This window comes from Betta splendens, chromosome 3 (genome assembly GCF_900634795.4).
Source record: "Betta splendens chromosome 3, fBetSpl5.4, whole genome shotgun sequence".
Lineage (NCBI taxonomy): Eukaryota > Metazoa > Chordata > Actinopteri > Anabantiformes > Osphronemidae > Betta > Betta splendens.
The window spans coordinates 14,862,404-14,984,299 of record NC_040883.2 but is presented as its reverse complement, the minus strand read 5'-3'; the positions used below and the strand labels follow the sequence as shown (position 1 = coordinate 14,984,299).

The 121,896-nt window shown below is 41.4% G+C and overlaps 3 protein-coding genes and 1 long non-coding RNA gene across 25 annotated transcripts; 2 read left to right on the top strand and 2 right to left on the bottom strand.

The window, feature by feature from the left end:
* The first annotated feature begins 357 nt into the window (after window positions 1–357).
* On the top strand, window positions 358–3,554 carry zgc:162592 (uncharacterized protein LOC561993 homolog). Its single transcript, XM_029145415.3, has 2 exons — window positions 358–1,227; window positions 2,416–3,554. Exons 1-2 carry the CDS (start codon window positions 426–428, stop codon window positions 2,712–2,714), a joined length of 1,101 nt encoding a protein of 366 aa, XP_029001248.1. The 5' UTR covers window positions 358–425; the 3' UTR covers window positions 2,715–3,554.
* Window positions 3,555–6,615: 3,061 nt separating this feature from the next.
* On the bottom strand, window positions 6,616–10,131 carry LOC114852347 (cytochrome b5). Of its 2 annotated transcripts, none has more exons than XM_029144676.3 (5): window positions 9,675–10,131; window positions 8,864–8,992; window positions 8,136–8,162; window positions 7,992–8,023; window positions 6,616–7,851 (listed from the first exon to the last, which is right to left on the bottom strand). In XM_029144676.3, the coding sequence occupies exons 1-5, from the start codon at window positions 9,858–9,860 to the stop codon at window positions 7,758–7,760; spliced, it is 468 nt and encodes a 155-aa protein (XP_029000509.1). In that variant the 5' UTR covers window positions 9,861–10,131; the 3' UTR covers window positions 6,616–7,757. The 2 variants fall into 2 exon arrangements, with proteins under 2 accessions (XP_029000509.1, XP_029000510.1); XM_029144677.3 differs by having other exon boundaries at window positions 6,616–7,848; window positions 9,675–10,129.
* On the top strand, window positions 9,600–24,979 carry dhx38 (DEAH (Asp-Glu-Ala-His) box polypeptide 38). Of its 3 annotated transcripts, XM_029144674.3 has the most exons (29): window positions 9,600–9,652; window positions 10,127–10,226; window positions 11,301–11,393; window positions 11,922–12,256; window positions 12,502–12,692; window positions 12,894–13,043; window positions 13,125–13,290; window positions 13,552–13,670; window positions 13,814–13,884; window positions 13,979–14,134; window positions 14,253–14,414; window positions 14,535–14,642; window positions 15,456–15,580; window positions 15,693–15,830; window positions 16,137–16,323; window positions 16,854–17,039; window positions 17,236–17,376; window positions 17,512–17,622; window positions 17,756–17,872; window positions 17,980–18,087; window positions 18,185–18,297; window positions 19,058–19,266; window positions 20,476–20,630; window positions 20,708–20,863; window positions 20,972–21,106; window positions 21,518–21,643; window positions 21,730–21,825; window positions 22,149–22,270; window positions 24,012–24,979. In XM_029144674.3, the coding sequence occupies exons 4-29, from the start codon at window positions 11,925–11,927 to the stop codon at window positions 24,091–24,093; spliced, it is 3,762 nt and encodes a 1,253-aa protein (XP_029000507.1). In that variant the 5' UTR covers window positions 9,600–9,652; window positions 10,127–10,226; window positions 11,301–11,393; window positions 11,922–11,924; the 3' UTR covers window positions 24,094–24,979. The 3 variants fall into 3 exon arrangements, with proteins under 3 accessions (XP_029000507.1, XP_029000508.1, XP_029000506.1); XM_029144675.3 differs by lacking the exons at window positions 9,600–9,652; window positions 10,127–10,226 and having other exon boundaries at window positions 11,091–11,393; window positions 12,505–12,692; XM_029144673.3 differs by lacking the exons at window positions 9,600–9,652; window positions 10,127–10,226 and having other exon boundaries at window positions 11,092–11,393.
* On the bottom strand, window positions 21,472–114,591 carry LOC114852348 (uncharacterized). 19 transcript variants are annotated; one of them, XR_008694282.1, is made up of 15 exons: window positions 113,624–114,589; window positions 96,514–96,620; window positions 68,097–68,171; window positions 66,997–67,278; window positions 60,770–66,230; window positions 40,273–40,379; window positions 40,078–40,194; window positions 39,850–39,991; window positions 36,903–37,039; window positions 36,681–36,756; window positions 36,423–36,488; window positions 29,804–29,898; window positions 29,081–29,227; window positions 28,213–28,318; window positions 23,101–23,911 (listed from the first exon to the last, which is right to left on the bottom strand). It is a non-coding gene; the product is annotated as an uncharacterized LOC114852348 (long non-coding RNA). The 19 variants fall into 19 exon arrangements; XR_008694286.1 differs by adding an exon at window positions 98,787–98,927 and having other exon boundaries at window positions 36,423–37,039; window positions 113,624–114,591; XR_008694280.1 differs by having other exon boundaries at window positions 36,681–37,039.
* Window positions 114,592–121,896: the final 7,305 nt, after the last annotated feature.

The window sequence follows — 121,896 nt, the reverse complement described above, 5'->3', positions numbered from 1 at the left end:
TGCAGTGTTTCGATATTTTAACTTATACATTTGAAAGCAGGAGATCACTTAATTTCAGTGTCTGAAATCAATCAATGTCAATTTTTTCATCCCTAGTGGCTGATGACGTTTACTATATTCCAGTGAGGAACTGGTATGAAGCATAAAATATGACTCCATGCCCATAATGGGCAAAATCTTAATTATAAGGTAAAAACACACTATCCAGGAACCTTATAATTAAAAATGCTGAGTTATTATCGACACACTGTTGCGACCCCACGTGTGTTTTTTAATGGACTGGTTCCGCCCAGCGCTAATTCGTCCAGGTGCGCCGCTGATTGCGGCAGTAGCTGGAAACGGCCGCCGCGCCCCCCCCCCCCCCCCTCGCAATGGCGCCCACGCGCTTCTCGGACCCGCTCGCGCGCGTGCCGCTGTGAGGGAACATGCTGCCGGCGCCCAACCTCTCCGCCCACGGCCTCTCCAACCTGTCCGGCGCCGACCTGCAGAGAGCGCAGGAGCTGGCGCACCGCTCCGTCAAGGTGGGCATCATCAGCGTCCTGGGCGTCATGATCACGCTGGGCAACGTCGCCGTGCTGCTCGTGATCTCCTCCTCCGTGGCCGGCTGGTCCAGGAACTCCCGGTACTTCCTCCTGTCCCTCACGGCCGCGGACTCCGCGTTCGGCCTGCTGGTCATGCCCCTCAACCTGTGGGTGAGTCTGCTGAAGGACTACACGGAGGGCCCGGACGCGCTCTGCCACGTCGTGGCCTTCTGCAACGCCACGGTGTACTCCACGTGCATGTACACGCTGGCCACCATCAGCCTGGAGCGCTACGTGGCCGTGTTCTACCCGCTGCAGTACTCGCTGCTGCTGACGAGGAGGCGGACGCTGCTGCTCATCGCCTTCGCCTGGTGCTTCCCCCCCGTCGTGCTGTCGCCCATCTCGTTCCCGCGCGGCATCATCGAGGTCCACTTCTCCACGGCGTCCCTCGTGTGCAACCCGTCCTACTCCACGAACGCGGGCTACTCGCTGGGCCTGACGTGCGTCATCTTCTTCCCGTGCTCCCTCGTCATGACGTACGCCAACCTGCGGATTTGGTGCGCGGCCCGGAGGCAGCGGCTGAAGATGCGCAAGTACTGCTTTGCGCGTCGCAGCCGACACAACGTCGCGGCGCGCGTGCTCGTGCCCGTCATGGCAGCCTACTACGCCTGTTGGACTCCGTGCATGGCAGCTATGATCTACAATGGTAAGGCCTGAACTGCGTGTGGGGGGGGGTGGCACCTCTTTAATATAAAAAACCCTGACATTATTGGTGAACATATTACCTGCATAATTCATAGGTAAAAGAAAAACACTCTAGTTTGGCACATTTACCACATTTTGTGCGTTTTACGCTCCCAGGAACCACTGAGCTCAGTCTAATGCTGAAATGTCAATCACCGCACTGAATCTGTCCTAACGCACTAACAAAGCCCTGCTTTAACGCTCAAACCTGGATTCTCAATACATCACAATGGAGGCGAAAGCAAGCGTAAAATGGTGACGTAAATGAATCCTGTTGACGTCCAGGATGGTTCAGGCTGACCAATACATGGGCCCTGTCCTCCTCAGTGATGTAAGAAGCAGAGGAACTATGCAATGGTCACTTAGGCCCATGGAGGAAGGTGTGACTCAGACTTTTTCACTGCAGTGGGTTTTTTCTTTTACTCTAATAGTTCTCATGCTTTAAATCTAAGAAAAAGGGCCAAGCAAAGCAAACTTCTATCACTGTAAGTCTTATGCTTAGATTAAATGTGTGGCATCAAAGCTACAGCAGGAAGTAAAAAAAACAACAAGGTATTTGAATATTCCAAAGGAATTGGCCTTTATCAAAACTGACACATTGCCCTCTACAAATTCTTGAACTGGGACTGAGAGAACTGGCTGTCCGCGTTCTGGGCATGAACATAGCGATTGGAGGCCTGTTTTATGACTCAGACCTTCTCTGACTCTTCTCATTTACCCCGACCATGTGCTGTCTTGAAGTAATCAAGACGCGGAGTCACAGCTGAGTATTTTTAGAAGTGAGGACCTTTTCCAACTGGGGCTGTAATTTATCTGATGCGGGTGAAAACTCCCACAAAATGAAGCTGACGGTCTTTAAGTCAAACTTCAAAGTGAGCCGCCGCGTGAGCGCCGTGAGTCGCGCTGTAAAGCGCTCGCTAGTTAATTTTGCACTTGAAGCTCTGACTCTAAATGTGGAGCGGATGCCTTTACTTTCAGCAAAGGACTCCACGGGGGGTGGTGGTTCGTGTTGATGGTTTTTATGAGCGCTGCCGCCTCTCTCTCTCTCTCTCTCTCTCTCTCTCTCTCTCTCTCTCTCTCTCTCTCGTGGCGGCGCTTGTGCCCCTGAATGCTGAACTCCGGGCGCTCACCCGTGTCTTGTGGCTCGCAGCGCTCTCGGCCAGCAGCGTCCCGGAGTGGCTGGAGTTCGCCGCGGTCTGGCTCCCCACCGCCAACGGCTTCCTCAACTGCATCTTCTACTTCTGGATGAACCGCAGCTTCCGCCGGAAGTTCCGCCTGGTGCTCCAGAGGCTGGCGCTGGCCGCGTGCCCCGAGCTGGCCGGCGCCGTGGAGTGCTGCCGCGCGCCGGCGGCGCCCGCCGCCCCCGCGGTCCCCGACAACAACAACTCGAGCGTGTACGAGCGCTCGGCCAGCGTGTCCTCCACCTGCACGCTGCTGTCCACGGCGTAGGACGCGCCTCTGGCCACGATGCAACAGTTGTACTGCTTTTATCCGTTGTCAGTGGGGAACACTGTGACTGGGACACAGGCTTCATTTAGAACTGTTGGATTTTTTTTTCGTTTTAGTCTCACACTCAACTGATTTGCTGTCGGACGCCTTCTTAACTGCCTTTTTACTTGTTTTACAGTTAGTTATCAACCTCACCCATGCCCCACAAATGCTCATCATCAATAATCTGCTGCTGTCGGCCCATTAAGGCCAGGTTTATTAATATCTGAGGTCAGTTCATCAAACGACACCTATACTGGCACCTGGGTCCGAATGAGGCATTTGAGCATTAATGTCACTTTACGTAACAAGCACTTTGAGGATTGAGGTCGCCTTAAGTTTGACCCGTGCATCACAGAGCTTGGCATATAACACCAGGAAGAAGTTAACCTTCAAGTCACAGCATTTCCGTGTGAAAGGAGGAAAGTAATTAAGCAGCGACGCCGCGGAAAGGTCACCATATTTGGCAGAGCAGAGAAAACTCGACTAGCTTCTAAGCCTGTGCTTGTTTATTTTAAGGTATTAAGCCCATGATGTTCTGCTGAGCATCTTCCAGTGTATTCAACTTAGCAACGTGCATCCCATCTGTCTGAACGGAGCTTAGTGTCTTACTGAAAGGAAATGGCGAATACTGTAGTGAGCCATAAAATGAAATGTATCAAACATATGGTGATGGTCTTTTGTAGATACTATATATATTTTTTTATGTTTGTAACTAATGTAAAAAGTAAAATGTAAATAAATATGGTGTATTGGTTCCTATAGGTGATCTACGAAATAAAGCATTGTTCCTTATGTTCACTCAGTTTCATATTTATTTTAAAGCATCACTTGAAGTTCATAACTTTTCCACTTAGTTACTAATACACATTACATTTATCAAAGGTAACGTAATGGCAGTGAGTCATTGTAGCTTCTCAGACAATGATCATTTAGAGCATCTAGATCTGCTTCAGTTTGCTGTAATTCTCTCAACACACATCTACTGTAGAAACTCTGCAGTAAATGCTGTTGGGTAGTTGTTTTTTGTCTTTTATATTAAATTATTTCATCCTCACTCCTGGAAATGGAAGTGGAGAGCACTATTCATAGCATTTCATATGTTCATTGCTTCCTCTAATGTATGGAAAATGTAATTCAAGGGTTTATTTAATCCATAATCTAGAAATGGAATTTCACTAGCGTCATATTGGGTGTCCACGCTGGGCCACAGCAGTGTGTTTCTGGGATAGAATAAAAAAATTGTTACATTTTAATTATCTTTTACTTTCTGCCTGTACTACACACACACAATTAGTGTTAATGTAATTTATATGTAATTTATATATGAACAGCAAAAACATAATCAACTGTGGTTTTAATGTTGGGTAATGCTAAGGTTGGGTATATCTGATAAGTAGTGTAACATCTGACAGTTAAACAACAGGAAAACGCTGTACAAACATTTGACTTGTCAGTGGATTTCTGTTTGCACTCAGTGTTGTATAGCAAATAGAAAAAATCTAATGATGAATAATTTGAACTTGATTATGCTGATTGCTACCTACCAGTGCTATGTTAGATAACGGGTCAGGGAGTGACAGAGTATTATTGAAAATAAGCAGAATATCAAACAGTATAAATGTTACAATAACTCAGCTTGCATATGATGCATCATATTCATTTGAGTGCCTTTAATGCGGGTCATGGCTCTGTACCTCCCAGAAAAACAACAGTGGAGAAGTGAGTGAACCTTTCAGCCAGCTGTCAGAGCTGCCAGTCCACCTGGGCCAGGCAGAAAACTTAACATTGGCTTTGTGTATGCATGTTCATCCTGCGATGGCCCGAAAACAAAGACTTTGAAGGTTATTCCACGTAAAACAAATACTGAATATTCATTCCATGTGCAAGCAGCCATTTCAAATAACTCTGAGCATTTGTCAGGGATCATATGTATTCCTACAGCATCCGTAAGGGTTCTCAGACCTTTCAGATTTTTGCAGAGCAGGTCTCCCCGGACACAGGAGTGTTGTGCATTAGCAGGCTCAGATCTCCTTCAGGAAGGTGACTAGTGGAAATGACAGGGGATGCAGTGAGGGGGGGAGAGGTCCACCTCAACGAAGGCTTCATAAATAGACAGATTTAATTATAGGGTTCCTCACAGATTTGCAAATACAAACTGTTTGTTTCTATACATTAGGGCTGAAGTTTGGTCTGAATGTGACAAAAGGCTTTTATATTAAAGTATTTTTGAGCACTTGTACACAGACGTAGTTAAAGTAGTGGAAAGCTGCATCAGACACTGATGTTTCCAGTGTTCGGCAGCATTTGAAATCATGCCACAGTGTTTATCACACTGACGGTGTCGCAGGTTCTGTTTTTCGTCCTCGTGTAAAATCTGTCCCTCCATGTGTGACCGTGGTTCACTTTTGTTTCTGTTACATGTGCATGGAAACCTGGAGATAAACCACGCTGCCTCCTGTGATGAATTTCTATACACGCACACGCAGCATTTTGAGGCTATAGTGCCCCCTCGTGTTTAAACAATGACATGGCAACGTTTTAAACATCAATAATTCCAGACTGGCTTTACTACTGTGGAAAATAATAGATTAATGTCATTTATATCCTTGTTATCTGAGGTCTCTGTGTGCTATTTCTGAGATGTTTGTCTTCCTGTAACAGATTCAGTACAAGTAGAGTTCAGACTAAAATTGTTACATGTACAGATTTGTATCATATTAATAGTCCCCTATGTCCCAGCAGATTCAAAAGGATGAATCAAGGGGTTGTTGATCTGTGCTCCCTGTGGTTTGCTAATCACAGACTCCAGCCTTTTAAGGGCTCGCTCTCCTGAAGGCTATAGGTGGAAAGGTTTTAATTTCAATCAGGGCTTCCTGCTCCTCTTCACAGCAGCAGCAGCAGAGGGGAGTGTGCTGATATTGCTTTATTAAATAGTTACCTAAGGAGAGCAGATATGAGGTCAAAAACCACATTATTCCAGACTAACCACAAATCACAAAGATAGATTCACATTTACCTACCAGTGCAGTGTTGGTGGTTAGGTTAATAGTTATTTTTTAAAGAAATGTGGCCTTTGTGAGAACAGTATAAATGAATACTTATCTAGGCTGCTCTAGCTAAAACGGGGAGAACATAGTGCAGATTAGACATTTCATGGTTGTCTGGTCTATGAGTTGGTGACAAAGAACTGACCCCTCGTCCTAAACGTTTGTGAGTATGTATGGAAGTGGTGCACCGGCTGTTAGGAAAGCGTGTCCAATCACTGTCTCTGCCTCATCCTTTGACGAAGCAGTGAGTGTGAGTGGAGCCTGCCTCCGCTGATGACTGTGCTCAGCCCTGACAGAGGTCAGACAGTTGGCCTGAACCACTGCTGCACAGACCGGGAGATAATTTCCAGCATGGCCATATTAAGTCCAGATGCTTGGCACATTAAGCACAGATGTCAAATTACGTCTGCGCTCTCCTGCAACATTGTTTCTCAGTCAGACTGTCACCGCTTGCCTGTCCCTTGTTGTTCTTGACACTAACCTCATTCCACAACCATCTGTCATGTTTAACAAAACTATCTGAGCAAATGAACTAGTTTTTACCCCTGCACTGCATACATTACCACAGCTCCTCATGTTGTCTGCTGGCACCAACAAGAATTAATCCCTTTTTCATCATCTGCTGTGAACCCTGTCTGTAAATAACATGTACTGTACAAAGGAATTATTTCCATGGGTTTACTGTACAGGTTTTATATTTGTCACAAACTGAATATCCGTAAGGACCTTAACTCCATTGCATTTTACTATAACCATATAAAAAGCACACTTCCTGTGCATAAATTTGATGCATAAAGACAGTTCACCAGTAATGAGGTCAGAGATGCATTTACTTTATTCTGAGACAGGAAACAGCAGTTGATGTGTAAAATATGGCAAATATTTAAATCAACTAAATTTGGAAAATCTGCAGGTAATGTAGTCACGCAGAAATAGCAGCAGGTCTGATACCGAGAGACTTTAATAATATGGCATGAGAGATGTTTTCCCCAATACTAACATTAAATAAACTGCATATTTGAGAATATTCAATTAATAAAAATGATGTCAAATGAAACCACATTAACGGTTCCAACCCCTGATGTCTACAAGTGACAACCTGCAAATTATACAGCATTCAAACAACATCCACACATTAAACCTCAGTGTAATTCAATTGTACTGTTCACCCAATGTACAATTAGGATACGCTAAAAGGAAGCAAAAGGCAAGAAGAGGCAAAGTGAAGAACAACAATAAAGGAAAACAAATAACATGTATGTAAGTGTTTTCATCATCACTATAGTATCTGGGTATTAAAATATTATTTTATTACATACTAGGGTTATATTTATGTATGATCTATGTATAACAGCTGTAGAAAAGGACACGTTGAAACTAATTCTACCTTAAATAATCATTGATATTACATGATTCACCATTTTCAAAAGTAACAGATGCAAAGATATGATGCTGCATTTACATAATTGGAAACATGATGCATTTACTGCCAATAAAGAATCATTGCTAACACTGGAATAGTGTAGTAAGACATGCATTGAATAATGCTGTAATTCTTAACAATACAGCAGGTCGTGGTCACTGATCTACTGCCGCAAGTTTATCACCATTATGCAGTGGTGATAAAGATTTCATCTGTAATAATGCATTTGATCCAGTAACCAACCTGGGTTAAATACATATGAACAATAAAACTTTAGACTTCATTTAATATCAATGACAGTGCTTAATTAATGACAAGTGGAAGAAACTGAAGGCAGACAATTTAATCACTATTTCCTTAACTGTATTTTTGGTGTGCTCTATGTGGACAAACAGGAACAAAAGTATTTTATCAAACTGCTTTTCTGGTTGCAGACACTCACGATTGTGTTCATCAGTGTGAGGAGGTTTTGGTCAAACATTTCAAGGCCTCCGGATGAAAATCAGTGGGATCAAAACAGATGGCTGGTACTCATGAAGACTTGGAGTCCAACACGTAGTAGCGATACATGATCCCAATAATGGCTGCAGCAATCACAGGAATCAACCATGTGGTCCAAGTGCTACTGAAAACAAGTTGTTTTATTACAATGACAATTTAAATTAATGAATTAAAAAGGCAACAAAAAGACAATCAGTGATGGCTTGCAGCGGTGTTCGTATCAAGACAAATTTAGGTTCAACAGCGTTAAATACGATGACTAACCTGGACTCTCCTGATTTTGTGGCTTTTACTTCCTACAGAAGAAAAAAAACATTTTGTCACCAACCAACCGCAAACTGTCTTATTGTAAAGTATTTCTCTGTGATTTCTCTCTTTAAGCTACATGGTCGGATAAACAGAACTTACCTTTGCCTTCCCTGTTTTTCTGTCATCCTAGAAGGAAAAATCAAATTTCTATTAGTGCATGTACAGGCTCAGCATTCTGCAGTATAATGGCTTGGTTCACTGGACTGTGGATTCAGACATGCAGCAGTTTACCCATGCAGTACAAGTTCACCACCCTTGTAAAATGGGGATAACTGCAATTTGTTTTGAAGGCTCATGACTAACTGTCTTGACAAAATGTACAAGATGTATAATGTATAACAAGATTTTAAATAGTATTAGTTTTGAATCCTATATTTGGACTTTGAAACATGCATCCAAACATTTTAGGAATTAATGTTCAGGTAACTTTGTTGTTTTTAATTTATGTTTGCAATCCAAAGAGATGGACTTATAGTACTGTCCTATTGGCATGATCTGCAACAGTTTAGGTTCAACATGACCATATTATTGATACAAGCAAATTGTTGCTTGCTTATTTGGTGTGGAACTAATGGTCACATGACAAACACCTAATGTGACTCATTTTTTCCCAGAATTTGTTAATAAGCATGTAAACAAAAAATTTTCAGGGTCTCAGCTTGTGACTGTGAAGAATCTCTAACTGCAATAAATGACTACTGTTCCCCTTAATGGGATCATGTGAAACTGATTAACTTCTATGAGCAGGATCATTTCTTAGAGGTTTTATGTTTAAATTTCCTAGAAGGATTATGACACTGAGAAAAGGAATTATTTTATCTTCTTACCATGTGAAGCTCCCCAACGTAGTACTGCTGAAGCATCTCTCTGGCGTCAGTAGAGTGACCTACATCCTCAAAGCTTTCTGTGGCATCTCCACCTGCCTGCTCCAACAAAACCTCCTCACCCCCCGGGTGCTGGAATCAAAGAACAGGTGAACAGACAGCATGGAGCTTGTGTCACAGAACAAAACAAACTTGATCATAGCTATGATTTGCAACTTAATACAAGCAAATAACCAACGTTGAACCCACTCATCTCTGTTCTGTTCTCTGCCCAGTTTTCAGGAAGCTGTCATTATTGGTACTATTATAGCTGAGTAGTGCAACTGCACACTATTTACGCTCCTGATTCTTTATTATACTACTTTATTATAGTACACATTAGAATAAAACCTGGAACATATTTCTTTAAAAAGTGAAAGGATTGTGTGTTATAGTTTTGACAGGCAGTACATTTGCTTATTACTGCATGTTATGTAATGAGTAACTGTACTGTCTCTCCATACATGTACAGTATATGTACAGAATAAGTAACAGGCACAACCTCAGCCATACCTTTGGCAGAGAAATTATTTTTCCTATAGGATTCATCTTCGCTGATAATTAAGGGTTTGTTCGCTTGACATCATAAATACACGCCGAGAACCGAACCGCCTGAAAGAGTCGCTGTGGGTTATTAACGCGAATGAAGAACACACTTTATGCAACACGTCGTAGTTCCAGGAAGTAGCCGTAGCCACAACGAAGTGGACACGGGCTTCGAACTAAGCTTAAAGACGTGAACAGTTGCTTATAGTGGGTGCAAAGTGTCTCTTACCTCTTCCAGGAAACGTGAGACGTTGTATACTTTATCGTGGATGATGAGCCATGTGTCGTTGCTCATATTATGTACTCTTACGTCTTCTAATGTGTAATATTTTACTGTATCGTCTGCCGTTTCGCCATTTACCTCAACATTGCGATTACCTGCAAACGTGTTTCCTGCTTTGTTTTCATCGCCCATTCTAGCGTTATTTCTGACGTTTCCCTAACGTATGACTGAGCAGCTAGCTGACGTTAGCCAGGTTGAGATGTAATGCTAGCTTGGCTATGTCTGTTTTAGCTTTCAAACTCTGGCAAAAAAACAGAAAAGCGTGCTCAAACCTCACAGAAGCTGCACACAAGAGATAGACGCTGAACTAAACTGTTGTGAACTAAAAAAACAGCTTAAGCCGGCACATCAGCAGACATGTGAAATAGACCAATGACGTGCGTTTTTCTTTATCACAGTGCGCAACCACAACAACTGGCCAATGAAACTATGAGTCTTGGACGGACAACCAATCAGAATCGACCACTTGATGATCACGAGACCAAGCGCTTCACTAAGGTTGTCAGCGATGCGCGGTCAATGTGCAGATGCTGTTTTGCGTCCCACTGGTGTTTTTTGTGTAATATATCAAATAGCCATAATATTCTGAAATTGGTCCACACTTTACATTTTACATTTTTACACATCATAGTATCTTGAGACATGTCCTTTGTGATACACACCTGGAAGCGTGTGGCTTTATCTGTGCTGATAGGGGGCCTGTTATGTGCATGTATGCCACTGATAACATGATACAGGCAAATAGTTCACAGTGTACGTGTCACACAAGTACACATGACATCACACAATTCTTTATCTGTTTTTGCTTTATACCCATGAGCACCACCACCACCACCACACACACACACACATAATTATATGCTTTGAACGCACCTATAACATATTGTCTATCGAAAAACAGTAGCACATGGTTTTAATCCGTTATCTATTACATATGACCATCCAAGTTATTCTATTATGGATTTATGGTCATTTGTTTGACTTTAAGTACAGCTACTGTCTGTGTAATTAAGCTTTCAGATTTGATTTGTTAGATTTTCATACGTTGTCATACTGTCATACATCTAACTCTCTGTAATAGAAGGAGCTTTCTTTGTTCTCAAAGCATATTTAAACCTAGTTTAACAAATGTTCACAAATGTTTTATAACTGTGGGATGATAGTTCTATAAGATGCAAAGGTGGGTCTGTGGGATGAAACAAATGAGAGTAAGCGGAGGAGATAAAACAATAACATCAAGGCTTAGATTTGGAAATAATATATAACACACTGGTTATAATTGGAAAATACACGTTAGTAGAAGCATTAGGGAAGTCCACACACCCTACCAGTTGGTGGCGGTAATGTACAATTTTAGCGTTTGTTTTACATAAGACAAAGAAGAAGAAGAAGAAGAATTGTGGGATAGCAATGGCTGCTCCCTAGTCCGTAAATATACGCGTTGTGTTTACGAAAGACGAAGCATAAATATACTTTGTTTGACGGCGACAGAACGTTCATTGGCTTTTCGACTGACAGTACATTAGCTGGAGCAAATCAACTTGTTGAAACATTTTCTGTGTTTTTTTAAAGAAATAATTGCAGTTTACAGCAGTTTTGTGACGGACGCGTCAGAGCAGAGCCTGCTAGCTAACCGGCTAGTTACAGCGAGTTGCTCTGTTTGAGGTATGTATTACTTCGAATAATTGTATATTTTATAGCCGCTGTAGCCTGGATGGAAAATTCACAATACCACCCACTGCTTAAAATACGAGGGTTTCAAATACTGAGGGTAAAACATTACGCCAAAACCTTTAGTCTAAAACCGTTTGACTGTTGATAAAAATGTCTACATATATACAACCTACAATTCCATCTAGTGATCTTTGAGTAGTACTAAGTAGTAGTTTGAGTAGTAGGCGTACTGAATACACAAATGGGCCGCTTTTCAAAAATAGGGATGATAGCGTATATTGCGACTTCGAACCTCGGTGTTGTTTCTGTGTGGACCTGTTACTAGACTTAGTCTTTGGACTGGAGGCAAAACTGGACAAATTAAACATTTGTTCATACGATTCCACTTTGTTTAGGGTTCAATATAGTGTTGCAAGTGCCATAACCAGTTAACTGTTAATTTGAAAGTGTAAGACCTAACGGGCATTTACTCTTGTTTCTAACCTTTCATCTCTGACATACGTCCTTAATGTCTCACAGACCATGGATGACGAAGTGTCCATTCATAGACTAGAAGGAAGTGATCTGTCTTCTCAAGTTGGTGGACTGATTGTAAAGAAGAAGAGTGCCGCTTCGGAGCAGCATGTTTTCCGGGCTCCCACTCCACGCACATCTTTGCTGGGCTTGGACCTGTTGGCAGCCCAGAAAAGGAAAGAGCGTGAGAGTAAGGAAGAGACTGATGCCAGTGGTGATGATAGAAATAAAAAGAAGTCAAAGATTTCCTCCTACAAGGACTGGGAGGAAAATAAAAGCGACTCTGGATCTGATGAAGAGGATGATGATGATGATGAGAACAGAAGCGCTAAGAAGGAGAGGTAATTGTCATGGCTTTATACAATTTACATGTTTTTAATAATTTGGAAATACGTGTTGTTTTTCATGTCTGTTACAATCCAGCATTCTGAATATTAAATAAGCAACAAATGAATATGTACTGTCACAATTGACTTAATATTTGACTTTATGTAGTTGTAGTATTCAAATATTATATATATAGTATATAAAAAGTAATAGTATATAAAATTCAGAATATTTAGAGTTTAACTAATTGTCTTATCAGCAGGAAGTATCGTGTGATTGGCTCAGAGACGCCCTCAAACCCTGGAGGAGTAAGTGAAGAGTTCAAACGAAGACACCAGCAGAGAGAGAAAGACAGACGTGAGCACGGCCTCTACGTCTCTTCCAAAGAGGACAGGAACAAAGAAAGAGAAAAATCCAGAGATAAGGGTAGAGACCGAAGGTCTGAAAGAGGTAATTTTAAGATTACTCAGTCACGTATTATCGTGTTTTTTTTCTATTTGTGGAGGACGTGGTCTTCATGTATAAAGTAAAGAACTTTATACATGTATAATTGAAGAACAGACACATAAGATAGTAGATCAGTTGGCTATAAAAGCAAATGTTGTTGGTGTTGTGATTATGTGATTTACTTATTTACATTTATTTTGATAGATGAGCGAGAGAGCCGTGGCAGCAGCAGTCGCTCAGAGCGTGGGGAACGCAGTGAAAGGAGTGAGCGCTCCCAGAGAGATGGGTGGTCTGATCGCATCAGCCGGGGGAATAAACGAGATGAGCCTGCAACACCCCAGAATCGGCCAAGAGGTAGTTTTATTTATGTGGTAAATGTAGTTGTACAGACAGTGTATTTCCATTGTGTAACTAAGCAAATTCAATTTTAAATAGATGGTTCTACACCCTCAAGATCCAACTGGGATGAAGATGACAGTGGTTACTCAAGTTCACGACATTCCCAGTGGGAATCTCCATCCCCCGCCTTATCTCACAGAGAGTCGGATCGCTCAGAGCGAAGCCATCGCTCTGGCAGAGAAAGTGAAAGGAGACAGGACAGGTAAAGATTTTTCAGTTCATCTCATATTTTTACCCCAATTATAAAGGCACAGTTTTATTTAAAAAAAAACTGTTTAATCAATTTTACCAAGCTTTATCTTTTATCTATCTTTTATTTTTTTATCTTTTAAAAATAAAGACTAAATATGTTTGTGTCTGTTGTTCCCAAGCTTAATATTGATTATCTTTTGGCTGAAGTTCAGTTAGTGTTCTGTGCACACATGTGTGAAACATTCATATATTCTTATGATTTATATCTTAGGTCAGTCAGAGCCCGTTATCCTGAAGACACACCTCTGCCCACCCCGTCCTACAAGTATAATGAGTGGGCCAATGACAGGAAGCATTTGGGTTCTACACCTCGTTTATCACAAGGAAAAGGTATTAGTCTAAAACAAAGTGGTCTTGTGCTAAATCACAATATTTTCACATCTGTTGTGTGAAGTAATTTCCCCTCCCTGTGGGACTCCTAATGTTTTTTCTTATCTTATATTATGTTTGATAACATTTTGTGTCTACTTTAGCTAAAAGAGAAGATGGGGGATTTATGTTTGATGATGAAGAGGAGAAAGAACAGTGGGAGGAGGACCAAAAGGTGAGTGGTATAAGTCATGCATCACAGAACTTCTTGATTGTTATGTGGTCATAGTTTTCTTTTTAACCTTTTATATTATGTCATTATTTTGCAGCAAGCTGACAGAGATTGGTACATGATGGATGAAGGCTATGATGAGTTCCACAACCCTTTCACATCTACCTCTGATGAATATGTAAAGAAGAGAGAGCAGATCCTTCAGAAGCAGACTCAGAAGAGAATATCTGCCCAAAAGCGACAGATTAACGAGGTACAAACAGAAGTGATTGTAATTGTGTTTTATGCACAGATCCATAGTGTGTCTATTGATTAAGTTAGCTTTGGTGTATATATATCTTTGTAACGAAATGTGTTTTTTTTTTTCAAAGGATAATGAACGATGGGAGACCAACCGAATGCTAACCAGTGGTGTGGTGCAAAGGTTGGAGGTGGATGAAGACTTTGAAGAGGACAATGCTGCTAAGGTTCACCTGCTGGTTCACAACCTGGTTCCTCCCTTCCTGGATGGAAGAATAGTCTTTACCAAACAGGTATTCAAGGCTGGAATATTTAAAACTAGATAAGACACTAGATGGGAGATCATTTTGTTGTAACTAATCATGAAAAGATTGTTTTTGACTACAATAAGTGGATTTGTCTTCCTGCTGCAGCCAGAGCCGATTGTTCCTGTGAAAGATCCAACCTCTGACATGGCCATCATCTCTAGAAAGGGCAGCCATCTTGTCCGGAAACATCGTGAACAAAAAGAACGCAAGAAGGTGAGCTGGATTTCAATTGAAAGATGGGGACAGTAGCTTTATTTTCTTTATCTGACTGCTTGAATGAGTTGCATCGAATGAACTTCCATAAAATGCATAAGTTCCTGATAACATCTACTTTTCCTAAAGTAGATGTTATTTTTAACATAATATGAACATTTCAACTACTGTAAGAGCCAGTGCAACGTCTAGAGTTGGTTTACCAGAGAAGCCTTTTTTGAGATTTTGTGACCACACACATTATTTCTAATATATTTACTGAGCATCCTTGGCTGTAGATAGAGGGGTAATTGGACATGTTTGGTTTTATTTTGTTATTCAATTTATTCTATTGCTTCAGTTTTACTTTGCTTGCTGGTTTGCTTTTTAAAGTGTTTAGAAGCTTTAACCATAGAAAAGTTATTGTCACTGATTTACTGACCAATATGGATTAATTTCTAAAGTCTATCAATGCGAGAGCCATTAGTATGCGTAAGTGAATCGAAACCATCAGCTGAAAATGAAACGGATATGATCTTCTTACTGATTTTGAGAAATGTTAATGGGCTTTTATGATGCGCATCTGTCCAGTTGATAATGTCACTGCTGTCCAACTTCATCACATTAGTAGATAATTTATTCATTGTCATCTTACCTGGTCGCCTGATGGCATTTTCACTGCAAACGATCATCAGCAAAGCGGAACAACTTGATAAACGTGACACTAGATATTCCATCATCTCGACTATGAAAGTTAAATCTGCAGCTAAAGAGTGATGCTATATTTTTTTGTTATGGTTTATAGTGGTTAATCTACGTGCAATTGTGTTTCAGGCACAACATAAACACTGGGAACTAGCTGGCACCAAATTGGGAGATATCATGGGAATCAAGAAGACTGAGGAGGAAGATATGTCTGGAGGCAAACCAGTGGGCGAGGATGGCAAAGTAGATTACAGGTGAGGAGAGTTTGGATGTTGATGGCTTTTACATTTTACTATTTATAATGTATAGATCTTTTTTTAATTTAAGTTGTTGCTGATTTTAAATATTTTAATTTTTGCCTTGCAGAGCAGAACAGAAATTTGCAGACCACATGAAAGAGAAGACTGAGGCCAGCAGTGAGTTTGCTAAGAAGAAGAGCATCCTGGAGCAGAGGCAGTACCTGCCCATCTTTGCTGTCAGACAACAGCTTCTGAACATCATCAGGTATTTGGCTCATCAATACCATTACAGTACTGCTGTGAGATTTGATCACATGGACATTACAATAATTATCGTGTTATAAATGGGTGCAACATTCATCTCCATCCATCTACAACCTGCTAAAACATTTTGACCTGATGAAGATGCAGCTTGGAAGTAGTGAAGTTTGTTTTGGAGGTTTTTCACTGAAAACACCTTTTTGTTGTTGTTGTTGTTGTTATTATTGTTATTATTATTATTGTGAACAATAATTTACATCTAAAATTATAATTTGTCATTATAATTGTGACTGTTTGTTGCTGTTTACAGGGATAACAGTATAGTGATTGTTGTTGGGGAGACGGGCAGTGGAAAGACAACCCAGTTGACTCAGTACCTACATGAGGATGGATACACCAGCTACGGCATGGTGGGTTGCACTCAGCCCCGACGAGTGGCAGCCATGAGTGTCGCCAAGAGAGTCAGCGAGGAGATTGGCACCAACCTTGGAGAGGAGGTGAGACAGATGGCTGGAGCTCCAGCAAACAGACTGCTAATGGGACTAGACAGCCCCCAGCCAACAAGCAGCATGCTTCTGAGTGCTGCTTTATCTGATGGTGAAAATATAATGGCTGTCTAAAATGGATTATGGAAATAATGAAATTAGAATTATTTTAGCATGTAGAATATCACTTGAGGCCACAACTGTCTCTTCGGAAATTTGTCTGTTCTCTAATGTAATGCATTTTTTCAAACAGCGTGTTTACAACTTTGCCAGACAAACTCACAATTATATAGAGAAAACAAGAGAAGGAGCATTTAGACAACGTCTCACAGCTAAGATGTTGGTTAGAAAAGACTTAATATTAAGGCTTCCACAAACCAAATTGTAAGTCATAACCTGTGTAATAGCACCATCTTGTGGACAAAAAAGAAAAATGTTTGTCCTGGTAATAACTGAACTAATGATGAAGGAAACGCAGAATGTTGTTTCGCAAACAGTGATGTTCTGTAGCATTTCTGACTGTCTACTGCGTCTAACTGCAGGTGGGATATGCAATTCGTTTTGAGGACTGCACATCTGAGAAGACGATGATCAAGTACATGACAGATGGCATCCTGCTCAGAGAGTCACTGAGGGAGTCGGACCTGGACCACTATAGTGCTGTTATCATGGATGAGGCCCATGAACGCTCCCTGAATACTGATGTGCTCTTTGGCTTACTGCGTGAGGTCAGTAAACAGCTACCTGTCACCAACTAAAGAGAGTTATCTCTATTTTCATAACAGGCAGCTTTGACAACTTTGTAATACAATGATCAAGTTAAGCTGTTGAACTCTTGAACTGATTTCAGTATAAATGTAAAGATGATGACGTGCATTGAGTTTTACTTCAGTTTTGTCACTACCACCTACTGTTTCCCACCAGGTTGTGTCCAGACGCACCGATTTAAAACTCATCGTTACATCTGCAACTATGGACTCGGACAAGTTTGCATCATTTTTTGGCAATGTCCCGATATTTCATATTCCAGGAAGAACCTTTCCAGTAGACATCTTGTTTAGTAAGGTAAGGTTCCATTCTCTTGATAACTTCTTAAAATGTAGTGTAATTACGTAAGTGACATCATGGAAAATATGAAACAAATGCATGAAATGTGATTGAAACTGAGTGACCTGACTGAGCTGTTGTGTTGCTGTGTAGACGCCTCAGGAGGACTATGTGGAGGCAGCAGTAAAGCAAGCCTTGCAGATTCACCTCAGTGGGTTAATGGGAGACATCCTCATCTTCATGCCTGGGCAGGAGGATATCGAGGTGGGGAAAATAGGTGTATTGTGTATGCAAAACCACTATATCAATTTATAGTTGATCTGTTAATATGTCTAGTTTAGGGAGTGTTGCCCATCGTGAGATCTCAGCAATAATAAATATTTCCTTGTCCTTTCAGGTGACATCGGATCAGATTATAGAACGTCTGGAGAACTTGGAGAATGCTCCTCCTCTGGCTGTGCTGCCCATTTACTCCCAGCTGCCTTCGGACCTACAGGCCAAGATCTTCCAGAAGGTTACTATCAGTGTCTGCTCACAATGACCTGATGACGACGGACTTGTCATGTCGTTGGTGTGTGTCTGAGGACCTGCACATGAACCTTAGCTCTGTTATTTTTCTAGGCTCCAGATGGTGTAAGGAAATGCATTGTGGCGACAAACATCGCTGAGACTTCGCTCACTGTGGATGGCATCATGTTCGTTGTTGATGCAGGATATTGCAAACTTAAGGTACTTTAAGGCATCAGTCACATTGTAAAACATTTTAACTTGTGTTTTAATATTTAAGCAAAATGATAATTTTTATGTATTATTTTTCCATCAATAGGTTTTCAATCCTCGCATTGGAATGGATGCTCTGCAGATTTATCCAATCAGCCAGGCTAATGCCAACCAGCGTTCTGGAAGAGCAGGACGTACAGGACCAGGGCAGTGTTACAGGTAATGTCAGGTGCTGTTAGCAAACGTTTGTGTTCACATGCAGAGAGACCTAAATTGGACTTAATCTTTTATTTCTACCGTGGCGTCTAAAAACTATTGCATCCCTATAGAATTAGCCTTGTTTTAGTGGATGGGTGTTGCTTTTCTTACGGCAGTTAAAGATTAAGGTGTAGGTGGTCTGCTCAGGGCTCTGGATGTATCACACAGCCAAGTTGAAAGAGAGAGAAGTCAGAACTCTAATCTCCAGAGGTTTATTACAAGTTTACTCCTGTTTATGGCAGCGAAGTGTGTTCAAAAGAGAGAGGTCAGAGGTCACACTTAAGTTACAAAGTGATGTGTTTGGCATCTTAAAAGACTTATGAAGCTTCTGAAAGCCCAAATATTTCACACACGCATGCAGATATCTGTGGGAGGAGTCTTTTTACAGGGCATTTAATGTGTGCGTTTGACGTTGGCTTGCCCTTGCCTGACAGAGAACTCCCCTCTAAAAGGCCATTTGTCTGTGACTGCAGAGATTCACAAGTTAAAAATACCCCAAGACATTCAAATCATTGTGTAATTATAGCAATTGTACTTCACACAGTGGTAATTGTTACTTTAACTTGGGTACTTCACTTTAACGCAGGCTCCCGTCACCCTGAACTTACATTACCTTTGGTGCTTAGTTAGGCATCTGTACATGTGTTGAGGATCATTTCTATCAGTGTGACAGAACATGCTGCCTAGTTACTGATGGCCCTCACTGCCTTCCTCTGCCCAGGCTCTACACTCAGAGTGCTTATAAGAACGAGATGCTGACTACCACCATACCAGAGATCCAGCGGACCAATCTGGCCAATGTAGTCCTGCTGCTGAAGTCTCTGGGTGTTCAGGATTTGCTGCTCTTTCATTTTATGGATCCACCCCCTGAGGACAACATGCTAAACTCCATGTACCAGCTCTGGATCTTGGGAGCCCTGGACAACACAGGTGAGTGTTGAACAGGAGTTTGTCAAGAGGCCCTGTAATAAATCTACAATGCATAGATTTAATTTGACTTCCATATATAAAATATATGACCCCACAACAGTGATAATGCTTCTTTTATTTGAGGGTTAATGCTTAATATTTTTGAGATATTCAAAATTTATGTTGACACACAATTTTCAAATTTCTTTAACAAAAAAACCAAATGTTCCACCACTCTTAAGACGCTGGCACCAGCATATCTGTCCATATTTAATTTTATATGGCATCAAAACTAACATGAATATAATAAAGCACCTTTTGTGAGACGACAACAACAGACAACAACAGTGGACACATCTGAGTAAGTACGAGGGTGCCAATCACTACCAGATATTTTATATGCGACTTTGTCCAGCTTCCTCCTCTCACAGTAGCACCAATAAAAGTGAACATCTCTAGTCACATGACAAGTTCTACTAAACCTGCTGAAGATCACCCAGTAGCACTTTTTAAAGCCTTAGCCCTGAAAAAAGACTCCATAAATCACCCTCATTTTGATATGAAGCTGTTACAAAGAATAATGTCTGTTTAAGGGCTGTGTTGCCCCCTCAGTGCTGCCTTGAGCTGCTGTGTTTTGATGCTGACAACACAAACACAGGCAGGAGACTAGCTTATGTGAAAGATGCTGCAGTGATGATGCTGACACTGCAAACAGGCCTGGAGGAGGTAGTTGTGAGGTTTAGCCAGTGGAGTAATTGCCTAGTAACTGATCCTGTTTGATTTGACTGGTCGGGTCTCATTTCTGTCTCATCCTTAGCCAGATTCAGGGGATTTAGGGATTTGGGGATAAGGAGGGACTTTTGATGATTCCCTGTATGGTGTGTTAACAGCAGATTATCTCTGATTAAGGCTTACCTGCCCCAAACTGGCTGCTCTGCGTCTCTGCTTTTTCTCCTCATAAGCTTCTTATACTCTGTCTAATCATTTAAATCAGAACTGGCAAAGTTTTTGATCTCACCCCCCGTACAAGTATTCTCTACTGTCAGCAGTTCATCCTCCTCTCATGGTGACAGACAAATAGTGTCACATTATGCTAGCGTCTCCCTCATGCCAGAAGGCCTTTGATGGAAAAAGGAGCTTATGGCTTGTCTAGTGCTTGTATCGTCCACATTTTTCACGCGCCACAGCCTTTTATGTTCTTCACGCGTGACCTCGTGATTGTGTTTTCAGGTGCTCTGACGCCAACCGGCCGTCTGATGGTGGAGTTTCCCCTCGACCCTGCCCTCTCCAAGATGTTGATTGTATCCTGCGACATGGGCTGCAGCGCTGACATTCTCATCGTCGTGTCCATGTTGTCTGTGCCAGCCATCTTCTACAGACCTAAGGTGTGTCCGGATACAGTTGCACTCAGATCTATTATTTACTAAACTATAGCAGAAAAATAACCTTAAAACGTCGGCAGGGTCGTGAGGAGGAGAGCGACCAGGTGAGGGAGAAGTTCTCCATCCCAGAGAGCGACCACCTCACGTACCTCAATGTGTACACGCAGTGGAAGAACAACAATTATTCCAGCATATGGTGCAACGATCACTTCATCCACACAAAGGCCATGCGCAAGGTCAGACACTCACTGCTTCTCTTCACTTCTCCCAGCATCCTGTGACTCTGCGCGGAAACCTGTCATTCAGTTTTGCAGCTCCACAATCAATACGCTGTTTTTGTACAGGTGCGGGAGGTGCGCTCCCAGCTAAAGGACATCATGGTGCAGCAGAGGATGAACCTGGTTTCCTGTGGTTCAGACTGGGACATCATCAGAAAGTGCATATGTGCTGCTTACTTCCACCAGGCTGCCAAGCTCAAGGTACTTTCTGCACTCTGGGTTTCCCTACGTTAATGTGTTATGCCTTGTGGCAACTGGTTGTGGCAGATTTATAGCAGCATAATTACAGAGTGGTGGAATATCCCTTCCGGCCTCACATTAATACTGTACTAAAATCTGAAAGGGAATTTGAAATCACGGCTACATAATCAAGGTTCTGAGTTTGACTTATGAGCAGCTGGCTATCGTGTAGAATTGCAGCAGTGCTGGATATAATTCAGATGTATTATCCTGGTGTCTAAGTCAGGTAGAGACACAAATTAGCTCAGGTGACCTGCACTACTTTTCCCTTAAACCTCACCCAGCACAAAAAACACACACCTAGTGACAAATGACACAACTACGAATTGTGAGGTGCCCATTTTATTTACTTAAGCATGTGTTTGCTCCCAGGGCATCGGTGAGTATGTGAACGTGAGGACGGGCATGCCATGCCACCTGCATCCCACCAGCTCCCTGTTTGGCATGGGCTACACTCCTGACTACATCATCTACCACGAGCTCGTAATGACCACCAAGGTACAAAAAAAAAACATCTGTTGACTTTGCCCACATAATAAACTGTGCTGTTTGTGTCAAGTGTTAAGACTGGCTTTGTGTTGCAGGAGTACATGCAGTGCGTGACTGCAGTGGATGGTGAGTGGCTGGCAGAACTTGGACCCATGTTTTACAGCATTAAACATGCTGGAAAAAGCAGACAGGTGAGTTAAGATTCTTGTACCTGCTCACGTGTTTACAATCGAAAAATTACTAAATCCAGAAACATTATTAATCGGATTCCTATGATTAAGCTAAAGACTTTTAGAAATTCTGAACATCTCTAGTGATGAGATTTTCACTTGCTTGTATCCAACCATGGTGGTTTTTTTGTGCTGAAATTTCTGTTGTGCTGCGTTAGAAGGATTTCCCCAGTTAGTGTGTGGAAAAATTCAGCTTTAGTGGCCAACATTAATGAATATATGACAATCCCTGCTCCTTCCTTGTCTTGCTCTGTACACTCACTCGTTTTTGGGTTCGTCTTCAGGAAAACCGTCGGAGGGCAAAGGAGGAGATCACCAACATGGAGAAAGAGATGGTTCTGGCGGAGGAGCAGCTGCGAGCTCGCAGAGACGAACAGGAGAAGAAGAGCAACATCGGCAGCACTAAGTAAGTCAGCGACCATCTCTCCTCCCTTTGGTTCCTCTTCACACACGGGCCACCAGAACAATAGTTCCCCGTGGCCCTCATTTTCCATACACAGCCAGGATAGAAACATTTAATTTACCTGCCTCGCTGACAATCCATATCTTCACCCTCCCTCGTCTTGCTCCTGCTCTCTCTACCCCACCTCTCTCACTCTTCATGATGAGCTTTTCTCACCTCTGGTCCCTCCAGACGAGACAAAAAGAAATAATATTGACTCCTGGCTGACCCCCATTACTGCAGCAATTTAAATTGTGCCATAGCAGAGCAGAGAAAGGCGGGTAGCGTTCATTTTCAAATTAGACCAAAAAATTAATTTCACACCCGTCCGTGAGCTTTTCAGAGAGAAATAAGGTTATAAAGACAGATTTAAACTTTTATAGTTAATTAATCAGCTGGTTTATCTTCCTTGAGTTTGTGTGACCACGTCTGTGACAGATCTGTTGAAAATAATCACACTCGAGGTATAGGATTAAGAATTAGATTTAAGCGAAAGAAGTTGAATGGGTGATAATGAATGTTGAAGGCTCTCCTGGGCTCTTGGCTGCTTTTGTCCTCTGGCAGGCCTCACAAGCATCTCCTCCACAAGCTCAGTGTGACGAGGATTAAATATTTCGCTGGGCACGCCTTCATGTGCCAACTGCTTATCACTTGTCTCCCTGCTCCCAGCACAGATCAGTGGTGTGAATTAGTAAAGGGCCCAGTCATCTGTTTTGTGGATAAATGTAGAACTATGAATGTTTTTGGAGAAACATTTTGATGTGGATGTTGTCATAGTCACCGCTTTCCGTATAAAGCTTTTAAAAAGGTAGTGCCATTTATTGTCTTTTACAGAGCAAGTTGGACAAAACAAAACAATTTTATGATGCCATTTGATATTTACACATGTTAAACGCACTCTTAGATGCAGACCTGTTGGTGTCAAAGCCGTACTCTTGATTTTTCAGAATCAACAACTTTGGCGGCTGCATATTAATTATGCCGAAGCTCGAAATAACAGCTGTGCTTCCCATATTTGTGGACCATTTTCAGCTGTAGGCTGCAGATGCATGGAAGTCCTGTATTTGTCGCAGCACAGCCTCAGGTTTCTGTTCATCTCCATATGGGCTGTCAAATCAATTAGCGGGGTGCAGTGGCTTGCTGGAGTTTGGTAATCCATCACATTGTGAGTTTATATTGCAGTTGTGGGGTCATGGTTTTGCTAGTCTCTGTTTTGAGCCTACCTGATGGATGCACTCAAGTCTGTTTTTTGGGGAAGAAACATTTTAATTTGTAACGGTAGCAAGATTTGCTAAGTGAAAGTCATTTGTTGCATTTAAAACCAGAGTGAGGCTCAACACTTTCTCCTGAACTGAACAGGGAGGCAGAGGGGGACACTGACAGAAAGGGGTTATGGCCTGATGGCTGTAATTGCTGCAGGTTTGTGCGTGTGAGGCAGAAGGAAGGAGAGATGAGGGAAGCGTGGGCAGTGTCGGGGCGTCACGCCGCTGTAATTAAAGATGATAGATTGTGCTGTCAGAGGCGTCGGGCTCTGCGTTGCGTCCCAACACTGCTTTCATTTTCACATTGAGCTGCTGAAGCTAGTCTGTCTCCTGCCTCCGGTGCCTGTTAAACACACAACATAGGAAATGTTTAGCATTTTACTAAATGTATCCATTAAAATGATGTGACTAAAACCTGCCTCTCTCTGACTCGTGTGACTTAGGGCAGTGAAAATCTGCACACCAGGGCGGCGAGAGGAGGCCCCCATGACGCCCAGACGGACCCCGGCTCGCTTTGGACTGTAACGCCTTTTAGAAGCTAAAGCCTGGCCACTACCGTGGCTTGTTTGGACCCATGATCATGCAGCCATGGCCCATACTAGTACTACAACCTGTAATATCCAGCTGCCGTTTGCCCTGCCCAGCATCTCCCCAATAAACTGCGGTTCCTCTACAGACCACTAGAGTGAGAACTTGTATAAGGCACAAGACTGGAAGATGAGCCAGGTCCAGTAGAACGCCTCCCTCCACCTCCATCAGCTAGTACCTATTTCTATGACACATTGTAAAGAAGCTGGAAGAATAGATACGTTGTTTTTGCATATACAGGTCGGCACTAAGCTCTTTTTGTGCATCAGCAGAGGGAAACTAATTCTGTCTTGTGTTTTTTAACTAGCTTTTCCTGTAACTTAAACAGCTTGTGCGCCCCCAGTGAAGTGCTGCTCTACAGGCTGAAGCGCTATTCAAACTGTACTTGTGTTCCAAGTGTCTTCAGACTCTAATATACTCAAATATATACACATCACACTCACGCATGCTCCGGAAAGTTTCGCTAACCTTGTTCCAACAATGTCTTTTAATACAGCTATGCTTCACATTAGACATCAGCGTGCTGGGTTCTCGCAGCCTTTGTGGTTTTCCTCTGAACAACGGTGAAGTGCTTTCTTTTAAATGGGTTAATGTACTTTTGTTGATGTCTCTCGTCTGCCCTCACCTGATCAGAACATTGTGCAGCTTCAGACAGACTGGTCTCTCTGTGACAGAACAGTTTAGTGAAGGCCATGTTTGTATAGTGCTTTGTGTTGTCTCGGCGCTCAGACAGCAGGGGACAGCTCAGTGATGGCTTTTTTTGTACTCTTAATATCTTTTGTAAATGGAAAAAAATAAAATAAATGTTAGCTATTTTTTTTAATCTAAGGTGATTTCATCTGATGTTGTCACTGCAGTGTTTTTCTTCTTTCTCTGTACATGTCCTAGGTAATATTATTATTTAGATGCACATTTGTAAGGTGGCTTTTCGGAGGGGTGACGTTTAACTGTCTACTTGGGGCATGAATGTCAAGTGAGTGATGGCCTGACCCTCTTTCAACTGTAGAATTGGTGAGTACTGATGCTTGTAAAGTGATGAAGGGTTCATTTCAGTGTTCTGCACTTCCGTCACTGTCTCCATTGTTGTTCATCTATTGTTTTTACCTTTCACTGTTTTAACTCTCCAAAATGTAATTAGGACGGGTGATTAAGACATCACATGGCTTCTCAACTCACTCGAGGTCAGTGGGGTCCTGGGTTTTTGTAGCACAATACCCATAAATATACATATAAAGTGTTTTCTTCGCTCTAGTACATAATTCAGACCGTCATAACGAAATTCCCAAAATGGCTGTTTTCATTGTTAGTCTAGCAAACGCGAGCTGAGGCGAGTGAGCCTGATCAGAGAGAAACAAAAAGCCTTGGTCTGTCCCTCACTCAGGCACTCACACCCACAGATGTCACACATCTACATGAGTGAACCCGGGGCTTTGAATCTCCTCAGCTGTAAAGATGTTGATATGCTTTAGATGAAGAGCCAGGCTACATGTGGGTGGATCTGGTGTCTGGCTTTATTGGCGCTTTATGTAAATCTTCAGGTCACAAGACTGTTGAACAAAAGCCTGCATGGTGTTTGGTGTCTTCATCATGGTTACGCTCCATTTCTTGATGTCTCTCAGCTGAAACTACTTTTACGAGCTGAAAGCCGGGAAAAAGACGCTGGCCTTGCTTCAAACGTGGCGTGCAACAACCGCCAGTGATTTTCTCTTTCCCGGTCCCTCTGCTACACTCGCTTTCTTGTTGGTCAGCTGCAGCCCGTCTCTCTCTAACCCTTATGCAAATACGGATGATTATGAGCGATGCCTCGTCCCGCTCAATTCACCGACTCATCTTGATTGAGTGAGGCAGACAGAGGATATTATGGACTCCACCAACTTTAATGAGACAAATCTCAGCTATGGGCTGACATTTTGAAATAGTCCTTGTGAATGACAGTGTCAGCAGTCACCTTTACCAAAGCTTCCCCAGCAAGGTCCTTGTAATGATGGAAGGAATTAAAATGGCCTCCAAGGCGGCCAGAATAGAAGCTGCACGATTAAGGTGCAAAGCCGTGCCTGTTAAACGGGCCTTTGTGCCCAACCCCGAATAAAGACGGTGCCTTTTCAGGAGGGTCCGGCTCTCCTCTACTCGCTGCTCATCATCGCCCTGAGATTTGATGGAGGGATTACAGCCAATGTTAGTTCTTGACCACTGTGAGATTTGCTGTGACGAGCTGTCCCTCACGTTAACCGCCCTGCCCTTTCCTCCACTCCCATCCTGCCCCTTGTTGTGAGCCTGGTGGCAGACGGGGACGAGCGCTGCTGTCATTACAAACTTAATAAGAGCAGGAGTGAGATTGATGAGAAAAACAGAGGCATCAACTGCTCTTTTAATTAACTCTTGTCCCGTAATGGTGGCAGGACAGAGGCGCTGAGCAAAGGAGGCAATGTATGCTCGTTGTTAGCTGTCCTTCACTTGATAACTGCTCACACTGATAAGAGACACATTGTATACAATGTTTAATAGACTGCGCAAATTGGAGCATCTCTGCAACACACAGTAACCTCTGCATAGGACGTGTGGACACGCACCACGTTCACAATATTTGAATCAGGATAGTGAAGAGTCCAATGACCACATACTTTACTGAGATCTGTTTTTGTTCATATACTGTCACTTCTTTACACCACATACTCTAGTCCTTTTTTCATCATATAGTATACGATGAAAAAAGGGCTATAGTAGCTCTCCATCACACTATGTTCACCACGTACTATGACACCTTTTTATCAGATACTATACTATGACAGTTTTCAACAGCATACTACACTGATTCTTTTTTCATCATCATCAACATGCTATTACTTCTGAGTTTGTGGTGGCCAGTGTCCGTCACAGCAGCAACATGAGGGTAGAAGACACCAACAGACTGCATAAAGATAGTAGGAGGGCTGGCTCTGTTTTTGAGGTGGAGCTGGACCCTCTATATGACATAGCTAAGCTGAGGATACTGTCTAAACAATCAAGCCCGAACAATCCCTCCAACAAGCTAAAACTGTGTGTTAGTTGAACAGAGGAGCACTTCTAGCCACAGACTGGTCAGTAACTGCTTCACAGAACGCCACCGGAGATTCTTTCTACTGCAAGCCATCAAACTTTACAGTGCCCCCCCCCACCTCTGTAGATTTGGGCTATGATTTTATTGTCATATCAGTGGTCATTCCACCTATCTGCATAATATAATGTATATCTGTATAATATGATATAATATAAATTGATAAAATGTATATGTATGTATCCATATATGTATAATATACTTTATCTTAATCTCTGTAAAATATAATGCATAATATGTCAATTGTCATTTCTGGACAATAATCACTGATCATTTTCACTCATGTTCATATTCTGTATATACAATGTGTTGTCTGAGTAATGTTTATCCTGGTTTTCTGTTGGTATTGGTGATTTTCTTTCTTTATGTATGTGACAAGAGCAACCATAAGGCAAAACAACTAGCCTCTGGAATTAAAGTTTTTAAAATCTTAAATCAATACTATGACTCTTTGTATCGTCACATACAGTATGACAACTGTTTCATAATGTATGAAACTTTTTTGACAACATACTATATTACAGCACTTTTTTGACGCATACTACACTAAAGCACATGTTTTTTACAGTACTAAGGTATGTTTTTGACAACACACTATAACCTAACCTTAACCTTTTTTCAACACATACCATATTATAGCTACTTTTTATTACATACTACACTATTTCTTACCTCACATACTATACTGTGACCCTTTAGTATACCGTAAAAAACATGTCATAGTACAGTATGTTGAAAAAAAGGGTATTGTATAGTATGTGTTAAACAAATGGTCCATAATGAAAATGTTGTCATACTATAGTATCTGATGAAATACACTGTACTATATACCACATACTATGGCATGTTTTTGATGACATACTATACTATGACCCTATTTCATCATATACTCCCTAGTCCCTGCTTAAACCATACTGACGTCAGCCAGACAACAATTCTACGCTGCTCCATCTGTTGCTCACCTACTACCATTCAGCCACTGGACACCTGCTCCATTGCGTCCTCGCAGAATAATATCCAGATGCTCTCTGAGACCTCGTAGGAGCCAGATGTACGGAGGATGGGATGCTGATAAAACATAACAAAAGGGAAAATAAAGATGCAGTTTCTGTGGGAGCAGGAGAGTCATTTGGTTAAACTGAATGTTAGCTGTTAAAATAACAGACTCCACTTTACATCTGACAGTAAATGTAAGAAATGCGAGAGTCTTGATGCATGCAGTGTTTCTACTGGTCCATTGTCTTATCCCTAACCAACACTTTGTGTATACTGTACTACCATGCTTGGTCTACCTCCCTGTGGACTGGATGGTTACTAACAGCTCATCCACTATTGCTTAGGGGTCTTATTTTGTTCAAGAAGAAAGACTTTATACTGTCAAACTCAGACATCCCATGTGATTGAAGGCCGATGGGCATGGAACTCTCAGAGCTGCCCTCAAAGCAGCAACAATGCCTGCTTTCACACAGCCAACTAGTGGTGGGTGGAGCGGAAGAACAAAGGCAGACTTGTTAGGGCTTAGATGCCTTTATTATTCTTTTATTTGGCTGCAATTTCTTGTCTGTCTGCCCATATTCATTAAGACTGTGGCTACATTGGCTTGTGGCTTTTGGAAAAGTTACTGTACTGTGTGTGTGTTTCAAACCCTTTCTGTCAAAAATCTACATGCAGTAAGTTAATTAAAAAAAACTGCTCTACAGTAAGTAAAGTAGTAAATTTGAAGTAAAAATGAAGTTTAATGCTTATTTGTTGGAGGATGTTTATGCAAATAATTACAACATAATTATCAGAGTTAGTCATTCATGCAAACTAATCGTTTGAAGTACTTACAGTTTCACTGAGAGTGACGTCCCAGGGCTGGATGCAGTAGGTGGCACTGCTTGCAGGAGGACTTCTCTACGGGGAGAGGCTGCCAGTGACTCTTCTCCCCTTTTGTGGCCTGCTTTACTAATCAGAGCTCTTCTTGTATTCAAAGAGCTGCAAAAGCACAGGAGATTTCATTCCAATAAATGGATGATGAAACAGCATTAAAGCCTTTAGAAACATGAGTTGAATTCATCGTTATTTGTAGATTTTGATGTAGAAAAACTAGACGACACTTAAAGCTGAGCTCGGTTTGAATTTTTAAAGCATTTTAAAATAACAATAATTTGTTGCAACTAAATAAAAGTTTACATGTATTTATATTCATAAGCACAAGCTTTCACCAAATGTTTTTAATAGCGTCACCAGGAGTCTAATTAAAGACACCGGTGAGTTGCTTTATGGTAGGTGTCCATAATAAAACCCATACTAAAGACTAAATGTCAGTATTTCTTCTGCTGTTTCAGTAACGACTTGTCCTTTTAATGCGTCTCGCGAGTCCTCCAACCTTCTGAAACTCCTAAAACTCACGTGGCTAAATGAAATTAAAAGTCAGAGCCACACGTTAAAAGTTGACCAAATATTTACTGTCACCTCAGTTTATCTAGTATGATTTAATAATGCAACACGTTACAGTTTTGCATATATTTTATTTTATTGCTGATCCCTCATATGGATTTACTTACTTACTTTGTGCTTGTCCTGTCAGAGCTCTGTCCAAATTCACCTCCCGGTGGCGTCTCCGTCAGCTGCCGTGTCACTGAAGTCTTGTTGATATACAGTAGCTGCAGGGAGAAAACTCACACATGCTCAAATCCTACTGTAACAATGCGGCGCAAATCCCTAATCAAAAAATGCTTGTTACGCTCCATTCTGTGTCCAAACACTCCCTGATTTAATGACTGAAGGAAAAGATTGATGGCTTTTTTTATTTGTAAAACAGGTCTCTAACCAGATGTAAATTCTAACTGAATGCAAATTGGCTGCTCATTTTGGCCAAGCTTCCAGTGTCCCAATCACTCCTAAGCTTCTTGTTGACTACGTCCGCCAGCTTTGTGTACACAATTGGCTCCTCGGCTATTACCACTGCACTGTTAATGTCTGCTCTTTTGTGCTGCTCAATTCCACTGGAATAAACAGAATCACACGTGCAAAATGACTTTCTAACATAGATAATTAGCTGAAGAAACAATCCTGTGTATGAATAATAATGTGCCTTGGTAACAATATAACTTTTAAGCATGGAAAGAGGAGGAATTTGAATGCCAAGGGAAACAGGCTTATCAAATAAAGCTTGAAAATGTGCAGTGAATGAAATGAGTCAATCATTTTAATGTGATATGGAAGCCCTGAGGAGAATAAATAAGCAATCGTCACATCATGCAGGGAGAACAAATGAGCATGGTACACAATTAGGCAGGGTCACATTCTGCCAGAGCTGTGAGCATGGGATGAGCTAATGAGCTGTGTGAGCACGAGTGTGTGTGTGTGTCTGTTTTGTGCGAATGTGTATAAGAACAGAAAGAGGAAGTGGGAGATGAAAAAGCTGATCCTTAGCCCTCAAAATTCTGATGTTTGGACTGAGACAGCCACACACACACACACACACACACACACACACACACACACACACACACACACACACACACACACACACACACACACACACACACACACACACACACACAGTAAGTCAGGCGAGAGACAAAGATAAAAGTAACAGTGGTTGGTGGAGAAGAGGTGGGCTATCAGTCGACTTGGCATCTGGGGCAAGTAGACATGCAGGCCGACAGAGCAATGGGCAGGTACGGCGGCCAAACAGACAAAAAGAGGAGAAGTGCCTCCGAAGGACCAACGGCACAGAGCTTTCAAATGCGACTCGTAGTTATTAACTATTCAATCACATAAAGGAGAGCTGAAGGCGTGAAAGGTTGCAGACCGAAGCACTTTTGCTTCAGTGCATTAAGAGCCTGGTCCAGCACTTTGGCTGTGTGAAAGAGAAATAGATTGCCTCCCAGGAAGATGACTGCTCAAAAGAGTTGGCTTTTTCCCCTTAATAACAGCAATCTGCCGTGAAAATCTAATCCCAAATACCATTTACACCAAATCTAGATAACTTCTGCTCGGAAAAGCATACAATATGAATATTTCATTCCCCGATATACAAATAAACAGAACAAGCCCTCCCCATCAATCAGGGGACGTTCTCAAAGTAAGTAAACTGGAAGACCAAATAGCTAATGAATACCACGCTGCTAGAGATGCACATGTTAAGACGGCATTGTGCTTATACTGAAACACGGCTGGGAATGAAAACACAGCTCTTAACAAGAGTGAAAAGCGTTTTTGATACATGGGTGTACATGAACCATGAGGTCAGAAAAGGAAACCATTAGTGAAAAACTCAGCATGTTGATAACACACACACACACACACACACACACACACACACACACACACACACACACACACACACACACCAAACCATGCATGAACACTGTCCCTCAATTTAAGTAAGAGCTCCATCGTAGCCATTAAAGTCAGATATGGACGCACCCTTTAAGCCCTTACTCTCCTTCTTGCTGGCCTAATTCCCCCTCAGCAGTGGATAAGAGGGATCAGAAATCCATCCATATGCATGGCCAACTATCTGTAGAGGGGATGTCAGGTCTCAGCCTGGCGGGCTCTCTCAAAGTACTGGTAATGACACTTAATGAAAGCTATGGAGCCCCGAACTGAGTGGGAAAGCCCGCGCATGTGTTCCCTCAGCTCCCACCCTGCATCCAGACGTCATAAATAAACAAACGTCGTGCGTGAAGCGTAGATGTGCTAGTTCCCTCGTGCCTCTCATGCTGTTTCGTCCACTTATTTATCTATTTATTATTATTCCCTGGATCACTGGTTTGCTTTCAGTGCACCTCTGTACTCCAGGCTCACTGCAGGATTTTTAAGTGCTGCAAAACATTAGTTGGACTCCGCTGCGGTCACCCTCTGGCCCCTCACTGCATCGGGTTCTCAGCCCGTCACTGGTCTATACAAATACACAAATATGAGCCGTAGGAGCGTCCAACATAGAGCAAACACACCTTTCAGCGCCAATCAAGCCTACTCTCGCTAATGGATCAGCACACTTAACTTTACCCCATCCGGTCCTAATCAATGTAGGTGGTGATTCTTTAAAGTGGACTACATTTGCATAAATAGAAGACTCCCGTGATGAAGGCGATTTGGCTGAAGCCAAGAAAACAAGTGTAGTGAGGGTGTTCTGGCTGCAGCGATGCCTGTGCTCAGACAGGTAGCGAAGCTCTAAGTAAACAGAGGGAATGAGGGGATAGAGGGGCTCTTCTTAGCACAAGCCCCTAATCAGTACAGTCAACACATGGCAGATTGGGTTCACATCTTCCTCCCCACACTCTCGCACCACCTCTGTCCTTCAACCACCACAATCTTATCCCTTCAATCAGCCCACATTTCCCTCCTTTCAATTTGAGGGGATATCAGGCAGGTATGTGTTGCAGGCAAATGCTAGGTAACATAAATCTGGCTTACTCTAAGGGGCGGGTGGTCTTGGCTGAGAAAAATTAGAAGGCTTCTACTGTGAGATACCATTCCACCAACACAACCGTTACTCAGGCAACACCTAAAACTCATTTTATTTAGAGAGTAACATACATTTTTACAGCGGTGCCTGAGTGACATGTTTACTTAAGGCATCCTACTGTAGTTTGTATTGGTGAACACAACAACTAACACTTGTCTGTCTGTCTGTCTGTCTGTCTGTCTGTCTGTCTGTCTGTCTGTCTGTCTGTCTGTCTGTCTGTCTGTCTGTCTGTCTGTCGGAGAGACTGTCCTTGTATCAGTTGGGTGAAAACTTTTTCCAACTCTACAGGGAGAGGAGACCTCATCCAGACCTGCATCGTGGCCTCTCATCACCGACTCCTCTTAGCAGGGCTCAACATCTCCCAGCCATCTGCACAAATGTGTCCTCGGTGTTAACAAGCTACAGCCATCAGCGGAGGCAGGGCCACACAGGTGGGAGCGACGCGCGCTGGCCCGACTGCAGCGGGGTAGAGCGGGGGTCACGGTGGGCGCAGAACGAGAGGAGTGCTAAACATAGCTGTATGTAGAGTGTCTGCCCTGTGAGAAGGACAGAGCTGGGTTTGCATTAGCAGCAGGACCCAGAGGCCCAACCCAGCAGGGGGTGGTAGACTTCAAACACTGATGTGCAGGCTGTGCGGGCTCTCGGGCCACTGATTTCACAGTCGGAAAACACAGACCATTAGTCACACAAACATGCTGAGGCCTATGCTAATCCCAGAACAAGAAAAATCAACATGACAGCCAATAAAATCATGGGAGTTATGCTGCAGCTTTGCTTTTCAGTGATACTGTCTGTGATGTGCTAGTGAGTGTTTGTATTGACCCATGTTTCATATGGGCCACTCCAGAAACACTCATGCTCCGTCTGAAAGCTTGCTGCTTTGTCACTGACTCGGTCTCTGGAGTCAGCCACAGCTAAGCAGAAAACAAACTGAGAGGGGCTCGTATGGATTTGCTGCCCGTGCTTCGGTAGCAGGCGCTATGACAGTTTAACACAGTAAAACGATCAGAGCCCAGGTCACTAAATCACAGGATCTACAAGTTGTTAATGTTGGAGGATGCAGAAAAAGGTGGCTAAAGAAATATATGCTGTAGTGATTTGTTTTGCCAGAGGATAAGTCTTCAACATCCTGGGGCACGGCAGGATCTTTGGTTCACAGCTTAGGGTTTGTTACATCACTAACGGCCGAGGGGAACGGTGACGTCACAACGGCACCCTGAAACCTTCAACCACTGGAAATCAGCAGCAGGACTTTCCTGTTGAGTTAAATTACTAATTAAAGACACAATCAACACAATCTGTTGCACTTGATTGAGTTGAACACATAAAATGCAACAAAATCATGATATATATGCTGAATACTGAAGAATTAAAGGCAGAAAGAAGAAATATCTGACTAAAGTAATCTGGTCTTCAGTTTTAAAATTGTTAATCATGATGAAATACCTTATTGGTAAACTTTAAGGTTTAGTGGTGTTAATGGTCTGTTTCTGAGTGATAGCCTAACATATAAAAATGAAATAGCGCCACAATATCTGGGGGTTTGAGTGTATTTTCTCAGTATATACTTGGATCTTCTCTTCAATCCCCTTCTCATCAAGCTCAGCTTTAAGTCGCCTGACCTCAATTTGCTGAGCTTCCACACCCTCCTGCAGGTGGAGTCGTTTGTGCCGTACGTGCACGCGTGCACACAACCACACGCATGAACAAACAAAAGCTTTAGCATCAGAGAATGAAGCACAAAAATATCTCTTCTTTCTTCAATTTCTCCTGTTTTGTAAAGACAGATGAGCTTGATACTTTGATACTGTTTTTCTGCTTGGAGCAACGTTAGCATATGATAAAATGTGAATTAACATAAGCGCTTAGGCCAACATTGGGAAGCATCATTCATTTAGGTGAGGTCATCAGTCGGATGATGCTACTAAGTATCACAGTTTGGATTTGGCTAAATAGCTCTATCTGTTTTCTATGAGGGCTGCACCTAAAGACACACCTTTTTTTTTAATATCACTTTACTGTAGACTTCATTTCTACACGCGATTGGAAATTACAGACTTGAAAAAAATTGGTGCCTTTCCCTGGCTACCGTGTTGTCACTCGCTTTTCCAGCTTCTGCCCCACAGCCATTTCCCGTTAGTCAGGGAGATGGAGGCTGTGAGCACACCACCACCATCACAATGACCTTTCCACAAGCCCAGGGAGCACGCAATGCAGAGGAGAGGCAATAAAAGTAATGAAAGAAGCAAAGGCAATTAAAGTGGTGTGTGTGTGAGGGGAGCGTGGCGGAGATGAGCCTAACTGGAGGCAACCCTGCAATGCACTACAACTCCAGATCCCCCATAATCCCTGTGTGATCGCAGGGCAGCCCTGGTGTGCTGCTAGTCTGATCACCGTCTTGCAGCATTCACCATCTAATCCATGCAAAAGGACAGGCAGGCACTGTGGACACACACACACACACACACACACACACACACACACACACACACACACACACACACACACACACACACACACACACACACACACACACACACACACACACACACACACACACACGTCTTACAGACACATGCACATCTCTGCACATGCTGCTCCAGTAATTATTATAGGCTGCAAACAATGTGCACTGCACAACAAAGTGAGGAAGTACTAAAAATAATTTACAAAACAAACACATTCAGGCACAAATGCACGCACACGCTCACACATGTTCATTTCTAGAAAATGAGTTGCTCTCCTCCTGCCCTCTGCAGCGCAGTATTTCCTCGCGGCCAGTGAGAATCATTAATGCCCTTCCTCTGATGCAGCCACACAACCAACAGCAATTATTTCTAAAAGCAAAAAGTGAAAACAGACAGGGAACGCACAAATATACACGGCACATAATCATTATTTTTTTGTTAGGCTGGATGTGTGGGGTTGAGGAGGTGGCAGCAGCTTGGACTTCATTTTCTCTGGCGGAGTTTACTGACCGCAAAATGACAAGGATGCGTTTCCTAAACCAATTACGAGGCTGCAGTGCGGCTGTTGCCATGTGCCACTGACAGCACTTAAGGCGGCTGATGCCGGGACTTATAGATGAGCCAGAGATATGCTCTCAGCACAAAGTCAGCAGATGTACATATAGAAATATAAACGCACATGTACAGCCACACATCCATAAAAGCCATGGGACCGTGGAGCAGGGGGCAAGAACGTATGTGACGCCTGGAACAGTAACATATGAGGGCTCCAGTGTTGGGGCCTGTGAGCAGGATCTAGCTGCTCGTATGAGAAACCATTAAAGAGCGCTGCACCACCAGGCTTCGGGTTTGGAAAAGACCTCATTATCTAATCAGCTTTAGGAGTCTAAGGTATAGAAAGGGCAGAGCTACATGACTCCTCCTGACAACAGAATCTGATTTTGTCTGCAGTGTACAATTAGTGAACAGGGGGGGGCTACGACTCTACTTGAGACAGGCTGTGTGATCCAAGCTAATGACCGGAATGCATGGTGCCCTTTCTTAGCCCTGGCTATCTTAAACTAATACCGTTGTTAACAAAGCGGAGAGGAGACTTCTCGTTCTTCCCATTATTTAGCATCATGGTAGCAGGGCGCTATCTGGTCCAAGTGCTGGTTGAACAGGAGACGGCTGGTGGCGAGCTCGGACGCTGGAAGCATCGGGCACAACAGAGAGCGGCCGTGTTCAATCTGCAGCTCACCGTGTGATTATGTGCTGGTAGCTTGTACTTTGATCATCCCTCTCTCCTGCTGCTCCTCCCTCTCCGCTGCAGATGGAACAAAACATCCATAAATTACTAACACGCTGGACAAGCTACAGTGATTTGACTTCCAGACATAGACTAGTCTGAAGGTCCCTTCACACCCACACGATTTAGTTCAATTCAATCAAACTCAAGTTCTTTTTCCCTCTTGGTGTGGTTTGTTTTGTCTGGTGTGACTGGCACTCGAGTGCTCACCAAAAGAACCACACGGGACCCCCAAAATGAGGTGATCTCGATCCGCATCATCTAGCGAAACTTTGGTGCGGCCCTCCTGGTGAGAACACAGTTCAATAAAATGATGAATAATAAGATTAATGCTTCACATCAACATCACATCAAAATTGGTCCTCTGCATTTAATCCATCTCCTGGAGGAGCAGTGGGCTCCCAAGGCGCCCAGGGTTGGTGGAGGACACACCTGGAGCCCTAGTGGGCTTGAACCTGGGACCTCCTGCTTTCAGGGCCAGTGGGTTCTCCCCACTGAGCTACCAGGCCACCAGCAAGCAGCAAGTTCTGTTTGTTCAATCCAATCATTTAGTTTTGGTTCAAATCCGCCTGAAACACATAAAATCATCGCATCGCCTTATGAGACACACAAACTAATATTTATGGTGGCTTAATTGTAACGGTGCTCTGCAGCTCAATGAGACACAGCATACAGTCCTGCTGAGAAAGGCGGCTCTGTGTGCTCATCTTCATCAGTGTGAGCGTTTCACACAGCACTAAGTTTAACAATCATTTTCCATCTCAAGTCGGTGTTGGAGATTTAAAGTGCATAGGTGGGCAGATAACAGATACGCCTTATATGCATGAAAGAGATCAAATTGGGATTAAGGAGATTAATTTCTGATGGTAATTGGTAGAGAAACTTTTTCATCAGATTTATCTAAGTTTCCAAAAGATGTGAAATGTGGTGTGATTTAATTTGCTAACAGATGAACGGTTGGTAAATTGCTGTGCTTCAGGCTTGTGTCCCTTCGGTTGGTGTAAAATCTTATATTGTCAGATTTCATGACTTGAGAAGGTCTGACTCATTTCTCTTGGCTTCCTTTGGGGTTAAAAAATAATTACTAGTTTTGAAACACAAATTTAGACTGAAACTAATTCAATTTGTGAGCATGGCTGGAGGGTGACTCGGAGTGATGTATAAACGGTTGTAGTTAGGATTCAATCAGAAGACAAGCATGGAAGAAGGATGTCTCCTTCAGAGGCTTTGCCATGACCTTGGAATTCACAGTTAAGAAACTCAGGTGGGGTCACACTTTCGATTCATTTGACAGCCTGTGTCAGCGCTGATGTCAATGCCTTACCATCAGAAATATTTAAAACCTGGAGGCTAAACCCCCTAATCACTGACTCTACAGACATTAAATGCGGCCTCATTAGATAAACTAAAAACAAATAAAGCTTTGGAAGAGTTCAATTTGGTTCTAGTGTAAAATGCTGAAATCCTTTTTTGAGTCAGGCATCTGAATTAGCATAAACACTTGTCTAAACTCATGACATTTGTATTTGTAAAATGTGTTTGGCTTCAGCAGAAATCATACATATGGAATTATATGGATTGCTTAATTGCAGTATATTGCAAAATATACTGAATTAAAAAACTAATTAAACTAAATTATGTTATTAACATGTTGTTATTGAAAGTTAACCAAACAACTCAAGTGTAAAGTGATTCTAATCTTTGCCTAAAAAGCCAACAGTGGCACGATTACGTGAAGGAAAGGGCAAAAGATTTAAATCGTGATAAGATTCAAGCAGATAAAACATGCACAACCGAACCAACTGTGTGTTTACAGAGCAGACACCGAGACACTTACTCCAATCAATATATTGATGTTTTGTAACAGGCCCTAAATGACTCAGGTTAGAGACTACGGTGCAGAAAAAAACGTCTCACAGCTTCTGCCTCTGCATTTCATTCGGCACGTACCAAACATGAAGTAAGTTTGCAAAATTAAACCAAACTTGCAACTGTAGTAAATATTTTGTTGATTCAAATGATACTGATGCTGTAACAGCAGGCCTTGGCCTCAAACCTCTGTTTTGAATTCAATAATACTTGTCTTATTAAAGCTGTTCTTGACTCTGTATCTCCAATATTTAACAATTAACCATTAAGCACAAACAACAAGTAGCAGTGTTGAGGTGATTATTCCATTTATATAACATGATTAGCTTAACATTGATTGATGGTTTTGGGATGTTATATGAAAACAAAAACATTCTGGCTGTCAAGTTTATTCTTATTTGCTTACTTATTATTCTTATTAAAGGTTGAAAATAATAAATGTTTTCATTTTGAAGTTAGCATTTTGGTTTATGCTAGCAACATTTTAGAGCAGCATAAGGAACAGAGCTTCTATCACAAAGTTGTATGTGTGTGTGTGTGTGTGTGTGCACGCTAACCACCACTAACCAGGGCCTATTTACTGCCAGGTGACTCAAGCAGCTAATTAAATACCACAGGGCAAGCTCTGCGGCCTCTCTCCCTCCACAGCCACGGGTCAGAGCCTGTACGATCTCACAGTTCTAAGGAAAAGGAAATATTAGAGGGGAGGCACAAAGCTGAGGCTATAAGGTAAGGTAATAAACGCTGAACCTTAGAGAGCAAACCAGAGGGGAAAGCGGATTTACAGATAAGCAGGAAAATATAAGAGGAACACCTTCTCCCAATGTGCTGTGTCATGCCGACACACGACACGCGTCGCACACGGGTGCGTGTGTGCATGTGTCGGGACCTGCTGGTGGCGAAGGCCCGGAGCCATTCCAGTGCTCACCTCCCGCCTCCACTGACAAGGCGCAGTAACAGCTAATCGATGTCCAGTGAATTCCCCCTGCACCTCCTTCACCAGGCTGATCAATATACTTGGCAATTAGAATCCCCTATCTGCATGGCTGTAGGGACCTAGGGGTGGCCGGCCAGCCCACAAACACCCAATTTAGTCTTCAGCCTATCACTTAATTACTAAATCCTCCCTAATGCCTATTGGCAGGTGGCGGGCGAACTCACAGCAGCTCCCGTGGCTGACTGAACATGAGACCTTTAGCAAGGTGCTGGTTAAGACGCCGCTGTCCCCACTTCAGGTGGCCAGTTAAACATCTGATACCACAGCAGGCCTCGACCTGAAATGATCCACCTATTGAGCGTCCGGCCCACACGGTCTCCAGAGGGAGGGTGTGGAATGGAAGGGAGGAGGAACACAGCAACATCTACGACACGTAGCGTCCGCTAACACCTCTACCTGCCACTGGTCAGCTGGTCTGTAACATGAGATGACAGCTAGTACTGAAATGTGACGTTTGTACAGAAGCGGCCTTTCTTCTATCAGCCAGAGAGACTCCATTCAGCGTTTCCCCACCTGAGTGAGGCCGTGCCCAGTCCCTCTGGGTTGTATCAGTGGAGGAGCCCTCCACCCTGCACCTCCATCTGCGTGTAGCTGTCACAGCGCGCAGGGTTTTCAACCAGAACCATCTGTCAAGTGCAGTTGTTCATGTACCACACTGAAATGAGACGGCAAAATGAGTGTAGTGTGTCACATTGTGTGTCTGTTTAACTGTGTGAGGGGAGAATGACTCATAGGTGTTACCGGATCAAATGCTCCAGCTGCTCCCATCTCCCTCTCCATGGTGAACAGCCTGCAGGTCATGTACCGCTGCCTGTGATGGTCCACCTGTAGATTATCCCCTGCTTCCTGAAGGTCCTGCTGCTCTCAACAAGAAAGCAAGCACTTAATTCACGTAAATACGACATTTGGCAATAAAGAAAATTATTGGACCTCCACCTAGTTGTTTTTGGGTTTGTTGGAATCTGGATCTCTGTACTGGGCTGACACACCTTTGCATGATGTACACTCTACTCCTGGATGCCTTGGGCACACTGCTTCGAGGCCTGGGGGAGAGAGAGCGTCGGAGTGAGCGAGCACACAAACACACACAGACACACACAGACACACACAGACACACACACACACACACACACACACACACACACACACACACACACACACACACACACACACACACACACACACACACACAGAAGCACATCCCTGTCACTTCCCTGTCACAAACCCCTGGAAATGGCCCGGGGTGAAGTAAGGATAGGTGCCCTGAGCTTTACAAATCCTCGTGAAGGACAGAGCAGAGACACGCCTGCTTTTTTCCACCCGCAAGCCATCCCCACACCTGCTGCATTGCACTCACTCAGCTGCCTGCCCCTAATTTGGTATTTCCACAAAGATGACACATGTATCAGGCAGAGCAGGAAATGTACTGGGTCGGCAGAGAACAGCGTCGTGACAGGTGTCACCTCCAATCTACACAGGCCTGTGTCTGATGTGTTAACTATTCAATTAACCAGCACATCGCACTGAGTGGGTGCCAGCACCTAATTACCTATGAGACCTCACTTGTGAATGGGGTGAAATGCGTGCGTGCATGTGTGTGTGTGTGTGTGGTTGACAGGTCACACATCATGTTACTGTAAAGGTTTTTTCTCACTCTAAACCACCTTGACATTCACACAGAATACACTATGTGGTTTTGAGGGGGGGGGGGGGGGGGGGGGGGGCGTTCGCTTCCTCCTTCCTCCCAGTCACTTCTTCTTCGCCTCGGCTCCAGACAAACACTGTGAGGAGCACGGCTTATTGCTCCCAGTAAAATATGAGCGCAAACATTAAATAAAAATAAAAACTCTTATTATTTAGCGATGTTTGAAAATGACTCATGCCAAACGAGGCCTCTTCATTTCGCACCATTAAAATAACGAGGTGACACTGAGCTCCGCTTCCATGGCGCCAATGTTGACACCCATCAAGACAAATCTATATTTCATGGCCACTTACAGATGTATAAATAGCCAAATGAGGTGCACTAACCATCTATAAAACAGCGCTAAAATGTTGCCAGAAGATGGCGAGTGTCATGGGCCCGTTGAGGTGGTAATCAATCTGGGGCGGGGGGGGAGAGAGGAGTGGGCCGCATTGCGTGGCACGACGCAGCGCAGCAGTAAATCACATGTGCACGGCACGCTCGCCCCACTGACACGCAGCCACTTCAAGTGACACGGGGCCTGCTCGACAGCCTGATGGATCACCACACTACACTCCATTAAAGGCAAGCGGGCACGACAAGCACTGACATAACAAACAATTAGTCACTGCTGTGGGTATGGGCCTTACATGCCGGGGGCCTGCCCGGCGACGGGCATGACCTCCTTCCTCAGGACCGAGGCATCGGGCCTCTGGTTTACTGCTGTAAGAGCCAGATCACTTATGATTATAACAAAGCAGCCAGTCATTAGAAAAAGTCCCCGTATCTCTGCACGAACCCAGACACTTGGATTCAAACTGCAATGAACAGTTCTACGGCTAAATACAAAGGCTCTTCTGCTGCGCTGGGTTCATTATCATCTAACATTACTGACAACAACTTCTTGTCTCCCACAAAATGAACTCCACAATGAGCACGATCAATACCAAGCAGATAGCTGATAAATTAATAACAGCAAGGCGCAAACAAAGGCAGCGAAAAGAAGAAACGAGTCCAGAAGTAGGTTTCAAACCACACGGCAGCAGTTGAGAGCTTGGCATCATAGTGACTGACTCGCAGGGTAATAGAGCAGAAGACAATGTTTAGTAGGACAATGACGGCATTTGTATGAATCCTAGGGTACACGGACATATTTAGACAGGAATTGTATTGATCCTTTTGACTTTTTCCTGGCGAGCACTACTCAACGTCCTCCTTCAACATACAGGCACTTGTAAACATACAGGGGACACTTCACAGATTCCAGGAGCACGAGCGCCGGACCTTGTGCGCTGCTTGTGAGCGTTACACTAAGCTTACACTTCATGTTACAATAGCAAGTCATACAGTAGCAGAACTTTAGCCCGGCAGCAGGTTAATAAGAGCTTGTGCCAGCAGGAGGACACTGGAGTTCAACAGTATGTGGTGCAGAATTTATCTGGAGGAGGATTAGTTAGTAAAACCAAGCCAGTTTCTTTTCTTTGTGGGTCTTCTTCAGAAATTACCATTAAACGAGTAATAGCTTGACATTTACCTGTTTTATTAACTACATATTACTGCAATCCATTGATTATATACACTACTACCATACAGGTAAGAACTTGTAACGTGTACAGACAATTAACTGTGTGAGAATGGGCTCCATCACAGAGACCTGGGCACTGAGGACCTGTGTATTTGAAGTATTTTTACTTATGGCTCACTAGAAAATGAGTGTGAAAGTAAGTATGTGGGGAGCTGCACCTCCACAATTCAATCACAGATGGAGGTGGTCTCCCCATCAGACCTTTAGCTGTCTCCGCTCCTATGGGGGCCAACACCCATTATTTATCATACATACATCTCTCCCTCAGCACGACTTTTCACTCTAGTCTCTCGTGCTCCGAGACAATCTTTACTCTTTGCCTCTACAGGCTTGTGTGCACGCGCTGAAGACAAATCCACCGATACTTGCACAGGAAATCATGCAGACGCCACACACTCAGACAGGTAGTACATCAATACAGACTGCTGTTTATCAGAACGTCGATTCATCAACTAGACCATGTGGTCCAAGGCTTTTCTACAACGGCAAAGCTCCGGTCTGAATTTATCTTGCTGCCTCTGAAGGATCCCCTCTTGCCAGGCATGATAGCCTATGATGATTTCACTGTTGAGACATTTCTTACCATGTGTCTCGTTTTATGGCGGATGTGGCCGTGATCAATAAGAATCAGTAAGGTGGACCTCCTGATAAATATCTGCAAAAGGAGAGGATCTTGACCAACGCTGTACAACCCGATCAAACGTGAGAAATGACAATGTGGGTCAGAAGTCTGTTGATCTTCTGTCAGGTTCCACATACGCTTTAACACACTAAACAGATAAAGATAAGATTCTCGGCAGCCAGTTATTTTTCCCTACTTTCTGTTTTCAACTAAATGTACAACAGCAGGAATGTGACTGTTTAGCTTCTGTGCTACCTTTACAGTACGTACTACAGCACCTACAAAAGGGGATCAACACCTACAGCACAGTCATTGGTAGGGATTCAGAGACGTGTGTGTCCAACATCCCAAGCTGCACTGCTACTTTAATGCCACCAGCTCGAGTGCACATTAGATTATTAGACTCCAGAGTACAACATCCTAGACTGGATACTTTTTTTCCCTCTGGCTGATAATGTATTAAAAAAATAAAGCATGGTGTAACAGATGTCTCTTGGGGTAAAAATAATAAATCACACCGACTTGCAACGTGGTTGAGAAATATGCGCCCACAAACACACCCACATGCACAAAACACTTCAGTGATTCATTTACTCTTTTTGTTCCAACTGAGCAGCAGGCAGGCAGAGAGGAAATGAGACAGACAAATGGGGGAAAAAGCGATTAGTTTGCATTTAACTTGCAAACATCATTAGGGCCTCCGCACTAATTGTGTTGTTTTAAACAAGTGAAATCTGATAATGACTTCATTAGCGGATCAGGGTAATGATGACTCCAAGGGTTTAGAGAGAAAATACTTAGACAGAGTATATATATATATATATATATATATATATATATATATATATATATATATATATATATATATATATATATATGTCTGCTTGAGAGTGAGTGTAAAAATACAAAGGAACGGATAAAAATGCACCAAGGCTGAGTCACCGTTCAATCACACACATAGCTGCACACATAAAATGGAAAGAAAATGATGCATCTGGAAAATGCACCAAGAAAAAAAAAGCCTGGACAGGAAAACCAGATCAAAACACGAGAACACAAGGCGAGAGGTCGGCATGTATCGCTTTCTAAACGTGTGTGTCCTCTCTGATGCAGGGGGACTGCTTGAGAAGGGAAGAGGTCTAATCCATAAGACGGCAACTTGCTGCATGGCTGCATACATTACTGTATCAATCAGTGCTAAGCTGCAGTGTAATTTTCTAACTCCCTATTTCTCTGCCTTCCCCATCACACACACAACACCCCATGGCTATTTCTGATGAGATTCCGAGCTAGAGAGAAGGAATAAGGGTGAGAGGGGGGAGGGTGTTTATGGAGCAACCTACCTTCCTCTCTTCTTCTATCCATCCGGCACCCTGATTAATTTCCAACCAGATTGCTGGGCCAGCAGTATTATTAGCATAAAATTTCCATGGATCAAACCCAGCTATGAAACCCTTTCATCAAGCTGCTTGTCAAACACAAAATTTCAAATCTCATTTTGTTTCTAATATCATTTTCAGACTGGGGTGTGATGGAGAGAGGAATCGGGGGCTACGGTGTGAAAAGTGAGAGGTTGTCAGAGAGGTGGTGGGGCTATCGGAGAATTGTTATTCCACAGACAAACGGAGTCATCAATCAAAATTAAAACGAGCACCGGCTTCGGAATGAGATTTTGTAATAGTAGACAGGCATGCGCATGCGCACGCACGTGGGCACGCAGAGAGCACATTAGCCAAGGTCATGGCTTTGTGAGGGGCTGGGGAGGTGTCAAAAGTCTGTACTCTGGGACTAAACAGAAACACATGCTCAGCTTAATCGCTAATCTTTTTCAGCTTGAACACAGCAACGCTGTCATGTATTGGCAGATCCCAACACACAACACCAGAAAATGTTTGTCAGTGAGCTGCTCCTTGACAGTCACATAACAGTAAATAGTTGCTTTATTAAAATGTGCAGCACTGTCACCGGTGCCTGCTTCAAAACTCCTCAGTCCAACATTAATTATGAAAAATAAGAAAGGTGAGCAGCGGGGGGTGGGCGTTATTTTATTAAGAGTGCAGAATCAATGCAATTTAATCAATCCGAGCTAATTAAAAAAAACTATATTGTGAAACAATCAAGGTGCATAAACAAGATTAAAATAAATGAAGTGTGCCAGGAGAAAAGTGCTCTAATTAAATGATACAAATTGTCATTCCAGCGCCGTGTGCTATTTGTTGACACACTGAAGAAGAAATTACGCCACGCCTGACCGCCCACACCAGGCCCATAGCTACAGCGGCTTCAGCAGAGCTCATTACACCGAGGGTGCACGCTTTGGTTCTGACCAAACAGCTGATTGTTCACAGGTTTAAATTGTTAAACAGGATAGTGTCTTACTGTATATATTAGGTCTAGTTTGTCTATACAGAAGCTGTAAGCATCATACTTTACAACTTTCAGTCCACCCAACGACTTCTCTCTGTCAGTGAACTCTGCTGAGGGGTTAGGGACCACACTGCTGAACTGCCAGATACACATGGGGGGAAAAGAATAATAGACACCAAAAGTTCTAGGACACAGCAGTGTTGAGATGAATGAGTGATCAGTGAGGAAGATTAGGGACGCACACAGGAACACAAAGCTTTCTTGCTTTTTTTCCCCAAATCCTTTAAGCGGTTTGTGGCATCAGGCTCAAGTTTGTCCCGCACACACTAACACATTTAATGTTCAGTGAATTGTTATCACTTATCAGGAATAATTACTGCACGATTGTGCAAGTGTGAAATTGAACAGAATCCCACTCCATATAATTAAAGGAAACACTGTGAGCACACAATAACTAAGAGGCCAGGAGAGCGTGAACGTATGGATACAACCGAAGGCAACCGCCACCTATTATGTTCCTCCCGTGTCTGAACCTTGGCCTCCGTTCCAACCTGTGGAGCCCTGTCTGGGTGTTCAGACCTTCCTTGCAGGCTACTGTACCCCAGCTCAACCTCCAGGCCAGGTTAAACTGTAAGATGGAAGACACACAGAGACTAATGCCAGTCACCTCCAATCGCTTTTCTCTTCCTGCTCGTAGTTTTGTTTGCTGACGTGTCTACTTTTTCTTTTTTTCTACTTGGATGAAAATGACGTCCTACGGTGAATCGAAAGAAACACTGTATAAAGCAATTACTAACAAGCCCGATGCACCTCCCCCTCTTTTTCCCTTTGTGTAGGGAGGGGATAGAGTTGGGCCAAGTGCCCTTCAGCAAAAATGAATTTTCCAATTTCAGTTAGTTCTTCCATGAATAAATAAACAAATGAATAATTGAAAGGAGCAACATAAATAAATAACATCACAAACATTTCGCCGGTACTCATAAGTATTCTGCAGATAACTCGAGCTGCATGCTAATGATAAAAACAGTACATGTAGCAGGCTGAGATGCATTATTCACCGCTCTGGTCTAAGCAAAATTAAATAAATAAAAATATCTCAAGGAACTCAAAACACCCTCTCAGCATTGAAGTGACAGGCCTGTCCCATTTATAACACACAAGGACAGTGTAGAAAAAACAAACAACTGACCAGTCGGATGCTAGAGGGAATAAATAAACCAGCAGCAGGCTGGCAGTCATTGACAGGATCTCCAAAATTTCAGCAAGTCGTTAAAAGGAAAAAAAAAACACTTCTAAGTGCTGGGAGAGAAGTTCTGTAGTAGAGGAGACGTGTGACAAGTTGAATTCTCATTCTGCAGATAGCAGGTGAGACATTTACAGTTATTGTCAATAAAGTCTTGCAACGGTTTATAATATATATCAGTAAAGACGCTGACATTTCAGTTTTACTCACTTAAGTTAGAGCACGCTGGAGTTCTACCACAAAATAATTCTTTACTTCGTTCATCAGTAAAGCGCAGCAGAGGGCTTGTAGGGATGTGCTACACGGAGCAGACACATTAGATATGGCCTAGATGTGGTCAACAGAACAGGTGGAGGTAGTGTGATGCCAGCAGGAGCTCGAACAAGCCCCACAAAATGACTGTGGCAAACAGCCATGGTTCAGGTGAATGGAGGCCACCAAGATGATGAACTTCCTATTAGAGGCTTTTTAAAGCTCTGTGAAACAATAGAGTAAAAGCACAAGGACCATGTTTTAACACATTCCGTGGCCTTCCATCACCAGCAAAACAAAGTAAGCAAATAAGACTTTCTAAAGGAGCAAAGAGTATAAAAAAGGCCATGTATTTATCAAGCTGCAAAGGTAAAATAAAACCGCGTTAACACATGGACTGGAGTGTCCTCGGGTGCAAAAAGGTGTAGTCACAATAAACATGCACAGCATCCTACGAGCAAATCTAAAATCTAGACAGATCTCCATTCCACGACACAACATTCTAAAAAACAAAGGCCTCATTCAATCACAGCTGAGGCGGCGGCCTACAAGCACGGGCAGCAACGGGGATTACGAGAGGGCAATATTCAATGAGGAGCTAAACAATGATTACTAATCTCATTGTATTAGAATAAAGAACAGCACATCAGAAAACACGAGGGAGAGCTGCCCTTTGTCCTCTGTGTGGCTCGTGCTCTGCAAAACTCATTAAGGGATACTGTTAACATGCTTCCGAAGCACAAAATGTTAATTAAAAACACAAGGCTAATATGCATTTTAACGCCACGTTTTTGAGGACTGTGGAAAAAAAAAAATCTCATTTCCTTTTCGGTTCTGCTGATTGCAGTGTGATGCCGTGCTGAAGTTAATTAGAACCCCGTGATCTGATGTGATGAGGGGGTGACTGCGTCGCACCAGCTCCCCTCTCTCACCCCCGTGACTGCAATCACCCCGAGCCCGCTCGTCATTACTGCCGTGCGCCAGGCCGTTTAATCCAGAACCATGGTCCCACCTGGCTGCTCCCTCTGGCCTTTCCCTCATATCCTCCACGCCTGCAGCGCTGGGCCGAGAGGCGGAGGCTCCTCCCCTCCTGTAGACACAGAATCCAGAAGGTCAGACACTCCCTAGATACTCCCCGTTCATCAACAGGTCATGTTCATCTCCCTCAGCCTACCGTGGAGCTGGACCAGCAGAACATGACAGCACCGGGGGGTTATTAATGCATAGAAATCAGCGATGACAGGCCGCAGGAGTTCAGCATCAGTCAACGGCCCGATCGGTGATTTAGAGCAAGTTTAGAGTGTACGGTCCCATTTTTAGAAGCACAACCGAGCCTCTTCAGTCTAAGAGACCACGTGACGTAAAGGCCTGGAACAGTGTTGGCTCCTCAAGTCACAGGCCAGCCTCTTGACATTAAAATAACACGTCTTTAACAGCGCTGATAAGTTTTCAACAGAAGACACTCAAAGAAGGGGACTATTTTTACGAAGTAACAAACTCACCCAGTGACAGGATCAGCCCATAAAAGTCTATAGGAATAAAATGAACAAGTGTTTGCCGGGTGTGAAAATATACTGCAGCACGCACCTCTGCAGACCCTTCTATTAATCAACCTGTCTGCAGTTTGTTTTGAGAGTAATCCCGTCCAACCACCAGAGAAGCACTCAGCAGTAAGTGGTGCTTGGCTATGCTTTGAAGGCCATGGTTTATTGCCATCCCAAAGCACAGCAAGCCTGTGCTGTAAAAACACATCATCTCAGTGCTCAACACTTGCCTCTAGTTACACTCTGGCCAAAACACACTGTGGCTGCAGCAGTTAATGCAGCCCTCTATTCCAGCCCGTTTCCTTGTTTTGTCTGAGGCCTTCCTCCCGTGCTGCCTCTTCCTTCACACTGATAGGCCGTGACAAAGTTATCTTTAAACACCCAAGGACAATCAAGGTAATGACAGTCATGTTATGAATTAATGAAACGCACGTCCCAAGACCAGCTGCAGTGATTATCATGTGCTTTGGCACCACTCAGACAGCTGCATTTTGCTTTCTTGCATGTTAAACCTGGGGCAAAAGACACAGACCAGCCTTTCATTTACTACTTTATGATTATTACACTGAGCTTGTGCTTCGCAGCTAAACAAAATGTACAACATTGAAGTCGTTGGCAGAGCTCAGAGTGCAGGATCTTGAGTGTTAGATGAGATGCAGAATTGACCAACCTAATGTGAACTGACACCACTTAATCAATAATAGCTACACCAGAGACCACACGCACAGCGCTCTGTGCCCATTCATGACACACACTTTGTGTATGCAGAAATATTTGTGCTTTGTATTTATGTGTCAGATTTACGGAATTTTCTCAGAATGAGCAAATGATCTTCCCACATCCTGCGTTCATGCTGATGCATTGCTTTTGTTTATGTACTATGCATCGCTTCCTTTCATTTAAGTTCCTACTCTGATTAAAATTTAACCAGACCACAGATACTTAATGAGATTTCCCCGCCTTATAACGGCAACCTTTTATTGCAAGTTGGGAAAGTACAGTATAATATGCCTTTAGTGTTGATGCATGCAGATGTGTTGTAAAGACACAGGTCAGATTAAAGAAGAACTGAGAGGCTGAGTACATTTTAAATGTGTGGCATCTCCTCCCAGGAGGATTCAATTTGACGTCTGGATTACTTACTCCGTTGGGACGATGGTATGTGTGAATGTAACGTTTCTTTCAAGGATCCAAAGATTCGCTGTTTTCACCTGCACTAGTGATAAAAAGAGCTTCTGACCCACATCTTAAAAGTAGCATATGTGGCACAGCTGCAGCTCGTCTTAAGGCATTTTTTTCCCATGAAAAGTGGGAGGCCAGCAGGTCAAAGCACGAAGGCCCACAGCACTCCCAGCTTTTTTTGGGTTTCGTCTTTGAGCTCAATCAAAAGAAAGGATGAACTGAAGCCAAAAGGTACACATGAGCACTTATTTGTAGTGGCAAACCTTTCACTTTTTACTGAGGAAAATGGTCATGTGGATATGTGTGCATTGGTGTGTGTGTGCTTGCCTTCAGTCAGTAGAAAGGCCAGTGACCTTTCTTTGCAGCTCTTGCCTCTCATCCTCCAAGAGTCTTTGGCTGTCTTTCTCCACCTGTAGCTGAGAAATCGTTTCTTCGTTCTGCCTCTTCACCTCCTTCTGTTCAACACACAGAAAGGGAAGAGGGTGCAGAGGTGGGGTCTGCGGAGGATTGAAGTTGTCTGTTTTTGAAGGTATCAACGCGCCTTGCTTTTGCATAATACACATCACACCTCATACATGGTCCATTAGCAGGTTACAACAAGGGAGCTGAGCAATAAGCGGACAAGTTATAACTGCAGCAGACACACAAAGACATACAGGAGCCAATATGCTTCTCTTTCACTTCCAGGTAAGGGCTGGGGGTCCCCGTGAGGCAGACCCAAGTGTGGCTGCATTTAAATCTTTTACTGGACTGACATGTGTAGCCCACAGAGAGCAGAAGAGACAATGTGCGTGTGAGTGTGTGAAAGAAAGAGAAATACCGCATGAGATAAACACAGGGAAAGGCTGAGAGAAGGACTGAGACGGCAAGACACCACACCCTCCTGCACTCCCAGACACTGATTTATAATTTTAATATCTCTAATTTCCACAACAGCGCCCATTTTCCAAATGTCATTTTCCAATTTATGTCAAACCGTGTGACCATTTTTCTTAATACAGCTTATGACAAGCTTGGTGGTAAGGCGGATATGCAATTCAGATTGAGTGTTTTACAGGCACAGCAGCAGACACACTGGGGTGTTTGTGTGTTTATCTTTATCAGTGTCTGGTCAGTATTTTGGAGGGAAAGGACCGGGAGCAAAACACACCAGAGAAAAATTGGATTCGCTGCAAAATATGTGCCTTCAGGGAACCGAACCATAATTCTGTCATAAATCTAATAATTATAGTTATCATAATAAGAATTATGTTGGTGGCAACGATAATGTATTAAAATATGCATTAACATTAAGAGCTTGAAATGGAATACGGGCTGGCTTTATGGCCATTACATGAATATTGATGTTAATTAAAACAGAACCTCCTTTTTTATGTAATACTCTATCTTGTTGTAATAGTAAGCGTTGGACACAGTATTGAACCAGGCGGAGCGGAAGCCATTACTGGTTGGTTTACCAGTTGGGGTGGGCCTGTGGAACTCCGCTTGGGTGTTTCCGTGTCAGACAAGAAGTCCACAGCGGGGGGAGAATGCGAATGTACTGTAAAGATCTACTGTAGAGTCAAATGACAGAAATAGGCATTTCTGTGTTGACACTTAAGAAACAGAGTTAACCTTTATCTAAACAATGCAATACTTCTGCCAGGTAAGAAAAGTCCTTAATTCCTTCGTATTCTCCACGTAATCATTGGTTCCCCTATATCACAGTGAATAACCTGATATTTTACTTGTATCAGCTTTCACCCAACAATAATTAAACAACAAAGATAAATAAAATGTACATCGAATCATTATTAATGTAAAGTGAAGCCATTTGAAAAGAGGCCCTTCTACTGTATCTGACCCCAGGTTGTCTGACCATTAACATGGCCAAGGTATCTTCCCTATAATCAGAAGGTGTAAAGGTCCTGCTCTGGCCAGAAACATGCTTTTAGACCCATCCTGTACATGAGCACTGGGATCAGAGCCCGACCCGTCTGCGGCAAACTGTTAGGACTCGCTTTGGCTGCTCTAAACTTCCTCACCTCTATCCTTCTTTTCCCCTCTGAGCCAAACACTGATCGACTCTCTGTGAGTGGCGGCCTGCCAGCACATGTTCCCTACTATAGGGGAAGGGGGGGGGACAGAGTAAAAATAACAGGAACAAGTTGTCGGAAATGAAATTTCAATTCATCCAGTCCCTTTATACACTGGTGCGAAAGCCTGTCGTTGAGAGGGAGGGATCAATAGTGTTTAGACAGCAGGGCAGATTTTCTAAGCGCCGGATCAATAGCAAGGAGAGAGGAAAAAATACCCTGGCTTTTCTTTAGCTGTTGTAGTAAATACGAACAAATCAGTGGCCTTAGGCTAAATGGATTGACCAGCTGTTTCCAAGTTCTGTGTTGTAAATAAAGATCCGTTCTGAGGTGTGTAACTGAGGCCCAAAGGCGAGACTGCCACTGTTCGGGTCGGCCCTGCGTGGCCTGGACCACACAGGTGTCCTGGCCGGGGACTGAAAGGGCAGGAGACGGAGGAAAGACGGAGCACACCGCTGATCACCTACAGTGGATGAAACGCTGCCACCTGGTCATATGTTCTGAAACTAGCGGATTTTACCGCTGCAAACAGAACTGGAATTAAACACGGTGAACGACTTATAGGAGGTTTAGAATTAAAGCCAAGCTTTAGCTCATTAGGTCATGCAGTGAAGACAGGTTTGGTGCTGGGGAAAATATCTTCACGAGTAAACGGGGCTGAAACGCTGACAGGATGACTGATTGCCCGCTTGCTTTGCCTCACCTCTGGACTTATTAAAAGGAAAACACCATAGGCCAAGCTTTCAGAAACGTGATGGGTGAAATTCATCGCTAAAAGCTCCTCTGCCCAAACATAACAACACATCAGAGCGGACGAGAAGCTCTCGCCATTACCGACTGCGTCCAAACACGGCGAGAAGATACTTTAAAAGGACAAATGTGTGTGGAAAAGGACGGCTGCATGGTTCAGGAGGGGGAGAGGGGGCACTGCTCTCTGGAGCCGATCACCAGCGAACAGTCCTGGTTAAAGCTAGGTAAAAAAAAGCACTCAGCCTAAACAGACAGAGTAATGCTAAACTGCCTTCGGTTGGCATTGGGAGAATACGAGTGCAGTTTGGTGGTATTACTGTAACAACTGCACAAACAGATCTGCCAAACTGTACTATCACACTGATACAACAGACAGATACTTGACAAGACTAGATAAACAAAGCAGAAAGACATGTTGTATGACTCATTTGAGAGCAATTTCACGATGTAATTGAGGCTGTGTGTGTGCGTGCGTGCGTGCGTGCGTGAGCACCACCTTCCTCTGATTAAGGTGACCCTAAAGACTGTGCACTTTCTGAATCTCAGGCTGAGCATCGGAGGTTGGAGCGCAACTCATTGGCTTCCTGAACACATTACCTTAATGACGCTATTCTTCATGCCTCAAACACATTTAGAGATGGAGCAGTTAAGGCGTCTATTAAGACATTCAAATGCCTCCCCCAGCTATTTACGCGCTGCTCTAGCACAAAAGGGTGGCTCGAATTACGTGTGACAGCGCTAACTTGTTTCTGCTCCAAACAGACAAAAACACACAGACGAAGTCATCATGCAGAACGGTCATTAAAAATTTAGATTACAGCTTTTTTACTCTCCTGGAAATTCTCGTCTTTCTGCTTGATAATAGAACTGTTTTTCTTTGAACATTAAGGTCTTCATTATGACACATTGTGATGCCTGGAGCCTGCTCGTTCTCCTGTTCCTGGCATATGTGCAAACGGAGCGACTGAACCAGAAGCTGGATCATTAGGCTGCTCTCCGACTCTGAAGGACGGGTGGCTGTTCGCCTCATACGTGATGAGCTGGGTGATGGTTGCCCGTCGGTGACATCAGCCGTAACTAAACACAAACAACCCATAAAGACTAATAGTACATATCACTAACATGCAATGCAGGAAAAGCCTTTGGTTCCACAGTGTTATTGGCCTGGTTTCTGTTTAACGGGCTGCATATCTGAGTGAATGGTCAACTTCAACAGCTCCATATTCTGGCCTTCTTATACACTCCTGCCTCTGTTCGGTGACATTTGTGGTATTCTTGGGAGGAGATGAGGGCTATCGAGACTGTTTATGTTTCTAGCTTGTACAGAGTCTTCTAATGTGTAACACAGGGCACTTCAGTATTCAGACGCCTGGGGCTATTCTCTAAGTGGTCTTTACTTTGAAAACACAGGTGCCCTCCAGGGGTTGATGAGTGGTGTGTGTGTATGAGGAGTCAGTAAGCCAGGAGGGCAGATAAAGGAGGCCCATGCAATGCTCTGAATAATATATCCATACATCATCAGTCCATGTCAAACTTTGATTCAGTGTGGTGGTCCTGCAGAAACCACCGTAGTATTATCTTTAATAATGCAAGCTGGGATTAGGTGCTTACTCTCTTTTGATAAATATGGGCAAATCAATTAATTCCACTCACACCGCCCCCCATTGCACATGTATGAATCCAACATTGTACTTCGCTTTGTTGTTTTTGCTCCGTGAAGCAGGACTGAATGGTTTAGTTTTCATGTTGTTATTCTAAATGAAAACTCAGTGTAGGGAAGATTTGTTAGTACCGCAGAACACTGTAAAGTAACTTCAATGTTGATGTTTGAAAATCTAATGGGTCTAGAAGGAGCTCATAAATTAATAATATAAACTTGTGTTTTCTTGGCTGTGGGTGCATAAGAAAAGAAATATTGGTGATGGGAATTTGTTGGATGGGTTTGACACATCTCTCACTAAATTTACCTCCAAGGCAACCATGACCAAGCAAGAACATGCTTAATAAGGCGTCTTGCAATATTAAGATGCAGCCGTCATATACATTCAGTTAATTTTAGTTTAAATAAATGATTTTGAAAGATATAAGTGTATCGCGCTGATAATCACAGCATTAAAACCTTTGTCCTTTAAATCGCTGTGTGTCGATAAAGTCCACGATTGGTCAAGTTTCATTAATTACTACATCAGTTTACAAAGGTTACCCTAACAATACGATTCATCTAAAAACGGATCGCCACTGGTGGCAGTAGCACAGCAGATACCATATGTTTCTGGCAGTGTCACAGTCTTGTAGGTCTAATTAAGCCGAATTCAACAAAAGGCTGCATGGGAGGGAACAGGAGAAGAGAGGGTGACCCAATTAAAACCATATCAAAACTTAGACTCTGTCTACGGTTTGGCTCGTGCACATACGAATGGGAAACCTGTGAAAACAAGGAGAACAAGCTTTATTAATCCCCAAAAAGCCTGGTTGCTACATTAATATTCCTGCCTAATGAAAGCCCCATTTCTTCCCCATTTCCCTGCACTTGTCACTGTTCATAAATATTGTCTTATTACGAGCATCATGACTTTTTTTTTCTCCAGATATACAGAAAAATTCAGCACCAATTACCACATTGACAGGTGAAATGGGAACACGCTGAGAAGAAATGAAGGGTTGCCATGGTAACGTAGCCAAAGAATCAGACTGTATGTGTGTGGTCATGTGACCAATATCTGGCTGAACTGCTGCTATGCCCGGGCCTCAAACACCAAAGGACACTTAACCTCAATCTGTGGCAGCAATCGCAGGCCCATCCAGCTGGATTTATTTGCTATTCTGTCTGCAGGTCAGGCTGACTGTGCGTCTGCTGCTGCAGCTGCAGACGAACCCGGGACACTCTCAAGCCCTCTGTACCCTCAGTCTGTCCTAAAAACCAGAGCGGTGCAGGGAAGCGGAGAGCACCTTTGTGTATGGGTGGAAAAGCATGGCTCGTGAACAGACAAGGATTAATATGAATGAAAATGACTTGGATTAAACGTAATACACAGTTTTAGATTTGGCCAACTCGTATGACAGAATTAAGGGTTTAAACGATAAGACAGTAGATTTTAGAACTACAGTGGTCTACAAGTGCAACTACTTGAGGTTTTATTAGTGTGGACAATAAATTAGTTATAGTTTTATCATATCAATAGACCTAAGTGAAGTTCATTGGTACTTTAGCATGAAAAAAAATCCGTTATCACATTTATATCTGGTGAATGTGTTTATATTTCAGTACAACTAATTAAAAGTCATTCAAAAGTGAAATGCATCGTACAGCAATGCAGATGTAGCTGCGATAATGACACTGGAGTGAAGCGTGTGGACCAAAATTATACAAATAAATAAATAAGCTCAAACAAATGGGAAAAATCATCCCACCAGAGCAATTATGGATCTAATCAGAGGTTTCTGCATGAAGGTACAGCTCTCCTATCTTGCTCCCATTTGCATCATAACACAGTGTGCAATATTAATTTCCGAGTTTACTGCTTATTGGAAGTGCAAAGTATGAAAAGCCATTAAGGCCCCAAATAGGAAAGCAATTTGCTGTCACATGGATTCGGCTCTATTAAGAAGAAAAATCTTGTTAACCATTTGGAATTAGAGTCATTTGGCAAAAGGCATTCTGCCGCACTCCAGTAAAATAAGTAATTATGCTTCTCTTCCTTCTACGCCTCTTTCTTTCATTTGCACAAGCAATGCAGGGAACGGTGGACGGGGAGAATGAGTTGATGCAAAGGTAATTAAAGTTGTTGGCTATCTGTTTGGTTAATGTAGAGATCAGGCCACCTGAGAGCCTGGAAGGCGAAGCGAGATGAGAAACACATCAGTTTTTCTTTCTGTGTCTACCAGCCCCTGGCTAACTCTCGTCTGGTCCATATGTCACCTATTCCATTCGAGCAATCCACAAACTAAGCAGGGAACTATCCGTATAAAGAAAACTTGAGCTGCCTATTCCTCTGAGCTTATCTTTTTCATTTTGGTTCCAGCTGAGTAAAATCTTGTTAGTGGTTCTCGGTTGTGTGTAGCTCAGTGTTTAAATTAAATCATCACTGCGGGCCCAGATGTCTTTGATTACACACCTCCTACTTGCATAGCAACACAACATTCTGTCACATGTCCTGTATCTCTAGCCTCTCATTCGTTGATTAATTTAGTTTACTTTTACTTTTGTGGCTGCACATTAGCAGACACAAAGGAAACAAGTGAACACCTCCAAACATACGGTCCTGTTTTGATGCCAGCTAGGGTCATTTGGAGTGAGCCGGCTCGATAGATAACCTATCCAGCAGAGGCTTGGCTACCCCATCATCTCCCAAAGCGAAGGAAGCCAACAAGAAAAAAAGGCGATTTATAGGTGGCATGTTTGGCCTCTAAGGTGTTTTATGGCTGGACCTACAAGGGCTATTTAGGAAGCACTGTGTGCTCTGTCCTGACCACAGGTATTGATCGCCAGCAACGGCCATGGCGTGGCCGACTAGTTAAAGCCCTGCATGTGTCCTCTCAGGGAGATGAAAATGAGGCCTCTGTGTGTAATGATCTGTGTATGAGCAGCGAGAGGAGGCCACAGAGACAGAGAGGAGAAGAAATTAAATCATTCCTTTGCTCTTTCAGGAGCAGCACTGCAGCTAGCCATGCTTGGCTGCTTAATGTGGGATCTGTTTTTGAGAGGAAAATTAAAAAGAGGGGGAGAGAAAGGGAGATCAGGGGAAAGGAGATAAATGGCTGGATGTGGAGGCGGTAAATGAGAACATCCTGATGCTGAGAGCTGTGTGCGGACGCCCTAATGGGTTAGGCTGACGGGGGCTGTCTGGTAGCTGACCACCACGGGTACATTGTCTGCCCCACACCAGGCCCTCCCACCACTCAAACAACAATGCTCCATGCTAATTGGTAGAAAACGACAGTGCATAACAAGTACCAAAGAGACACCGCTGTAATTTAGGAGCGGGTGAAACGATGGATAAAATGGTTCTAATCATAAGAGGTATTTTTGTGTCCTTGGGGTACAGGCTGTGGCTTCTTCTCCCTCCTCTGGGGAGCTACAATTCAAGATACACAAGAACAAAGACAATATGAGCAAAGCAAGTCTAGACAAGCTTGAAGACAAAAAGAAAAGCAAGAATCATCACCTGATATCAACCAGACTACAAATGTTCTACCACATTCATACAGAACTCTGTTTGGATAGCTTGTATATAAAATGCGGTCCATTCAAACTTGGGGACTCAAATCCGCAGTTGTTTAAAATATATGCACATTCAAACAATCACGTACAACCAGAATCACTGGCAAAATGGTTCTAGTTCAGGAACAGAGTGATCCTTCCTCCTTAAAAACTTAGGGAACCAGCTTAAGTAGAGGTGAAGAAGTCCATTATCGAACATGACTGGGATTTTATAGTTTAAGTTTAACCAAAAAAAGGCATCTTAAGCCTCTTTTTCCCATCAGGGAACTAACGGATTCAAAAGAAAAGTGATAAATTGTGATAAAAACGCCGTCCTGGGAGCAGCGTGGAGATAAAGCAGGGAGGAAACCTCTGTGGCAATAGGCCCTTTATATGACCCGTCCCCAAACACTCTCACTTCCACCCCACAGGACTGAGTGCCTGTTCATTTCACCTCGCCAGCCTCATTAACGTAGCCCTCTGCCATCATTAAGACATTTGCAGTAAAATTAATTGAAAGACAGATTAAAAATAAATTAAGAAAAATGCGTTGCAGAATGCCTACGTGCACTTCATAAATCACTGGGGCAAAGCCAGGAGCCGGCTCCCCATAATTAACTGCAGACTATTTATTTTATCCTGACGGTATAAATTAGAATTCAGACGCACAGATTATATTAGGGCTGTCTGCCATGCGGAACTGCTGAGGGGCGCGCAGAATATTTTAAGGATACAAAGAGGAGAACAGAGGAAAAAAATAAAAAAAGGGAGAGGGAGAAAGAGGGGGAGAGACAGAGAGAGGACGGTATGTACGAAGGCAAACGATATGTAAATGCATACAAAACAGAAAGATAATATTTGCTTCCAGTGGTAAAAGTATTTACTCAGGCAGCGCATAGAGAAACATTAGACAAACTAATTAACAGCAACAATCAGGGCATGATTGTATGAAACAACACACGTCTGATTAAATGAAGTGTGACACTAGTCTGAGCAGGACACAACTTCCTACATACTCGTCCTGTAATCAGTGCCGAAGCTGGTGACGTAACGCCACCAGGGTGGTAGAAGTGTCTCCTCATTCCTCTCGTGCTGTATCACAACCTGGCCACTTCACATGCAGACGCAAAGTGTAGCTGGTCTGCCAGTCACACACAGCACGCACTCGCACGGCTCTGCCCGCATTACAGTCAGTGCCAGCCACACACTGCCTCCTCGTGGGCACCGGGCCCAGCCTGGCACCGGGCCAGGCCGGCTCTGCCACACTGGACTGGCAGAACGCTCCCTCCCTCCCTCTCTCGCTCTCTCTCTCTCTCTCTCTCTCTCCACACTCCAGATTCCCCGCACATCCTTTTATCAGAATGCCCGCGGCCCTCTCCTCCTTCTTTCTCCGTCTTTATTCTGCACCACAGCTGAGATCAACACTTTAAAAGTATGCCCTCCAACCAGCCACAGAAAAATAATGCAACCGCTCCGACTGCCGAGAAACAAATAAAGCACTCACACATTTGAATGCTTGGTTATTATGCAATCACACTCAAGGCAAAACGAAGTTATCTGGAAACAATGTTACATCAAGGCACAGTAGCAGGTATCAGGTGCATAGTGCAGAAATACGAGCGAGCAGTGTAAGCCGAGATGTATTCAATTTTTGTGCATTTTTATGAATCAACAGAGGAGGATGGAATCTGAGCCTCCTTGTTTGACAGTCTGTACACAGAAGAACTGACAATACAATATGAGGCTGCCAGCACACGTACAGTTCTTCCTGATAGACAGTGTGCTATGTTATGATGAGTACTGCAGCCCACAGCCAGGGGACATGTACACTGCACTGATATATACCAGAGTAAGTATTTTAAAATTTAAATGTCAAAATGATTAAGTAGTTTGTAGAAAAGATATTTGTACACTGTCAAGCAACCATAAATAATAAACAAAGCTTTCAATAATCAGTGACACACACAGGGTCATATCTTTACGTCATCTCTGCAGCAGACTCCTTCATTTTGTTCTGGGTATTGGTTTTCGCTGAAATATATGTTCTGTTGCTGCTTCCCCTTCCTGCCCTGCGTTAAAGTCTGTAAAGACATCGTCAGTGACCTGAGATTTGTAGCCATATGTGGGCGCAGTATCACAACCAAACTCTGTATCTTAAAAGAATTCTTTTTATATTGTCCGTCCTACAAATCTGCAAGTCCCCCACTGTGACGGCCTCACAGAGGGAGACTTGTGCACCGTGCTGCTCTCAGCACAGGATCCACTTAGAGCCCACTGTTTCACCCAGCTTAGATCCACTTCCTCTGAGTGTGTCGGTTGCAGCTCTGCATGCGAGTGTTGGTGTTCCTGTCTTGTATTACGTCTTGCAGGACCACTGGAAGGAGGGAGACGGACAGCGGTGAACCGATGCCTGGAGGACTTCACAAACCAACATAACCTGATCAGCGCGTGCACATGGTTTACTGTAAAAGCTGCCTCATTTGTAATGCAGCAAACACAAACAACCAAAACTTTGCCTAACTTACTGTTGGGTAAAGGCTCATACCCCAAAATACCAAGCAGGATTTTAACAGTCATAGCACGAAAAACAACCAGTCTGCCTCAGATGTATAATTTGGTTTCCCTAGTGAGTCAAAAGCCTCGGAGGCGAGTGCATACACAGCAGTCATGTTTGTTAAGATACATGGCTAGAGCCTGCCTTTTCTCAAACACCGGAAAAAACACTAAATCACTAGCAAAGAAAATAAATATATACTTATTACATTCTGCACACTGCATATATTCACCTCCTTAACATATTGCACAGGCACAGTGCAAATGTGCAGTGCTTCACACAGGCAAAAACATGCCATGAAAAATGACAGCGGGGAGGGGTAACTGTGGACCTAGAATATAATGGCACTGTGGAGCGGAGAAGAAATAATCATACCTAGTGGTGGGGGAAGCGGGGACATGGGAGGAGCGAGGGGAAGATGAGTCTGTGCCCTGTAGCATGGAAATCCACTCCACTGCTTGGCTGCTGGCTGCCCAGCTCCCCAATAATACTGCCAAATAGGAGCTCCCCTTCAGCAAGGGGCCGCAGCAGGCAGTGTTTGCACTCTAGAAGAGCCCCGTGCACGTCCAGCCATTCTGGAAGACATCCTTTATGGCTAGCTAAGGCTCAGAAAAGTAAGTTAATGAGAAACACACACAATTATCAGTCCAGTTTAATCAATAACACGGATAATCCAGCTGCCTTCCATCCTTCATGGATTTGTGATTAAAGGTAAAAGCCCCCCTGCAGTTCCCTCTCTGGCCGTTAGGTGCCTCTCTTTCACTTCACATGGTGCCAGTGTTCTCTCTCACCCAGCCAAGCGCCTCTGCTCCTGAACTCCCATCTACACATAATATATACACCATCATTTGAAAATGGCAGCTTTTTGAAAATTCACCTTGATTATCAGACATTAAAAGTGACTTCTCCAGGGCTGAGTGTCTGGCTAGGGGGATGGCTGCAGACAGCAGAACAATGCAGCAAGCTTGGTATTAATGCCTGGCTGGGGTGTGCAGGGAAGAGAGAGGAGCCAGCCCTTTGTTCTCTCCTGCAGCCAATTATTTTTTACGTGTGCCTCTTTTCACAACAACAAGAGAGAATTTAATTTTAATGCACTCTCTGGAAAAAAAAGGCAAAGAAGATCTACAGTATTCTAGCGAGATGGAGACCAGCATCAGCGGTTAAGTATATATGCATACATCTCTGTGTGAGGCAGAAATGAATGACTGGGGCAACAAGAATGACATCAACCCAAACACACAGGAGCGTAAATCCTCTTGTGCAAAACGCTGAAGCACCGCCAAAACCGGATCAGTGCATAACTGTGTGCAGCCTTACACCTACAAAAGAAAGGGCAAAATAAAGGAAGAGACACCAAAATAAAACCACTATTATTGCAATTTACAGCGATATAGTGCACTGGCGGGGTGCACATTAACATTTGCATACCCAGGACATGATGATGAGAAAGCACACTGTAAAATAGCAAGAATTCCTGATCAAATGGCACGAAAAATAAAAACCCAGGATCGCTGTTGGTAGGTATGTGGCCAAATATTTTTCTAATTGGAAGGGCACTTTATCTTGCTGTCAGAGAAGCAGTAAAAAGCGGTGCTGTTCCCAGAAGGAGAGGAGCACAGCTTGCTGGCCTTTTATTAGTGCTGGAGCTCTGATATATGCCTCTGCTCTAGGCTTTCATCAGGAACCTGCGCTATAAACACATACACACAAGCAACTGTTAGAGAACTAGCCATGATCAGAAGCCGCTGTACATTTTAAACCTGCAATCAACATATTCTCAACAGAAGATTATTGCCAAAATGTTTTTGACTCGGAAACAACGATGCCAGAAGAGTAACTGGGGGTATTCTGGGGTTTTGAGGTTAACACAACGATGTCACATCAGCTGCAATACTACACAAGAAGTAATTCAAATCCCGAAACAGTAGAGCACACAGAGCAAATACACTCCTTAGTACCAGCAGACAGTGTAAAATGGTAGCGTAACAACTTGGCAGTGTAAAACGATTAAATCACTGGAGAATAGGAGAACACAAAATACAGCATGCACATCACAAACGCTCACAAATGCAGTTCATGCAATGCTAGTTTCTGCACACAGAGGGATTCCAAACTGACTTATGCAGACAGACACACAAGCACAGACAAAGACAGTCGGACTGACTGACTGACATGCACACACACACATACACACAAACACACGCACTCTAAATTAAATTTCAGTCCTTGGGCAGACAACTAAACTGCTTGTGTGTGGGATCTACACTGCAGCACAACAAAACCAATTCTCTGGAGATGGTGAAATTAAAGGGCAGAATCCAGCCTGTTTATGGTTCTCACTCTCTTCGCTTCTCAATCAAATGTTTTATTGGCCATCATTTGGTGCTAAAAGTCATGTTGTTGGGATGGTAGCCGGCACGACAGCAGCTGCTGGACAGAGGCCACCACAGCACACCCTCTTACCTAAACAGTGGAGTCTGCAATCTGCTCTAATTACCAACAGGTCCAGATGGAGACATACTTATCTAGAATTTGTTTGTATCATGTCTACAATTTTTAATTTCCAGCTTGCATATTGAAGCACGTGACTGAACCTAGCAGTGTATTTAGCCATGTAAAACTGCTAAGGGATAAAGTCCAAGCCATTAGGAGCAGTGTAGTTGCTTACTGAGGCAGCCACAATGAATAATCCACAAGTAGCAAGCTGAATATTGGAGATAGTAGAACAATTGTTAGTATGATTTTATAACTCACTGGTATTACAGTACATATCTCATCTTCTATTAGATTCAATATACAGGTTAAAAAACCTCCCACTGTAAATCACATTGTTTTAGAGTAATTGTTTTAGTCACACGTTGTGCATCTAGACCAAACTTAAAGCAAAGATGAGCATGTGATATAAATAATAAAATAAAGGCAGACAATGATTCACTGTGGATAAACATCTTGGTTCCTCCCATAAATATGATGATGTACATGCGTGTTTGTGCTCATCCATGTGCATGTGCTGACGGTTTTGATCTCTGTATATTGTATCAGTAAAGCATCTATTTCTACCCTACAGCCCCCACCTTGCCCTGCACTTCTCTCCTCTGGTGTCTGGAAGCAGTAATCTGTTCCTGAGCCAGCGCTGCTGGGATTAGGCGGTGACTGGAGATAGGATATATGCGTCATTAAAGCAGAGAGCACAGCGTTGCAGAAGGAGAGAGACAAAGTCAACAAAGGTGACACCGAAACGGAGGAGATGAAGACCAGAAAGCCACATCTGCCCACCCCACCCCCAACATGCACAAACACAAATTTCTCTTTTCTGTCACATACAATTTCCTGAACTCTATGTATATAAAAATATTTTGGGGAATTTCAATAAACCAATATAAGGCAATGCACGGTACAGTATTTACACTACTGTAGACAAGTAAAGTTGGTGCTGGTGTGTGTTTTCAGGTGCTGCAATAAAACCTACTCTATGTTTCCTCACTAAAACCTTTCAATGATTCCAATGCAGTTTTAAACTGAAACCATTCCATTCCATTACTATGTTAGTCTACAAACTGAGTGGGGCATTTCATTTATACTACATGCAGACAATTAGAAGACTGAATGCATGTATTTAAGCTTTATAAAAAGAAAAATTTATTCAGACTAACACATTCATGCCAAGATATGCATCACTGCCGAATCTAACCCCACTGACATGAAGCATTTTGATCATTTCTTTCACAATATTGCACACAATATTTAGTATGGGCAATATATCTAACGCCGCTTTTTTAGTTTTGGTTAGTAATACATCTTTTGTTGACATGATGCGAGAGTGGAGTACACACTTTTTTCTATTCTAGCACAAAAGTACTGTAGGTCTAAGGGCCAACTTAGCCTTCATCTTTATAAGCAGCCAGATACAGGAAGAAACATTTGGGCAATATGGAAGTTCACTTCCTTGCTGTGAAAAAAGATTGAATATCTAAAACTGATACTCTACATATGCTGTAAAGTTTTAGCCAGCGGCTGATGAGTTCTGCTTAAAATATACTGTAAACTATAAATGTGAGAAACAAAAAGCTGGCCTTCTGCTAAGAAAATCAGGTGTACTGCTCACACAACTGAGTAGGTCTAGTTCTGCATATCCAGTTGTTGACGTTTTTCAGACATCCAATCCCTGCCATAAAACTAATGTCTGAAAGATGCATTGTTTTATTCTTCTTTATAGTAAGTAAGTGCCAACCTACTGTTCCTGGACATCTTATGCGTGCAATGAGTGGCTAAAAACTGCCATAGTGCAGGTAATGATGCCAGAGTTCACCCTGAACTACAAACATTAGTTTATTCAATTAACAAGGCCCTTACAGCATGTTCACACAAAATTGTATGGAAGTGTTCACTAAATACACACAGACTGTGTATTATCAAATATACATTGGCAATTCCAAAAGTAAGGTCTTTTTTTTACAATTACAAATGACCATTTATGTGCAATATAAAATTGACATCGTTTTAAAGGTTGAAAATGGGTCGCTGCCAAAATGCAGAGAGTGATCGTCTGATCATCATGCATGTTTTCCTCAACTTTTGCAACTGTCTCGGAAATGGACAGTCGTCCGTTTCTTTGTTGTGATTTTCAGCATGTCCAGCTGTAAACTTTCTACACCACTTGCAAACGTTTTTGACGACTGTCCAAACACTTCCTAGTGGTGGAAAGCTAGTATGACATTCTAAAACAGCCACAGCGTCTACAAAAATGAATCCACCGAAATGGCGACTATGTCAAAAAAATTTATAGTAATTCAACCTTTAAAATTATGTAAATATTTTGGAAAATAAATGGTTGTTTGTATTTCTAAAAAAATAGCAAACTTTGCTTTTGGGATTGCTCTCGCACATATTGTGTGTGTTTGGCTGCACAGAGATTATAATCAGAGAAAGTGATGAATCAGATGGGAGACAGCCCCTCTGGACTAGACAGTGAAGCATCAAGCAGTTTAGGGGCAAAAGTAGTTAAAAGTTACACTGTAGAAAATGGCAAAAAAGCAAAGTCAACAAGTAGACCAAAAAGACAAAAATAAATATAATAGAAAAATAAAAATAGAAAACATTTAATAGTTCATAGAGTGTTTAGTATCTAGGCAGTTGAAACTGTCAACACCGCACTCAGCCTATACAATAATAAACTAAAACTTATATTACGTCCTGATTTTCACCACACCTCTTTAGTAGATTGCCACCTTGATTGCAGGCACCTCTACAGGTTCTTAAGCAAAGGCTTGATCACAGTACAATTGTATGGCTGAGCTGCATCAATTTATTAAACGCTTCATTGGCTGAATGGTCTAGGTTCTACAGCAAATCAGTTGTTGTTCAGGTGTCTTCATGTGGGGGCAAATTATTTTTGCCTTTAACACTAATAAAATAAAGAAATAAAATTAATCACCTGAATAATCCCATTTGTGATTAGTTTATATGAACTGAAATCATAAAAATAAGACTGCCCATGTGTCAGCGTTGCGGTCAATGGGATAGATACAGTATTTATAAGCCTAATGTGATCACAGTTTATAACACATGCTATAATGTTTGAATATTTTATACCTGCCTGGTACCTAATATGCCTTCTATACATATTTCATACAGCATCCCTGTGTTATGTTGGTCTACAGTGTATGTCACATGTCATCAGCAAAATAACTCAATCACTCAATGGACTCAGGGAAACAAAAAGAAAAGACACATTTCCAAAGGATTTGTTACAAGAAACACAATCCTCTGAGCCTAAGGCCTCCAGGTAAGGTCCAGAGATCTAGTTGGCTCTCCTACAGGCCAACAGTCCTTGCTCCTATTGAACCACAAAACACAAAGGTGGCGAGAAAAGGGGAAAAATCAATCCAGTACACAAATCAAGTCCTAGCCTCTGTGCGGAGCCAACCTGCTTATTCTGTGGCTCAGGCTAAAATGCAGTTTGTTTGCTATTCTCTTTAGTAGCTAGTGTAGAGCCAGACAAAGTTGTGTCCCAGTGAGGGCAGGACTAACGCATGTCAGGAAGACCATGCAAGATAAATGTTTTATTTTATGCTACATTTTAAAAATGTCACATTTGCAACAAACCATGTCTAGTACAGTGATTTACTGTAAAACATTCTATGATATTCATCTCGAATAGTTAACAAGTAGAATGAAAATCAGCAAGTCGTTTGAATTCAGTTTCACTATAGTATCGTAGAAAAATACTTTATAGCAATCATAGAAAAAAGAATAAAACTACTGTAAAAACAAAAGCTTGTTTTTTGTTTTAGATCACGTCATACAGGAAGTTAAATATGTTAATATATTTCAATAATAATATTTTACACAAAACTAAGTATTTAATTCAAAAGTTGTGCTGCTACTGTGTAGAATATACGACTTTTTAGTTACATCTAAAAGATGTGCAGTTTATGTAAACTTGCAACACTAATGAAAGGAACACTAATTAAGAGAACCTCGCAGTGCTTAATCACTAGAGAGGACGAAAGGAGGGGTAAGAGAGAGACGAAGATGGTGAGAGAGGGGAAGAGGAGGGAGCTCGAGGAAAAGGAAGGGACACACAAGGAAGACAAACAGACCCTCGGTTCACTTGGACAGAGTCTTCAGTCCAGTGCGCACGATGCTGCTGCAGTGCCATCGATGCAGAGGGACTCAGAACCCGACAACATGGTGACCCGAGAAAGAAGCAGGACAAACCACATCCTCCCGATCTGCCTACGGGCTGGAAAACACTCCATCAAAGGGACAAAAACCAAGAGCAAAAAAGACATTTCTCTTCGTTCCTTCTGTTGAAAGCACCGACGTCATCTCCACGTCCATTTTTCAGCCTCTTGGAACAAGTTCAAGTCTGACGGTTATTCCTGAATTAAAAATACAGATTATGCTGCAATCCATTTCTCGGGAATCGCCAAAACGTGTCTCATCTGTTAGCACTCTCTTTCTGTGTGCGATCCACACCGATAACCCTGGTCTTGCTTTCTTTCCCTCACAAAACGCTCCCTCTCTCTCTATTCTCCCCTCCTAAACTGATCAATACTTCATTTAAATCATGACATTAGCACACTAGTACTGGAAAAAGAGGGTGAGAACCAATACAAATGAGCTTTTCATGCGAACGGACTTAGTAACGAATGCCTTAGGTCTAAGGATCTTAAGATTTCCTGAAAATATTACGTAAAAAACAGAATCCAGAGACATATGCAAGTGTGCAGAGGCTGTACTGCTGTTTTGATTTGAGCTCCTGAGCCTCACACTGATCAATACACATTTAAATCCAGGCTGAGGAACGCTATCACAATATCTCGTCTCATCAGAAAAGGCAAACATCCTATCCCAATTATCATCTCAAATGACTAGTGTCGAGAGGACCCAAGTTGGATGCTGATAGGCATATTTCATATTTATTCAGCACAATTTTTACATTAGCACCTGAGAGCATAATTGGCTAATATATATGCACACTCACACTTTTATCTATTCACATAATTCACAAAGAGCACAATCAATACTATCCTCTCTGTACTCTGCTCCATGCTCATAAAGTGCGTATGCATTAGCTCATATAATAAGCAGTTCAGAAGAGCCCAAACGAGAGCAGCTAATTTCCTGGCGTTCATTGAAATTGCAAGCGAGCGTAACTGGCTAATCTTGCTGTTCGTCATTAAACCTGGATATTTACCTGCGTGGTCTGGGAGGCATGGGCCTGATGAGAAAGCAGCACATTTGGTTGGAGGCTGTGGATGGTCTCATCCCGCTGAAATAAGTGAGGAGAAGCCGATCAGGTCAGGATTTCACGATTCCAAACATAGGTGAACAGAGCGAGGACAGGAGAAAAGAGAGAGGCAGACCGTAAACCAATACCACGCGGGAAGTGGTGGAAACTGAGCTGGAGTCGATCACTTGGGGGAACATGCACTTACATATAGTCTGGCACCAATGTCGACCAATGAGCAATTAGGCAGACTAAAGTTATTGATCGAGGTTTTCTCAGAGCTAACTAGGCTACCTGAGGTTGTGTGATGGCTGCTACAGCTGTGGACTGAGGCAGAGGAAGGAAGGGCAGGGCAGGTCCTTCCTCCCCAGGCCTCGATGGGCTCTTCATTTCGGTTGGACACATTATCAGTTAGGTTGCTATTGATTGCCACGGTTTTAATAACCTCAATTAGATGCCAAGCAGTCATGCAAGAAGGAAGAAATGCATTTAGGAGAATGTAAACATCATATTAAGAGAGGTTATGGTAGTAAAAACAATACATTGATGTTTTACCTCAACATTTGCTTCAAATGTACAACATATTGGTCCACATAATTTCACTGACACTTACAACTTATTCCATAAAGAACATGAAACATTGACCCTTTAAAATTAGTTTTATTGTCAACACAGATAATACAACAGTTAGTTGGGCAGATTTGGATGCACTGTGTTATTATGGAGCTAATAGTCCTTTAGCCTTTATTTCTGTATTTCTCCAAGAATTTACCCATTATACTGTTTGGGATAAGCTAAGCTTTGATGAGAAAGGCTTGGTTACCTGAAAAATCAACAGTTCATATGAATAATTTAAATAATATTATATTAATAAATATATATTATATTAATAAATACACACAACATAGCTTTATTACATTCTATATAAAGCATCTAATGAACTACATGGTCAGAGATATTCAGCTAAGTTTGTCTCTTATTCTTATGAAGCATCATATGACCAATACTGAGGTACTGCATGTACAATATAATATTATGTGCATGAAATTTTACAGCTTTAACACATTCAAAAGCTGAACGTATAGATAAAATGAAAATAACATCATTAAACATTCATTGGACAACTGATATAGCCAAGAAAAAAAACTGATTTGCATATTTGATTCTTAAACTATCCAGAGCTGTAGGACAAAATAGCATTTGATACTATCAAAACACATGCTAGCAACTACCTTTTTAATGAATGGCTCTTATTAATAGGGAGAATGCAGCAGGATGTGCTACAGTACATTGTCTACAGTACATGGATGAGAAAACCAATGAACAAGCATTACATGCAAATGCAGTGTCTCCCCTTTTTGCTGTGGCGTGTGCCTTCATATACAATACAGTCCTTTGTTGTCTTTCAACACTTACATTCTTATATTTCAAAAAGGAAGGCATGAAAATAAAGGGGCAAATAAAGAGTCTCTGAGGCGACTGCTCATTCCTCACAGCCCCCTATGCCTCTGCATCAGAAGGACACCTTTAATATTTGGACTTCCCACGTCACTCTAGGCTAAATCCCTAGCAACCACCATAGCAACATGCTCAGAGTTCGACGTGAAATGCATGGTAAGTTCCCTCCTGCCACCAGTCAGAGAAAGAAAGGGGAGAGAAAAAATTGAAAAGCCTCCGACACGCTAGAAAGACCAAAATTAGGAGCAGAGAAAACGACACACCAAACCAGTGCTCATGCCCACATCTGCATCTCAGTGTGTACGACATATAATAAGCTATAAAAACACACCTGAGACAACTTCTGTGTAAAAATCTGAAACAATCACATGATTCATACGGAGGTTTGTGCACTGTTAATTTGATATTCATGCTACTTGATTGTTTATTTAAAAATATACAGTACATCTGACAAGCAATGTTTTTTGAATGTATTATGTATTATTGTATATATTTACTTCTCATCGCGATAGTAAACAAACTTAACTCACATAATGTTGCCCTTTGGCATTTTACAAACTGCAGCTCTTGCAGTTCTTCCACCTCTACTAGAGACATACATGTATACAGTAGATATCATCAGGTCCAACACAACACTGTCTCCATCTGAGCCATATAGTATAGGCTTCATAGGGAAAAGGCTTGTGATCACACACTGGGTAGCTTGAGTTTTTCCAAATCCCTGCTCTTTCAGGAATTTGGGAAAAAAATGCCCTATGCAGTGCATCACAAACAAATTTTCAACAAAATATTACGGTCGTAAAATATACAGTACATGAGTACAGTACATGTCCTCACAGTAGTTAAATGTAGATGTAGCTGAGATGAAGTAATAATGAATGATGTAATAATAGAATTAATCATCAGAATAGCTGTAGAATCAACATCACAGAGAGCTGTGACTGGTAGCAACTGCTACCAATCTAATTATTAAATATATGCTGCTACTGTAGGCAGAGCTATAAAAACACAGCAAACATAAATTAAAATATGTCAAAGCAAATAAAAATGTACATCTTATACGTATACGTTTGAACTTTATGCAACAAAGCTAGAGGAAGGCTCCAAAGCAGGGTCTGAATCAGACACACTGATCTTGAATGCAATTAATAAACTCTACAAAGGAGGCTAATGCTGACAGGATTATTTTTAACGACAATGCAGCACTCACCACCAATTATAGACACACATACAACCTTTTAACCCTTTAATCCAATTCTACGCCAGCTCCTACAGTAGGAAACACTACCAACACTAGCGCAACAAGAGTAAGCTTTTAGTCACTTTACATTTTCAAACTGTTTTCCGTACATGCACTTTAACACACTTCTCATCTCTCTTTGGTTTCACATCAAGTTAATTGCTAAGCACATTTACCAGCACCAGAAAGTTTCGAGAACTTTGCAGGGAGTGTTTGACTTGCTCCACCATCTAATCCTGGGCCTCTAAACCTATCTGAAGGCACATGAGGGCTGAGTGGTACTACCTGGGGCAATATTTAATCTAATTAGCCAAAGCAATGTTAATTTCAAGCAGCATGTCATTAAAAAGGAAAAGATAATAAGCAACAAAGACTCCATGTCCTTCTTACTAATCTAATAATACTTCGTTTGTTTGCTTTAATCACATTTAACGATTAAGAAGCAGAGACAGGGCTAAGTCATGTAGACAGGGATCTCATAATCTGCCTGTCATGGCCGTCATCTGATTTCCTACCATTCGTCACACTGCGGCTGGAGGGATAGGTGGGTGGGGCTTAAACCTTTAGCTGAACCCTCAGTCTTGGGGTGCACTAGGCCCAAGATGGGGCTGCTCTTCTTCAGAGAAGAGGTTCAGATGTCAAGCTCATTAAAACGCTGCAATACTGAATGTGGGGATCTGAATTTGGGGCCTGGAGGCTGAAAGAAGACTGCTCACATTCAGGCCAGAGCTCGGACAGAGTTGTTTGTATACCTGTACATGCATCAGTACAGATGCTTCCTGTCAGTCCATGTAAAATCATATTGAAGCCTGACACTAATACAGCAAAGTAAACAATAATGCAAGGTAATACTGTATAAAGTAATATCTAGTAGAAATATTCAGTGAACACTATTATAACTATTCATGGTGGTGATGTATTTTTGTTCCTTTATTCTGAACAAAAACAAAAATACTGTCTTGATTGAACTGTAATCTGAGCTCGTAAAAGCATTATTTATATTTATTATATTAGTTTGTCTTTTTCTGGAGATGGATATTACCATCAGTAAAATTAAATGCTGATATACTACTCAAGACTCGAGACTACTCAAGGAAATGATGGTAATCAGACGGTAGTCGTTTGAAACCGATTCACATCAGTAGCTTGGCTGTTTCTGATGCTGTTCAACCAGGAAGTACAAACTTGATGGCTTTATGCTAAGTATGTTCTGCAACTGGGACTATGAAGGGGAAAGTCTGGGAAAAAATATGTAATAAAACACTAAATGAAAAATTTGTCATTTCTTAAAAAAAATAAATTAATAACTCTTCCTCATCAGTATGATCACTTGAATGGAATCAATCAATTGTGTTCCGCTTGGCTTTGCTCTTCTTTGCTCTTCGTTTCCAAATCCAATCTCTTCCATGTCATCTCAGAGCACATTTATAAAGGGCCCAGCTTCTTGATTATCTCCCTCCCATGCCTCAACTCCCCCGCTGCTGCATGCTCCAATGTATTAAATTAAATGAGGTGTCTGTCCAGGTCATCCTCACCCCAGCCTTCCACACCCCCCTGCTCTTACTGCTAGTAATCAAGGGATAGGACCCCTCCCTGCTGGTATTGTGCCAGCCAGGCTGCATACATTTGCATTAATGAGGGTTGGGAAGACTTGTAGTGCAGCAGAGAGAGAAGAAGGGAAAGGAGAAAAAAAGAGAGAATTGGGGAAAGAGAACTGAAGGTACAGCTTCAAACTGAACACCCACAAGAGGCTTTTATACCTATATCTTTAAATTCGGCACACTGAGCCTTTATCTTTCTACTGACTATCTCCCAAGAACAGGCTCAACAAAGCTCAGAGGAGTAAAACAGTGGTGGCTTGGGTTCTGCCAATAAATGAATCATAGATGAGGTTGTGTGAACAGTTAACATAATCCCGTGGCTCAAGAGCAAAAATACTGCAGGGCACTAATGTCTTTGTTTATCAAATATTGATGCATATGCAATTATTAAAAAATAAATGTTCAGTTGAGGAGACAACTGTACAGTATGTATATACATTTCAGTGACAGAGGTGTTGCTGTATACAAATACGACATTGAACACAAAATATTTTATATGCTGACAGCATTCTCATTGTATTCAGACCACTGATTAAATATGAAACACTGTCAAAGCAGCGGGTGACCATCCTTTGCTCTGCTCCCATCAGCCAGCTTCAATCAGCTATGGTCGCTATGACAATTACAATAAATATCATTGCATCACTTCATTCGTCCGTTGCCCAAGTTTAATTGCTTAATGCATATTTTACTGCTGCACCGTGCCCCCAGTCCTATCATCCATCCCTTGATCACCTCTTTCTCATCGCTTCCACTGCCACCTCATTTACATCCAAGTTGCTCCTGATAATTAAACTGGAACGTGTACAGTAGGTTTTTAGATTGCTGGTATCACAGTCAGACAAGAGCAGTGTTACTCGGGGGGTAACTTAAAATAATGCCAGCCGGCAAAATCACAGTATGCTAGCACCGCGATTGTATCTGATGCAGATTCAGAATGTAGTTGTACTGTATATTTATACTTGAAACTTGATAAAACATGGTGGACTGATGTCAGCAGATGTCTTCACACAAGCTCTACTCAATACTTTGACTCCAGACTCTGGAGCAGTCTCCTCACCACAGGTAAAATACTTTTAGAATCGTCCCTTCTTCAAGAGTCTAACAGCTACATGACCTAACAGCTACATGACGCTTAGCCATTGTCCAGAGGGTGCTGTGTGGTAGTCCAGGTTGCACTCTCCTAAATTCTTTAGTTGGTGTGCTTGACAGTCATTACAAGGCTGCTCTGCCTTTCTGATAAAATATGAATATTAAAACAGCCAGTTTATGGGACAACCTCCTCTGCTTCAGCCTTTGGACTTTGAAGCAAAATCTTTTCCCTCTATAAATATAATTTAACAGTATTCTAACCTTTGTGCATTTATATGATGCATTACTAGAGGACAAATATGGCACTCCAAACAACAAACATAAATAATGCAGTAGGACTGAATATATGAAACATGCAATCGATTACCATACCCAGGCATGCTACACACCTACCTACACACTGTAAACACGTCTGCAGATAGCAATTATTCATATACTATAGCTATACACCTCTCTTGACAGCAATTTCAAGAGAGCCTGCTCTGAGGGTTCCAGGAGATGCTGTTATTAGGCAGCAGCCCAGTACCTATGCTTGAGCAGCCGAGCACAATAGAAATTCAGTTTCTTTAATTAACTTTTATGGCGGGCGAAGAGGGCATGCTGACACCTGTCTTGTGCGGTTCCACTGATTATTTCTTGCCTTCCACATTTTCACACACACAGTAAAAGTAAGACAGTGTGTGTGTGTCTGTGTGTGTGTGTGTGTGTGTGTGTGTGTGTGTGTGTGTGTGTGTGTGTGTGTGTGTGTGTGTGTAATCTATACAATAGGATGCAATGCATTCTTCCAAACACACTGACACCCTACAGTTTTCAGTTTTAATGCACAACCCATCACACATTTGTGAATAACTATGGTCACAAGCACAAACAAACTTGATAGGCTGAAGAAAACTGGATCATCCAAAAATAGAAATTCATTTCAAAAGCAAAGTTTAGCAGCAGCTAAAAACTACTTTTACAGAGGTTTTAATTAGCGTTTCCCAGTCAACAGCATAGCAACCTAGTTTTTTCCATATTAATAAACAAAGACAAAATTCTTTTCATCATAGACTAAAACACACGATAGTGCTGATTGGAACATCTATATTCTTTCTCTACTTGGTTTCATCTCTTCCATCTTGCCTTGTGTGGCATGATAAAAGAGATGCAGAGAGGAGGAAATTAAATCTTTGACACATTTCAAGATTGGGCCTAGTATTTGAAGAAGGTAGAGTCTTAATGCGATATAGAAGTTTTCTTTGTATACTGGGAATTCAGTAGAACAGATCAGTAGCATCCTGTGTTGCAGGATTGTGTAGGCAAGAAACCATTAATTGGACTGAAGTCTGATATATGTAAAAAGTGCGTGCAGCACTGGAACAAAGGTGTGTCTAAATCTGTGTTCATCTATGACAGTTACAGTTTGTCTAGTTCTACTGTAGTCTCTTATCAACCGCGACTCAAAACTTGCCTTTGTTAGATGTATGAACAGGGATTCAACAAATGGTTGCCATTTATAGCTACAGGTATCTGTGTTGTCCTGGTGACACTGGTCACTTGCTAAACTACTAGCCTTAAATTTACTTACCTCAGAGATGTGTGGAACCAAGGCAGCGTGGGACCATCAGGTTGAAAGCACTGTTTCTAAATGCTGTAAACCAAAAGCTGTAAAATGAAAAGTAAACAGGAGAGCAAGACCAATGACTACAGATAAATACAGAGGAGGTAAAGGAGTGGGATGGAAGTGAGGGGGAGGCAACAGGGGCGAGAGGCACAGAAGAGAAATTAGGTTGTTATGTATATCGCTGGCAATTGGCGCACACACACACACATTCCATCTGAGATCCCATCAGCTGTCAAATTGGGAAAGCAATGGGGATGTTAGAGCGGCAAGAATCTCAACAAGGCCTGAACTTGGCGCACCACCGAGACCTAATCAAAACACAATCATGTTCACTGCCAGAACAGGCGCACACGAGCGCTCATTTTCTCCTCTCAGATTCACACCCAGGCAAACGCCAAGTCACTCCTCCTCCGCACATAAACACGGTTAAACAAATGTACACATGATCGTGTGCACACTCATGAAAAACATTAACTTGGAGTCACACATGGTCACACGCATTCCGTCCCATGCAATCACACTCTGGCCTATTGCAAAGTATCTTCTGCTCCAAGGCAGAGAGATGATGTATGAAACTGCCCAGTTAAATACACCCTCTTATCTCTCACTATGACCCACGTCTTCAGTTTATCCCATTATACAGTGGTTTATTTTAAAAGCCTAACCCCTGTTAAAGGCTATTGGTATGGAAGACACAGATGGCAACTGCGGTTGTATAAAGGGATCCTCTCAAATTCCTTTCCAACTTCAGCCTTGCTCCCTAATGCCCCAGCCCTCAGACAGTCCAGTGCAGTCCATTCACTCAGGTGTGACAGCATCATGGCTGACCGATTCCCAGGTCAGCATTCTCTCCATTAATCCATGAAGACAGACCAAATGCTGACCACTAGCAAATAATCGCTTGCAGTCAGCTTACCCAGTGACACTTTCATGGCAAAACAGGTGCATGAATGTAGAAATAATATTTTCCCCTTGTAATTTATTTATTTCATGTAAACGGGAATATTCACCTGGGTAGATGTCTCTGATAAGATTACTGTAGGCCTGGTGCGGTTAATGCTGTTGTAATAATGATTCAACTTTAACACAAATATTCGCTATTTTCCTACACTAAAGCCAAAATTCTTACTGTGTGCCAAGTGCACACATGTCTGTTGCTTCATTGGGTAGGAAGCACTGACTTTGAAGCCCTTTCTTATTTACTACCTTGCATTGAATTTGGCACCCTTTCCTGGGAGAACAAAGGAGGTGAGTTGCCGAGGCTCAGCTGTGTCAAGAGCCCTATCAAATACTTCTGACTTCAGCAGCATGAGAGCAGACAATGGAAAAGCACACTAAAGGTAAACTGATGACATGATAGTGATGCACAACAGACTTGACTTTGTAATACAAAGGAACCATAAATAAATCAGAATACAGTATATTCTTAAAAAAAAAAAGTAAATAAATGCACCCTCTGCCTCTCTCTCTCAACATGATTTGCACTGCTATAGTAACACTGATAAGTGGATCTGTCATATAGTGAGAAAAAGTCAACCCAGCTACACAAACACAGACATGTAGGAGGTGGTTTGTGTTGAGTGTTAGAAGTCTTCAGATCGATTATACTGTAGGTCATTGACAAACTGGACTAAAGACAATGAAAACACCAAATCTTCTCAGGAGATGTTTTGTACTGTACAACAATTAGATGACAATAATCATGCTATCTAATCTGCATTACTAACTTGTCTTCAGTGGAACCTCAGGCCTCTGGACAAGAGATGTCAAGGCTTCAGAGGAGCTCAAGAGCCAAAGATGTTCAGGACGATGAACAGTGAAACTTAAGTGCATACACGCTCACAGTAGCTCTTCTTTTGAGGAGGATTATGGGGTTTAGGTGCGACAGTGGAGCTCCAGATGTCCCAAAGCTCAGTATCAGCCTAACAATGACACAACACTCTGGGTTTACAGATTACAGATGAACTAGATGTGCCATTTCTGACACAAAGTGCAATGTTGTAGGCTTTAACAGCTCTCTTTTACGTCCTTTCTTTTCCTCTTGTCTCCTTGTCACTATATTTCTGAGTGTTGCATAGGGGAAAAGGCAAAGCGTTTGGGTCTGCTTACTGGGGCAAATGAACATTTGAAAGGACAGAGGGTGACTTCGGCTTGAGTGCTACAGCAGACGCCTTCGAGCTAAGTGAAGGCGCATTAGGGTGACAGTGATCAGCTACATGCATACAGACAGTCCGACAGGGTGTTCACCTTGAGCAGGACGGTGTCATCTGCTGAGGAGGGCTATCACACGGTAGGAGCACAGCATCAAACTCCATTGCTGCTGACAGCAAAATCAAACACGCTCCTACACACATGCCGAAAGGTGGTGTGACCTCGACACCCCTTTATTATTCATGGACAGTGACTAGCTATTACTTTGATGCCTTCTCATTTCAGTTGACATCCCTGTATTGGTCAACTAAGCAAAAAGCTTTTAGAGCTACAGTAGCGCAGATGAACTAAAGGGTTCTTGTCAAAGGAGACACTTTAGGTAAAGACAAAGCTTGAGAAAAATGTAGCGATAAGGTGATGTTAACATCACAGCTTTGCACCTTAGGCACAGAGCAGTTTTTACTGAGACAAACCTGACAAAGTCATTGCAGCTTGGCTTTTTGCGCATACCTGTATAAGCTACTGTATCTGGAGCCCCGTGTGCCGATGTGAATGCACAAGCATGTTTACCCATCTGAAAACTAACCTTGGCATGCTTAACCTTGTTACCTGCACCAGGGCAGGGATAAAGAATTGGGCGGCAAATGGCCTTAGTTTGTCCCTCATGAATCAAACATGCACATGCTCGCTCTCGCTTTCTTTCCTCTATCTCGTAGCTTCCTTCTGGTGTTTGCAGACTTGGAAATTTCTTAAATAATGTATGCTGTTAATAACTAGCTCTGTCTCTGCAGTATAGGGCAGCCCTGTTCAAACATAGTTATGAATGTGTGTCTCTGTGCGTGGGTCTGTTCAGAGTAAATAGGGAACGCTGTTTGAACAGTGAGGTGTATGAATGTGTATGTGACGGCTGTGTGTGTTATCAAAGACAGGGCAGAATTGACTGGTGTTATAGTCAAGAGTGGTTTTAGGATGGGCTCCTTGGTCAACATAGATTTTTTTTCTAACAGCACTGAGGGTCAAACAGTGAACAATGCACAGTAGTTAGGAGTAGGTAGAATATTTAACTACAATGTTACAGTAAATGTTAGTTTGTTGCAATACAGTAACTACTGACATGACATAAACACAAAACTCATAAGTGTACATAACATTTCCTTTATTAGAATAAGACAAAAATAATGCAGAACATCAAGAACCATACATGAAAAATATGATATGTTTTCATCATATGCTTAAGGTTTCTACCCTCGTGTATTGTTTCTGTTGATTCTCTCTTTGTTATAGTTGGCTGTCTGCCTGTGCGTGTACTATTTTTTTTCAGCCTGTCTTTCTGTCTCAAGATGGGAGGTACAAGGATGAGGCGGGGGCACACTCTCAGCAAGAATGACCTTGGCAAAAGTCTGATGATTTGAGGAGAGCAGCAATATCAATAATAATGGAGAAATTAATAAGCTGGTGCACTGGCCTGCGGGTTAGACTACAGGGGGTGTAGGCAGTGGGGGGACAGTGGCGGGCTGTAATAGGGCATGGCTAGAGGCTGGTGTAAAGGAGGGGGTGGTAACTGCACGATTTCCTTAGCAGCAGTGTGGTGCTGCAGTCCATGCTGTCACACGTCAAAGCGGGAGCAAATAAAAGGCAGCTCTTTTGATGAATATAAAACAGAGAGTCCTGCTGAGAAGCACTCTCCCTCCCTCCCTTTCTAATCACAGAGCTGCAGAGGTGGCGGGCTGCACCAATCCCCACACTACCCACCCCCCCCGGCTCAGCACAAAATGAAAGGAGAGCAGAAACAAGGAGAAGGGGACACAGAACACACAATCGCAACAAAGGCTGCTTTATAATAGCAATAAACATTTGTCCTCTCGAGACATCTGCACAGATGCGAGAGAAGCTGGAATGGCATCAACACAGTTTTGCTCCCCACCCAAGCCTGGGAAAGACTCACCTCCACCACCACCGTACATTCATGCCAACAGTGCATCATTCTAGCACACACTGAAGAAGGGCTTTAATAAGATAAACAATACGTCCCAATAAGAGTATAGCAGTGGTCATAAATCTAATTATCCAATAACTCATCAAAGCTCAAGTGCTGACTGTGTTTCTGCTGAATTCATAACAGCCCCTATCCAGCTCTGAAAATAGAACAATCATATTGTTACACCATCAGTCCCTCTTTAATTCTTTAATTTCAACTCACTGTAGTCTAACAAAATGATCCCTAAAATCATCATGTATCATCATGATACATGATGCGTATGTTTCCTGAATATATATATATATATATATATATATATATATATATAAATATATATATATATATATATATATATATATATATATATATATATATATATATATATATATATAAATATATAAAAAATACTACATACACGCAAGATACTCTAGTATATACACACACACACACACACAACCCTAGTACTCCAGTAGAGCCTGGAACCTACTCCCCTGGGCAGTGCTACTCCAGGCTCCCCAGGCAGCATTTGTGTATGCCATCAAAGCCCACTCCCACCCAAGCCCTAAGCCTAGAAAGTGACACATGCATGGGTGTTGCTGCCGTTTCACCTCCTGCCTGCTGAAGTATGAGGCAATTTCCTGTGAGTGGCGCATAGTGAGAGAGAGTGGGAGGCTAGGAGCAGCCCAGCTCTGCCGCTCTCTTTGATACTGTCAGGGAAGAGTAATGGGCCTGTGCAGCAACAGCTCCAGCCAAACTAATGTAGTGTGACTTGGGCTCTCCTTCTTAGTGCATTCCCACAACTGTAAGTAAGGAGAGGATGGCAAGGAGATGGCCAAACTGCAGAGGATCTGTAGGAAAGGACATGTCGACACACAGAATCAGGGAATCTCTCATGATTAGCGTTGCATTAACTCCTAATTAAGCCCAACCATGACAGTGATGTTTCTATTTTGACAATGACCCCACAGTTGCCCAATTCTTTCCAACTGTTACCAGGTGGTGCGCCACAGACTATAAGCCCAACAGTAAAGCTAGACCAGTTGCTTAGGACACCTTTAACTAAATGTTACACTAATTTCAAGGCCACTGAGCTTTAGAGCATACAAAGAAAGCAGCTTATCAAAATAAGGACCTCATCTAATTGGGCAGCCTAGTAACCCAGCAGCTGTTACAGCCCTGCTCATTGTGCCCGACCTTGCAAATTAATCGAGCAGACAATAAGGAAGAGTCCCATTATTTCTTGCACACCATTTATTGTGGTTAAATACAGCCTCCCATCTAATTACACTCTATTCGTATTTATTTATTATGCCAACTTAAAGCAAACTCAAACTAGACAAAAAATGTGCCTTACTACAACTTTCTCAATGCCATAGCCTAAGATTACTGCCAGACCCGTGTAAACCTCCTGTAAGACCGGACCTTATTAAAGCCTGAGCAGACAGGCTGCTATTCTGCTTGGCCTTGGCTGCCACACTAACATGTGGCAGTATTAGAAATCCTTTCACCAGACAGACCCACAAAGCCCCAAATTTCCAAGCCAAGGCAATATATCAAAATATTTCTATCACATAATGGCTCACAAAAGCAGTCACATGTTGTATTTGGTAATTTTGCTTCCCTCAAATGTATAAGTCAGTGTAATTTGTTTTCACAGAATTGTTGTTAAGACCAGTCACATTTATCCCTTCTGTCTGTTTGAGGTATGTGTTATACTGTAAACAGTAGTTTTTACAGTCCAGTAACACATCTGACTACAAAGTGTTTACATCTTAGAAACCATTTAATCCAACACAAGTGCGACAGTACACCAGCACACCTGACTGTAATCAGTCAAAAACAGCATTAAAGTGCTATGCAAGTGTCAAACCCAATCAGACAAAGCACAGCAGAGTAAACTGTTCTTATCAACTACAGTAAACACCTCTTCCACATACACAAGTTACATTCGAACCTCCGGCCTTGGCATCAGCAGCATAATGCGTTAAACACTGCACTACCAGTTGATGCGCTCTTACAGCTCGGTACGCTCCCCTTTAGATTGTTGGCGATATTTGTCACATTTTCACGGAAAAAACTCAAGCGACTTATCAGCATGATTGGAGTATAATGTCTTTATAGTAAGTGACGCCTTACCATATTTGGCTTCATGCTGTTAGCTGCGAATACTATTAGACACAGTAAACATACGTCTTTCCTCGTCTCCCACCGTAGTAACCGTGAAGCCAGCCGCTACGCTGCCATTTTTTCTCGTCTCAACTTGTTGAGACTTCCGTTTGTTTCATTATGTCCGTCTGTCTTTCCTTTTACCCCAGCTAAACACTTCTCCATGGTTTGTTATCTGCACTTCATTTGTCCTGCTCTGTGCTGTGTCTTGTTCAGTGCTAAAAACTACATGCACCAAAAAAGCATATTCCCCGGAGTCACACGCACCCCCCTGGCATCGCCTCACGTCCCCCCAGGGGACTGTTACTGTAGAACGAAGCGAACAATTTGGAGCAGCCCAACCTCAAAAATCCTCATCCACATCTGCCCAAAACTCAGCTTTGTCGACTGGCGATTGCTTCAAAGATGTTCGGACTATGTGAAGTGTTGAATTTAGAAATGTCAATTTAGGAAAAGATTAAAGAAGTGTATTTTGCTGATTAGAATTATATGAAAATGAATGAAATTTAGGAAATTATGTCAGCACACTAGAGGTGATGGTGAGAAATACATGATGGTGATAATCTTTAATGAAATGAATTAGTTCATGAAATGAGCAGAAATGAACTAGTTTCAATCATACCTAAATAATTACTTCATGTACTGTATCTTTGAACACGCAATTAAAAACAGAATTACACACCAAAAACAGGCACAACATGACTCACTCCCCAAAATCACATTTTACCAGGGTAGCCAAAAATAACCTTTTCCCTCTATCTGGCTTGTGTTATCTATACAGTAACTACTGTATCTCCTGCATAAGTACGCATTATGCTTCTAGAACATGTGAAAAAACAAATGGATACACAAGTACACAAACGCTCATTAGAATGTAATCAATATAAGAACAAAAGGAGAGAGAGAGAGAAAGAGAGAGAGAGAGAGAGAGAGAGAGAGCAAAAGTTGCAGTATATGTATGAAGGAAGTGTCAGGAGGGGAACTCATCGATGAGCAAGAATATGGATCAATTGGTATGGACACTGTAGGGGATCTTCTGCAAAGGGTTAGGGCTTGTACAGTATCACAAGCAAAATAAAAAAAGAAAAAAGCATTGTACACCTGTGCTTTGCTTAAACTCTGCCTCCCTGAGGAGGCTTCCATAGTTTAATGTCCATATTTAAAGAGTTTTGTCTTTCTTAAGTGACTATTATACTATACTCATTATTCCTAGCCTAATAGTAGCTGCAGCAGGCCAAGCACATGCTGAAACTGGTGTTCTAGTTCCTCCTAAACCCTAGTATTAAGTATTCTCTTTGATCTTTCTTCACTGTGACAAAGCACCACCACCAGGCCTCCCAAATGAACCACTCAGAAGTGAAAGCAGCAGGCCACAACATCAAGTAGAGCTAAGGAGAAAATATGCAGATCCACTAAGAATGCACCAAAAAAAGAAAAGCTAAGAATACAGGGTCCTTAGTAAAATTAACTACAATGAGCTGGAGGCAGATGTGCAAGTCCCAAACATAAAAGAAAACGTTACTGCCAGTATTTTCACACAAATTGCACCAAAAATTAGGGAGTTTGCTTAATAGAAGCAGAACATTTCATCTGTTAAAGGTTATTTGTTATCTCCAGGCACACAGAAAGTACAGTACCTCATTGTCTCAATCTTCACAGGTTTCTGTGTCAGTCATTAGCAAGCTTCTATAATCACAGATGATTTTCCAGACCTACTTTGACGAACAAAGATAAAGGCAAGTAACCCTGCACCAGCTCTCTATAGCATTTACGACTAAAGGAACTTTTTGATCTGAATTAAAACACAAATCCAATCCAAGTAAATCAGAAATTGGTGGGTGGAGGTGCTTCACAAACTCAAAGGAGGGGATCCTCAAAGGTCGGTTATTGGTTTTGATAATTACAACAGGCAACTTTTAACAAGCCTTCCAATTACTGACATAATATTAAAGTTAGTACTCGCACTGCTAAACACTGCCTTCGCCTTTTCCATGGAAAAGGAGTTTGTACAACCCATGTTGGCTTGCAAATCCGAATAGTCAACGAATGAAAATGACAATTACTTCATTCAGAAGTCCATATGAGGAACATCAAAAGGTGCTTACAGGGTGACTGGGGGCCACAACCCAGTCACCCTGGGAGACTCAGTGATAATCCACATCAAAGTAGAGGATAATCGTGTGTGGACATCTATCAGGGAACCAGGACTATAAAACATGTAACACAGATAAATATGGAATGACAGAAATTGTCAATCAGCTGGATGAAATATAAAAATTAAAAGGCAGCACCTATTGTTTGAAGCCACCATTCTTTTATGTGAGCAAAGCTACTGGAACTTAAAATGAAAATATTTAGTCACAAATCTTTTTACTTGCACTAACTGCAACAAGTCTGCAACCCACTGCCTTCACCGACCCCTCAGTCTCCTTTTGTGATGTTTTTTTATGCCTTATAGGGTTTAGGTCTGGAGATTGACAGAGTGATTAGTCAATCACCCAGAGGGTGTACAGTATGGAGGTGTAAAGGCCCAGAGAAGTAAGAGGAAGCTAATGCATGAAAACACTTACACCAAACTTGAGAATTTATCCTAAAATGGAAGAGAAGCAAATGCAGAGACTTCATGAGGGATGATACAGTAGTTATGTCTTCCTGACAAATGTTTATAGCTACATTAGTGCTGACTGACTGATACCTACATACAGTACAATGGCTCGCAGTCATCATTACTGTCTCAAACAGCAGAAATTGAATTCACAAATTTAAAGTAGGGAGTGAATGGAGCAAAGCAGCTGGCGGCCGACCCTGGATAGTCAACAGGGCCAAAACCATGATCTCAGTTTTCATTTCACAGAGATTTTGAAAATGTAAACACATTCATGCTTTAATGTACTGTAATTCAGACATGCCAGTAATATGTCAATGAGTGTCAACACACAGCTTTGATTTACAAAATCCGGCCTCAAGGGCAGGTAAATCTGTGTATCCTCACCAACACAATGAAATGAGACATTACTGTATACTTCCTAAAAAGAAACCTAAAGGGTGCATGTCCTGCATAAGAGGATCCTACATGTGAGGCGAGCTGGGAAAGATGAGCATCCATCAAAAGCTCACAGAGAAAGCTCTGTATGTTAAATAAGATTTAAACCAATTTAGTCCAGGACCATGAAAGTCACAACATTTCTGATGTCTGGAAATTAAAATACAGTGGTCAACAGTTTGAAATGCTGCACTAAGAACCTCAATAAATGCAACAGAACAGCAAGATCACTAGAGCCAATATTTACTAAAAAGAACATTCAAAAACCCTTAAAACGCAGACATTGTGTGCTATCTGTAGAAACCAGACTGAATTACTCCAAAAAAATTCATTTTCATTGGAGCAGGAAGTCTAACCAAAATGTAAATCTAAAACTTAGCATAGACATTTGAATAATCTAAGTAAAAGGACACACTTGCGTAACAAAACACCTGTCAGTTGCAACATTTATTGACATAAAACAGTAAGCATGCTCAAACAAAAAGGAGCTATCTGCCGAGTTGTGTATCAGTTCCAGATGTAAATGATGTCGTCTCAAATTCATCTTTTGATGTAAAAACTCAGTTGCTTTGAGTCTACATGAAAATAAAGACATTGGCCTCACTGTTCCAGTACATTTCGAGGGGAGTGTAGAATTGGCTAAATTCAATTCTCTGAAATTGAAATGCATCATCGGTAACCATTCAGAAAAGGAAACGGCACTTTTTGGGAGGCTGGAGAGCCCAGATGAATGTAAGCCAGTACAGATGGGATGATGTCATTTAGTAAATTATCAATGATAGCTGCACAGTTAAATTACATAAAGGAAATAATACAAAAAAACATCTCATGGAGCCACAATGAACATACACTGGAAATGTGCACTTCAGTAAACAATCAGCCAATGCCAATTATATGAAATTGGTCTGGCTGTGGGGCATTTCTATTTCGGCACGGGCACAGTCAACCTTTTAATGGTAGGTTGTTAGCGAACAGTTAACTGTCCCCTGGCCTCCAGTTTGAGATTTAGGCCAATTCGTTTTGCACAGACACTGGACGTTACACAGCAGCAGAGCAGGTTCCTAGTTATCTTAGAGTGCCCTCTTTCACAGTCAGGTGATCCCGTGTCCAGCAACTGACAGAGTTCACAGCGTCTGTTTCCCAGATGCAGTCAGATCTGACTGCTTTCCTTTAGTTGCCTGTTGCCTTCTCTTTTCAGCTTTGCCATTGTGACATTCACAGAAAACTACTGGCTGGTCTTTTTCAACTTCTATCTGTCATTCTGTATTTCTACTCATACAGGCAAATCCTCTGGTCAATAAAGATTGTCAGAACTGTTGGCAATGACCTTACCTTAATAATAATTGCACTGGACATTTTATAGTTAAAGCACACTTACAATTATGTACCTTGTTAATGAGTTTCACTACTGTATATATCTGCTGACATACAGGGTAATTTTTCATTTTTATATCTACCTGGTTTTGTAGGTCTTAAATTTGAACTATACTTTACAAAACTGAAGTTTTGTCCTGGATGAAGGGTTTTGTAAAAATAAACTTAGTACTGCAAAATACTTACAAATGGTATAATAGATTTTAAAATAATAATAATAATAATAATATCATCATCCCCTGCCTTGGAAGGAGCGTTCAGCTTGCAGATACACATTTTCCAATCTGATTTCTTCCCTCTTGCCCTTAGTAACACAACCCTTCACCTGTAAACCCTATTCTTCAACACAACTGAGGAATTTCAATCCCATTTCATATCCTAGAACAAATTCCTTACTCGTTTATTGATGTATTTCAAAGCATGCATCATTATATTTTCAGACCACTTACATTTAAAAAATGTAAACCTTTATGTTGGTTCCCAAGGGCTTCCTTCTCTCCTTCTGTTATGCTCTTATTAGTTTGTTTCTCCTGCTTCCTGCTAAAGGAGCCACATTGCTATTCATTTTCTGTCTCTCTGACCTCTGTGTGGATGAAACTCATCTGGCCGATCCCTTGTTCTTCTACTTGGAGACAAGCAGCTAGTGTCTGGTACAGGGATTAAAACACAAGATAAATAAATAAAAATTTGCTTCTATAACCCATATATGAGAGGGAGGAGCTTTTATTCCATGCACTTAAAGGCAAACCCTGGCTGGCTAGTCTAGAAACCGCTGCAAAAGCTGTTGGAGTTGATGAGGCAGTCCAGCTAAATAATATACATTGCCAGCCACAGGCAACTATCCATTAGTTACAGGGGTTCATGTAATGCCCAGCTATAGTACATTATTTCTAAATGCATCAGTCAGCGTTGTGCAGCACAGATAAATTCTCATGCTTAAGATCTGTAATGCATACTCTCACTGCTGCTATATTACACTGCAGGTTATGAGGGCAGGAAAAGAGAGGGGCAAAAATGTAATTTATTTTTCACTGCAGCCAGTATTCCTCCCATTAGCTTCAAACGTGAGATAAGTTATGGACTTTAACGAGCACCTTCAGCCAGAGCACGGTACACACAGGACTGCAGGCAGAAGAGGTGGGCTGTGGAGACAGGAGGAACTAGATTTATGGGTGTGTGGCCATTGTCCTCAGTAAAATCAGAATACAACTCATATCTAAATACAAATACATGGCAAATGTTCATGTTTCACATCTCTTTTGTGACCAGCACATCTAAGAATTCACATTAAAAAAAAATTTGGAGGACATCCAAGCAAAAGTGACAGTTTTTATTTCTATTACTTTTTGTGCATAAACAAAACATATCAGTTTCTTTGATGTGTTCATTTCAGTACATGTCTTCTCTTGTCCTCCATTTTTTTATCTTCTTTTAGGAGACCTAAGCAATAGTTTCCTGTCCTCTGAAATTCATCTTGGTTTCATTTATTGACAAATAACTAATTAGCTCTGGGGCTATAAAATTTTCTTTCAGCTGCTGTGGTATAAATATTAAAGATGCAGGATCAGTAATCTGTCTAATGCTCAGCTATCATCTGTATACGTTCAAACTCTTAGACTAGGTTACATTAATTTATGTTTTTGCTACAATATATTATTCTTTGGACCTATTGCAAAGTATTTACTAGTTATTATTTTGGTCAAATTTGCACAAAGCATTGCCAGATGGCACTTTAAACATTTTGTAAATCACTGTGACAACAGATAAAATTGGGGCGTAAAATTTGGCTCAATCCTTGGTGCATAAAGATGCAGTTTTCTCTTAATTTTGCACAGTTTGTTTGGTATATAAAAGTTAAGTTAGTAACGCTAGGAAAAATGAGCAAAATAAAAAGAAAAAGGGAGAGAAAGTGCACTCCTAGCATTCTTGGTGTGTGTAAACATGCACCCTCAAGTCATATGAACCATATGTACCAGATTTTGCAATAAGAGGCCGTTTAGGAAAACTGAATCCTCCAATGCTACCACTCCACCCCCATTTAATCCAGCTATGGGCTAAACATGAGGAGAAAAGCAGAACAAAGCTTTGGAGCCTTCACTAAATGAATTATAAAGTCACTATAAGAATCTTAATTGTCATCTGCACCATGTCTTGTCTAAATAATGCAAGATTCTGTTTACAACTCTCCTGGTGTGCAACTAAGCGCAATGGTTAACAAGACTACTTAACATAGCCGAGGGCTTCCTTGAACTGGTGTGGATTCTATGATTAAACTTATTAGAGATGTTTAAGCAGAGTACAAACACGTTTGCATGCTTCCATCGACTAGGCATGTGAGGGCAAGGGGCTTTAGAACGATGAGTAGAGTGTAGTGCAGTGTGGCAGAAGAGACACAGATACTTGTGGCATGTAGATACCTGTACAGCAATAACACCCCCCAGGAATGTGAAAATATAATTGTGCTGGGATAGAATCTGCTGTCATGCGACATGACTCAACAATACAGTAGATACTGTATGCAGAGTGAGCTTTGTGTTGTTGAAGTCATCTTTTTCATGGTTTGTGATCCAAACCATGTCTTGTCCAGACTCAACAAACACTTATCCTACTTAACACACCAGTATCATGGCAGATACGGTTTTATTTCCCATCATATCCTAATAAAGGCTCAAAGTGAAGAGGTGTAATTAAAATGGAAAAAGATTGATTATACTGTATTATTACATACAGTATTTACAGTAGGATTTGTTAACAGTATACAGAAAGCATACATGTTAACTACTTAACCTTATTTATAGACAACCCATTTCCATATCTGGGATTTCAGGTGTCATTACCTACAATGCTAAAACCATCATACAGTACTAGTGTAAGAAAATTGCCTCTTTTAGGGAAACATCTTGTGCTGAAATAAATTCTCACCTACTGATATGTGCTGAGGTCTCAAAGGGTGCAATGAATATGAAGGAGGCTTTCAGTGAGTGTAGCAATCTAACCTTGCTTCTCATTTATGGCTTCATGGCTTGGTAACATAATACCTTACTGCTATTAAGTGACAAACACTCAGGTTTAATGTAATACACTGAAAACACGAATTTCTACTGTACATGCCAACTGACAATACCTACATGTATATGGGTCACCTGAAACTCTAATATTGTACTTATTTAACTTGCTCCATTAGTAACATAGATGACTAGAGTAATCCAATGAAACCTAACCCTAACATGAAATGTGATCGTAAACAATTAAATGCAATATACTGCGTTAATAGCATTTCCCTGCATTTTACTGCACTTTGCATTTATGCAATAACTTATTGCATTATCTTATAGAAGGAAGACAAAGGAGTATATCAAGCATAAAAAAGAAAGAAATGCTGACAGTTACACACAATATGTTGACACACAATAGTTATATGAAAACTAAAAATTCAAGAAAAAGATGCTAAGATCAAAGTAAAATAGATGCACCCCATCACCCAAGGGTCAGGAAATGGTTAATGTATAAAAAGAAGGAATAGGAAATAGTAGTTCAAACTGTACTGCTCCTAATGGTAACACACATATATATAATATTTCTTATTACTATTTGTATGTAGTGTAACACACACACACACACACACACACACACACACACAGTACAAGCATCTTATTGTACTGTATGCTAGTTCAATGCCTTGTCTTCATTCACTTTCTAAAGTGTACACTTCACTTGCCCCATTGAGACGGAGCAAACTGTAGTTAACTGATGCCTGTTATGACAGTCACCTGTTACTGAATGGTTTGCATTGAACTTTAGTGAAGGGATTTAAAATGAGGAAAGAAAAATAAATAGAGCACATTCAATAGATTGCGCAATCTTTTTGAATTTATTCAACCAAGGACACTGTCAGTTTAAAGGGCAGCACTTTCATGTAATGCAATGCAAAGATCCAAACTTTTAAAACAAAAGGCTACTACATGTATGGTGCCTTCAATCATCAGCTTATAAATAGGCAAGGGATTTTAGACAGACAGTACGAAATTGGACTGCAGAAGAACAGTGGCCATAATCATCAGCCAGACCATTTTTGGACTTGTCCTATGCTGATGTCTGGTGGGCTGCATTAGTAGACCAAACATAGCTCTACAGGTCAGCTCGGAGAAGAATCTCAGGAGGAGTAGAAAAAAACTCCAGACAAAAAAGGTCGAACCACCCGTAGGAATTAATGACTGAACTCAACCCGTAAGTCACAATAAGTCATTGATTTCGCAATGCAGGTGGTCATACTGTAAGCACAAACGCTGCTTCGCTATACTGTACATGCCATTCAGTCTGACTTTGTACAGTAGCTCCTGCAGCTCATGCCAGTTACAGGATCAATGTATCTCAACTCAAAGCCTGAGGCATCTCTATAGCATTACCTGCATAGTGACACAGTAAATAGTGCTACAGCACTGGTACAGTAGGATAGTTGTTAAAACCTTTTCATTTTAGATCTACTACATTGGTCAAATATAAAATTTAAATTTTCTCAGTATACGAAGATGAAACCAATATTTACTGTATTTACTGTAATCTTTTATTTACGTTATTGAGTCCTTTAAAATTAACCACAGGTGTGATTGTCTATGTATTGGCCCTATGACAGACTGGTGGCCATCGCAGAGTGTAGGGTTGGGTACCAGAACTCAGTTTCAAATTACAATGACCAGGATGACTGAGCATCTTCAGGCTCACGAGTCCAGACTGAGACATTTTTTTCTTTTAAACATGCAGTCATAGCTTGAATTTTTCACTAAAGTTCAATCAAACAGTCCAACTACAGTATGATGGCACTCAGGCGCACAACAAATCTTGTGTGAGTCTGATTTTTAAGACAGTCAACCAAATACCACTGTAATGCAAACTGAAATCAGGATTCATGTGGTGGGGAAGCTAGGAAAAAGGGGCATTTCCAAAAACAACCAACCCACTGAAGCACATTGTGTGTTAAAGTACTGTAAGCAGTCAGCCCTCTCAAAGTACAAACTTTTGCTTATCATGAAAATCAAAATCCACCTAAAGACAAATTCCTGTTTGAACCAGAGTGGATTTAGAAGAACAGTGATGACATCTCTATCGACTTCATTAAATAAGGATTATGACATCTAATCCATATCTGACTTAGCAGCCGCTTGTGAAAGCATTTACTGTAACACATTAAAGCTTGTGACCTTTCGTGTACTGTACTTAAAAATAAATTATTTATTCTATACCATCAATAAAAACTGCACAGTAAGCGACCAAGCATAAAGTAGGTAGTTTACCTACAGTACAAGGCTGTGCAGAAGATCACTTTTGTCGCTAAACCCTGCTCACCACAATGGCACATGAATCCCATGACCTGATATCAATCGATGGTCTTAGGCAAGCAATCGTTTTTTTGTTTTTTATTTTTTAATTTTTATTTTACTTGAATTTTGCTCATATTTTACTTGTAATATAAACCATGTGATGGACTAACCAGAGGTCTTTCACAAAAAAAGACAACTAAACACTATTGAACAGCATCTTCTTCATCAGAAACATTTAACACGTTTAGAACTACTGGAAGGAGTTATCTTCAGTAGGATACTAAAGTTAAACCTTAGTGAGTGTATATTCTCTTCCTCCAAAACCACAACCATTAATTGATTTTTTTAATAAAATGACCAAATGAGTGTTAACAACAAAACAACCAACATTCTCTGTTAAGACAATTATATAATTATATTTCAAAATATATAAAATATATGAACATTTTAAAATCGCTTAGGACAACTGCTTCTTTGGAAACTTGCTGCTCTTTGGGCAATTTCTATTGCCACATTTTTACTAGTGTGATCAAGTGTCGATAACAACTAAAAGCTTTTGAAAGAAATATGCACACACACACACACACACACCAGCACATGTAGAAACGAGATACATTCAAAATTTCTTTTTTTGCCAACCTAAAGCAGTATCAAATTAAAAAGCCAGTGATATTTCTGTTTCTATTTGTTTTGTTTTTTTGTAGGGAAACTGAAGCAAACTTAGCTCAGTCATGTTTTTTCCAAACATCACCTACTGTAATACAGCATTGTACTAGGAAGTGATAAAATGTATAATATAAAGAAAAACAATTGTAGCATCATCAAGACCTACTGTTGATGTGAAATTTCCAATAAATATAGTATGTACACGCAGCATTTAAATCCAATATTCTTCATTAATTCTGACAGTGAAAATCATGAGCTTCCAGTTAAATGTTAACTCCAGAGAATTACTGCTGTCAAATATTTTGCATACACAAAAAGAACATTTGTAATTTCAGTGGAACGTTACACATAAATAAATGTGAAAGTGAAATTGCAAACAGTACAGTGAAGACAAAATATATCGTCAAATACATTAAATAATGATTAAACACACATTTAATCTAAAGTTAAAATTGGGAGAATGGTTAGTTGGTGTCCTCTGTCCTTTATCCAAAGTACTGATGCACCACAATGAAATGTTCTCTCTTTCTGCTTCACTTAAGTACAGGCTCGCTACACACATGTACACGAACACACACACACCTGCTACTACACAATCAATGCCCAACAAGGAGGGAACAGATGCCCCTTCAGTCTAAGGAGGCAGGCACACTGCACTCACTGTGTCTCTCTGCTATGGGTGGTCTTTGCACAACACCTTACTAGAAATCGCAAGCTCAGTAGTGTGAAATGAATAGAAAACGTAGAAAAGGTGCATTCCATCTTCCAGCCCAAAACCGATGAAAATATGATGACATGAAGTCTGTTGTTTCTGTGAGAACAGGCCGCGAGCATGAATTCAGAAAAAAGTGCACACCCCAACAATCACATCCTTAATGAAGCCATTTCTCCAACGTAGTCCCCACTGTCTTACATTTCTTCCCAGAAAAATCTAGAATCGTCTCTTAAGCCATGAATCAACAACACAAAAAAGGTCAATCACCACAAATGAGCGCAAAAGTAAAACAGCAATAGAACCAATCGTGATGAGAAGCCCAAATAAGTGGTGTGCACACATCAGGATGTGTCTGCTCCCAGTCTCCTTGGATACAGCATGGACGTTCAGTGCTGGACTACACAGGGCAGTGGTGGCATCCCAGGGTACTGGTGGAGGCTGACTGGAGCCCACACAGGCATGCCTTGAAATGCAGCTCTTATTCCTCTCCATCCCACCCAGCACTCAGCTGCCTTCGTCCAACTGACGCATGAGGAAATCCTCCACAAGAGGCAAAAGCTGCCAGCTCCAGTGATAGAAAAAAATCTCAAAGCGGGCATCAAAGAAAAAGAGACGAACCCGTGCTCTTGCAAAAAGACAAAAAGAAATGTCAGTAATCGCCGTCGCTCCACCCAGTCGAAATCGTCCGCCTTTGTTTTTGGCTATCATTTTATTTAGTTTCGCAGTTGTTTTACAGAATTAGCATCTGCTACTGAGCCTTTGTGGAGGGATTTATGTGCCCCCCTACACATTTCTCCCATACCACCCGTCCCCTCCCCTTGCCTGCCTCCCGATTCACCATCAGTCTGGCAGACAAGTTTTTCCCACCCAGTCATAGTACCCAGGCAGCAACCCCTTTTGTGGGTGTGCTTGTTTAGTGTGCGTCTGGTCTGTGAGTGCTGTACATGTCGTGCCAGCTTGGATAGGAGGGGAAAGGAGGAGGGAAAAACTCTTTGTAAGTTAAGGGAACACTAGACAGACACAGCGTTCATAAATTATACGGTTCATTTGCATACCCCTGGCATAAGATATTATGCAAATGAATGCCAATTTGCATAATGGGTTCCTCTTGTTGCCACAATGGTCCAGTTGCTGCGTTTTATTTAATAAAAAAACAAAAAAACAGAGTAAAACATAATAATAATAAATAAAGACCAGCACACTGGAACCTCAGGAAGAACCTTCCTGAAACATTACACTGAGAAAAACCTAAAGAGGAAAAATATATTTCTGGCTTTATTAAGATAATGTGAGCAATTATCAAACATACAATAGGCACAGAACATTTACAGACTTAAGAGAGAGAGAATAAATATGAATATTTATAGCAATTAGATGGAATAAGAAATAGCATTACAAGGCTAAATTTCTCCCAGTCTATTATACCTCAACTATTTTAGCCATTCCATTGCTAATTATCAACAGTGAGCAAATTCTTTTATGTAGGAGCAGAATTTTAATAAAAAATTAAACTGTCTAACTTAATCAGACCTGCGCGAAACTGCCAGAATAAAGAGCTATACAAGAGAAAAAGCACATGTGGCCAAGGTAATTATACAATCAAATATGCGACGCTGACAAAGCCGCTAATGACAAAGAAAAAAGATAATTACCATACAAATGTACAGATCTTCATCAAAAAACGTCAGGGTATCCAGGCATTCTGTTTACAAGCCATTACGCTGATCACATTCATATCTTTCACAGAAAAAAAAAAATCAACGCAGATGGACAAAATACAGCTAAAAAACATAAGCAATTCTGAAACAAACAAAGGACCTTGTGGGATTTGAGATGTGCAGTTGAATACGGTTGCAAGGTGGCGATCAGATTGCGTATAGCAGCTTTGAATTGTACCCTTTGTACTGTGATAAACAGGTACACTGTAGCCACATTACGGAGGGGCTGCTAGTTGTTGTTCAAAGTCCTCTCCTTTTCCAGGCAGGATCGGTGTGGAGAAAGAGGGACATCTAATGCCAGGCACGGGGTTACATAGCACCGTAAAAAATGCTTGCTAGCTGATTTAAGAAAGGTGTTGGACGAGATCACCAACTTTTAGAATCAATTAACCCATATATTAATTAATGTCAAGCCCATAGAAGAAAAGGAAGCTGAGGCTGAAGGTGGGTGTACTGGGTGTGTGGAAAAAAGCTATGAAAAAGGAGGAGGGTGGGTAAGAGAGGGACTGAGAGAGAAAGGGGATGGGCAAATAAGGGAAACAAGGAGCGAATGCGCTTGATGGCAGAGAGAAGTTGGCACAGTGCCATCCATTCAGTGGCAGTACCAAGGCAGACTTCTGCTAGCGCACAAGGATAGGTGCTTAGATGTAACCAGGGTGACAGAGGGTTTATGTCATTTTGCTAGCTACACAGAGTTTACTGTGTTTTGTGGGAAAAAGTTGGACTGAAGAAACATGTCTTTTTACATAAATGCATCAACATTTCTGGACATTCTTCGAGGACCAGCAAACAGCTGATGACGACCTACACAAGAATGAATTCTGGGGGCTGCCATCCAAAGGATTAGCTGTTACTGCATCGCACAGGTGACTATCTAGCACTCAACAACACTGCGGAACTGTACACAGGAAGTGAAGAGTGTACATCACCCGCAAGAGTGAGAAATTGGGGTGGTGTCACGTGATTACCGAAGATGGATTCTAAAAATGAAACAACACAAACTTCAGGCTGTTTTGTTGTTCTAGCGACAATAGGGGTATGGCACTTCTACAAAAGGAAGCTCCTCCCACTCGCTCTCCCGACCATCTGACACAGAGTTCTGTGCCAGGCAGCCACAGCTAGGTATCTGGTTAGTGGATACCATGCCTACTGATTTGTCACCGATAAAAGGACATACCCTTGGAAGATTCATTTTAGTCTTACGGTACAGCACTTGGACTGGTTTATGAGAAGAAATCATTTGACACTTGCAAGTCGTAAGTGGAATGTCAACAGGAACGTGATGCCACCTGGCATGAAGACTGGCGAAGAACAAGGGATATGTCACAATTGCGTTTTTTTGCCAAAAGAGAAGAGAAACAGAAACATCACAGCACCTGATAGCTACATTTGCATTGCTAATTAGGATGAAACAAAGAAGTGGCTTAAATCATCAACAAGAGTCCATGGAAGGAATTGAATCAAAAATGAGGCAAGATGAGAGCTGTGGACATCTATCAGTTACCTTTTCCCAAACTTCGAAGTGGGAGATGAAATTTTTTCCCGCATTGGTTGGCAGGCACATTGAACAGATACCACGATCACTGCTACAACAGACAACGCAAATCTGTCAATGCCTTGCAAGAGGAATGGAAGGGGGCGGTACCTAAAGCTTAATGGCAGCAATTTACAATTTCACAAAAACAAAAAAAGAAAAAGGCAAAAGTTGGACGAAGACTCATAAATACTAACTAATTTGTTTGCCATTGACACAAAGTTGTTCAGGTCTAAATTAGTCACACATCCCTACTTGTTATAATGATGGGGAAAAATGTAATAAAAAAAAAAACTCATGACATTCTACATCTACTGGAAGTCAAGTAATAGCAGAAGAAATGCAGGCATCTGTGCTACTTCTCTATAATTCTATAATTACAGCAAATATCATGGTCTTTGGATCCTTTAGTTTTAATACAATATACTGTACAGCTGCAAATGAGAGAGCTGGCATGGACACAACAGGAACTGGGTTCAGAAGACACAAAAAGGAAGAGGCAACCTAACTTTAAGAGACACTGGTGGTGGGGGGTAGTCGCTGGCCTGCTACAAGCAAACTGGGGGTAGTGAGGCCGTGGGAACTCATTAGATCCTCCACACCCCACATCTCTGTGACTTTTTTGCCCCTTTTTCCCAACCCATCCAAAAGAAATGAACAAACTCCACCCTTTCAGGATCTTCCCTCCTGCACTAAACTATTATAAACAGATGTAACGCAGACTTACCAACTAGTCTGGGTTGCAGTTCGGAGCAGTCTGTGGGTTTGGAGGAACATTCCTGTGGTTTCCATGAGGTCTGCTGGCATCGCGCATATAACCAAGGATGGGCATCGCTGGAAAGACACACACCGGAGGCTTTCATTAAGTTAATTTTCATCGTTACTATGCACAGGCGGAATTAAACCTGCAATTAGCAACGCAAGGATATTCATTCACTGGCATCCAAGTATAATTGTTTTCATCTGTTCTCTGGATTTTTTTATACAAGAGGCATGGTTGTACAATATAAATAATTAAGGAAGTCATCCAAAGGGAGGGATTATAACCTCTTTGTGCTTGCTACCAACCTTGGCACTACCAAGATGTCTAAATGTGTTTGTACCATCGTTCCGGACGGACTGCTTGAAAAGGTGGCATCGTTTGGGCATCTCAAACGCGGTAATCGCGATCGAAACAAAATACGATTAACATTTCATCTGTAATTGGTGCCATTTTTTTTTTCCTCATTCATCACGGGAAAACATGGATATTCTAATCTTTTGGAGCTAATGAACTTTGGATAATCACCCTTTTATTTAATTCTGTGGGGGATGTTAATTGTGCAGCGTCTTCATTACACAAATGGATTACAAAAAAGGGGGCTTGCACGAGAGAAGAGAAGGGAACGGGGGGTGGAGTGAGTGTTTATATATGTGTGTGTGAGGGAGAGAGAGAGAGAGCGAGCAAGACGGGGATATTTTTCTTCCTTCGTTATATGCCAGTAGTCAAATAATGCCACAGTACTCACAAACAACCATAGAAAAGCTCCTGCATTGCCAGTGATGTTTAAGTGCTGTGTCTCGGAAAACCTGGTCTCTTTGGTCTGTGCCAGAGCTGTAACGCAGCAACTCTCATATGGAGACATCTGCCTTTTCTGGTTCTGGATCTTACAAAACTGGAGCGAGGAGGAACCTTGGAATCTAATTTCTCTCAAACTGGATCTTATTCGCGTTATTCTAATTATTACTGCGTTAGCTGCATTGGTGTTTATCAGAGTGTTGTTGGCGCCTGGATGAAGCGGAATGCAGAGGAGACAACAGACACTGTGGCTGGCACTGGCTAATATCCCCTGTGCTTAATCATCCTACAGCAGCATGATTTTATGCATATTTCATTTGCATATCATTACATCGCTAAGGCATACAGGCAATTGGCAGCAGACACCAAGGGAGTAGAAACAGAAAAGCATAAAATATTTAGAGAAAAAAAAAGCGAAACATTGTGATGACTATCTGCAAAGCTGTGTGCTTGGTTATGGCAACCTGCCAAATCATTTAATTTAAAACTAATTTAAAAAAAGGCAGCATGTTAAACCTTTCTGACATGAATTAATTGAGTCCTATAATCTGTACAAAAGCTGTCCAATATAACGATAACTAAAGAAGGTCCTTTCACACTGAATTAGTACATGTTTGTGGATTTGTATACGAGGCAGAGATGTACTGGGACTTCAAACTTCCCAAAATTGTGAAGGGGGTTAGCTAAATCCACCCTCCAGAAACTTTGTTTGTCAGACTTTTTAGCTTTTAATTTGAGACAGAGGACTGTACTGTACAGTAGGTGACTGTTAGCAGCACGTGTGAGCCAGGCCATTGAGATAATAAAAGACAATGATCTATAAAGATTATTACCTTGGATATAACTGAGGCTGCTCTTGTCCTGTGCTAAAAAATAACAATGTAGCTGCTTTAAGTTTTTTCTGGCATATGTTAAAATACTATTTCACTAAACATGCATTTAATTTTTGTCACAGTGCAATAAGTACACTACATAATACATGAGAAAACAAAAACTTTCAATCTCCATAAATAAAGAAAAAAGACTAACTACCGTATTGAAAGGATGGACAAAAATGTATTAATTTGCTCTGACTAGAATTACTTCCCACATCGAAATAGCATAGAAAATGTAAATTCTGTGATAAATGTTATTCCACGGAGACCTGTGTATCTAATTGTGGATCTTTCCTTTTTCAGACATCCTTGCTTAATTTTTCCTCTGCGCAGAAAAACTTCCCCCAAAGCCAGAATATTCAAATGAAGTGAGCCTCATGCCTCACACAATTAGAGATGTTTAGTAATTTGAGAAATGAGCGCCGCTGGGGCGAGAAGGAGGGGCAGTACAGATGGCGAGTAAGCTGGCAGGGGAAGCCCAATGAAGTGGGTGGGTATGAGCACTGGCGCTTTTTAACCGTGGCACATGCAGATGTCGCTGTAGTTCTTCCAAAAGCTTCTACCTACACCACTGGAAGGAGGGAGGGAGGTAACGAGGAACTCGTTTAGCATCATACACCTCAACTAAGGAACGGCTGAGGTGTGGGAGAGAAGGCTGGCATCCTGGGCAATAGATGCTAACAGGGGTAGAACCAAAACTGGGGGTACCTGCATGAGGAAAAAAAAAAACAGTGACGTGAAGGTGTCTGTACTTTGAGTCTGTCATTATGGAGAGCTGATAGTAACAGACACACAAACTCCATTTATTATGCAGCTCAGCATGAGCCAGTGTCACAGGACTGCCCCGCCATGCGTTAGCTACTGTACTGCAAATGTTTCTTATCCTCCAATCAAAATCTTTATTTTGTCACTCTTTTGTCATTACACAGTAGTAATGTTTTATCATACACAGGGAGACCACATAACACCAGCATACTGTATGTGTGGGCCAGAACAAATGGCATTTCATAGCACCATTGCTAGAATAAATGCTATCCTTATAGCCAAATGTCCTGGTGGTATAAAATGTCTGGGTTTTCAGATTAATAAAAACACAACATTCAATTTAGTGCCACTGCTATTGGGCAGTTTCACTAATTCAAATGATCCCTAGTTTCTGGTAAGTAAGATAGCTTTATACCTCCATTGTTGTTGTGGATATCATAAAACTTGTATAATATACATGGACTGACTGAACCAAGATGAGAAGCAGCACCCTACAGTAGAACCACTGTCTGAGAACTGCAGATTAATTGGTTCCCGGTAATCTGATTAATATTAATATGCTGTCACTGAAGCAATCAAGGTGACCCACTGAATCTAGCCAGTCCTTTAGAACCTGGTATGAAGGTCAACCGTCAATCAACCTACACAGTGAGCATGAGGATGCCATTAACGTCACCGGTAATGGCTGATGAAGTCACAGTTGTAACGGCGAGCCTCAAGTGTCCTAATAATTTAGTTCACAGCCAATTTTTCCACATAGTGTGACTATGTACAGTAGGAGTATACAGTAGGTACAACTGTGGGACAGGACATTGCATTAGGTAACCTACATAAAAAGCTACAATTTATACAACTAATACAGTTTGTTCTCAGTGATGCTACACGATTATAAAACCTGCACTTGTATGTCCAGTGGGAAGTTGAGGGTGAACCCACTCTAGTCAGAGCAGTCCTTAAAATACACTATGGCTGTCAGAGAGATAAAGATGTATCATTAGAGCAAATGTTTTGTCTGGTCTACTGAGAAGCGTCTGTCTGCGAGGGCTGACTCAACTGCCCATGACAAACCCCTATGTATATCCAATACAGCCATCTTATAGTAGTCACTAAATGCCCCTCCTGAGCGTTGCATGCTCAGTAAAATGCTATAGGTGTATGCAGCTGTTGCTATGTTCCCTGTCCAGGTCAGAGTTTTCTCCCCCAGGTAGAGGCAGAGGAGTTAAACAGAGTGCAGGAGATGATACAGCATGAAAGAAATAGCACGTCTATGCTGTGTCCCACTGGGCCTGCACTGGGCGGCTGGCAAGGGAGCCATTACATGTGTCTATGACAGCTCACTCTCATTATGCCAGCAGACATTTAACACCACCCCTCTAATACCCCAGCTTTGTAATGCAGACTATATCATCATCCGCTACACAGATTTCAAGGGGCTGCTTTCATACACAACGTGCCAAATAAAGTCACTTAAAAAGTATGTTACTTATATTTAAGCTGTACTATAGATTGACTCACTGTCTGGTCCTAAAGGTCACTGTTTTGTCAAAGTCAGGATATGCTGATGATAACGTCTAATGAAAGACACGTCTGATGTGGGGAGAAGTGAGATTATAAAGTAGAGCAGCTGGACAGAGAGCAGGAAATAAACCCCATTGCCCAAATAAATTTAAAGGAATGTTTGCATCCATTCGATTATTTCAGACCTTTAGGCAGTTTTCTTTATACATTAACCTCTCTGCATAATAATTTGCTAATTTTATTTGGCAATTGCTTTCCACAGCTCACCATGTTAGGTAAGACAGCTATAGCATCCATGCAATGTTCCCCATCCCATATGCCATACTGATCTAATAATACTGAAGTCCTGCTGAAACACTCAAAGCCTCTGACACTGAGCACCTCCAGAAATTATAAGTTACTCACAATTTACAGTGCTGCCAGGAGACGACCTGTCTGGTTGAAATCTTACCTGTCCCACCCACTCAAAATGAGTTGAGCTCCGAATGTAAGAAATAAAGAAAGCAAGAAGCACTCATAAGAGCAGAGCTAGGAAAGCATACATGAACATGACCTCTGCTGGCTGTGGAAAAAATCTGCTGCCTCCACATTTTATTGCCAAAGGGCAATGACAGATTTAATTAGCATGAAAAAGACATTTCTTCAAGACTTTTTTGTCAAATCCTACTGCAAAGGTTATGAGAACTGCGCAGGAGATGGAACCAACTTAAAAAAAGGATTTGTAAAGCAAGAGGACGTGTATCTGTAGTCTGTTAAAGTGCAACAGTCATTAGTCAACTTGTTGATATAAAACCTCTGGGCTGTCCACTCAAAGTTAATTTTTAATACAAGGGGAAAAAAGGCCAATTCCGCTACAGCACTCGGCAATATCACATTTCTTGTAATGTTTAAGCAGTGACAGTTTGCACTATGCTGTTCAAACGACCTGACCCTATTGCTGTGTTTAATGCAGCCATTAAATATGTTAACAGATCACTGGCATATATTTCTGCACATTTAGTTATGTGGTGTACTTAAAGGCAAACAAGTACCTAGGTCACTCGCTAGAACTCACTAGTCACTAGTATGTACAGTACTGTATGTCTAGTCTTAAATATAAAGATAGGAGAATAGAGGGAAGTGAAACAGTATAGATGGAGGCCTTGTTTGAAAATGATTGACACAAAAGGCTTGTAATAAGGACCTTGAGACCTATTTTCATTTTTATTCCCACAAGCCAAAGACATTAAGTAGTGTTTTCAGTGCAAATCTAGAGAATTACCTCGATCATGACCAGAACAAAAGCAGGAAATGTGCCTTTTAGAGCTAACAGCCTTTTATGCCTTTTACCTCTCAGAAGTTTTTATGGATTTGCCTCCTCCTTGTGTGTCGACTCTGAGGAAAAGGTTCATTAAGATGAAATGCCTATTTCTCCTTATATTTCTCAATGCGGTGGACAGGAATATTAGCCAATATCTGCCGCAGTAGCCGAAGCAAAAAAGCCAGACTTCCTCCAAGCTAAAGAATTTTGGTAATGGTTTCGTTAGAGCGTCATGCCTGCCTACCATAACGCCAGTCAAATGAGGAAGAGATGCAGGATCAGGGCAGAGAAAAGGGGCGGAACAGGATGGAAAGTGATTATGGGCATGAGTAAAAGGCAAGTAGCAGTCAAGGGATGGTAGACAGCAAGACCCTAACAAAGCAGGACACTTTAAAAAGACCTAAAACTGGTTACAAAGTTACAAAGACTGAGTAATATGACACACACCATACAGTAGTGGTGTGAAAGACGGGTTTCAAAGTGGACTCAGTTTGACCTTAATAAATTTAAATTAAGGATCAAATTAAGACAAAATTACAATTATTTACAGTTAATATTGTATAGTAATCACTGGCACATCTAAATACAAATTCATTTTTTCTGATTTCTGATTAGATTTGGCCCACTTACATCTGTGGGAGAACAATTTCATTAGAAACACCACAAAATGTATGTAATAAGGCCAAATATTAAAAAACCTCAAGGTCAACTAAATGCAATTTGCTACATATATAATTAAGATGTAATCAATGCAACTCTCTTTATCCTTATATGCAAAAAAAAAAAAAATAGAATCGAAAAAAAACATACTTCATTCTGAAGAGAATCTAAACTAATGTATAGCAGAGAAAACTCACTAACGTGAATTTATAAGAGGGATCTAGATGACTTGTGTAAAATTACATACAGCTGATTATACCATGGCATATTACACCATTTAATAGTGGTCCCAATTTTATTAAAGCAAAACATGGGTGTTTTATACAGAACATTTTTTATACACTTCCTACAAGGCCCGGCACTAAATTGGATTTTTGCAGCACTGTTTTGTATTCTGAATCCATCATTTATTATTAAAGAAAGGAATAAAGGGAGGAAGAAGTACAGCCTTTGGCACCATTAGGACTCCCTGCTTCAATCCACCACCCACAACTTTGTGCTTTCCACACCCTTATACTTTTAAAGTAGGTACCGGCAGATTTAATATTCAGTGTACAAATCAATGTCATGATAGACCTGCAGTAAGTATTATAAAATAATTGTACATTATCCATATTTTAAGTATGTTTGGGTGGTATTAGACAGCTATCCTTGATATTATTGTTATTAACCTTAATGCCAATTCAGCACATATTTATAGGAAGCCTTCATCCTTGTACGAGTTTGTTTTTCTGCCTGAAATGTATTAGGTTCATAAAACAGAAACGCTTTGTACAATCAAAAATGTTGAGACAGCAGTGTATGCATGTGCAAGATGAATACATCATGTCAGACAGAAGAATGTGAGTCACACTACTTTGTATGGCTCCTACAGAAGCAGAAGGTAGTGATGCATCTCTCAAAGACATCCAGGAAATCCTTCTTAATAAAAGCTACTCCATGTCCTTTTGTAATTCTGCTCTGTATTATCAGTATGTTGCAGCTAAGTGTTGCAATTAAGCTGGCCTTTTTCATGCAAATCAATTTGACAGCACAACAATCAGTTAGTTATGCTAGCTCCTGCTCTATCATTTTCCCCTCTCTGCTCCTTCTCTCCCTTGCCCTCTCCCTCCCTTCCATCTCATTTTCCCTGGCTTTTGCAGAGATTGGGACATTTGCATTATTTATCATATAAGGTTAGAATATGCAACACTCAAGGCAAGAGCATGTGGCTATTATCAGAGCATTACAAATGTTAAATACCAAATGCACTCATTTGCTTCAGTCATGCTTCAAAACATGCCCAAAAGATAACAGGATCATACTGCAATTTAACTCTTCAAATGAAATACTGGATGAGCCATAGACAGGTCCCTGACAAGGCTACGTTAACAGATATTAGTACTAGCCTATTTCCTGATTTTCATCATGCATCCATGTCGTTTGTGGTCTTGAAGTTGGGCATAGTATCCAACTTTCTACTTACTGAAAACATGCAACCATACTACACTTGACAGGTGGCACCACTGTCACAATGTTTCACAATACTCAAACACCAACACATCAGCATGAGTGGCTACCATAATGGTACATGTCAAAAGCTACTGTAGCAGTAGGCCCCTCACATACTGTATGTGCCCACAGTAATGATGTACTGTAGGTGCTGGTGGACAGATACAGTGCAATTTGGACAAATGAGGTCCATGAAAGACATGCATGAACCAGTGCTATGATGATGGATAGAAGTGGCTTTATTACTATTAAAAAGTCATTTACAATACATTACAAGCGAACTGTTTATTTAAATAGAGTACTCCAGTAATCATCCACCAATGGATAGTCAATCTTGCAAATAGCATCACCACAGTCTGGTGGACATGCTACATTATAAACAGATGCCCAATATGTCAATGCTGTTTCACAAACATATATATATATATATATATATATATATATATATATATATATATATATATATATATATATATAATATATATATATATATATATATATATATATATATATCTATATATATATATATATATATATATATATATATATATCTATATATAATATATATAATATATATATATATATATATTTGTATTTTGTGTGTCATACGTGACCAAAGGGCCTTTTAGTCTCACCGTTGTGGTGTCTCATTAACATGCCAGGCTACTATGAAAACAATCTAAATTCATCTCTTCATCAAAGTCCATAGTTAAGTAGAAAGGCGAGATGGGCAGTCAGCCAGGCACAATCAGAAGAAAATAACTGCATGTGCTCTTTTTTCTAACAGTCAAATAAATTAAATCTGATAAAAAAAAAAATAAATTAAAAAGAGATAAAAAAAAATCTGTGGGTGAAGTGCTGCAGGATGGTCTGTGCGCCTTTAAACTGAGGTCTCAATCTCATAGTTTTGTTCCCTAAAAGGAAATCAGAGGGTTTAGCTGAGGCATTGCCTTGAAAGTCATGAATAAACATCAAATTGCCTTTCTGTGCATACATCATACATCACAAGATGACACTACCTAATGGAGCAAGATTCCTCGCCCTCCGACACATGAAAAGGCAGTGAAATTACCTACCAAAGCATGCAGCCGCATGGTTCTAAAATGGACCGCTGAGGGAGAGAAAGGGAAGGGCTATGGGGAGAAAGGAGGAGTACTGACAAAATTAATCTCTTAGTAAAATGGACCCCTATGATAACCACATTCTAAGCTTAAAGCAGAAAAATAACAGTAGATGCTACAATAATCATTTACAATTACATAAGCACTTTTTGGCTTTACTCTTGGGGCCAATTCTCAATTTCTACTTACGTATTCCTCTACACAGATGTACAATTATGACCGCAGTTGCCATTAAAGACGAGACATTTAAGTTATTGGGTTATTTCAGGCATTAAATTATATTAATTGCATTTACAGTACCAATGTGTCAGAGTTTTTATAGTAAATTTGTGGCAAGGAACCGGAAATAGAAAACAACTCCACTGGCCACTGGAGTGGACTCACTGAAAAAAACAGATGCCCAGTTTACACTATGTGAGTTCTCAGAACCGATTTGCAGCCAAGGCACTCTACCAGCTGAGAGGGCAAAGCAGACAAATGCTCAGTCAGCAAAAAAAAACAAAACGTGTAGAACGTATGGAGCAGTGAGCAGCGACTTGGATGAAGAGTGGAGGGGTGAGGAGGTACAAGAGTCACACAGCAGTTCAGCAAAGGTGAATGGATGGCATTTACTAAGTTAGAGCTACAGTAGAAAAGAGGCTGAGAAGATGTCAATAATAACACTTATTTTCAGGGAAATTTCTATTATGCTGCCACTCAAAGCATTTGCATAGCAAATAAAGTAATAAGCAAAAAATGAAGTTCAAAATAATTTATTGATATAAAGTACAGTATGTAACAAAATGCCTTTTACCATTACTGTAACAATATGGATCATCTAAAATGCTTGTCATAATCATTTCACAAAATGTGTCTCAGTTAAAATTATGTTTAAAAAGTATTATCCAGAATGCATTGCGTTGCCAATAACAGTGGCAACTTTCTAAGAACAGAACTTAAAATGTAAACAAAATGTGAAATAATAATAGTATATCAATGAATGATTCACAGTAAGGGTATAGAAAAGAAAATCATTTTGAACTCATGCTTGTCCTCCATTTCCTTCCTATAAGCGTGGGTGCATCAGTATCTGCAGAGAGCCTAAGGCAACTATGCACAGGACATTTCCACAGAGGTTCACTTGGAAAATATCCATCAGAGGGAGAAACTAATTAGTGCAAGTCCATGTATGCATGCGTGTATGTGGGCATGCGAGTTGGGGCAAAGGGATGTAACCTAGCCAGGCATGAGAGCAGTGCTGCAGCCAAGTGCAGTAATTTCTTTGATCATTTTTAATGGCCATTCTTTCATGTGAGGCTGCAGCTCACACACAGCTCCCTGCAGGTGTCATCTCATTCCCTCAGTTGTGGGATTAGTATGCGGCAGGCAATAAAAAGACAGGCCATTACACTGTGCAGCACACATACATAATCTCAACACAGTGGGATCATTACCTTTTCAAAGGATGATATCAGCTCACAGTCTACAGAGAGGCACAAAGAAAGTGATAGAAGCGAAGCAGAGGAAAAAAGGAACCAAAAGAAGGCGCAGAGTGGGATAAAGGCAATGAGAGACAGCTACCAATCAGCATTGCAAATAACAGCAAACAGTAGCAGTAGATGACGACTGTGCATCCTGGCATGTCAAGTATGGCAAAGTCATACCTGTCGTATTCTGCAAAATACTGCAGGACAAACAAACATCTTCACATTGACCATCTTAGACTGCTCGAATGAATCATTTAACCATTCCAGCCTTTTCCAAATACAAAGTGCCATATTGTTAAGAAAAATATATTAAAAAATAGACGTGCCATATTCTAAATAGACACGCATGCAAAGACCACAGAGCTCTGCTTAATATTGCAGTTCAGCAAAGTGGACATTTGAGGGCCACTCACTGACCCATTGACAGTGGTGGACATTTCAAGAGAACCCCTTCATAAGCCATATGCACTATGCTGTACAGGCCAAACAATTATTGGTAACAAAAACATCTGGGAGAAGACCACTAAGACTGTGCTTTCCAGATGATGTGTTTGTCCACCGCATGTATTGTGCAGCATGTACAGTACTGTTTGTATCAGAGTATGCAGCTTGAAATCCTCTAATACTCAGCCTATCACAGGTCTGTTCGGCAGTTCTGTTTAATTGCTTAAAAAGAGGCACATTGTGACGTTAAATGTCAAACAAGGGTATACAGTATATAATAAAAGGTAAATAGGGAGCAACGTCTACATTCATTCATTTAAAATGTAAATGTCTATTCAATTACAGTATATAAAATCGAAAAGGAATATTTTCCCCCATTTGAAGATTAATCCATTAGGCATTTTCCTATCTTTTTTCAGTCTTTCCTCTTCTACTCAAGGGAAACATATAGTAAGATTCTTGAGCTGCAATTAAGGGGAAGTTGCTGAACCCTGGTAAACTTTAGTAAGCCCTTAATCACCAGGAATCTGATAATCTCAATTATTTCGGTAAACAAGACAGTGAACATCAAACCTTTGCTCTGCACCGAATCCCCTGCATTAAATGAGCTAATTGAAGCAAAATGAAGCTTATTGAGAGATAATTAAATATTTCTACACAGTGTGCACTTATTTTCTTTATGGAAACCATGAATGAAGAACCGATGTAACACAGTTGATTATGTGAGATGATTGGGCAGTAATGTATCAAAGTGACTACAAAAAGAACAACATTGTTCAAAACATTGACCTTTAAAGTAATAAAGTAATTTATTAAAGTGAATTATACATTCTGAAAGGACCTCTGTTAGGTGTCCTACAGGCCTTCTGGTTTCCCAGGTACATAGGGGAGAGCTCCCACTGGTGTTATACAAGGCCTGGGCTGCTGCAGCAAATGATGCCTTTCACCAGACTTTGCCTACACTCTGCTTTTAATTGGCCTCTTCTTTAGTGCTGAACCTTAATGACATTGTTCCAGGATTAAAAGCCTTAGAGTGTTCGCAGAAGGCAAGGGTCCTAACCTTTTCTTGTCTGTGCTGTTTCAGCTGCAACACCCCTGCTTACCCCACATTTATCCACCTCACATTTTTCCACCTGTCTTCCTCCTTTTTTCACACTAGCGTGTTACATGTAGTGTAGGTTACATAAAGTACGTGTTCCTGCCAACCTTCCATCCACTCATTTATTTACACATTTTTCACCTTTGTTTTCCTTCATATTTAGTCCTCAGTTATGTCCATTAAGAAGAAAGCTGTAAAATTACTCCCCAGCAAAAACACACACCTACTGTATTTAAATTGTGTGCATCCAAAAACAGCAATGTTTGTGTACCTGATTGATGTTTTGATACGTTACAGCCGCTGATTCACCTTAACTGAGGTCATTCAGGTAGAATGATTGTCAATCCCCACATTCAGCCCACCTCCCTCCCAAATGCCCGGACCTTGCCAGTGCTGAGTGATAGACTAATCGATGTGCAGCCTAATCAGCCAGCTTAACTCTAATACCTAGGACAGGTCCACATCATTATCATATCAGCCTCCACACATTTCGAGGTGACATGGAAGAGGTAAAAGATTAAAGACAAACTTGTGACGTGGCAGCACAATTTTTAATTTGTTGACCAACCAAATGGAGTGAAAGCTTGGCAGCAGGTAGGAGAAGCTTATAGCAAAGAATGCCAACCAGAAATATGTTTAAAAAATATAGATAATTGTGTCCAATCATTGGACACACATCAGTGTTTACTGTATAACTTAGGCAAATATTTTGCAGCGCTCAAGTAACCTATAAATCGTTTTACACAAACTGTTTACGGGCAGTAAATGAAGAATAAACGGGTGATGCTGGGGCCCTGAGGCATGTTGCAGATTATGCACCTTTAATGTAATTGTCCTGCAAACAAATCATGATCTGATACACTTAGTAGGAAGGAAATGATTGGACATCCAGACTTTACAAATTGTAAAACACAAAACAACAAATTTTGAGTGTGTGTCTGTTTCTTTTCTTCTTAAAATAAATATTGGGCAGAATGATGTCTTTTACTTTTCCGAATTAAAAATCAATCCTACAAGTGCTTGTGATCAATCTTTTTTTTAAAAAAACAGCTGATGTTAGATAGAAGAACAAACACCTTAAGTTTGTTTTTTAAAATTGCAATATTTAAAAATAAAAAATAACTGCTGTTGTAAATAAACCCCTAAAGCAGGACTGTAACTTGAGGCAATGGCTCCACAAATGGCTAACAACTCTGCTGTCAATAGCTTCCGAGATACTCATTGATGCATGTCAATCAATGACCGGTGTGAGACCAGCTTTTAGAGGATCCCTAAGGTGGCTGCTTAGCGTATGCTCAGATTAACACAGTAGCTATGGAGAAGTGTAAACACAGATAAATCTAGACTCCAGCATTCATTGGCTCACCAATGCCATTGATTAATTTCCCAACAGTACTCATGCTTCCTTCTAAGCGCTCATTTTCCCCTCAGTCATCCCACCTGCAGGCTTCACACTCACAACAACCTTCTACTCATTCACTCAACAAATGCAGCCTGCACACTTAGCTATAGAGGGAGCCAAAGAAGAGGGTCGCAAAAACTTCCACTTGTTGAGCATCTGAGTAACACACCATGTTTGCTTCTATTAATTTAGTTTTCTTTGGCAATACCACTTGTGCTCTTCTACCTGCTTGTGTATTTGTGTGGTGGTTTTTATTACTGTATGTAAAAGTATTTCAATAAACTGATCACTGTTAATTCATTAATTGTTAATTAATTTTTATTTTGTCTCATAAATGACTGCTGATGTCAATAAGTTAAAAAAGTATCAAGTATCTTTTAGTCATGATGAAAACAGACAGGACCAATGTGACAGCAGCCTGGGATTAAACATGTTTGTTTGGCTGAATACGTCTCTTATGACTTATGTGCATTCACATCCATTCCTAAACTGAGGTGAATTAAAATCTAGAATGCACAAAGACAAAGTACATCTAAATATCTTATCTTATATATGAAGACAGAATACTTAATACTGGGTTCACCAGGAGTGACAACGCAGTCTGTTTTTATTTTATTTCAGGATTTACCATAATTTGAAGTGGGAGGACAAATCTGTAGTTCTTTTGGTATATCCTCCAATAATTGGATCAAATAATACTTCTTGCCAAGGTAAAACACTGTAACTCTAATAATTACTGGTACTAATATTATTCCAGTGGCTTTCACTAGCAAGTCACCTAGACAATAGTCATTGGGTACCTTTACCTACATACAGTTCCACAAATTCGAAAAGCATAGTAATTTTTATATTCTTGCTCTTTTGTCATCCATTTCAGATGAGATAAAAAAGTAATATTCAGGCAATAAAGCTTGATTTACATCCCCTTCCCTGCCCCCCTTCCTTTTTTATTTGATCATTTAGCCAGGATCATATAACTGTATATCAGACACAAATGAAATCAGGTCCCATGCACATTAAGGGCATGTCTTTCTGCAGCTAACATCCCCTCCAACCCAACCACCCAGCTCAACAGCAAGCCAAGGGCAGAGTCCCATTCATTTTCAGGCCCATTTCCTCCTATGATTAGGCGATCAATCAATCCCAGCATTCAATCTCATCAGGCAGACGGGATTATCTGCCCATCTTCCCTCTCCCTCTTTCAACTCACTCCCTCCCACACACATTAACATCAGATCAAGTATCACCCAACACAAGCAGTCTACCACATCCTCTCACCACAGACGGCTCCTCATCTAAGCCATTTCTCACTTACCCATTCCGACTTCCCACATGGCCTGTGCTAACAAAACAAAACAAAACACATGCATGGCCGCTATAAGGTACTTGTCAGACCAGCCAAGACTATAATGCATTCCTTACCCCGTTACAACCTGACAGAAACTAATCCTAGCATCAACCCTAAAACCAAGTCGTATCCTTGAACATTTGTCTTTACGCAAAACAAGTTGGCTTGCACCTACAAAATAATGTGCTGCTTCACACTGTATCTAAAAAAACTGTGCTGCTGCCTAAGGATAATAAAAAGTACTGTAGAGTTTTCAGATTTTTAAATGTTTTGAGTGTCTGCCTTTTGCTGGATCACATTAATAGAAACTGAATGGGTGGCAGCCTGCTGGTTGATCAAAGACCACTAAAGCAGTCACCTTGGACACAAACTAGAATAAAAACTTTCCATGGCTTTCTGACTTTTTAAAATCATCTGAAGATTAACCCATAACGAAAACAGACATTTGATCTCATACAGAAGAAACATTTTATTATATTGCAGAAGAAAATAGCGTAACAGGGACCTCTATGAAAAGCAGCGCACACCTGTGTAGAAATTTCTCTGCAATGTACTGTATTCAACATCAGATTGAAACATCCGTGTTTGTGTTGTATTAATGTAGCATGCCTTTTCTTTCGTATCAATCAGTAATGCTGGCGTATGGGCAATTAGATATTTATGAAAATAATTTGATTATACAAAGTACACCATTAGAGCTAGAAACACGTAACAAGCTGCTGAAAAGCTCTAACCAGAAGGACATAGTAAATTAAAAAGGCAGCCAACAGCTTAAGGTCATAGTTATACAGTACACAGGTATACCCAGTTCTAAAGCCACTGATATGATATGCAGAGTGAAAAGGCTCTGTTCATGCTCATCATTTTCATCATTCTCTGTTGAATATGATTATGATAAAACATCATATTGTGAAATGTTGAAGTGAAGAAATGAATTAGTAATAAACTTAGACAGACTAAGAGCACACATGGGAAAATGAAATTACTTTTTATGGAATCACTGATATTTAATATTTCTAGCTTTTTTTTTGATAAGCACTTGGTGAAAAGGGGACATTTTCCTTACACTCTGAAATATTTGATGGATTCTCCCTAATGGCAAAAAGCTTTTTGATGTAGACATGCTAATTCTTGAAACAACACTGATGAAACTGTCATGCTTTCAAGACACACCAGCTTTTAGTGAGCCTGTGCTAAAGTAGGTTGAAAGTTGTGTTCATGCCCACATGAACACAAGGTGGATAATGAAATCACAGCCAGCGCAGTACCACCGGGAAAAATAACAAATATGCAACGAAAACGGCATTCGCTTAAAGAAGCACTGGGCGAGTACAGGCTCAAAAAAACTAAAGCTCAAAAAGCTAAATTCATTCACTATCTCCATTTTCACTTTTCAGTTCATTGTTCAAAAACATAATCATTCTGCCAAAACAGTCTTTATTAGTAGCACTGTGCCAATGTGAGGTCAACATGCAATATGGGGTTTTATGTTTATTCTGGTCACTAAACAAATTATAACACAAACAAATTTAAACTAAGACGACACTATTATGAAAAATGGAATTCTAATGTCAATAGATGCACTACAGTGTCTGTATCCATACAAGCTACAGGATGTACAGTAAAGTGGAAGATTCTCTCTGGGGTTCTCGACTGCCCATAGAGACTAAATGGGCTCTAAATATTTATTTTAATGACATCTAAACTCCCTTTAGCCTTTGTTAATGTGCTTGGATCCACTAAGAGCTTAGTCTAAGACCCAGAACTTTTCGTGCATCCCCTTTATTGGCAACAGTTACTCGAACGTACACCATAAACATACCCACGAACTCATAAACTGAAATTTAGACAATTAATTTGAGTGGTATGGGCATTTATGTGGTATTGTGCTGTCTACATATAATACACAGCCTTATCTGCACTGGCCACTGGCTCACTGTAGGCATAGAAATCAGTGCCTGGAGCTGACGTACAATTTATAACCAACAACCGAACCCCACAACTGAATGACTCAAGTCCATTAAAAAAAAACAATCTGTAGCTGATCAAATATACGTAGTTGCCAAAGTTGAGTTGTTTTTTTTTGTTGGCTGGAAAAACTAAGACACTGTTTGAGTAATTGGAAACTGTACTGGATAGGAATAATAGTCGTTTGAGCACATATCTGCTTGCAGAGCAGCCTTGACCTACTGGATGATCTTGATAGAGCTGCGTCCATTTAATTCATATGGACATACTAACACCCCCCAGTCTACAGTACCTTATCTCAGTGAGGACCAAGTAATATATCTGGAATTGGATTAGAGTTATCCCACTGACAGAGATGATGGTACCGACAGACTGCCAGGAACGTATGCACACTAATAGAAGTGGAGCATATCATCCTCTAACCTTGAAAAGTTTATTATAAAGAAACCTTTAAAAAGCTAACTTTGTTCAGTTCACATTCTGGCGGATCTTTAAATGAACTAATGAGATAAAGTTACCTAAACATTTATGAGGGTTGATTGCGGTTAATGTTTTATTGTAGTTCAACTTAAAATACCATTTAATTGTGTAACCCTAGTTTTACGTAGGTTCTGTACACAGAAACAAGAAAAAAGAAGTTTTGATCGGCAGCAAGTAGAAACCCACAGTATCTTAACTAACCATCACATTAGCTAATTATTGCAACAATAATAGTTTGTTAATAATAGTTTGCTAGCTAGCATCCAACAACTGTTAGCCGCGGCATGAGAACAATCAACAATTTACATGTCATTTGCAAAAAAAATTGATTAATGTACTTACAACAACGATTTTGATCCCAAGGTGCATCATGACGCTGCCCAGTTGTAATAAAAAACAAACATTTAAAGGCTGACCAGGGCACTAGCTAGCTACCTGGCTAGCTACCTAGCTAGCTACCCACAGTAGGGTTAGCCATGGGCGACTAGCTTGCGCCCAGCATGCACCTGTTGGCTGCGCTGATTTAATTAACCTCGGACAAGTGAGCTGCATTGAGTTGGTGCGCTGCGTTTTGATCGGTAATGCAAAACGTAAACGTTTCCCGTCAGGGATTTTACGTATTTACTGTGTGTGACGCATAATATAAATACACTGATTTAACACAGCCAAACAATTTATTTATTTATTTTATTTGCTTGTTACTATTTTCCTTTTATATAAAACATTGTGTCGCTGTAAAATCTATTTAAGCTGTTCACCTAAATCCCCTATTTTTTATTTTTTTATTTAATTATTTATCTGCAGAAAACAGGAAAGGATGTGACTGGATAGCATATTATGTATTATTACTATTATTATTATTATTATTATTAGTAGTAGTAGTAGTAGTAGCAGTAGTAGTAGTAGTAATAGTAGTCGTAGTAGTACTAGTAGTATTAAACCGATTTCTGCCTGTTTTTGGTGGTACAGTATATACACATTGTTGTGTGTGTGGGTATGGATTAAAGGGAAAATGTCATGCTCAGTGTTTGTCACTGACATATTGAAAAGAAATAGAAACTTTTAATCTGACAGAACAACGCTAACATTTCATGACATTGATTAATACTGATGGGTGATATGAAATCATCAGTTTACTCAGATGATTTTTGTGGAAGGAAGAGCACTTCCTCCTTGAGGCCGGTGTGAATTATCTGTCCACTTAAAGTGGCTGCGCAAGACTCATAATGTGACTGTGACTTGGCAGCATCTTTGTTACAAACTAAGATTATTAAAAACATGTCCTCTGGCGACTCATTATACCATCAGCTCAGGCCATTTTCTTTTCAGGCTTTTAATTAAATTTAAATGATTACAAAAGTACAGAATAGTCAACATCTAAATGTCTGCCAGCTACAACTACATTATACCAGCAGGCAGATGACTTATTTTTTATTTCTCTCCCCCTACATGCTCATGCTTTTTGCTCTACATAATGTTGGCATTTATTACTGTCTGAACTCCCTTTACTGTTTTTATGTTTCTTTTGTTCATCCACAAGATATGTTTGTAACAATAGAGTGCATGTTTATGGATTCAGGACATTCTTGGGCTGCAGCAGAACTGGGCCTACTTTCATCTGTTTATTGTACAGCATACAGTTATTTAAATTTAATAAGACTCTGGAATTTTACAAAGCACATACAGTAGTTACAGATTGTTCTTTTTTTCAGTTGAAGGCACTTGCATAATGTCATGATATGTTATGAATGCTTGGTCTTTGCTCGTGAAACTGATAATAAAAGACTTTGATACTGTATGTGACACAAGTTCACACAAATTACCTTAATAGAAATTCATGTTTCAGTTACTGTATAAACACAAAAGCAAACTTTTGTGACAGAAGTTTGAATGTGGTTTGTTATTGTAAACTACACCTTTGAAATCTTTTGAAAATCGCTTTGTTTGGAAGGACCCTTATAAATTACTACATGTTGGTCATGTTTGGGTTACAATAGAAGCAGGCATGCTTCCACCCTGCCTCGTTCATTGTAAATAATTATTTTGATTTACTAACATATAAACGTTTCTTGTGAATGTTAGTTAAATGAAAGCCAGTAAGTCAAGTCTACTGACCCAGAAAGAAATGGAATGTAATAAAGTACAGGCATAGACAAGGCTTTGTTCTAACCACCAACTTGCATTTAAACTGGAAATTTGGTAATTATGGCATTAGTTGAAGAGGACAGACATGCTGAAAGCGAGCAATGTCAAGGTAACATTTGAATGGCTGTTTAATCCTCCTATGCTTCAAAGCGATGAAAGTAGCAGTGCACAAATGGCACACAGGTACTGTACAACACAGTCACCAACTTTAATAGATGTAGCAATGAAAAATACAATGATGGGATGAGTCATATAGAGTACTCATATATACTGTGCACAGAAGATAAACATGAATAATGACCTTACAGAAGTGGACAAGAGCAGGACATGGGTCCTACTACATTGGCTCAGAAGCTGGTACCAGTCCCAGCCTGCTATGACAAATCCAGTCTCTGCTCAACCTGTATGGAAACATTTTAAAGACATGTCATATTAGTCACTGTCCTAATTCCTCCATGTTGTTGTCTGTTTCGGAGGAGAATGACTCACCTGAGCATATGATCCTATTTAGATGTTGAACATACTCGCTTAGCTTCAGGATATTTGTGGAATGCAAAGTGACACAGAGATAACTGATTTCACACAAATTATCCGCATACATATGCAAACACCTACATGCTGTCAGTCTGCTGCATCCTCTGGTATTAGATGTGGTAAAATGTACTCCTAAACTGATTTCACTCCTCCATTTTCATTCCCACCTTCATTTCATCTGCTATCCATCTACATTTGCACCGTTCCTCACATAATTTTTTACTGGTTACACGTAATTTTGCAAGAAACCTGCAAGATCAGATCTTATCAAGACAAAATGTAATGAAAGTTATTCATGGAAATATACTTTCTTTAACAGTAGTCACCTTGTATTAGGTCTGCTCTTATTTTCTGCTGAGATGCTGACCCGGAGAATTGATTATACGTGCTTCTGATTATGATTTTTCTATGTTAGTATAAGTGTGAAGGGTCAGTACATCAGCTTTTTTAAGGAAGGGCAGGACATATACTCTAACATGAAATGCTTATATAAGTGATGCTGCTCATTTGTCTGGTCTGAGAAGAATAAAGCATGTGACTATGAGCCATGATCTACTGTATATAGGTTACTGTAAATCCAAGCTTTTGTCTTGTATCTGATTTGTTACAAGTCACTGACACAATCACACACCAGACCAAAGTCAGCTACTAAGGCCAACAGTCTGATTGACCAAATCCAAAAAACTGTAAAACATAAAATATTGGACCTGCCTCAGTGAAGGGTAGACAGACTGACCGGAACCCTGAAGGGAAATATTTAAAAGTTCACTATAAACTATAAACTAGGCCTGTTCTACACAGAGGCTGAAGCCAGGCCGACATGTAGCAAACATATACATTATTTATTTAAAGCCAAAGGCAGGAACTCAGACAAGCAGAGTGCAGCCAGGGGACATGCAGGGAAACATAAGCTCACTCAAATTCCCTTCACATGCAAAACAAAATACGCAACACGGACACACAAACAAACAAATCACAGGACTGACAGGACTGATGTCCAGTGAAGTAGAGCGCTTTAAATACAGGACATGGGAATCAGGCCTAAGACAATCGGTGTCTGTGAACCAGACACAGACAGGAAGTGATGTAACAGGCCACAAAGAGGACAGAACTGAAAGAAAAACCCACGGCGCCTCCTGCGGACCGGAGGGAGGACATTCACTGTGCAGCAGACATCTTAAGGACGTCTGCTGTGGTGGTTGCTGTCTGGAATAACAAGCAGACGCTGGCTGTGCATAAGGAAGCTGTGTGATGAGCAGAGATAAGCATGACGATTAGTCACAGCTGTGAAGACTGTGACATTAGCAGCAGCTGTGAGTATATGGCCTCAGCTGTTGCAACTGTCATACTCAGATCTGTGCTTATGCTTTATGACTAACCCCCGACCCTGCAAGCGGTTTGATTGGGAAACTGAAGACGTACTGTAAAGCAGAATGAAACCTCGACGTGTACAGTGTGCAGTTGTTTGGTGTTGATGAAAAATGCCAGATTAAAGTATCATCCGCATTAAAGCGAGTTAGAATTACCTTTTGCAGGAGTATGTGTGTGATGGATGCATTAACAATCTGCTTTATATTTGGAAGTAATTAGAATTCTTCATTTCTCTTAGAAACCCTGCAGAAAGACGCGGGTGGGTGGGGTGGGGGGTGGGGTGGTGGGTGACAGGTTAATTGAGGAATAATACCCTTCAGAATGATGGATTTTGGTGACTTGAGATGTCAGAATCCATTATAGGAAATTTAAATTTGCAATTAAAGTGGGAGCTTGGGTGCAGTTTTTTTCATATTAATTCCCTCTTGCCTCCTTCCTTGTTATTATTAATGTTCTGCATCAAATGTCCAGACCCACTGATGGTGCTTTGGCACTCACCCACCGTCTAATACAGTTTGCCAAAATTAGGCCTAATTAATGAACTCGTAGATACAGTAAATTAAACAGTTTGCTAGACTAGTACAGGTTTCCATGGGGTTATTGAAAACTGACACCTTTTTGACCTAAAATTAACTTGAAAACATTCAAGCCTAAACATTTGTGGTGTAAAACTCACCTTTAAATGTTGATCTAACTGAAATGTGATATTTAATTTGGGTCAAATTAAACTGTGATCTTTGGCTTGAAGCCAACATGAACTTGTGTTTTCTCAGGATGTTTACTGGCTCATACCTGCTGCGATGTTTAACTGAGTCATGCAAAATATTTCGATAAATAACAGACACGTGTTTTCTTTGATTGTTATACATATTACAAACTTTTTTTGTTTGTTTGCTTTGAAATATTATTTACATTATTTGGGGTTTTAATGAAACCTACAAATAGAACTGTTGAACTCATGGTCTAAGACATGTTACTATATACAGTAGTCTTTAATAATCCGGAATATCTGTAGAACATTTGGTATTTTCCAAATTGCGCCCATTCAGCATCTCTGTTTGCCTGTGAGGACCCGTGTATCTGCTGCAACAGCACATTAATGCCACTATCATCTACTATATCAGCAGTCAAAGTGACGAATGGCAGAAAAGCTCCTCTCAGGTATTCGGCGAGGGTGGAGCAGTGATGGGTGGTAATGGGCCACGGCGTTGCAGTAGGACACGTAAATTCAGGGAGGGACAGCTGAAGCAGAAGTGAGGAAGCGCGGCGGCGGCGGCGGCGTCAGAGCGTACGCAGTTCTACATGAGTGTTTTAGACATGAGAAGGAATAATTGTCTTATTGTCCTTTCTCTGCATCCCCCCCTCACACCCCTCGTGTCCCCCATCATTCGGACAGCTGGAAACAGAATTCATCCGATTCGTTCTGCTGCTTTTCTCTCCCCCAACTGCACCCCCCCCCCACAAAACAAACAACCACCACCAAAACACCCCCACCCCCCACCCCCACAAACACCCCCCCCCCCCCCCCCCCCCCCCCCCCCCCCCCCCCCCACCCCCCACTATTCCCCAGTCCCCCTTACTGTCGTAATAGGATCTGCAGGAATCATTCAAAGGGTAGATATAATTTACTGCTTGCCGTGCACAATACACCCCTCCCACCCCCTTTCTCAATCGCACAAGGTGCCCTGCGGATGAACTAATCATACTTGAAATATTATTTCTGCTTCTTATTCCTCCATTTTATGAACAGCTCCTTTTTATGGTGCAATGGATTTAACCCCTGCCTGGTCACACTCATACCAGTTACTGTGCAGGAAGAGAGAGGGTGGGTGGGAGGAGAGAACACAGCGGGAACATGTTTTTTTTTGTTGTTGTTGTTGATAAATTCAGATTTTACCTTAACTTGATTTCCCCAGGTGATGACAGCATCTTATACAAAAAGTACTATGGGAGAGTAGAGCAGCAAACAGCCAGGAGCCTCAGCTACAAAACTATTAAATAAAAAAACAATTCCACTGGGTCCCTTCTCCCACAGTCCCTTTGGTCTATATATAGTGCAGTATATACTTGTACCGTATGCACATAAACAAACACACATACAGTATAGACAGGGCTGTTTTTTTAACCCGTTGGTGGACACTAGATTATAATGGATCATAGATATTCAGATTTTAAGTCACAGATCAAGCTCTACTGAAGCCTTTGCAGGCCTGTAACCCAGGTCTCTATAAGCCTAAACACCACCTATGCCATGTGCACAGATGCACCTTCATACCATCACTAATGCTATTAAATCCAACACAGACAGATGTCCATTGTTCCTCTGAACACGTCCCTACTGTCCATCAGTCTGTCTGACATGTGGCCAGAAAAGCCCGGCAGCGTCTCTGCAGAGGGATCAGGTTGCATCTCTGTATACAGTAGCAGTCTGTTTTTCATACTGCTCTTGAGCTAATGCGGAGACGTTAGCCATAGTGGCATGACAGTGTCTCGTGCAACGCCACCCGAGGGCTAGACAGAATCCCACATTCTAGTGGTTTTCACCCTTCGTCTAGAGATTTCCTCCATATGGAGAAAGAACTGGAAAAAGATTCCATTTGAACTTCAAATGCTGTAGAATAATCTTCAAAAATTATCATCATCGAAAAAAAATGTATTAACACTGCAAGTGATGCACTGTGTTGTTTTGAAATGAACTTACTTTATGCTTTAAGGACAGACACCTACACCTGATTTAGATGCACACACAGTGACAAACATTAAACATTCCTGTTAATTAATCAGAGCAGGAAACAGCGAAGTGGAGAATGTGAGTGAAAGGAGAGACGCGGTGAAAAAGGTGCAGAGAGGAAAAGAGAGAGGGACAGACCGAAGGCAGCTATCAGCGGCTCGCTTGTACTTAGCGAGCACATTTACTTTCCATTGATTTCCAATGCCTTAGTCAATTTCCTGTCACTTTTCATTGCAAGTACATGTGATCTCAGTTTAGCAGCTTGTAGGAAAAGGGAGAATGTCCAAAATGGATATTTTAGAGAGTCTATAACAACTGCTACAGGGTCTGTGTTTGCAGCCTGCAACATTCAATATTCCTCTTGGCACGTGTACATCAAGGAACACAGTCATAATGCAGGGAGTTATTATCCTGCAGCTAAATAACCAGTGTAACCATGTTGTCTAACTGGCAAAGCAGCAGGAAATGAAATATTTTAAATGTAAAACATTATTTAGGAAATATACTGTAGGAAAGCGTCAGAACCTTGTATCAGGAAATGACAGAAATAATCCTTTTTTACTTTCCCTCGGTTTCTCCTGACTGTATTCGTCCCTCTAGAAATTTTATTTCTTACAACTTTGTCTGTTTTCTTTAATGAAAAAAAAAAAAAGTTATTCACCCAGTTTTTATTTTGGTCTTTTTAGCTGTCAGTCGTCAGAGACCGCTGCCAACTCAATCTCCAGTCTGAAAGAGCACCACTACAAACAAAGGGCAGTTTTTTTGTGCAGCACATCTGCTTGCAAGGGCCTTAACACCTGGAAGTAATAAAAGACCAACAGTGAGAGAGAAAATAAGGTAGGATTATTGTTCTGTGTGAGGAAGAGATTATGTTCAGAGAAAAGACAGGGGGCTCACAGCTACACTTTCACCTCAAACAACAGGCCTAGAAAGCCGCTGCTGATTAAAACAGGAATGAGGGGAAAGGAGCATTTGAAAATGAAGCGAGTTTCCACGGAAGACAACAAGCAGAACCTGTATGAAAGTAAAATCATTCCCCTGCAGCACTAACATAGGTTACAACGTCATTGTCCCAGCACATCTTTGCAATGATACTTGTTGCTTGTTGCACTTTTGTCTCTGTCGTGTTTTTCTCTGGGGTTGAGTTGTGGTTGACCAGATACTAATAATCCTGTGGTGTTTAGAAAGTTCTCTGTGTCAAACAGGACATCAGAGCCATGCAGAGCCACCAGTCAATGCACCTCTCCCCAGGTATGTGACACAGCCCCTCCCACGCAGGGGGCGCTGGCCCATCACATCCAGCACCACACACACAACTCGCACACGGGCCGAATCAAACCGAAGGAAGGGACTAAGTCTCTCCCTCTCTCATCGCTCTTGCTCATGTTGACTGGAATGACATTAGATGCCAGTGCTTGTTTGCGCTCTAATGACAAGTAAGAGGGGACTGCTGTCTCCATGGCAACAGCTGCGGCTCAATACATCATACCTCGTTACAGTAGTCAAGCGGGGACGCTTGGTCAAAAATTAATACATCAAGGGAAAGGGGAGAGGCAACGAGTGCATTGTGGGAAGATTGCCTAACATTTGTTATACAAGTTTGATAAGTGTAGCGCTTAAATGATGGCCTTTATTAATTTAGAGCTGCAACAGTAGGCAACAATTTGAAATGGATGCTCAATGACCTTGGCTTGATGCAGCAGGAGCATCGTGCCTATATGAGGAAGATGGTGTGAAGGATGGAGCGTGAAACCAAAGCATAGGGGCTGCGTGCACTGGGGACAGGGATGGGCTCCAGGCAGTGGGCTGCAGATTAATTGTGTATGATTCACAA

Bases quoted from the DNA above. Each gene is read 5' to 3' on its own strand.
- LOC114852347 (XM_029144676.3), bottom strand. From the start codon at position 9,860: ATGGGCGATGAAAACAAAGCAGGAAACACGTTTGCAGGTAATCGCAAT. The intron at 8,163-8,863 runs GTAAGAAGATAA...TTTTCCTTCTAG, and splicing joins ACGTTGGGGAGCTTCACATG to GATGACAGAAAAACAGGGAA. The intron at 8,024-8,135 runs GTAAGTTCTGTT...TTTCTTCTGTAG, and splicing joins GAAAAACAGGGAAGGCAAAG to GAAGTAAAAGCCACAAAATC.
- dhx38 (XM_029144674.3), top strand. From the start codon at position 11,925: ATGGATGACGAAGTGTCCATTCATAGACTAGAAGGAAGTGATCTGTCT. The intron at 15,581-15,692 runs GTGAGGAGAGTT...TTTGCCTTGCAG, and splicing joins GATGGCAAAGTAGATTACAG to AGCAGAACAGAAATTTGCAG. The intron at 21,644-21,729 runs GTACAAAAAAAA...TTTGTGTTGCAG, and splicing joins AGCTCGTAATGACCACCAAG to GAGTACATGCAGTGCGTGAC.
- zgc:162592 (XM_029145415.3), top strand. From the start codon at position 426: ATGCTGCCGGCGCCCAACCTCTCCGCCCACGGCCTCTCCAACCTGTCC. The intron at 1,228-2,415 runs GTAAGGCCTGAA...TGTGGCTCGCAG, and splicing joins GGCAGCTATGATCTACAATG to CGCTCTCGGCCAGCAGCGTC.